We start from the raw sequence: 144,179 nt of genomic DNA, 5'->3' as shown, positions 1-144,179 counted from the left end.
GCATTTGGAAAGGGAAGTGGGAGGCATGCCTTACTGGAAAGCAAATGAGTCTCTTTGTGTCTCTCCAGGTGAGGGTGGGACGATTTGTAATATTGAAAAAACATTTTCAGTTTATAATTACTTGGATTTTATTTTAGTCATAATATATAATTTCAAATTACCCTTAAGGACAGTGAGGTTCTAATGTTTTAAAAAATAGGAGATATTCATTTACTCAATAATTATTTTTCTGAGTGCCTGTCACGTGCCAGGCATCATACTAGATGCTGGGACATCACGATGAACTATGTAGTATCTTCCTACATGGAGCTGACAGATGGCTTAGTTGTAAAAGTTGAGATATTCTAGTCCAGGCCCTGAGGCAACTCCATGAACAGGTGGCACCACCACATCAGAGAACATTCTAGTGGCTACATTCAATCCTCCACTCAGGACAATGCTGCATCAACATTAACAAACACTCGCTTTCTGACTTTCCTCTTTCTAAGCTCCATGTGCACTATCTCCTTTGTGCCCGTGCATGCAGTAGGCTTCAGTTTCTTTCTTTTATGAATGTTTTGACTTTCATTCCTGTCCCCGATCTTTTTCCTGTAGAACATAATATTTCATAAAGTGTTATCTGAAGATAGCAGATCATCTCCAATGAGAGTTGATTTGCTAGTTTAACCTTCAGAGGGAAGCCTTATTTCCGAACTCTGGGGGGCATCTCAATGTCAGCTCGACTTCAAAGTTAGCAACAAGCCACTCACCATCAGCTACAATATTTATTGAACACTTGCGATGTGGCCAGTACTGTGTTAGACACTCAAGGTGAAAGAGCAAGGTGATCTCAAATAGCTGAAGGGTGAGGTACACATAGATAAAATGATAACTAGCCCAGTGAGACTGTTTATGCCAAATCAGGGCCATAGATGAGAAATGCTAAAGAGTTCTGTGGAGTAGAGATCATGTGGGCTGCCATGATTTTTGCAAAGATCACTTCCTGTCTCTCCTCATTCAACTCCCTGACTTTATCTCCATCGCCTACAAGTTAAAGTCCATTCGAGCTTCCTATGGAAGCAAAGAAATCCTACCTAACTGAGGCAATCCTACCTTCATAGTTTCATCTTCATTTCTTCACCATAATGTGACAAATTCTTTTAGTTTGGGTTAAATTTCATCCCTATCCAAATTAGCTCTCGGTGAAGTAAAAGAGTATTTCTTGAATGCGTTGTGCGAACATACTTCTTGCTTCTGAAGAGTGTCACAGTCTGATATAGAGAGAGCTGAGGTATAAATCTTGAACTTAAGATACAGAATAGTATAAAGGCCAGAGTTAAATACTAAGCTGTGCAATACAATTAGTGAGACTCTACTAATCTTACTGTCGGAAGGTCTTCATTTAGCTGGCAAAAGCAAATTTCTTCCATCTCCAATGCAGTGAAAGGCAGTTCACAAGTCAATGGGGACTTGGCACAAAGTGAGCCTGCGTAGGAAAGAAGTTGGTCTGGTTGGGGTGTATGAGGATGAGTCATGGCTGCCAAGGAATAGGAAGTAGCTGTCTCAGGACCCAGGCCATGCTGGCGAGAGCACTGCTTTCCTGAGGTTCTAACAACCCATGCGTGCCTCTAGAGTGGGAGTGCCCTAACAGGCCATGCCACTCCAGTCCTCCCTATCACGTGCTTAAGAGCTTAGCTGTGCTTTCACTCAGGACAGTCAAAAGGTCAGGGAGCTGAAACAAAGGAAGTGAAAGTGAAATTACCAGTTACTGAGAATATACTATGTTCCAGGTATTACGTTAGATATTTTACTTACACATCTCATCTTATTTTCACAAAAATATTTTATGACGTGTGTTGTTATTCCCCTTTTACAGATGGGAAAAAGGAGACTCACAGAGTTTGAGTGACTTGTCCCAGGTCAAATGCCTAATCGCAAGCAGAAAAAAAAAAAAAGCAAGCAGAGCTGGGATTAAACCTGTATTTCTGACTTCCAAGTCTGCGCTCTTCCTACCATGCCATGTGATACCATTGCCTTACTCAGAGTGCACGCTGAGGGGACAAATGCCTTTCCAGTAGCAACACCACACAGATCATCAGCCTCGGCAGGGTGACAGTCCTGCCTTCTACAATGCAGAAAAGAAGAGGAAGGTATCTTAGTTATCTAGTGCTGCAGTAACAGCCACAAGTGGGTGGCTTTAACAAGCAGGAATTTATTTTCTCACGGTTTAGGAGGCTGGAAGTCCAAATTCACGGTACTTGCTCTAAGAGAAGGCTTTCTCTTTCTGTCGGCTCTAGGGGAAGGTCCTTGTTTCTTTTCAGCTTCTGTCCCTCAGTTCCTTGATGATCTTCAAGTGGCGTGGCCTCTGTCTTTCCCTAGCTGTAGTTGCTTGCTTCTGTGCCTAAACTGCCCCTTTTATATCTTAAAAATGATTGCTTTAAGACACACCCTACACTGATATCGTCCCAACATAACAAAGAAAACCCTCTTCCCAGGGGATTATATCCACATGTACAGGAATTAGAATTTACAACACACCTTTTAGAGGGGGACAGAATTCAATCCATAATAGAGGAAAACCATTTCCAGAGTGCTTCCCTGTGACCTGTGTTTTCTAGTATAGGTTTCTGCCAACAAAGTGTTACCCAAAGCACTCTATTTATAATTAGAAAGTATTAGTTTAACTCCCGTGAGGCTAGCAAGGCAGCAGAGTACAACATCTCTTTGTACACTGCAGGCGTGCAATAAACATTGAGCAGAAAAAACAAATCTCAACATGCCTGGAAGATGAGACAGCTGGTGTCCATCAGGGCGTTCCAGTGGAAAATTCATGGAACTGCAAAAAAGTCTGTTTAATTCTCACTACCACCTCTTGGCCCTTGCCAGTAACTCATAAAGAATAATGACATAGAATGCATATCCAGTTTAGATTTTTCTCTCTCTCTCTCTCTTTTTTTTTTTTTTTTTACCAACACTCCCTAATTAAGAGTTTTCCTGGCTTCCTACTTCTTCCTGGTGCAGGGTGGAAGTAGACTGTACAGCAAAATAAAGCACAGGCAGAGAAATGAGGAGGCCTGGATTCTAGTCCTAGTTTGTTGGTTGTTGTTGCTAGCTGCCATCGAGTTGGCCCCTGACTCCTGGTAACCCCATGCACAATGGAATCAAATTTTGCCTGGTCCTGTGCCATCCACATGACTGGTTGCAAATCAGACTGTTGTGATCTATAAGACATTCATTGGCTAATTTCTGGAAGTACATTGCCAGGCCTTTCTTTCTAGCCCATTTGGTCTGGAAGTTATGCTGAAACGTATTGAGAATCGTAGCAACTGGAGAGCCACCAGTGGCGGACAGTGGTGGCTACACATGAGGTACATTGACCAGGAAGCTCACCTGAATCTCCTACATGGAAGGTGAGAAATCTACCAGTGAACCACCAACGCCTCCGCTTGCTGGTGATGATTATATAATCTTGGACAAGTAACTTTTGATTCCCTGGCCGCCATTACCTCACCGGTCTAATGAGGAGATTGTTCTGTGAGAACCAGCAGTAATAGTCAGTGATGTAGAAGTTGAAACTGAGTTTAAATGATGACCTCATCCAATGAGAAAGATATCCAGGGAACAAGCGTTTGGTGACTGCCGAATGGTTTGTGGAGAAACCCAAAGCAGAGAGAAGGTAATAGAGTCATTTCTTCCCTTCCCTCCTCAAGGGAATGTCCAAGAATTATTTTGCTGATCCTTTCCTATTCCTCCCATGGTTGGATATTATGGTTAGCTGGTTATTAAGGAATGGGGCTAGAGGTATATGGGGAGAGGAGAGCATGCACTTTTGAGAGAAGACAATGAAATTGTTTACCCTGGATATTAATAGGAATTTTATTTTAAACTGGTAAAATATGAGTAGAACGTCAGTAAGGTATTCCTTTATTGTTGTAACATTTTTCTGGAGAAAAAAAAAAATCTTCCTAGAACATGCTAATTAGAGAAATTCAAAAGCTTTGAAAACATTAGCACTGAATTTCACTAACCTTTTCCATCCTTAGCTCACGTAATCTTTTAGCCATAAAAAACTGTCTTTTTGTAGTTTGCCATTGTTACAGGAGTAGGTGTAAAAATGCTGACTTTAGAATCTGATCTGTTTGCCGTATTTTTGTGCAAATAACGTGTGCCTTCTCTGTTTGTTTGCAGACTGCTTCCCCTGGCCCCACCCCAGGTATTTTCAGAAGCACCACTATGCCAATTTTTTTTACAGGCTGCTGTCAAAGAAATTAGCATAGCACGCTTACAAAAATATCTGGGAGAGGGGAGGAAGGAGTGGCTCGGCAGACAAGGTAGAAGGCATGTTATTTGCATAAAAATATGGTACTTATCACTGTAAGAGCCAGTACTTTTTCCTCTTTCCTTTCACATTTACAATATAAGAGCCTCTGTGTTAATAAATACATTTTGGTTTCAAGTGACAATAACCCAACAAAATCAAATGATGTGAGGGGCAGGGGTCAAACCAACTTCGGGTGTGTCTCAGGTTAGAATTCAGATTCTTTCAGGACTCCCTATGTTTTTCTCTCTTGTCTTTATTTCTGTTTCTTGGCTTTATTCTTTCAGATACATGACTGCTCAATTTCAGGCTCACATTCCTTAAGTCTTTTAACCATAGGAAAAAGAACCCCAGAGCTTCTCTCTGGCAGGAAAAAGAGGTTTCTTTCTCCTAGCAACAATTTAAAAAATTCTGGCAAAGGGTTCAATGCACATCCCTTAAACCAGGACAAGTGGATGTTGCATGGAAATTTTCCCGTTCTATTAAGTTTTTTTTTTTTTTTTTTTACAGCTAACTTCTCAGTGTCTCTTATCTCCCTATATGATCCACTGGCACACAGCCACCAATAATCTTTCTATATAAAAAAAAATGCCACTTCCTTGAATCCTAATCCACACAAGGTAAAATTCAAGGCCTCAGCCAGGTATATGAGGCTGTCATTATCTAACTCCAGCCTAAATTTCAGTCTCCATTCCTAGCTATGTACCCTTTCTTCAGATCATATCAAATTACTTCTTTATTCCGAAGCAAACCATGCACTTACATACCACACGCCTTTGCATGTGTTCTTCCTCCAGACTGGAATGTAGCTCCCTGCTTTTTCTCCTGGAAAATATGATTCTATGCTTGCGTGTCACTGTATCTGTGTGTGTAAACTCCCTAAATCCCTCTTAGATCTAGTTGTTATCTGTAAAGAAATTTGTAAACATCTCTGTGATTATACATATTTATAGCCCTGGTGGCACAATGGTTAAGAGCTCAGCTGCTAAGCAAAAGGTCAGCAGTTCAATTCCACCACCTACTCCTTGGGAACCCTGTGGGGGCAGTTCTACTCTGTCCTATAGGGTTGTTATGAGTTGGAATCAACTCAACAGCAATGGGTTTGGTTTGGTTTTTGATATAACATCATAATTATTTAGTTATATATCTTTCTTACTTTTCAAATTATGAGCTCTTCCAGCTTATGGTTTAAATTTTGTTTAGCTTTGTGTTCTCAACAGTATCTAAGATGAAGCCTGGAACCTAATAAGATCTTAATAAATGTTGAAAATAAGTAAATGGATGAATGAACAAAAGAATAAGATGCTTGATAAGTAAGCTCACTAATTAAATGACAGACACTGGCAGAATGGATTAAACAAAACCATGATTCAACTGTAAGTTGTCTACAGGAAACTCATTTTAAATCCAAAGATACAAGAAGAGTGAAAGAATGGAAAAAGATGTTTCATTGCAAATATTAACTAAAAGAGAACTGGAATGGTTATACTAATATATGACAAAATAGACTTTAAGTCAAAAACAGTTACAAGAGACAATGGAGGTCATTGAATAGTGATAAAAAGGTCAATTCCTTAATAAGACATAGCAATTATAAACATACACACACCAAACAGCACAGCCCCAAAATATATGAAGCAAATATTGATGGAAATGAAGGGCAAAATAGTTACAATAATAGCTGGAGACTTCAATAACTCACTCTAGATGGATAGACCATCTAGACAGAAGATCAGTAGGGATATAGAGGACTTGAACGACACTATAAAACAACAGTACTGACCACATGTATATAGAGCACTCTACTCAGCATCAGGATTCTTCAACAACACATTCTTCTCAAATGCACAAAGAACATTCTCCAGGATAGACCGTATGTTAGACCACAAACCAAGTCTCGGTAACTTTAAAAAGACTGAAATCATGCAGAGTACATTGTCCAGCCACAATGGAATGACATTAGAATTTAATAACAAGGAAATTTGAAACGTGCACAAAGATGTGGCAATAAAAAGCACACTCTTAAACAATCAATGCGTCGGAGATAAAATCACAAGGGAAATTAGAAAACACTTTGAGATGAATCAAAATGAAAATACAATATAACAAAACTTACTGGATGTGGTGAAAGCAGTGCTATGAGAGAAATTTATAGCCGTAAGTGCCTACCTTAAAAAAAGAAAAAAAATCTCAAATCAATAATTTAACTTTATACCTAACTAGTGAAAGAAGAGCAAGCTAAACCCAAAGCAAGCAGAACGAAGAAAATAATAAAAATTAGAGTGGAGATAAACTAAATAGAGACTAGAAAGCCAATAGAGAGAATCAATGAAACTAAATGTTAGTTTTTTGGAAAGATCAACAAAGTTGACAAACCTTTAGCTGGATTGACAAAGAAAAAAGAGAGGGAAGATACACAAATAATTAAAATTAGAAATGAAGGAGGGACATTACTAACAGCATTATGAAAAAAAAGATTATAGGAGAATACTAAGAACAATCGTACACTAGCAAATTAGGTAACCTAGATGAAATGGAGAAATTCATAGAAATACACAAATTACAAAAAACTGACCCAAGAAGAAATAGAAAATCTGAAAGGCCTAAAATAAGTAAAGAAATTGAATCATAAATCAAAAAGATTCCAACAAAGAAAAGTACAGAATTGGATGGCTTCATAGCTGAATTCTGTCAAACATTTAAAGAAGAATTAAAGCCAATTCTTCTCAAACTCTTGCAAAAAGTAGAAGAGGAGGGAAAGCAACGAAGCCAGCATTACCCTGAAAGCAGAGTCAGACATAGAAAAGAAAACCACAGGTTTTTTTGAATATAGATGTAAAAATCCTCAGCTAAATACTAGCAAACTGACTCCAACAGCATATTAAAGGGATTATACACTATGACCAAGTGGTTTATTCGGAATACAAGGTTGGTTCAATATAAGAAAATCAATCAACGTAATACACCCCATTCATAGAACAACAGTACAATAAAAATACATAATCATTTCAACTAATGCATACAAAAAGCATTTGACAAAATCTAGCACCCTTTTATGATAAAAATACTCAGAAAATTAGGACTAGAGAGGCAACTTCTTCAGCATGATAAAGAACATTAATGAAAAACCCACAGCTAACTTATTCAATGGTGAAAGACTGAAAGTCTTCCCCTAAGACCAGGAATAAGACATAAATGCCTGCTTTCACCACTGGTATTCAATATTGTACACGTACTCCTCACTTATCAACTATATGCAACTTTTCACATTTATGGCAATAGGAAAAAATCTACTGTCATAGATTGAATTGTGTTCCCCCAAAATATGTGTCAACTTCATTAGGCCATGATTCCCAGTATTGTATGGTTGTCTTCCATTTTGTGATTGATATAAACTTCCTCTGTGTTGTAAATCCTAATCTCTGCCTGTGGTTAATGAGGCAAGATTAAAAAAAAAAAAGATTAGATTATGTTAAAGAGGATTAGTGTGGGATGTAACAGCCCTTGCTCAGGTCAAGTCCCTGATCCAATGTAAATGGAGTTTCCCTGGGGTGTGGTCTGCACCTTTTATCTTACAAGAGATAAAAAGAAAGTGAAGCAAGCAGAGAGTGGAGACTTCATACCACCAAGAAAGAAGCACCAGGAGCAAAAAGTGCCCTTTGGACCCAGGGCTCCTGTGCGGAGAAGCTTCTAGTTCAGAGGAAGATTGATGACAGTGTTTCTCCAGAGTGGACAGAGAAACACTTCCCCTGGAGCTGACAACCTGACTTTGAACTTCTAGCCTCCCAGACTGTGAGAGAATTAATTTCTCTCTATTAAAGCCATCCACTTGTGGTATTTCTGTTACAGCAGCACTAGATGTCTTTCGCATTAGCTAGATGTCTTTCGCATTAACTAGATGTCTTTTGCATTGACTAGGTGTCTTTCGCATTAACAGTGTACATCTGGCAGTAATCCTTTCATGACTAGTGGGACATATGGTGTCCACTTACATTTTCTGCCTCTTGAGTCCAAAGGGACATATGTGTCCTACATAATATTTTGTTATATCATGTGATCATCCTCCACTCGTTATGTCAATTTTCGCATAATGACCTGGTCTTTAGAACCTAGCCAGGTCAGTAAGTGAGAAGTGGGTGTACTGAAATTTAGTCAGAGTAATTGTGCAAGAAAAAGAAATAAAAGGCATTCAAACTTTCCTGGAAAGAAAGAAACAAAGCTACCTTTATTGCACATGACATGATTCTCTCTACCCACTACCCACTGCCATCGAGTCGATTCCGACTCATAGCGACCCCATAGGACAGGGTAGAACTGCCCCATAGAGTTTCCAAGGAGCGCCTGGCGGATTTGAACTGCAAACCTCTTGGTTAACAGTCGTAGCACTTAACCACTATACCGCCAGGTTTCCAATGATTCTCTCTACTATATATATAATTCCCAATAAGTCACGAAAATTTTTCTGGCACTAATGAATTTGGCAAAGTTACAGGGTATAAGATCAGCATGCAATAATCAGTGTCTTCCTATATACCAACTATGCGCAATGTGAAGATGAAATTAAAAAAAAAAAAATTCATTTACAATAGCATCCAAAATAATAAAATACCTAGGAATAAAATTAACCAAGGAGTGAAAGACTTGCACAATGCAAGCCATAAACAATTGCTGGAAGATATTAAAGAAGACCTGATAAATGAAAAGATATCGCGTGTTCATGGAATAGATGACTTAACATCATTAAGATGGCAATACTTCCCAAAGTGCTCTGCAGATTAAATGCAATCCCTATCAAAATTCCAATGGTCTTTTTTTCAGAAATGGAAATGGTTATCCTCAAATTCATATGGAATTGGAAGGAGGCCCGAATAGTCAAAACAGTCTTGAAAAAGAGAAGAAAAAAGTTAAAGGACTCATACTTCCGTATTTCAAAACTTACCGTAAAGCTACAGTAGTCAAAACAGTATAGTAGTAGTAGTATAAGGAAAGACACATAGAATAACGGAATAGAAATGAGAGTTCATGAATAAGCCTATACATGTATAGACAATTGATTTTCAGAAAAGGGTATGAAGGCTGTTCAGTGGGGGAAAGAATAGTCTCTTCAACAAATGGTGCTAGATAACTGGATCTCCACAGGCAGAATAATGAAGTTGGACCCTTACTTTGCACCATATAGAAAAATTCACTCGAAATGGAATAATGACCTTAATAGTAGAGTTAAAACTATAAAACTCTTAGAAGAAAACATAGGGGTAATGCTTCATTACTCTGGATTTTGCAATGGATTTTTAGATAAGATACCAAAAATCACAAAGAACAAAATAAAAAATTGATAAATTGAACTTCATAAACATGAAAAACTTTGGGGCATCAAAGGATATAATCCAAGAAAGTAAAAAGACAACTTACCAAATGGAAGAAAATATTGGTAAATCATGTATCTGATAAGGGTGTAGTACCTAAAATATATAAAGAACTCTTACAACTCAACAACAAAAAGACAAACAACCCAATTTAAAAAAATGGCAGAAGGCTTAAATAGACATTTCTTCAAGGAAGATATACAAATGGCCAAAAAGCAAATGAAAATATGCTCAATATCATTAGTCATTAGAGAAATGTAAATCAAAACCACAGTGAGATACCACTTCACACCCACTAGGATGGCCATAATAAGAATAAAAGAAAAATAACAAGTCCTGGTGAAGATGTAGAGGAATTGGAACTCTTGTACATTACCAGTGGGAATGTAAAAATGGTTCAACCACTGTGGAAACACCTTGGCCATTTCTCAAAAAAAATTAAACATAGACTGGCTATATGACCCTGCAATTCTGCTCCTAAATGTATACCCAAAAGAATTGAAAACAGGCACTCAAACAAACATTTGTACAGGCATGTTCACAGCAGCACTATTCGTAACAGTCAAAAGGAGGAAATAATCCAAATGTCCATCAATGGATGAATGAATAAACAAATTGTGGTATATGCACGCAGTAGACTATTATTCAGGCATAAAAAGAAATTAAGTACTGATACATATTGCAATAGGAGCCGTGGTATCACAATGGTTAAGCACTTGTCTGCTAATGGAAAGGGCAGTGGTTCAAATCCACCAGTGGCTCCATGGGAGAAAAGATCAGGCAAAACCTAGGAAACCTGTCATATAGGGTCACTATGAGTAGGAATCAACTTGGCAGCACACAACAGCAATACATTACGATCGGAAAGAACCTTGAAAATATTAGGATAAGTGAGAAAACCTGACACAAAACATCATATGTCTAAGATTCCATTTATGTGAAGTATCTAGAAGAGGTAAATCTATAGAAACAGAAGGAGATGGGTGGTTGTCAGGGGCTGGAGGGAAGGAGAAATAGGGAATAACAGCTTAACGGGTGCAGGGTTTTATTTTGAGGTGATGGAAATGTTTGGGGGCTAGATAACTTTGGTGGTCACACAGCATAATGAATGCGCTAAATGCCACTGAATTGTTCTGTGAATTTCACTTTGATAAAAAATAATTAGGTAAGAAATGAAGAATAAAGGCAGTTCTTTATTACAACAAATCTGATTGAATATAATCCCATTTGCTTTCACATCTCTGCCATACAGAAATTTCATGAGATCAAAAGGGGTTAAAAGTCTTCCACTGAAACTTAGCACTCTGTATATCTGAGAGAATCTCAGCATAGGTCAGGAGCAGGCCGTTCCCACGACACGTGCATCCCTGCCCGTCCTGTACCTCTATCATTTACTATACCTATTTCAGACCTTACTTCAGTGTTGGAGCCTGCTGCCTCACAATTCTATCACTCCCAGCTGGTCTGACGTCAGGTTCCTTTTGTTTCTCCATCCTTCTTTTCTTTTTTAGGATTTTTTTTTCTTTTTCTTTTTGCCTTTTGTGAAAACATTCTGCATGACTGGAGTGAAAAAAGACCTCTGAAGGTGAGCCACCAAAATAGCTCAGGTGAAGAAGACTGAGTGAAAAGGAGGGAATTGCAGTTGGAAAGCCCCTGAGACTGTGTCCAGCACTTGACATTGTAGGAAACCACAGGTCAGATAGTCCAGAGTACAGGCAAAGCTCTGCTAAATACCATCCCTTCTGATTTATTTGGTCCAAGAGAATTTCTATTTGAAATATCTTCTGTTTGATCCCATGGTGAATTTCAACATGACTGAGAAATCTGGTATATAGATTCTGCCATATGCCACCAAAAATCAAGATATTCTCAGCTTGGGAACAATCTGTCCAGAGTGCAGCTGGCTTGGTCACACACCCTCTTTGCTTCCTCACACTGGCCTCTTGCTGAGTTTTAACTGCAAAGGCCCTTTCCTCTGCTAGGGTTTCAGTGACCCCGCCAACTGACCCCCAGCAGTGTGCAATGTTTAGAAACGTTTTTCCCTCTAAAGTCAAGTTTCCATTTTCTAGTTAAGTGCAATAAACTTGCCCAGAAAATGCTTCTATCAAATCCTATCTTTGATTCTCTAGGGCTTCAGTGCAGTACATTGTGTTGCTCATGACATCATGGTCTCCATGGCAACACCCCAATGAGACTTCTCATGGTCAAAAGAAAAGTAAATGCAAAGAAGTTTCTGTTAAATCTTAATAGCCTTGGTTATTTATTGTTGAGAGAAGAGGGAGTGGGAAGACTTGAATTGTGTTACTTGGGGGTAACCAAAGAAGTTTCAAGCCAAACTTTCAAGAGCCTCAATGAGTAATCTCAATTTTTCCAATTTCTTTTTCATTCTCTCCATAGAAGTCATAGAAGGTAACTGAATTGTTCTGAGATGCACTTGAATAGATGTTCTGTTTAGTGAGAAGTGAAAGAGAGCATGACTGAGAACCTGGAAGAGGCTACAGCTGACAGGCCCCAGGTTTCAGACAGACTCCAGTCATGGTAAATAGGTTTCTGACTAGTTTTGTGGTCTGACTAGTTTTGAGTTTCTGACTAGTTGTGTGAATGGCTGAAGCTAGTCGGCCAAATTCTCTGTGCTCCTTTCTTTAGATGTTGAAAGGAGGCAATACTTGTTCTACCACCTTCAGAGGGTAGACTGTGAGGGTAAAATATCTGATCTTTGCATATACAAGGCTATGCATTTTTGGAAACCAATTGGCAAAGATTATAATGTAGTCGTCTTCCATGATTAATTGTGTAACATTGTGTTAGATATCTAGTGCTGCTATAACAGAAATATCACAAGTGGATGACTTTAACAAACAGAAATTTATTCGCTCACAGTTTAGGAGGCTAGAAGTCTGAATTGAGGGCTCCAGCTCCAGGGGAAGGCTTTCTTTCTCTGTTGGCTGTGGGGGAAGTTCTTTGTCATCAATCTTCCCCTGGTCTAGGAGCTTTTCAGTACAGGGATGTAAGGTCTGAAGTACAGGCTTTGCTGCTTGCTCTTCTTGGTGGTGGTAATAAGGTTCCTCTCTTCTCTGCTGCATTCTCTTTTATATCTCAAAAGAGATTGACTGAAGATACAACCTAATCCTGTAGATTGTGTCTTGCTACATTAACATAACTGCTTCTAATCCTGCCTCATTAATATCATAGAGGTTAGGATTTACAACACATAGGATAATTACATCAGATCACAAAATGGAGGACAACCACACAATACTGGGAATCATGGCCTAGCCAAGTTGACACACATTTTTGGAAGACACAATTCAATCCATAGCAAACGTTTTAATCATGGAAGCACCACAATCATAAGGAGTCTATGGGTGGCACAAAGGTTAAATACTCGACTACTAGCTGAAAGGTTGGCAGTTTGAGCCCACCCAGAAGCACCTGGGAAGACAGGGCTGGCAATCTGCTTCCAAAAGGGACAGCCTTGAAAACCCTATGGAGCAGTTCTATTCTGCACACTCAGGGTCACCGTGAGTCAGAATCAACTCGACAGCAACTAACAACAACTACACCCATAACCCTTTCTAAGAAAATATACCTCCTGCTAAAAAATGGATCTAGACAGCCATACTTGGTGCTTTGTAACCCTGCCCCTTGCCATAGCCCACGGGACTAAACATGAGCACCAATCCATAATATGGCTGGTATGAAAAGAGGAGATATACAAACCAGATTGTCTCTATTTGAAATACATAAGAATCAGGAGCCAAAGTTAAAAGTATAGATGGAAAGTAGCTATGAAGGAGGATCAGAGCCATGGAGTGATGGTGGAGTTGTAAGGAAAAGGAGGGGAGAATCAGGATACTGGCAAAGTAGGTGCTATAAGAAGTTGAAAATATGTGTTCATTATGCATAGAGATGGGATGACAAGGTTAAATCAGTTGGTAGCAAGAGAAAATGGTGCATGTCTTACAGAGAAGCAGAAAAGCCACAAGAGATACCATTTGTTCAGCAAACATTTATCAATTGCCTATTGCACAATGCTAGGCAGTGGGGATTCGACAGCAAGACAAACACAATCCCTGACCTCACAGAGTCAATATCAGAACAAACCACTGTTTTAGAAAAAAACAATGCCCTAAGTGCTCTGATAGGAAATACATGGTTTGCCATGGGAGCTCATAGCATGTAGGCTAGAAGTTCAGGGAAGACTTCCCAGGGAAAACAGCATTTAAGCTAAGACCTAATGTACACGTAGGAGTAATTATAAAGAGAAGAGGGTCATAGCAGAATGAGTGTTTCAAGCTGTTGAAAAAATATACGAGGAGGCTTGGCATTCCAGCTCCAGAACACATGCATTCCTATAATAAATTCCCTTCTCTTAAGATGCTCTGAGCAAAACTTGGTTTCTTCTGACCTATAGGGTCTAACTGAGACAAATGCCTACAGGATCTAAGACAGTTCACATGAAGCTGCTGTTTATAAAGATGTATAAGATATCCTGCTCTCAAGAAGCTCAGGGTGTATGTGGGGAGATGGGTTATCAGTAACAAATAAATTAAAAAATAACAAAATATGCACCATTCTAAGTGCCAAATGGTAAGTATAGACAGCAAATGGTATACAAATTCAGAACTGTCAAACTGTAATTTTCAAATTATTAAATACAAAACTCTTATAAAAGGAGATTTTGGGCATGTGTCAAAGTTTTTCGTTTAAGTAGCTAATGAGGGACCCTCAGAACAACAAAGCTAGTTCAGTGAGGACATGAGAACTGGAATTTATATTAAAAAAACAAAAACAAAAAACTCATTGCCATCAAGTCCATTTCGGCTCATAGTGACCCTATAGGACAGAGTAGAACTTCTCATAGGGTTTCCAAGGAGCTGCTGGTGGATTCGAACTGCCAGCCTTTTGGTTAGCAGCTGAGCTCTTAACCACTTCACCACAGGGATATATACAGTCAGTAGAAATAAGAATGCTGAAATAAGACCACTAAATTGGATTAAAAACTTCTGGACTCTAATTAATTGTTAGTCAAAATTACATTTCTCAAGACACTCAGATGACTCTCAGATGGACTTTTTAGAAACACCCTAGCATGATATTAAAAAGTCACACAATCATCTTTTTTGTCTTATTTTCAACTTCCGGATACATTTTCCTGAACATTGCCTCTGCAATTACAAATGTTGTTGTGGTTGTCAGGTGCTGTTGAGTTGGTTCTGACTCATAGCGACCGTGCGTACAACCGAACGAAACACTGCCTGGTCCTGCGCCATACTCACAATTACAAATAAAATCCAAATATTATTTTCGATAACGCATGTGTGCCCATGTGTTCACATAGCCATGAAAGTTGATCTCATATGTTTTTGTGTTAAGATCATTAATTGAACTTGCTTAGTTAACTGCCTTCTACAGTTTTTAAAGGAAATTGAAATTAGACATAGGCTTAATATATGGCATACATATACAGTTATGATTTCAACATTAATGGTACGATAATTGATATTATTACCCAACTCAGTGGTAGCTATTTCATATAGTCTTTGCAACTGTCTTTATAGTGTATAGATCCTGTTCTGTTTGGCCTGATTCATTTACGTAAGTACAGCAAGAGATGTTAAAACATAAGCCTTTTTGCTGTGTTGTCAACAAAAAAGAGAAAGAAGCTCAACTAACTAATTCTATCTGGAGGTTATGTAAAGAATCTAGGGTTGCATTTTCTATATATCATTCCCTTACTCTTATTAGCTCATCTATTCTGAGGTTAGCAAGCTAAAACTAAGAAATTAATCTCTACCTGATTTTATGTGCAGTACCTATAATTTTGAACGACTTCCTCCTTCTTCTGGGTCCTTCAAATTCAACGAGATTTCTGGCCTGCCAGGAAGTGACCTTTATTAGCAGCTGTAAGCCATAGACCTCTTGAGAGGGCTTTGTAGGTATTGATTCCACATATAAAGTATAACCCATGTTCCTTAATGGTGGTGGGCTTGTCATACCAGATTAAATAGAATTTATTCTCCGATACGACACTACCAGGATGGCCTGGGCTGCAGAATTGATCTGTTCTGTTATATCCTGGAGTAAGAACCGAGTCCTAAAAAACCTGTGTAAATAACTACCTTGCCATGAAAGTGAAGTTTCAGTTCAAGTCTTTGTAATGATATCTGGTTGCTGTCCTGAGTACTTTTGTAAACAAGGCAATCTCACATATTTTCTGTGAAATCATCATAGATTATGCCAGAGATAGCATCTGTAAGTATAGCTTCCTTATTTATAGATGAATTAGAAATTATAAAATCTGAACTTAGTAGGGTCTTAACTTCTTGTCAAAGGTCAGTTGTGATTTTTTTTCAAGATTAGTCAAACATCAAAGCATCCTTCTGAATTCCAGTAACCAAGGGTCATCATGATCCTTAAATTTCCTTATTATTAGTTAGTTTATAATCTATGTTAAGCTTTCCCATAGGATATTTTTACTTAATTCTAAGGGTTCAATGGGAATAAGAACATGCAAAGAGTATTTGCTTTCAGTTTGCACAAGTATAGGACCCAAGTCCTATGTAATTGACTTCCATTCTGTTGGATCTTGGGTCAACTACTGTCTAGTTTCATAAAGTTGTCCCTGCCTGGATTTACTTAGTTCTGTAAATCCTGACTCGGGCCTCTGGTATGGTTGGGTAGGTATTGTTCGTGGTGGTGATGTCAGCTTGCCCTGGAGAGCCTATACCCATAAATATTTTCCTTGTAGCATTGGTAGTTAAGAGTGCCTTTGATGCCATCTCCAGCAAAGCTCTAAGATATTCCTTCTTTTGTTATTTTTTCTAGAAAGCCCAGTTTTGGGGCCTATAGCTAAAAACAGAGACCTTTATGCAAGGTGAGAGGAGAAGAAATCACCTCTTGATGACAAAACTGAAAGTTTGTGGTTAATTTGTCTGGATAAATGAATGAAGAAAAATTATGGGAGAACAAGTGACCAAGCCATGGTACCCAAGAAAGATAATGGAGTCCTAAAAAAATACAAGGATAAGGACTCAAAGGAATAACAAAAATACTGAAGCCTCAAGTGTGTCAGGATATGAGTCAGGATAATTACTGGCTAGGAAAATGGAAGGTGAAAGGAGGGGAAGGAAAGTAATGACATCTGAGGACATTGTACTTAGAAGGAATAGTGTTATTGTTTGTGGAAATAGTTTGGATTTGTTGGAAAAGGAATTGTAAATATATTAGCTAAGGAAGATTTTATATACTTAGGAAACCTGTGAGCATTAAATGAGATTAAAAAATATTTTTAAATATTCAAAAGCAGCTATTGGGCATATAGGAGTATTTCTGTTGATTGTAACTCTCTTGAACAATCCCAAAGAGTGGTTTAGTCACTGTGTTAGCATTGACTTGGAAACTTCTATGAAAGAGAAAAGGGGTAAAAGCCACGTCCAATTAAATTACTGTTAAATACAGCCACACGGCCTGCTCATTCACTAAGGAAGCTCATTAGTCCCCAAAGTAGCTTTTTCAGCTGTTTTCTGAATATTTTCTCCATCGACTGTCCATTTGGCTTTTATGCTAGGACTCGGAGCCCGAGTAAGTATCCAATTATTATTTTTCCAGGTGAAAAGCAGTGGGCTTGAAGCCAGTTTTAGTTTTCTAAAATGAGAACAACTTAGCAGCAAACTAAATACAAAAACACATTTATCCTTCTTTCCTAGGTGATCCTTAGATGGCCCTTCAGCTCTACGGCCAGTGGAAAGTATGAACCCTATCTCCTGTCTTTTTCTTCTGTAGAAAACTCCACTGGGCAAGAAATTCAGCCCCTGGTCATGCCTGCCTCCTGAGGAGCTCATTCCCATGTGGGTGCCTTTGCTCTTCTTCCAGAAACCCTCACCTTATTTTCTCTGCTTACCCAAAATGCAACTTAACTGCCAAGGTCTAGCTCCAATCCTACTTACTCTGTGAAGTTAGTTCTGCTACCTCTGGCTTTTATTAATCTCTTCTTGGTGCCCAAATACAGTGCTCAGAGGCTATCCGATAGTGTGTCAAGCATTTGTGGATAAAACAATGCATTTATAATGTAAAAAAAAAAAAAGGACCACTGGTGGTGCAATGGTTAAGCACTCAGCTGCGAACAGAAAGGTGGGCCGTTCAAACCCACCCAGCTGCTCTTCATGAGAAAGACCCAGTGATCTGCTCCCATGAAGATTACATACCCTAAAAAACCCTATGGGGTAGTTTTACTCTGTCACATGAGTCAAAATCGACTCGACAGCACACAATTACATAAAAACAATAAAGTCTCACAAAATAGTGGTAGTAGCTTTATATGATGGAAAAAAAAAAAGCGTAGAATGAGTATCCCCAGCCTTTCACTCCCTCATTTTGCCTATTCAAAAGGATTGTGACTTTGTCTGTTTGGTCACTTCCCCTCCCCGGCCATCCAGGTTGCCACATGAGTTCTTTTGGACTTTTTCATGACGCAGGTCTTGGAGGAGAAAATAGTGTGTGGCAGGAAGAGGTGAGAATAGCGGATGCAGGAACAAAGGCGTATTAAGGAAGTATAGCTTTGGACTGGAAACCCTGGTGGCATAGTGGTTAAGTGCTACGGCTGCTAACTAAAATGTTGGCAGTTCAAATCCACGAGGTGCTCCATGGAAACTCTATGGGGCAGTTCTACTTTGTCCTATAGTGTCACTATGAGTTGGAATCGACTCTACTGAATGAGTTAATGAGAGAGCTTTGGACTATAAATCTTACTCATGATACTCAAGAAATTATAGTAATTATAATAAAGGTCTCAGGTAATTTTGAAATTAGTTTTCTTGCTGGACTGTGTTCTTTTGACCAGGACAAAATTTGGGGACTAAACCTCATAAGTTAGGGTTTCATATCTGCTGCATTTGGTATTAATTAAGAAAATATCTGCTAACCAAAATCAAGAACATTATCTTGAAGTGGTGAGAGACAAGGTTGTATAGGTTTTTGAGACAGACAGACACATATTTGAATTCTAGTTCTGCAATTTACTGCTTGTGTGAATTTAGGTAAGTTGTTTAAGCTTTGAATATTTCCTCTGTGAAAGTGGAATAATGATAATGATATCTACCTTATAGGTTAGTTGTGAGAATTAAATAATGAGTATAACAAGATGGCTGACACCAAGTGAACACTCATTAACACTGACAACTATTCTATTACTACAATACAAGTGTGATTAATCCCTTTTGAAAGAAGAGTGATGGGCAAGGGATTCATTCATTTAACTAATGGTTCAAGTAAGGCTCTTCATGAGGTTACTTCTCATATACTAAAATTAAAAAAAAAGCATAAAAATTATGTGAAAAGCCACTTCTGAGAAATAACTGTTAATGTTTTGCTGTAAATTCTTTTAGATTGTGTGTTTGTGTGTGTGTGTGTGTGTTTGTGTTTTGGTTGATGTTTAAAAGCATTAATCGCATTGAATTAATGTGTTACAAATGGCTTCCTACACTTAATATATTTTGAATGTTCTTTATGCCAATACATATCTATGTTTTCATTTAAAATTTCTCTATGGTATTCCTTTTTGTCAGTATTTCATAATTCATTTAACCAATTCTGCAGATATAGTGTGGAGCTGATTCCTAAATGGCAAGAAAGAGGTAGTCATGTGAAACGAAAGGCAGAGAGAACAGCAAATTCTAAGGCCCTGGAATGGCAACAAGCTTTTTTGAGGGGCTGGAAGAGGATCAGTGTGATACCTGAGTAAGGAAAAGATATTGGAGGGTTTTGAGCAAAAGAATGCCATGATCTGTTTATGGATTTTTTTTTTTAAGTCGTGCCTACAGCTATACTAGCATATGAGGGCTGGGGCTGGGAAGAGTGGAAGCAGGGAGACCAGTTAGGAAGCTCTTGCAGTTTTCAAGGAAGAGGATGATGATAACTTGGATGAGGGCAGAAGTATTGAGGGTGGTGAAAAATGGTTGGATGGGAGATACATTTTAAAGGTGACATCACATATCTTGGTGATGAATTGGATATGAGCTTTTTTGCTTCTTTCTGATGATGCCCCATCTTTGGCCTGAGGAAGAGAGCAAGTGGAGATGCCATTTATTAAACTAATGAAGACAGATACAGAATATGGTTTTTAGTTTTGTTTTTGTCATGTAAATTTGAGATACTTATTAACTATCTAAGAGAAAATTCTTGAGTAGGTTATTGGAGGCCCCCAACAAGATAGATTAACACAGTGGCTGCAACAGTGGGCTCAAACATAACAATCGTGAGGATGACACAGGACAAGGCAGTGTTTTGTTCTGTTGTATATAGGGTCACTATGAGTCGGAACTGACTCTGTGGCACCTAATAACAATAACGGATTATTGGAGTAGATTGCTGGATAAATGAGACTTGGAGTGTAGGGGACAGGTTAGGGCCAGACAAAGAGGTTTGGGAGTCATCAGCAGGGCTCGCTTCTTAGATTAGCAACCTGTGCAGTCAAACAGGACTCCTGTGCTCAGAAGAGCCTATGTTTGGTTTAATGCTCTGCTGTTGCCATCTTGAAATCCTGAATAATTTTATCTTTGAACCCGTGTTTTCTTAGTGAAAGTTTGATGGGACGATGGAGCACACATGTAAGCAGAGGAGAGACACACAATATGTGTGTTTATCATTCCTTGAGATCCTGTTTGTATTTAGAGTTTGTGATGATGCCCCATGAGCACAAAATTCCTGTGGACCCACAATGCATGGGAGTTCAGCAAAACTCAAAGAGAGTACAAAGTAAGCCTGTTAAATCTATCATTGAGTAAGCAGAGGTGCTGATGGCCCCAAAAGGCAAAGCTCTCCATTTGAACCAGAACTTACTTCAAAGGCAGAAAGAAGGCAATGGTGTTCTAAGAAACATGAACAATCAGGGAAACATGAACAACCAGGAAAACGTGAACAACCTGGAAACCTTATATCCTTGCTAAGTCATGTTACTTTATTGCATTAAACCAAAAAAAAAAAAAAAAAAAAAACCAAACCCAGTGCTGTCGAGTCGATCCTGACTCATAGCAACCCTATAGGGCAGAGTTCCCAAGGAGAGCCTGGCGGATTCGAACTGCTGAGCCTTTGGTTAGCAGTCGTTGCACTTAATCACTACGCCACCAGAGTTACTGCATTAGCCAGCCACTTAGCTGAAAATGACATAGAAGAAAAAGAAAAGGTAAGACAATCTATAGTTACTTGTCCTTTCAGTCCTTTCTATCTCATCAGTAAGCCAAAGATAGAGAGTGTTTGTAGGATCTTCACAAACAAAACCAGTTGAGTTAATTTTGAGCTGCGTTTACACTGTTCTGGTAAGAAGGAAATACATATACCTGTATGAACTATGAAATATGAGTTGTGTAATTTTAATGGTTCTGCCTATGAGTTAAATGGTCTTATATTTGCATGTAAAGCTGACATTGCACAATGTAAATATGAATAGTAAAATATGCTAATAATTTTTTTTTCTTACTAAAAATGACAATAATTGGTATGGGGGAAAATGAGTGAGAAAGAGGGACCAGGATTGGTATGTAGGGCTCGCTGAGATGTTAAAATTTGAGCCAAGATCTGCAGGAAGTGAAGGAGCAATTTATGGGTGTATCTGAGGGAATAACTGCAGGAAGATAGAACCAGGGTTCAGAATAGCAACCCCTCTAGCCCTGCAGAGCCCAAACTATATAAACATAACACAGTAGTCCTGGAGGGAATAGCCACACTAAAGGCCCTGAAGAATATGCATAGCAGGTCTTAAATATGCATAGCAGGTCTTAAAAATTGCAATTCAGTGAACTAGAGCCCAGTGAGCTAGAGGGAGTGTGGCCAAGAGGCAGTGGGAGGTGAGGTGGTGGTGGATAACATATATATAAAGTTTTGCAAAATGCTTCCCACACTTAATGTATTTTGAGTATTATTCCATGTAAATATATAATCTGCAGTTGTATTTTGAATTTCTGTACAGTATTCCCTTTTATCTACCACGCATCTTTCAGTTTGTCGTACTGTGGGGGTTTTCATGTTGCTGCAATACTGGAAGCTTTTCAAATGATATTTCAAATACCAGCATGGATACCCTTGATAGATAGGTTTCAGTGGAGCTTCTAGACTAAGACAGATTATGAAGAAGTACCTGGCAGTCTACTTCTGAAAAAAAATGACCAGCAAAAACCTTATGAATAGGAATGGAACACTGTCTGGTATGATGAGCCCCCCAGGTTGGAAGGCACTCAAAAGATAACTGGGGAAGATCTGCCTCCTCAAAGTAGAGTCGACCTTAATGACGTGGATGGAGTAAAGCTTTTGAGACCTTCATTTGCTGATGTGGCATGACTCAAAATGAGAAGAAATAGCTGCAAGCATCCATTAATAATCGGAACCTGGAATGTACAAAGTATGAATGTAGGAAAATTGGAAATCATCAAAAATGAAATGGAACACATAAACATCGATATCCTAGGCATTAGTGAGCTCAAATGGACTGCTATTGGCCATTTTGAATCGGACAGTCATATGGTCTACTAAGCTAGGAATGACAACTTGAAGAGGAACGGTGTTGCATTCATCATCAAAAGGAACATTTCAAGATCTATCCTGCATTACAACACTGTCAATGATAGAATGAGATCCATATGCCTACAAGGAAGACCACTTAATACAACTATTATTCAAATTTACACACCAACCACTAAGGCCAAAGATGAAGAAATTGAAGATATTTATCAGCTTCTGCAGTCTGAAATTGATCAAACATGCAATCAGGATGCATTGATAATTGTTGGTGTTTGGAATGTGAAAGTTGGAAACAAAGAAGGATCGGTAGTTGGAAAATACGGACTTGGTGATAGAAAGAATGCCGGAGATCAAATGATAGAAATTTGCAAGACCAGCGACTTCTTCACTGCAGGTACCTTTTTTCACCAACATAAACAGCGACTATACACATGGACCTCCCCAGATGGAATACCCAGGAATCAAATTGACTATATCTGTGGAAAGAGATGATGGAAAAGCTCAATATCATCAGTCAGAACAAGGCCAGGGGCCTACTGTGGAACAGACCATCAATTGCTCATATGCAAGTTCATGCTGAAACTGAAGAAAATCAGAGCAAGTCCACAGGCGTCAAAATATAAACTTGAGTATACCCCACCTGAATTTAGAGACCATCTGAAGAATAGACTTGATGCGTTGAACACTAATGACCGAACACCAGACAAGTTGTGAAATGACATCAAGGACATCATACATGAAGAAAGCAAGAGGTCATTGAAAAGATAGGAAAGAAAAGACCAAGATGGATGCTCAAATGTCAAGCAGCTAAAGCAAAAGGAAGAAATGATGAAGTAAAAGAACTGAACAGAAGATTTCAAAGGGCAACTTGAGAAGACAAAATAAAGTATTAAAATGCCATGTGCAAAGAACTGGAGATAGAAAACTAAAAGGCAAGAACATGCTCAGCATTTCTCAAGCTGAAAGAACTGCAGAAAAAATTCAAGCCTCAAGTTGCAATAGTGAAGGACTCTATGGGGAAAATATTAAATGACGCAGGAAGCATCAAAAGAAGATGGAAGGAATACACAGAGTTGTTATACCAAAAAGAACTGCTTAACATTCAACCATTTCAAGAGGTGGCATATGATCAGAAACTGGTGGTACTGAAGGAAGAATTCCAAGCTGCACTGCAAGCACTGGCGAAAAACAAGGCTCCAGGAATTAATGGAATATCAGTTGAGATGTTTCAACAGATGGATGCGGCACTGGAAGTGCTCACTTGTCTATGCCAAGAAATATGAAAGCTTCCTGGCCAACTGACTGGAAGAGATCCACATTTATGCCTATTCCCAAAAAAGGTGATCCAACCGAATGTGGAAATCATCGAACAATATCATTAATATCACACACAAGCAAAATTTTGCTAAGATCATCCAAAAGTGGCTGCAGCAATATATCGACAAAGAACTGCCAAAAATTCAGGCTGGATTCAGGAGAGGACGTGGAACCAGGGATATCATTGCTGATGTCAGATGGATCCTGGCTGAAAGCAGAGAATACCAGAAGGATGTTTACCTATGTTTTATTGACTACGCAAAGGCATTCGACTGTGTGGGTCATAATAAATTATGGATAACATTACAAAGAATGGAATTCCAGAACACTTACTTGTGCTCATGAGGAACCTTTAGGTAGATCAAGAGGCAGTTGTTCAGACAGAACAAGGGCATACTGAGTGGTTTTAAGTCAGGAAAGGTGTGGGTCAGGGTTGTGTCCTTTTACCATACTTATTCAGTCTGTATGCTGAGCAAATAATCTCAGAAGAAGAAGAGGGCCATCAGGATTGAAAGAAGACTCATTAACAACCTGTGTTATGCAGGTGACGCAGCATTGCTTGCTGAAAGTGAAGAGGACTTGAAGCGCTTCTTCCTGAAGGACTTTAACAGTTTTGTAAAGTGGTTTGACAGTAATAAGTCTTCAGTTTTTGTATGTCTGAAATATCTTTATTTCACCTTCATTTTTGAATCATATTTTTGGTGGGTAGAAAAATCTAGGTTGACAGTTTTTTTGTTTTTTCTTTTAGAACTTTAAAAATATTGCTCCACTATTTTATTTTCATTGTCCCCAGTAACAAATCTGTTATCAATCATTTATTTTTTTCTTCTGTACGTAACGTGACTTTTTTCCTGCTGCCTTTAAGATTTTCTTATTGCTACTGGTTTTGAGTAATTTGATTATAAGGTGCCTGGGTGTGGTTTTCTTCATGCTTCTTATACTAGGAGTTTGTTGAGCCCCTTGAATTTATAATTTTTGTCAAGTTTTGAAAATTTTTGGTCACTATTTCTTGAAATACTTTTTGTGTTCCCAAGCCTCTTTTCATTCAAGGACTCCAGTTATCTGTATATTAGGTCAGTTGAAGTTCTTCCCTATCTCACTGATTCTTGCTATGCACGCCTTCAGGTTCACTAATCTTTTCTTATGCAGTGTTTAATATGCCGTTAATCCAATCCATTGTAGTTTTCATCTCTAAAAGTTCAAATAGGGCTTTTTAATATTTTTACATCTTTAGTTAAGTTTTTAACATATGGAATGCAGTTATAATAACTGTCTTACTGTCCTAATATCTTTGTCATTCTAGATTGGTTTGAATTGACTGATTTTTTAAATCCTCACTATGGGTTACATTTGTATGTCTGGTGACCTTTGATTAGATGCCAGACATTGTGAATTTTACCTTGTTGAGTCCTGGATATTTTTATATTCCAATAATTCTTCCTGAAATTTGTTTTAAGATGTAGTTATGTTACTTGGAAGGAATTTGATTCTTTTGGGTCTTGTTTTTATGATTTTTTAGGTGAGTCTGGAGCAAGGCTCAGTCTAAGTCTAATTATTCCCCACTACTGAGGAATGACCTTCCTGAATACTTTGCCCAGTGCCTCATGAATTGTGTGTTTTTCCAGTCTGGCTTGTGAGAACAGGCACCATTCCTGAGCACTGTCTGGCTGGTGAGAACAAGGACAGTTCCTGGGCACTGTTCCCTCTGATCCTTTTTGAATGATTATTTCTTTAGCCTTGGATAGATTCTTCTGCATGTGCTTGTCAGTAGTTTGTTAAATACTAAAGGGGCACTCTCTGCAGATCTCTGTAGTTCTCTCTGTGTGCAGAGCCTGCAACTTCCTTTTCTTTCTCAGATTCATCTCTTCAAGTTAAGGAGGTCGCCAGGTGCTGCCTGGGGTTTCCCCTCTCTACCCTGCAGCCTGGAAACATTCTCCCGGAAGTAAGCTTGGGCAATTGTAGTGTTCCCCTCTTTTGTTTGCTGTGTCTTAAGAATCTCTGTCCTTTGCTGTCTGATTGTCAAATGCCTTGAATACCTTTTTTTTTTTTTTTCTTTTTGTAATTGTTATAAAATTGTCTTTTCGGAGACAGATATTTTATCATGATATTTAGTTTTTTCAGACCCACTCCATTTCACATGGGAGAATAAATCTGGTCCCTGTTACTTTTTGTTGATCGGAAATGGAAGTTTTAAAGGTAACACATAAATTTTCCTAAAATTTTGAAGATTTTTAATGCCCCCATGCTCACCCATTTACCCAAATCTTTTACTCTTGCCTCTATATTTTCTCATACCCTCTTGGTGAGTGATTACTCTCAGAAAGAACTTGCCCTTTTTTTTAAATTGTGCTTTAGGTGAAAGTTTACAGCTCAAGTTAATTTTTCATACAAAAATTTATACACATATTGTTTTTTGACATTAGTTAAATCACAGTCTCCAAAATGGACATCGCGCTCCCCTTTTCTACCCTGGGTTCCCTGTGTCCATTCAACCAGTTCCTGTCCTTTCCTATCTTCTCATCTTGCCTTCAGACAGGAGCCGTCCATTTTGGTCTTGTCTATCTGATTGAAATAAGAAGCACACTCCTCACGTGCATTATTTTTTGTTGTATAGTCCTATCTAATCTCTGTCTAAAAAGTGAGCTGTGGGAATGGTTTTAGTTCTGGGTTAATACAGTGTCCAGGGGCATAGTTTTGGGGGTTCCTCCAGTCTGTCAGACCATTAAGTCTGGTCTTTTTATGTGAGTTTGAGTTCTCCTCTACACTTTTCTCCCGCTCCATCAGGGACTGTCTGTTGTGATCTCTGTCAGGGCAGTTGTTGGTGGTAGCTGGGCACCATCTAGTTCTTCTTGTCTCAGGGTGGTGGAGTCTTTGGTTTATATGGACCTTTAGTCTCTTGGGCTAATATTTTCCTTATGTCTTTGGTGTTTTTCATTCTCCTTTGCTCCAAGTGGATTGGAACCAATTGATGCATCTTAGATGGTTTCTTGCAAGAACTTACCCTTTTTTGAGTAGTATTTAAATATACTAACCTGAATTTTGTTTTGTTTGCTTTGGAACAGCATTATCGAAATATATTTCATATACTATAGGACTCACTCATCTAAAGCTTACAAAGCACTGGTTTTTAGTATATTCATAGAGTTGTACAGTCTGCACCACAACCAATTTTAGGGCATTTTCATTTCCCTAAAAAGAAACCCTGTACTATGTAACAGTCACCCTTCTTCTCCACTTCCCCCATCCCCTAGCAACCACTAATCTACTTTCTATCTCTATGGATTTGCCTGTTCTGGACACTTTATATAAATAGAATCATATGATATGTGTCTTTTGTGACTGGCTTCTTTCGTTTAACATCATGTTTTCACAATTCATCCACGTTGTAGCATGTATGAGTATTTCACTCCTTTTTATGACCAGATAATATTACACTGTCTGGGTATACCACATTTTATTTATCCATTCATCAATTGATGGGCATTTGGGTTGTTTCCATGTTTTGGATAATATCAATAATGCTGCTATGAACATTTGTGTACAACTTTTTGTGTGAACATGTTTTCATTTCTCTTGGATATATATACCTAGGCGTGGAATTGTTGGCTCAATATGGTAACTCTGTGTTTAACCATTTGAGGAACTGCCAGATTGTTTTTTAAAGCTGCTATACCATTTTACATTCCCATTAGCAATGTATAAGTGTTCCAATTTCTCCACATTCTTGCAACACTTATTTTATAAACACATATATACACACATAGTGGGTGTGAAGTGGTATCTTATTGTGCTCATTGTGGTTTCACTTTGCATTTCCCTCATGCCTAATTATATCGGGCATGTTTTTATATGCTTACTGGCCATTTGTGTATCTTCTTTGGAGAAATTTCTATTGAAGTCCTTTTCCCATTTTTTAAATTGAGTTATTTGCCTTTTTACTGTTGAATCACAAGAGGTCTTTATTTATTCTGGATACAAGTCCCTTATCAGATACATGATTTACAAATATTTTCTCCCATTGTGTTTTTGTCTTTTCATTTTCATGATGTGTCCTTTGAAGAAAAGTTTGAATTTTGATGAAGTTCAATTTATCTATATTTTCTTTTGTTGCTTGTGCTTAACTTGAATTTTTGATTCATTCATTATGTGTATGCTTTTCAGAACCTGCCAAAGCCTCTGGTGCTTCCAGGGACTCTTGGCTTTGGGCAAGTCCTTATAATTCATCTCACCAGGCCAGTATCTTGTTACATCCCCCTAAGAAGTGGTCACTGATCTTTAAGTTTCCAAAGTTGGGAACTGGACTTGTTTATTTCAGAGAATTGGGTATTTAACCCATCAGTGCTTGCAGTTAATCATGATGATGATGACAGTTGTTCGTAGAGAAACTGGATCTTATCAGATTTTTTTAAGTGATGGATTATTTCTTGAAAAACAACTTGGAAAATGTCCTACAAAGAAAAAATAGCTTTGCTCTATGGCCAGTTTTTTTTTTAAATACACATATATGGGTGGGCACAAACATGTGTACCCACAGAAATTCAAGTTCTGCAGTGAACACATCCCTTTTTGTACTCACCAACTAATCTTCATAGCAATTCGGTGTGAGAGTTACTTGAAGTTACCACTTTCTTATCTCTAAGTTTTTGCATATGCTGTTCCCCAAGCCTAAAATGACACCATCCATATTAGTTTAGTTAACTTCTTATGCTTCAGATTTTAGTTTAGATATCACTTCCTCAATAAATTCTCTCTTGACCCCTAGAACTAGTTTTGATTCCCTTACTCTTTGTTCCCAGAACTCATTCCTTCTTACGTAAATTCCAATTTCTTACTTAAAGTTTATCTTTCCCAATGGACCATAAACTATATTAGGGGTGGGACCTTGAGTATATTTTATACTGATGTATATCCAGTGCCTAGAATAGTGCCTGCCTCATAAAAAAGCCTGCCTCATAGTAGATACCAAATGAAAATATGTCGTACTGACTGAAACTTCCTTTAGGATTGTCAAGCTAATTAACTGCAAAGGAAATATTCCTCAGCACTTCGTTCAAAGCAGCTAATGAAATGTGAAGGCACTAAAGGGTGTGATGGAAAGAACATGAGCTTTTGGGTTTAGATTTGGTGCCACCGCTTACTAACCTGGGGCAAATTACTTGCTTTCTCTGAACTTTGGTTTCTTTTTTTCTTTTACATTGAGACAATAATAGCCTCTTCTTAATGTTGTTATAACAATTAAATGAGTCTACCCGTGTGAAAGTTCTTAGCACAAGGCTTAAAACGTTGTTGTTGTTGTTTGTTGTTGTCCTCGTTTGCTGTTGAGTTGGTTCTGATTTATATTTAACCCTATACGACGGAGTAGAACTGCCCCATTGAGTTTCCAAGGAGCAGCTGATGAATTTGAACTGCCTATCTTTTGATTTGGCTGCTAGCCAAAGGGTCGGCAGTTCGAATCCACCAGGTGCTCCTTGGAAACTCTATGAGGCAGTTCTACTACGTCCTATAGGGTCGCTATGAGTCGGAATCGACTCAACGGCGCTGGGTTCTGGTGTGATCTTTTGATTAGCAGCCAAGCTTTTAACCTCTATGCCACTAGGGCTCCTAAAACATAGTAGGTGCTCCAAAGATGTTATCCTCCCCACCCCTGCCACCATTTTCCACACCACTCCTGCTCACTCACCCTCCTTCTGCTTTATTTTAATGCTCTTTCCTCCTTAAGGAGAATCCTGAGTGAGTTATGCTATATCCATAGTACAGGGCTGACATAGCAGGAAGCAGCTTTGCCCTCTCTAGGTCATTAGCAGGAATCTAGATAATGAGAGAAGTAACACAGAATCACAGAGAAGCAGAGTTGGAAGAGGCCTGTGAGCTCAACATTCTCATTTAGTTAAAGATACTGAAGTCCAGAGAGGTAAAGTGACTTGACCAGAGTCCTAAAGAAACTGGTGAGATGCTTTTGGAAAGAACATGCCTAATAAGTAGCTCAGGGTAAGTGAATTTAGAGGTGTGCTCTTTCTCAGATTAATTGCTATCAATTGATATTCTTAAATACAGCCTTATGCTCAGTTCTGCTAGATGGCAGTCACAGAGCTGAAACTGACAAACAAAATGCGGATGTAGAGACTAATTCTAGCTTTTTCTTCATTTCTAAAATGTTTTTAACCTAAAAGCTGTGATTCCTTGTGTAAGAAAGTTCAGGCAAGAGTTGATTTCAAATTGAATTCTTACTGTATGTTTTCTGTTTAGAGCAGCCCATCTGTTTGTTACCATTAATGATAACCACAACTAATTCTGTGGTGTAAAAATGATATTGCAGGCAAATGTGTAGCATATCTACAAAGGTTGTGGCCATATGTTGTACTGCTGGGGTAGGTGGGTGGTGGTTAGGAGGGGGATGGTGAACTCTAATATAATGCCAGAAAAATAAATGAGAACCAGAGACCAAATTAAATGTTGCCTGATCATTATGTCAAAGACAAAAGCAGGAAGATAAAAATCTCAAAGCCAAATGAATTCAGGACAAAGGGGATATAATGGCAGCTGTAACCATAGTTTGGGACTAAGAAATGGAACAAATGGCTGACTTGCTGACCATCTGTTCAGAAGCAGGGGGAACTGCAGAAAGTGCACTGGGCTGGGAGTCTGACAATGGGCTTTCGCGGTGCGATGACTTGGGGGAAGGCAACTCATTCTCTGAGTGTCAGTCTCCTCATCTGTTAAATGGGGATAGTGGCAGTTTTTTTTTTTTTTTTTTTACAAAATCAGCACATGTTAGTTCTCTAACAGCTTTACTTGTTCTACCAACTGCCCCTCACTATTAGCACCCAACTTCCAGCTTCAGTGTCTTCCATTACCTCCCATCCCTGCTGGACCCCTGCCCATGGCAGTTACTGCCACACACTTTAGCTGAACAACACATTGCAATAGTAAGAAAGCAGAATTCTTACTAAATCAGTCCAGAGTTCGAAGCTTCCTTTGCTCATTGGAGAACTTGAAAAATTACTTCTCTGGGCTTCAGTTTCCCCAAACTTGCAGGGTTGTTGTGAGGATTAAACAAGATATAATGCTCACAGAGCACTTAATACCATGTCTGGCCTATAGTAAAAAAAAAACAAAAACTCACTGCTGTTGAGTGCCTTCTGACTCGTAGTGATCCTATAGGGCACAGTAGAGCTGCCCCATGGGGTTTCCAGGGAGCGCCTGGTGGATTAGAACTGCTGACCTTTTGGTTAGCAGTCGTAGCACTTAACCACTACGCCACCAGGGTTTCTAGCATATAAAAAAAAGGTATTATTATTATTGTTGTTAACATTATCAATGTATACATTTCAAACATTCAAGAACATGATACTCATACAAATACATATTGAGTTCTTTTCAAAGATTTATTTAACTCATCAGTGAGGGAAGCAGCAGGATGGTAAAGCTGGTTCATAGGAGACTCTGAGACAAAGAAGTATACGTAATTGGTGAAAGACAGAATGATGAAACAAGGTTATTAAGTTACATAGAAAACTGTTAATGTTCTTAAAAAATAAAGTTACCTTCAAGTCAGTTCCAGCTCATGCCAACCCAGTGTGTGTCAGAGTAAAACTGAACCCCGTAGGGTTTTCAGTGACTAATTTTTCAAAGTGAATCACCAGACTTTTCTTCCGAGGCACTTCTGTGTGGACCCAAGTCTTTCAGTCAGCAGCTGAGCATTCATCTCTTGCATGATCCAGGAGGTCCATTTAATGTCCTAGGAAGCCAATAAAACAGATTATCTTTTCTACTGGGCATTTATTTATTTTTTTTTATCTCCACCGGACAAAGATAGCTCATAACTTTTCGATCTTCTACAAGTTAACATTTGACTGAGTCTGAGCCCTAATTAATGTTAAATATTAAGTCAGACTAACTGCAGCCTTAGAGAATCAGAGGACCTGAAGCAGGCTTGTTGGAAAATAATATGATAATGAGAGAGCTGGCAGTAATCTACTTGCCTTATTTCCAGGTTTTGGATGATTGTTTTTACGTTGGGTTTGGTCAAGGAGTTATTGGTCGGCCTGAGTCCTTGGCCTTCTGGGACCTGGGCTTTGGTGGTCAAACTCGAATTTCTTACTCTTTGAGCCTTTGTAACCAAATCGAATCACCGTAAATATCACTGGATTTTGAAACATGTGAGGGCGTTGGGAAATGAGAAAAGGAAAAGAAATAGAAGCCTAGAAATGGAATGGATTTAAATTTCATTTTCACATGGGGTGTGACCTCTTTTTCTTGGGCACTTAGAAATGGGGAATGGTTGACATTTGCAGAAAACGGCTTCATGTAGGCATAAAACAATTATATTTATATCTGACCAACACACACCTTAATCCTCAGCTATTGTTATCCTTTCCTCCCTGTCCTCTTGAGATGAAATTTCCTGGGCTTTTTGTTTGTTTTTGTTTTTTTAATGGTTTCTTTTCACTTTAGTCTTTATCTCTCTAGCTCAATCTTTCCCTCCTCCTTTCTTACTCTTCCTGGGTCTTTATACTTACCTCGAATAGTTTTTCTTACCTCTTTTTATGATCCTCCCCTCTTGGGGAGGATAGTACTGTTTGTTTTCTCTCCACTCTCTTTCTGATTCTTTAATTTGCTTTTATAACATCCATCTCCCATTTGTCTCTTTGATTGTCACTACCCAGACCCTTTGCTTCCCAATTCTTTGTTTTGGCCATTTCACACATTCTTAAGCCTTACTGAGAGGCAAAGGCGCCCTGGTGGCACAAAAGATTCAGCGCTTGGCTGCTGATCCAGGGAGAAAGATCTGGTGATCTGCTTCTGTAAGAATTACAGCTAAGAAAACCCTATGGAGCGTTTCTACCCTGTCACATGTGGTCACCATGAGTTGGAATTGACTCGACTGCATCCAACAAGTAACAGGGAAAAGGACAGAGGGAGAATTGAAACTTTTAAGATAAATCACTATACATTTTGGAGGAGAACCTTTAATTAATTTTTAATCTGGGCTGCTGTTTTGATCACGTTTAGTAGATTAAATAATTTAAAATTATTTAATTACTTAAAAAAATGTAAATACAATGATACTAAAGCAGTTTTTAAAAGAAATATTTTTCCGTAAGATTTCCTCATGAATATATAATTATTTTCATTTCTATACTTTCCTCCAGTCTGTGTCTCCAGGTATACATGGTTTTTTGAGTGATTGTACTCTTCAGGAACACAAATTTTAAAATCTCTTTATTTAAGCTTGTGGCATGGGTATGTGAGCATATCTTGTAGGTGTAATAAGGAGTGGAAACCCTGGTGGCGTACAGGTTAAGTGCTGTGGCTGCTAACCAAAGGGCCAGCAGTTCAAATCCACCTAGGCGCTCCTAGAAAACACTATGGGGGAGTTCTACTTTGTCCTATAGGGTCGCTATGAGTCGGAATCTACTCGATGGCACTGGGTTTGGTTTTTTTTTAATAAGGAGTAGAAAAAGTAAGCAATCTAAAGCCTGTGGAGGCGTTGCATCTTTTTGATATAAGAAACAAAGATCAACTATAGAGTTATGGATTGACTTGTGTCCCCCCAAAATTTGTGACAACATGATTTCCACTATTGAATGATTGTCCCCCATTTTGTGTAATTTTCATATATGTTATAAATCCTAACCTCTATGATGTTAATGAGGCAGGATTAGAGGCAGTTATGTTAATGGACTGGACACAATCTATAGGATTAAGGTGAATCTTGAGTCAATCTCTTTTGAGATATAAAAGAGAGAAAGAAGCAGAGAGGAGAGGGACCTCATATCACCAAGAAAGAAGAGCCAGGAGCAGAGCATGTCCTTTGGACCTGGGGTCCCTGCACTGAGAAACTCCTACAACCGAGGGGAGATTGATGACAAGGACCTCATTTCAGAGCCGACAGAGGGAGGAAGCCTTCTCCTGAAGCTAGCACCCTGAATTTGGACTTCTAGCCTCTTACTGTGAGAGAATAAATTTCTGTTTGTTAAAGCCCTGTACTCATGGTACTTCTGTTATAGCAGTACCGGATGACTAAGATATATAAGAAGCTGAGTCCATCCCCGTTAATGGTGTCAGAGTGCTTGAATTACCTTGCACTGCACACATGGTCTGGCAGACATCGTTTTACCTTCTACAAGTGGATAATCAGCAACACATTTGTTTTCTAATTCATTTGGAGATGAAGCACAAGCTAGGTAACAAAGGGCATTCTAATAATTAAACAAAGAGCCTCTACTATGTGTCCACACTGTGTAACAGTGAGATCCGGCCTGAGAAGATCTGACTTCAAGTCCTGCCTCTTACTGGCTGGATAACCTTGAGTAAGGCACTAAGTTTTCCAAGCTTTAATTTCTCCTTCTGTAAAGTGGAGATATTAATCACCATTTTGGAAGACCAACTAAGATAATTCTATGTTATATATACTTTGTGACAATACAGAGTTTATTTATCATAAGTGACGAGGAAATGTTATAAATCTTATGTAACCACTGTTTTTCGGCTTAATAAGCAGGTTTGCATGGAGGAAGTGGAATTTCAAGGTTTTTTAGAGGTCTGTATTATTACAGACCTAGCGGTCTATATTATTGTTCTAGAGGTCTGTATTATTTTTCTCACACAGTAATTAAACACAATGTGCTACTGTCAGAGGAGAGATTCATAGATCAATGAGGCATCAGGAAGTTCAGAAATAAACCTACATTTACAGAGAAATTTATTATATGGTGAAGCTGACATTTCAGATCAGTGGGCATTTGGATGAAATTGTATCTTACATGAAATATGAAATCTCATACTTCTTCTGCCAACATTATTTAAAGATGAGACTTCAATTTTTTTTTAATTAGTAAATTATACAGGAAGGTGAACTGAATCTTCTTCCCAAATTCTCAAGGAAATAACAGAAAAAATGCTTTAAAAACAAAACATTCATAACAATGCTGAAAAATGAGAAAGGGCGCCATTGGGACTAGCAATGGAAAAGAATTTCTGGAGGATGGAGAGAAAATGGAATCAGACTAGTGGAGCCAACCAGTGATAACCAGATATTTAAGCAAAACAACCTAGAAGTGAGGGAAAACCAAAACCACTAACCCAGAAAACAAAGGAGAAATTTAAGACCATTCTAATCTATTATCCTTAGGATGGGTGAACATTGTAGCCTCAAAATAAGAACAAGCTGTTTATGAAGGAGGAAGAATAAAAAAACAGTTCTTATAAATAAAAATCATGATTGTAAATTTTTTTTTCAACAGAAGGCTTGAAGATCAAATTATAGATCTGGGAGATGGTGAAATCTTCAAAAACATAGAGAGAAAAGGCAAAAGAAAAAATATAACAATGTTATGAAAGAAAAATTAGAAGGCAAGGGGGTAAAATCCAGTAGCTCGTATTTGTTGACAGTATTTAAAATGGTTTGATACTCCTGGGAATAGACTGATAGGTCAAGTGGCAGCATGGAATTCAGCAATTCACATGGAAATTTATTATGATAAAGTTGGTATTTCAAATCGGTGGGCATTTGGGAGGCAAAAGTTCATTGGTCTATGGGGACAGGGTTGGGACCCCTACGCTAACCCAAATTATTTGATTAGATGCAGAACTGATGCAGCTATGTCAGAAGCTCTGGCAACCAATGTTTCAAATCAGTAAAATTTCAATGTTTATTTTTCTTTCATCCTAAAAGTACACTTCACATCCCCAGGGAAGGGAAAAACGGAGTAGAAGGCAAAGGCAGGCGTAAATTCTGCTCTAGCAGGGGTTAGCAGGGAAATATAAAGTTAGGGGAGTCTGGTCCACTGTTCTGCTCCTTTAAAGATAGGCTATTGGTCTTTGAAGGAGCCCTGGTGGTGCAGTGGTTAAGTAACTGAAAGATTGGAAATTCAAACTTCCCCAGTGGCTCTGCAGGAGAAAGAGCAATCTGCTCCCGTAAAGATTACAGTGTGGAAAACCCTAGGGGGCAGCTCTGCTCTGTCACATGGGGACACTATGAGTTAAAAATGGACTCAATGGTGCCTAAAAAGAACACTACTCTTTGACAAAACTAAAAATGATTGGGCACCAAGACTCCAACCACATTCTTTTCCAGTTCAGTGATTAAGAGCTCGGCCACTAACCAAAATGTGGGCAGTTCGAATCCCAGCTGCTCATTGGAAACCCTGCGGGACAGTTGTACTCTATCCTATAGGGTTGCTATGAGTCAGAATCAACTTGACAGCAATGGGTTTTTGAGGAGAAGGTGAGTCTCTCTGTGTGAATATTCCCCCAGCTTACATACCCTTGCTTAAGGAGAAGTGCAAAGTTGTAGAGAGCAAAAGTGAAGAAAATGGCATAAAGTTGCCTCAACAGTTTTGTGAGCTGACAGCAGAAAGGAGCCATAATAGATTTCATGTCTTACATTTTCACACAGACAGAGGAAAAGATAACACGGTGGTCACAGGACTAGACTCCACTAGCTTCTCAGCCTAGAGTGTAGAAGCCCTTCACAGTAATTTTTTAAAATGTTGGGTTTAATTTTTTTTTCTTTTTATTGTGCTTTAAGTGAAAGTTTACAGCTCGAGTTAGTTTTTCATGCAAAAATTTATACACGCATGGTCATGTGACCTTAGTTGCTCTCCCTATAATGTGACAGCACACTTCTCCATTCCACCTCGGATTTCGCGTGTTCATTCAACCAGCTCTTGTCCCTTTCTGCCGAAAAATGTTGTGTTTAATTTGAAGATAATCCAGACACATCAATATAAACACATTCTGGGTCATCCAATGACTACCTGAGCATAGTCAGGCAATTTTGGGTTGGCATTGGCATCGACTTTTGGGTTATAGTTTTATTGGCCTCAAGTGCAAAGGAAAAGAACAGAGGAAAATGTAATACATAAGTGAAAGCCAATGACATCAAGATGCACGCTGTGAACAAAAATTTCATAGTAGCTGAAATGAAGAACTGTGTTGGGAACATTGAGTTCTCGCAAGCGCATAGTAGCACAGGCTGCCAAACCAAAAAGATCCGTGCTCTGGCATTCAACGGTGTAGTCAGAGAGGAAAGGGTGATTTTATTTCAGCAAAGTAACATCATGTCTCACATTAAATGAATAATTTGAATTATATTGGTTCTGCAGGTTTATGGTTGTGTGAGCATAAGGAGTTTATACACAGGTTTATGTTTGTACATATTTAAATAACATTATAATACAAATCATTTAATCGAAAGTAAAAGCGAGAGTTATGGGTACTAGTGGTTTTATTAGCCAGGACACACACATCAAATTTGATATGAGCAGATCCTAGTGGCTCCCTCGGGCCAGAGAGGTTGTTGCACGTGGCTGAGTTGGAAGACAGACAAGGGCTCATGTGACTTGGCCTGTCTGTTTTTTTAACTAGACAAACCCCTCCAGGCTCTCCTCTTCAACTCCTGGTCAGTTCTTTTTCATGTTTTAATTTTCTATTCATGAAAAAGTCTCTCTTTCCTTGTTTATTTAGTCATGCATGTTTCTCAGCAGGCAGGAGAATGATATGTTCTGGAAGGGCAGGGTTTGGGGTTTCCTCTGAGTAAAGGTCTTTAGTGGCAGCTAGCTTGTAGCGCAAAACCGGGTAGCCCTGGTGGAGCACGGACGCTATCCCAGACAGTTCAAGAAGCCACTGAAATAATCCCAACCACCCTGTAGCAAGAAGATTGTTCCAGTGGGAATTTTGACAACTCCCACCCAACAGACATTGAGCAGAATCCTTCCCTTTCAGACAAAGAGCCCACGGCTCCTTGCACTTTTCTGGGGTGAGTGTTAATCAGGTGGGAAGATGACGCATGCTTCAAATTAAAGCAAAACAAAAACAAAAAAGAATTCATGATTTAAACATCACCATTTTAAGCAGATAAAGTGCTCCTGGTTATTGATCAGTGTGTTATCTACCTAGAGTCACATTGTGATCAAAAGATGAGTTGGTGAACTTACACTCAGAACCAGGAGAGTTAGCTGGATAGTCTAGTGTGATAAAAACCATGATGGATCGATGCAGACATCTCCGTTCCTGGCACACGCTTAATACTCTTGTTCATGAGCCGAGGGGCCCACTCTCCTGGACATCGGGTATGTGGGCACGGCCAGTATTTCCTTCTCTGTCTGCCTTTCTTTCTTTCTTTTTTTTAACATGCTTTCCTTCCTGAATAGTCCCCTCTGATTAATGCATTATCTCCTTAAAAATGCTAATATCCTGAATCTGGTTTTAACCAAGGCTTGCTTTCTGTGTCTTTGTGTTTAAAGCAACCTTAGATAAGTTAGCTTTGAGTCCAGTGTGTGTTGATTTTATTTTTACTCTCAAAAGGTAATCTTCATAGGTTTATTTCAAAGTTCTGGGGATCTCACTGTTGCTTCAGTATACCACTTGTTTCTTTTACTTTGTGTAAAAAATAAAGAAAGAAAATAAAACTATCTCCAGAATTTCCATATAGGAAGAACTTGGGGGCTGTAATTTAGTGGAAATGGGGGGTAGAGGACTTCTGACGCTGCTTTTACATAGAAAGTGCGTATATTCTAAAGCTGTTACATAGTAACCTTGTTTTTACTTGGGTTAGATGTATAAGATTAAAACAAACCCGATGCCTTAGAGTTGGTTCTGACTCATGGTGACCCCATGTGCTGCAGAGTAGAACTGCTCCATATGATTTTCTTTGTGTAAACTTTAGAGAAACAGATTGCCAGGGCTTTCTTCTGCAGCAACACCAGGTGGGTTCGAACTGCCTACCTTTAGTTTAGTAGTCAAGTGTAAACCATCTGTGCCACCTAGGGACCTAGATGTGTAAGATTATAGCCCTTGAAGACCCTATGGAGCACAATTCTACTCTGAAACATGTGGGGCCACCATGAGTCAGAGTTGTCTCCATGGCAACAGGCTTGGTTGTCTTGTTTCTTTTTTATTTTTGTAATGTTTATTTAGAGTGATTTGAGTGATGGGGCTGATAGGATTATGGTTGATTTTGCCTCCCTAACTCTACCGTTGGTTGCCACTCAGTGCATGGTTTAGCTCTGCAGTTTGGATCATAGACTGGCTTTGAAATATTCTTGGAGATGGAGTTAATTAACTACCTATCTCCCAAAACCAAAACAAACAAACAAAACTGTTGCTGTCGAGTAGATTCCGACTCATAGCTATCTCCCAGCAACCTCAAATTACTTGTTTTACTTTTTCTTTATTTGCAGATATCTATTTGCACCTGTGTGTATTTTATGACCTAGTTTTGCCAATCTGAAAATCATCAACTTCATCAGCAAAAGGACCACTTTGTTCTGCAGATACACTCTGTCAGAGAGTAAACAAGCTTTTCTCTCCCCTTTCGCACAATTCGATTTTAATCCCAGGCCATGCAGACAATGCCTATGCAGGCATTCAGTTATCTCTCAATTAACTCGTAGTAACTGCAACCAGTCCCTTGCTGCCCAGGTCTCTCCTTGAATTCTTAATATTGAGATCAAATTAGAAGGTGAACGTCATGGGCAGAAATGTAAATTGCTAAAAATGCAAGTAGGTGTGTGTGTGTGTGTGTGTGGTTGCTTGGATATATGTGTGCTCCCTTTGACTATATTCCAACCTATTGCCATCAAGTCGATTCCTACTCATAGTGACCCTATAGGACAGAGTAGAACTAACTGCCCCATAGGGTTTCAAGGCTGTACTCTTCACAGAAGCATACTGCCACATCTTTCTCCAGTGGAGTGGCTGATGAGTTGAACCACCCACCTTTCAGTTAGCAGCCAAGTGCTTAGCCACTTCACCACCAGGGCTCCATATATTCCAAAACCAAATATAATTAGTTTATATTATCAGTTTTTGGGTGGTCTGTGGCTTTTCCTCAACCGGTTTACATCGTGTATTATTAATACACATAATAATCTAATTATTATGTATATTGCTGTTGTAACAAATTGCACATTATTTTAGTGGTTTAAAACAACATAAATTTATCATCTTACAGTTCTGAAGGCCAGAAGTCCAAAATGGGTCTCACTGGGCTAAAATCAAGAAGTCAGCAGGGCTACGTTCCTTCTGGAGGCTCCAGGATAGAACCCTGGTAGTGTGGTGGTTAAAAGGTAAGCTGTTAACCAAAAGGTCAGCAGTTTGAATCCACCAGGTGCTCCTTGGAAGCTCTATGGAACAGTTCTACTCTGGCCTGTAGGGTCGCTGTGAGTTGGAATCGACTGGATGGCAATGGGTTTTTTTTTTTTTTTTTTTTTTTGGCAGAGGCTGCCCACATTCCTTGGCTCAGGGCCTTCTGCCTCCATCTTCAAAGCCAGCAAATTTGGGCTGAGTCCTTCTCATGGTGCCATGTCTCTGGTTCTCTTCTGCCTCCTTCTTCCCCTTTCAAAGACCTTCGTGTCTACACTGGACCTACCTGGGTAACCCCGGACTCACTACCACCAGCAGTTGCTGAGTTGATTTTGGACTCATGGCAACCCCATGTGTGTCCGAGTAGAACCACAGGGTTTTCAATGGCTGATTTTTCAGAAGTAGATCACCAGGGCGTTCCTCTGAGGTACCTTTGGGTACACTTGAATTTCCAACCTTTCGGTTAGCAGCCAAGCGAGTTAACTCTTTGCACTACCCAGGAATCGAATTCAGGATAATCTCCCTATTTTAAGGTCAACTGATTAGTAGCCTTAATTCCATCCACAGCATTAATTCTTCTTTGTCACGTAACATACTCACAGGCTCCAGGAATTAGGATATGGACACCTTCGATGGGGGTCCATTGTTCTTCCTAGCACATATGGAAAGCTTACACAGTCTCTAAAAATATCAGTATGAGCACTCCTGCTATTACACTCTCTACCCTATTTATGAAGACTTCATAAATGTGATAAACACACATGAATCTTCTTACCGAGGTTCCTTCCAACCATAATAAGCAACAGCCCTTTTCAGTGTTTGATCGGAGAGTCACTGAAAAGTCTTCTTGCCCTTCTTTATTTTTGTCTCTCACAGGCCTGTCCTAAGTGTGTGGAATTCCTAGCCTTAGCCACTGCTTTGGGCTAGGGAACTGTCTTCAACCCTTTTAAAATGAAAATATGAAAGTAGGTAGCATACCAATCCTCTGGCATAATTAAAACCTTGGCATGTATTAGTGTATCATAGAAATCAGCAGGTTACCTGGTAGAAGTGCAGGGCAGGTAAACCAGGTAAGTTTTGAGCTGAGAAAAAAGGAAGGGAAAATTAATTTGGAGCCGGAGACATTGGGGAGACAAAGGTGGGCAGAGTAAGAGGTGTTATTGCATTAGGGGATGATACGTATGGTTAGGAGGAGAGACATCAGGGAGACCTATTTATTCAGTCAACAAATAGTGGTTATTATATGTAATAACTGTAACGCACTGGAGTTGCAAAAGTTAACAAACTACCCCTGGTAGCTTTCACCTCACACGTTAGTTTAGGGGGAGGTTAAAGGGAAACCATGGAGAATGTTAAAGATGAATGCATTAATTTTTCCACATTTCCTGCGTTAGGCCCTCGTTCCTTCACTCAGCATGTGGCTTCTCCACGCTTGTGCAGAACTTTGAACCTTGGCTATAGGCCTGCCACACATTGACACAGACTGGCTTACACAGCTCAGGTGGACACAGTGTAAAAGCATCTTAGCTCACGTCAAGGAACACATTATGCTGGTGATGTGTAAACCATTCAAATTAGCATTATTATTATTATATTGTTGGTATTTTATTTTGAACACTTGGTTTTATTGATGTGTAGATAGTTCTCTGTTGTAGGAGGCTGTCCTGTGCTTAGTAGGATGTTTAGTTTCATCCCTGGTCTCTACCCTCTAGATGTCAATCCACTTTCTCAGTTGTGACAAAGAAAAATGTCTCCAGAAATTGTCAAATGCCCCCTGGGAGACAAAATCATTCCTAGTTGAGAACCACTATGTGCAGCATAAAAGCAGAAAAACGCACAAATCGCCAGGGTACAGCCTGACTAATTCAGTAATTCCCTAAAGTAAATACACCCGTGTGACCACCACTCAGGTCAAGAAATAGAACATCACTAGCAACCAAGAACCCCTCACTTTTAATGCCTCCCTGTCGTTACCCAACCAAAACATAACACTATTCAGGTTTCTAGTATCAGAAATTAGTTTTTCCTGATTTCAGACTTTAAATAAATATAATCATATAGAATATACTCTTTTGGATTTGTGAGGTTCATCCATTCTGCTGCATATTATAATAGTTTATTTTCAGTGCTTTATGTCATTCCATTGTAGTCATACCACAGTGTATTTATCACTTGTGGGTATATTGCTGATATTTTAATTGTTTCCAATTTTTCCTGTTATGAATAATGCTGCGATGAATATTCACGAACATGTATTTTGGTACAATGTGTATGCATTTCTATTGCATACATACTCTCAGTGTGAAGTTTCTGAGATTTGAGTGCATATACTTAAAGTTTTCCAAAGTGGTGCTACCAATTTGTATTCCTACCAGCAGTGTGTGAGTGATCCACAATCCATATCAATGATAACACTGGTATTTCCAGTGTTTTTTTCATTCCAATATTAGCCATTCTGATGGGTATGCAATCATTACATTGTTTTAATTTGCATTTCTCAGATGACTAACGAGGTTAAGCATGTTTTCATACTATTATTGGACATTTTAATATCACCTTTTGTGAAGAGTCTGTTCTTTTGCCCTTTTCTGTAATTGACTTGCCTGTCTTTTCTATTTTAATAATTAGGAATTCTTTCTATACTCCGAATACGAGTCCTTTGTTGGATGTACGTATAACAAATATCTTCTCTCACATGTGATTTCCCTTTCTGCTCTCTTAACGTGTCTTTTGATAAACAGAAGCTCTTAATATTAATCAACTCTTATTTATTATTTATTTTTCTTTATGACTAGTGCCGTGGTATATTATTTCAGAAATCTATGCAATGCCATAAAGATGTTCTATTTTAACTTTTAGAAGCATTCATTTTTTCCTTTTGACATTTAAGTCTTCCATATACCTGGAACTGAATTTTTTGTGTGTATGATGTGAGATAGACTCAGAATTCATTTTTTTTCCCATATGGACAACCAGCTGAACCAGCACTATGCATTGAAAAGGTTGTGATAAATCAAGTGACACTATATGAGTAAATTTGATTTTGAACTTTTATTGTGTTTCATTGATCTATTTATCTACCCTTTTGCCAATATCACACAGTCTTAATTACTGTAACTTTATAGTAAGATTTAATGCCTAGTCGTATGAGTTTTTCAACTTTTTACTTCTTTGAGATTATACTGGCAATTTTGGGCTTTTCATATTTCCCTATACATTTTAGAATCAGCTTGTCAATTTCAAAAGACCTGCTGGGATTTTGATTGGGATATCTTGAAACTTTAGGTCAATTTGAAGGAAATGAAATCTTTACACTATTGAGTCACTTAATCCATAAACATGTTTCAGTCCTCTGTGTTTAAATCTTCCTTATTATTCTCTGTGCAGAGGTCATGTACACATTTCATTAGATTTATTCCTAGATGTTTGATATCTTTTAAAAACTATTGCAAATGGTATTTTTTTAAATGACACTTTCTATTGTTACTGTACACTGAAATACAATCGATATTTATATTGACCTTGTATTAGCATTCTTGGAAATCATGTAATAGTTTGTAGGTTCTTTTGGATATTCTACAGCTATTATCTGCAACCAGTGAACTTTTTATTTCTACTTTTCCCATCCTTATATTTTTATTTATTTTTCCTCCCACATATCACTTGCTATGAACTCCATTTCATGTTGACCAGAGGTTGTATTATTCCTGATAGCAGGAGAAATTTTTATTTCATCACTAAGCATAGGTTTACTGTTTCCCCCCCCCCACCCCCTTTCTGGCACGCAGTTAAACTAGGAACAGATATAAACAGAGACTGAGATCATTCAAGTCTGTGTTTCATTCTTTGTGAGGCCTGGTTTATTTCTTCTTTGCTATTACTTCGGTTAAACAGATAGCATTGGTGTTTCAGTGGTAGAATTCTTGCCTTTATGCAGGAGTCCTGGGTTCAATTTCTGACCAATGCTTTTCATCCCAGCCAACGTACCTCATGCGCAGTCACCACGCATCAGTTAGTGGATGCTTGCAGGTTGCTATGCTACTGAACAGGTTTCAAGGGAGCTTCTAGAATAGAAGGGCTAGGAAGAAAGTCCTGTTGATTTACTTCAGAAAAATCAGTCAGTAAAAACCCTTTGGAGCACCCCGGTCCAATCTATAACCGATTATAGAGATGGCACAGGATCTGAAAAAAAAAAAAAAAAGGCAGGATCTAGCAGCATTTTATTCTGTTGTACATGGGGTCACCATTAGTCAGGGCCGACTCAATGGCAGCTAACAACAAGAATAGGTTTAGTAGCACCCCTCTGTCTTGGAAGGACCTGAACTCTAATTTTTATCTCCTAGGCTTTTTTTTTTTTTTTTTTTTTGGTCCCTTAGTTGTGATTTTCTGTTTGGCTTCTTGGGCTCTTGCTCCCGGTAACTTACCATTTGACAAATGCCTTAAGGAAGAGAATCAGCACAAAATATTGGCCTCACATCTATGTGGGTCTCTTCACTCGCAAGCCCTGGCTCCCTTGATTGCCCTGAACTACATTTTTTTCTCCTCAGCCACTGTCACTTATAATTGGCAAATGCTTAGATGGGAAAAGCATGGGATTCCCTTTCCTTTGGGATCTTGGTCCCCAATGTCCTGACTGCCTTGATTAACAACCAATGCTTTCAAACTCAGCTATTGTTTTATTTTTTAAATTATTCTCCACCTTTGATAATTATTCTTGGCAGGAAGATGGTCTGATACAAGCTATTCCATCATAGCCGGAAGTCTAATGGCTGTTAAATTGTATCTCAAAATACCTCTAACTTAAATCGGTGCAAACAATCTATACTTATAAATGCTCCGTATTCTAAAAATTTGTCCCAATATAAGTTGAGCCTGCAGCTGGTGAACAAACAGAACTGTAGCAGGACTAGGGGTTGTATGTGTGAGATACAGGCATATTGTTAGAACAAACTTCAGCCTCACCTCTCTAAAGCTTTGTCCTTTCAACCTATTGCTTGTTATTAAAATGCCACTTTCTTTTAATTTTTGCTATATGACTGAATTAGTTCCACAGAAAACTGAGTTTGAAGGTGGAAGAATATGAGCCCGCTGACATATACATGCGGGGATAAGTCAAAAGTATTGTTACTAGACTCCAGTTCATACACGTCTGGGTTTATTTCAAACAAAACGTGTTTAAACATGTCTCTGCTATCAGTGGATGGCTGCAGGCAAGTTCTCTCAGTAATGCACTTGTCTTAGTCTCATTAGGGTGCCTTAAAAAAAAAAAAAGAATACTTTTTGTACCATGAAAAAAAACGATTTTGAGGTCAGGGCTAATATCAATTTTTAACAAAACTCAAGCGGACATCTTCCTAAATCATTGAAGCTTTGCAACAAGTTTATGGAAATGCTACACAAAACAACAGTTTTTAGATGGATCAAGCATTTTAAGGAAGGTCAGGAAGACATCAAAGGTGAGCCAAGTGAGGGGAGACCGCTCAGAAGGTTATGGAGACTGTTTTTTTGGATTCTAAAGGGATAATCTTGGTAGATTTTCTTGAAGAACACAGGACAATCACGGGGGCAGATTATGAAGAAGTTTTCAGAAAACTTAAAACTGCATTTGTCTTAGTCTTCTAGTGCTGATATAACAGAAATACCACAAGTGCATGGCTTTAACAAAGAGAAATTTATTCTTCCGCTTTCTAGTAGGCTACGAGTCCAAATTCAGGTCGTCAGCTCCGGTGGAAGGCCTTCTCTCTCTGTTGGCTCTGGATGAAGGTCCTTGTCATCATTCATCCCTTGGTCTGGGAACATCTCAGCGCAGGAATCTCAGATCCAAAGGACGCTCTGCTCCTGGCACTGCTTTCTTGGTGGTGTGAGGTTCCCATGTCTCTCTTCTTCCTTCTTTCTTTTATACCTCCAAAGAGATTAACTTAAGACACTACCTAATCTTGCAGACCTCATCAATATAATTGCCGCTAATCCATCTTATTACATCATAGTGATAGCATTTACAACATATAGGAAAATCACATAAAATGGTGGACAACCACACAGTACTGAGAATCATGGCCCAGCTAAGTTCACAGATATTTGGGGGGGAACATAGTTCAATCTATGACGGTATTGGTGAGAAAAAGGCCAGGAAATTTGCGTTGAGGAATTTTTTTCCATTACGACAACATACCTGCTCATTCTTCAAGGGTAGTAAGGGCTGTCCTAAGAGAGTTGTGTTGAGAAGTCTTACCATATCCACCCTACAGCCGTGATCTTGACCCTTCAGATTTCTTTTTTGTTCCCAAAACTCAAAGAACATTGAAAAGGAAAACAATTTCATTCTCTCAGGGTTGCCCAAACTGCCTTTTTGACGTGGTGTAAATTGAAGAGTTCAGAATTCTTCTGGGAAGGGTTAGAGAGATGGAAACACCGTCTTCAGAAGCGTATAGACCTAGATGGAAGGTGAGTAGAAAAGCAATAGATTCACATTTTGATATTTTTGTTTAATAAAGGTTTCTATGATTTTGTAGCAATACTTTTTGACCTACCTTTGTATATATAATATACATATAGTATCAATCATGTATATCATGTATATATTATATGTATGGTACATATTTAATTTGCATATCTATACCAAATTAAATTTTATTGCAGTATGCTTAAGGATGCATTTCAGCAAAGGATGCTAGAAGAAAGAGAGCTAAGGAATGTTCAAGAAAAGGACATGGTTGGGGTAATGACAGTCATTTACTTGTCCAGGATAAGATACATCCAGGTCATGGGCTCACCAGCCTTTTATTCCACCAAATATGTCACCTTGAATCTTCAGCACACTTTATGTGGCTGCCAGTACTGCCTTCAACAAGTCTCATAAACTAGATCTGGTTCCAGGTATAATTTCTTATAATGTCACCAGCGCCATCTTGCTGTATTGTTCTCTAGTTATGTCAGAATGACTAGAGATCACAGATGTGTGATCTTATTCGCCTTTGTAATGACTGCTAGCCTCTGTGCATGTGCAAACATGCACTTCCTGAATCCTAAGGCCTAGCTGTGAAAAACTTTCTGAGGGCCTATCTGTATACCCACATTTTTGGAATCCCCATCCTCTACCTCAGGAGCTATTCCTCTCTCCCAGGGGTATATTGTTCCAAGTCTGAGTTGGTCAGTTCAGAACAATGTCCAGGGAGGGACTCCAGGACTAGCTGTAGAAAGACATTGTCTCTTCAAGTCCAACCAAGCAATCTGATTGGGAGTGTGCAATTTAAATTCAATCCTTCTAGGACTTCCCCACCAATAAGAATTACAGGTTCTTTATTCTTCCAAATGTTCAACAGAATCAACTGTGTGCACACTAAAGTATAGACACACACACTCACCTTCTGAGATAAAATATTAATTCTCAAAACTAGTATGTTTTAAACCAATAAGAAGGAAAAGCAATATTTTCTTCCATGTACCATAATTTGTAAGACTACCTCTCTTACACTGGAGTTTTTTTTACTCTTTTATTCAGAGGAATGTTAGTTCCTTTCCTTCATCCTCTCCACTCCCTTTCTAATCAAGCAAAAACAACCTAAGACTTCTAGTAAAGGACCATCTTTGTTCCCAGTCATTGTGGGGGTGAAAGAGGAGGAGTAATTTCATTCTTTTAGTTACTTAACTTTTCCCGTCAGGAGTTCTTTCTCCTCCAGGAATTAAATATCCCTGCCTTCTCTTTTTTCTGAACTTTTGGAAAACAACTTTCCTAATGTTTTAGAAATGTTGTCAATATTCTAGGATCCAACTGTGTCCAATATTCCTTTCCTTGGATACTTTGAACCATAAGATGTTTCAACTGGTCAAAATTATGCTCAGAAGTACAAATCTCCTTTCTTCCTCAATCTTTGGGAAGATAAAATTCTTTTTAGTTAAGCTAGTCATATATCAGATTCCCTAGTTTTAGGAGAAAGAGATTCCCTTCTCATCAAATGTTCAAATAGTTTGATACTATCTCAGCTGGGTTTTTATCTAATTTTAAGCATGGTCCCTGGTTCTCTGGCCAGTCTCTCATTGTGCTGGATGGTTCTTTGGTCACCTTGGTTAAGCTGGGAACCATGGTTCTTAAAATTCCCTTCCCTGTGTGATTCCAGGTTAGAACTGACCAAACAAGGAATATGCACAAGATTTAAGATGTGGAAGTGGGACAGAGGCCATGAAGGTTTTCGTGGAAACCTCAGAGGTGCATGGTGAGTTCTAAATTGTCCTTACTCTCTTCTTCTCCACATCCAGCTCTTCTTTTTTCCCAGTAATGTCTCTACTCACTAACAGTGTTCCAGGCTCACTAACGTGTTTGGGGCAGACCCAGACAGACCTTTCCATCCAAAGGCAACAGCTTCCTATAGCCCTCTTCACAAGCACCCCCTTTGACATACTACTTTGCGGGCTGATAGCTTGGTTTCTCAGATGCCCCTGCAAGCTCCAACTTGTCTGCTGTGCTAATGTTTAGGAGGACTGGTTAGTGACTTTCCCTCTAATCCTCTAACTCCCTAGTCCAGACCTTCACTTTCTCTCTACTCCCATATTGTTAAGGCCTAATTCCTATAATAAATTCCTTGTCTTATAACACTTGTAGTGGCTCTACTTTCCTGACAGAACCCTCGATGATGCACTCAAAATATGCCAGAAATATAGTTTCTCTTTTTTTGTTTATTTTATCCTCACTAAATGTCCCCCTAAAGTTATCTTTCAGAAGATTGAGAAAGATTTGCATTCCTGAGCATAATTTTGACCAAGAAATAAAAACAGAAGTTGAAACATCTTATAGTTCAAAATATTTAAAAAAGGCAATAATGAACATGGCTGTTGTTACTGGCAAATAACATTTTTCTTCAGGTTTATGGAATTCTGTTACCCTCATGTACTTATTTCTTGCTTCATCAGTTAGATATTCTTCTTTTGAACATTTTATATTTAGTATGCTTAGTGAGCATTCTAATGCTTGTAAATAATTGTCGTTCCTTAGATTTCAGTGATACCCATATGTTCATATTAAGTTAAATCTCAAGTTGACCTCATTCTCTTTGCATTAGTATATAGATATCAGATATGAAAGTTTCTTATACTTCATTTTAAAGCTGCCAACCTAGTATATAATCAGTGAGAAGTTATATGTAAACCTACATGTTACAATAAGTTTGAAAATTAGATTAAAATGAAGAAGGAAGATGTAATGGTAATGGCACGTAGAACAGAGTAGAGTAGAACTTAGAACCAGAATTACAAATTGGTGCAGTAGTTTTGCCTGTAGCACTAGTTTAGAAAGAGGTTTAAGGACTCTCTGGTCTTATTAAGGGAGTCCCTGGGTGATGTAAATGGTTAAGCGCTCAACTACTAACCAAAAAGTTAGCTGTTCAAATCCATCCAGAAGCACCTCGGAAGAAAGCCTTTCTACTTCCAAAATATCACATCCATTGAAAACCCAGTGGAGCACAGTTCTACTCTGCAGTTCATGGGGTTGCCAAGAGCTGGAATTGACTTCACGGGTAACTGGTTTGTTTTGGCTTGGGCTCATCAAGACAGTACTGTGGTTAGAGTTGTGTGCCATATGCATTGGAGGGGAGTTGTGACATAGTAACTTGTATTTGTTGAGCCTGATAAACAAAAAGATGAGCCTGTGTAAGGATATTCCAAGGAGTTCCTAGTCCTATTGCAGAAAAAGGGATCTCTGACAGACTGATAGGAAGATTCATATTAATGTATATATTAAGAATGGAGAAAAGTAATCCCTCTAACAGAGCCTGATTTAAAAAAAAAAAAAAGAAAAATGTTTCTTGAAGCCACTCAACTCTCTTTCCTTTAACTTACCAGTGTTTTCATCTTAATTTTTTCAAATAGAGTCCCCTTTAGGGTAAAAAATGATGCTATAAGCTTATATGATTATCAGTTTGTTTGGAGTTTCTATCTCTTAGTTTAAATTAACACAGAAATAGTCTGGTTTTAATCATCTGCCTTTTGCGAACTTCATTGGCACGAGTCTATTCCCCAATCAGAGTTCTCCTGGTTAAACTGATCAATTGCAAGCAAGAAACTAGCCAATCTGAGGATGAATCTGTGGTCCAGAAAGCCCTGCCAAGGTAAGCCTTTACTGAGATGACATTTGCAATCTTCCCTTCTCCTTCTTTTTCTCCTTTTCCTTCTCCTCCTCCTTCTCCACTTCCTCCTTTTTCTTTTAACTACAAAATCAACAGAGCAGAGAACCACAGCTAGAATTGTCTCCTTCGATACCATATTTTAATACATGTTGAGTGTTACCAAAAATGTTTTCCGTGATGTTTGTTTATTGAAATCTTTTATGAACTAATTTGCTTCCCGAGATAGCTACTTGGTGAAGTAAGAGTTTAATTTTAGGAAGTCTTAAAGATAAATGGTCAAAGACACAGATCTTCTGTTCTTTCCCTTCACACCAGTAATAAGAACAATATAACTAGTACTATCCTTCCATCAGGATTTCTGGTCACCTTTGTTGACATGGTATCACAAGGTGAATAGAACCTAAACCACCTTCTTAGGCTTCATCACAAATGCAGAGCCTACCCCTGGGATGCTCTCTTTCCACATCCATGTACCACCTTCTCCTCTTGCCTTCATTATATAATCATTCAGAACCCTGTGTATTCCTTCTACCTCAGAATGAAATGTCATCACCTCCAGCTCTGGATGCACTCCATATTTGGTTGGGCAGGCTCCAAGGTGCATTTCATCACCCCATGCTGTGCTTAGCCCATGCAGTGAATAGTGCTGCCAGAGGCAGGGCTCCTGCCAGTGATGCATACTTAGGCTAATAGCCTGTGGGCTTCTGGGAAACAAAAGGGCAGGTGATGGAGGGCAGCCATCATAAATTGGCAGGAACAGTTTCTTTTTGAGCAAAACCATTAAGGAGAACATGAATCAAATAGAAAGATTCTCAAAGGCCCTGGAAATATGATTGTGTCCTCATTTATATCTCTAAAATAGGAGGAAATGAAAGAGATGGCTGGGATCCCAAATTCCCAAGTCCTTGACCTCCACTGTCACCAGTAAAGGAGAAAGAGACGCAGCTGGGACATCAGACCAAAAGCACTCCCTTTCTCACCCTAAAACTTTGGTTCCAAACCCTATAAACAATGAAGGATAAGAAAATTCTTTCTTCTCCATGACAGTACTTTATAAATTTAAAGTTGATGATCATGGCTCCCCTGAGTCTTCTAATGAACATTTGAGAATCGAATTAAGAATATCATTGATCAATCAATTGATCAATGTAATGTATGAGGCATGAGGTAAATTCTTCACATTATGCCAGACCGGGGATCCTACAGAATAATAATAGCTAATACTCACATAGCACTTACTTTGTGCCAAGCTCTAAGTGCTTAATCCTCACAACAACTCTTTTGAGGTATGTACTATGACTAGCCCCATTTTATAGTTGAGGAAATTGAAACCCTCAGAAAGGCTAGGTAACTCGACCCAAGGATGCACACTATGAAGTTACAAGCTAAGATTCATACTGTGCAAGAGAATTAAAGAAAAATTGGGCAACTGATAAGATCTGAAATGGCCAGTTTGAGGTTTGGGTATGATTCTTTGTTCGGTGATTCTGTTTTCCCTCCAGTGGCAGCCATCTTCTGTATTGTTTCTAAGCTAGGAAAGTCCGGTCATGATGATATAACTACACTGTGAACCCTCCCTGTCACACGCCCACATAATTGCCACACGGTAACCAATCTAAGAAAGAGATATATACCCTTTTAAGCCAATGGCCTTACAGAGCTTGCCACAGGAAGTGCTACCTTACAAGTTCCTCTAAAGAAATTTCTGCTTCACGAGGTCCTGCCACAGAAATCCTTGTCTTATGAGTTCCCACAGCAGGAAGCCCTGCCGTAAAATGATCTACTACCAATTGAGTATGATCTAAGCCTGTAATGACCAATCAAGTAATGTCTTTCAATGATCTAAGTTCGTAAATACCAATCAAATAAGTGTTTCATAGCCATTGTTTCCTTCCTATAAAATGTCACTGTTGAGGTGGCATTTTGAATTACTGGGTTCTACCACACGGAGTTCACTCTATTCACAGCTTGAGCCATCTCTTTTTTCAATAAGTATCTCAATTTTGAGTTAATTTACAGATGGTTAGTATATGACAATACCCAGGGATTTTGGCTCTACAGTCCAGGCTGTTAGCTGCTAAATTAATGTTGCCTGTTTACCGAAGAATGAAGAGATATGAATTCTCCTTCAGGGATATAACAAATAAGAAAATACTGTATTATATATGTAATATATATAGTCAAGTCCTAATTGATTACTATTACTGCAAGTGTAATACCCATTGCTGTCAAGTGGATTCTGTCACATAGCGACCCTACAGGACAAAGTAGAATTGCCGCATAGAGTTTCCAAGGAGTGGCTGATAGATTTGAACTGCTGACCTTTTGTTAGCAGCTGAACGCTTAACCACTGTGCCACTGGGGCTCCACTGCAAGTATAATACTTCCTAAAAGTGAGAGATTGTCTGTGCTGAAATGGACAAAGAAGATTATGTATGAAGAAGCCTTGGAAAATGTATGGTATTACAATAGGTGCAGGGGAGGAGACGGTTTAAGAAGTAATTCTGGGCATTTAGCATTTCTGTCCCTGTTAATTACCAGTAGGGACCATCAAGCACTGAGACAACCAAAAGCTTCTCCATGTGTTTGTAAAAGCCTACTTGTTGAGAACAGCTGAGCGGCATGACAATGGCTTAAAAAAACAAACCCTTTTCTACGAAGTGAATTCCAACTGAGAGTGACCCTAGAGGATAGAGTAGAACTGCCCCATAGAGTTTCCAAGGAGCACCTGGTGGATTTGAACTGCCGACCTCTTGGTTAGCAGCCGTAGCACTTAACCACTATACCACCAGGGTTTCCAACAATGGCTTAGAGCCTGTTAAACCACATATACCTGGGCCCCACCTCCAGAGTTCCTGATTCTGTAGGTCTGGGGTAAGGCCTGAGGATTTGCAGTTCTGACAAGTTCCTAAATGATGCTGATGCTGCAAGGACTTCACTTGGAGAACAACTGGTCTTGAAGCAGGAGTCAGCAGGACATAAGAGGAAGTTCTTGGAGGGTGTGGCTTAAGGGTAGTAGAAGACAAAAATGGAGAAATAGACGATTATGTAATTGTAACAGCTAACCTCAGTAATAGCTTATTCTTAACTAAGTACTGTGAAAAGCATTTGACACGTATTCTCTCTTTTCATCCTCACAACAAATAGCAGATATTACTACTGTTCCTATTTTACAACTGAGGAAATTAAGATTTTAAATACATTAGGAACTTTCCCAGGTCACATATACAGAAAGCAATGGATCTCGGATTTAAACCCACATCCAGCCAATTCTAGGGTGCAAGCACTCAGCAGTATTTCTGTTGCACAGCACTGAGAGGGGTTTTGATGTGACGTGTTCAGAAGTACATAACATTTCAAAGTTTCTAATCAGTGATGTAGCAGGACAAAGGTGAAAATAGGGTATATTTGTCTGGTAGCATTGTGCAGAGTTTAAAAACTGAGAGGGAAGCTATGGCTCTGTTAGAGCAATACAGCATGATCCAAATTTCCAGAACATAGCTTTGCATCCTATCTAATTTTCAAAGTGAATGACATCCCAAATGCTGTCTTCAAGAGTTTTGTTAGCATATCTGAGGTTTAAAAGCACAGATTTTGGAATCAGCAGGCTTTCACCTTGGATCTGCTGCTTACAATTAATTCATTTATCAAACAAATAAACCGTTGTTGCCGACTTGATTCCCACTCATAGTGACTCTATAGGACAGAGTAGAACTGCCCCATAGAGTTTCCAAGGAGCAGCTGGTAGATTTGAAGTGCTGACCTTTTGTCTAGCAGCCAGGCTCCAAATACTGCTTCATCAAGGCTCTAAATCCGCTAAAAATGGCAATAATTTTTCTTTTGGAAACTTTGATTGGCTATCATTTTGTTTTGAACTGATGAACTAAACACAGATTAAGCTATTTGCACTGGCTGTTTTTAAACCTTCTTTTTTCTTTTTGTTTTGATGTCCTAGACATATGTCTATATATAGATTTAATTTTATTAATCATGCTTGGATCTGAGTTAGTGTCGTTCTGGAAAATTTTCTACTATTATCTCAAAATATTGTTGTGCTCTTATTCTGTTTCCTTCTGAAATTCTGCTTTGCGTATGTTGGACCTTCTCCTTCTGTCCTCCAGTTCTGTTAATCTCTCTTTCATATTTTTAATGTGTCTCTCTCAGAAACATTCTGAATGTTTTCTTTGGACCTATCTTCCTTTCACTAAATCTCTCTAATCTGCTGTTTTAACTCATTCATTGTTCGATTTCATTTACTTTATTGTCACAAAGTTTCAAATGAGTTTTCTTTAGATTTTTTTATAGTCTCTTGTTTCTTGTTTATATTTAAAGCTTTATTCCTTAAAATATATCATTCTTATTTTATATTCAGCATCTGATAATTCCATATCTGAAGTTTTTGTCCGTATGATTCTGCACTCTGTTATTTCTTCTGGCTGTCACTCATGGTTCTTAATTTACTTGTGTGTTTGTAGTTTTTGACTTTTGGTTCAAATTCCTTGGATCATTATCTGAGAGACTTCTCTTAGGTCATGTTGAAATTGCATTCCTTTAGACAGGATTTTAATTTGCTTCTTCTCATCATCTGGGGGCACGAAAATCCAGGACAGCTTTATATTAAGATCTCTACTTGAGTTTGTTTGGACCACCCAGAAAATTTGAAATTGGGCCAAAACCCAGTGTGAGGGCTGCCTTATACTTCCAAATTCTTAAGAGAGAATTTTCCCCTCTATACCCAGTGCCAAGGTGAAAAGAGGCAAGTTTCCTTGCTGTCCACTTCTAAGAGAAAACTGTATCCCAATGTGATCTCAGTTTTATATGGGGGGCTGTGATTAGACCTTCTACCTGGAGTGTACCCTAGATTTTGTCTACTTTCTTTTGTGCTCTGTGCAGTCTTCTATATAAGTTCAATTTCACTAGGGTTCAGCAGATTCTCTCAGGGTCAAAGCTGGATTCTGTACTTACTTGCCTCCCACCTTCCCGTATCACTCTGTTTTTGCTTCAGCTAGCTTAGCAATACATTTAGAATATTGTAGATACACAAACAAATACCTATATCTATCTAACATTTTAGCAATTTACATTAGGAAGGTTATTCAGGGTATCTAATCACCTAGTCTGAAACATTGCAGAAAATGGAAATCCCAGGTTAAACTAGAAATGTGTTTCAGATGATATTAAAAAGGAAAGATATTATTAAGTAAAAATGATAAGAGAGCTTTCTGAGGGCAGGAACAACCTATTTTTGTTTATATCTTTACACACAGCTTAATATGCCTAAGACATAATGAAAGCCCAATAAATAACAGATGAATAAAATAATATAAACATTTATATCATACTGGAGACTTCAAATGATTTGATCAGTGTAGCTCATTATTAAATGTATTTTAATGAATGTTTGGCTGGTTCCTAAATACTCATATTCATGCATAATAATCTATTATATGTACATGTATAACATATGCACATATTATGGTGTGTTATGGTCGGCAGTTCAGAACCACCAGCAGCTCCGTGGGAGAGAGATGTGGCAGTCTGCTTCCATAGAGATATACAGCCTTGGAAACCCTTTGGGGTTGCTATGAGTCAGAATTGACTCCACGGCCATGGGTTTTTATCATGTATATGCATTATACTTAGTAGTTCTAACATCGTAACATTATCAGTTATTGCTAAGCCCGGCACATCTCTGATCAATTGTCAGGCAAAATGGTGCGCACCCCAGAAAAGAGTACAGCTCGACAACCTTAATTAGTGCTAACCTATTTCATATTCTGTATCAAAAGCTGTTTTTCTAACATTAGATAGTGATTCATTTAAGTTATAAGCTTTATCCATGGAACTTCCCCTTAGCTCTACTTCTGTGACCTGAGAGGAGGGCACGTTGTTGAACATGAAATTCCCAAATGAAGTAGAACTGAGGAAAGGAGGTTTCCTGCCAGTGGCTTTTCCCTTACAACCAGGGATCTCTTTAAAACTTGGTAGAAAAGGGAGTACAGAAACAGCAAGAATCCACAGTCTTTCAGATCCGGCTCTGAGGTGTACAGCTAGTTTTGATTTACTGGCTAGCAATCTGTGGTATAGGTAACTAGACTAAAAAATACAGTGCTTTGAGATCAGGAACTGTTTTGTCCCATTTAAAAGGAGCTTAGCATGATGTTTAGAGACAGGCATTGTAATTTTTAAAAAAGTAGTTTCAAATTCTGGCTTTGCCACTATTTTTTCTTTTTTGTCAGTCAGCAAGCTACTAACCTTTCCTTTCTAAGTCTATTTCATCATCTGGGAAAGGCAAATAATATCTAGCTCATAAAAAATAAGATTTCATTGATATTAAACAGAGATAATATATATAAAATCATTAGCACAGTGCCTTACTCAGTGTAGGCACACAATAAAACAAACAAACAAAGAACCAGATGCTGTCGAGTTGATTCCAACTCATGGTGACCCCACGTATATCAAAGTAGAACTGTGCTCCTTAGGGTTTTCAATGGCTGATTTTTTCAGAAGTGGCTCACCAGGCTTTTCTTTTGAAGCACCTCTGAGTGAACTTGAACTGCCAACCTTTTGGTTAGCAGCAGAGCTCATTAGCCATTTGCATGAAACACACAATAAAATTTAGCTATTCTTCTCCAAAGCCTAGTGCAGTGCTTGTTATGTAGTAGGACCCTTAATAAACGTCTGAAAGTTCACTAATAAAGCCAGTCATCTTTACTAGTTTAAGCAACTGTTCAGAATTTATTCACTGCCTTTGGGCTCCACTATTGGCAGAAATAAGAAGGAGGATGACTCATCAAGGAAAAAAAAAAAGCCATATAGAGATCTATTTACTTCAATTGCTGAAGGGCTTGTGAAGCAGTTGTGCAAAGAAGGAAGCGAGAGCTGGTTTCTTGCCCCATCAAGGGATGGGAAAGGTCCTCAACACCTGACACCAGCTTCACCCTAGAACCAGCAGCTTCCGTTCTTTCTGCTTTGCCTTGGCAAAGCTTGTGTGCTTCCATTGAATCAACTTGCTGACGTGCAGCTCTGCTGCCACTGCGGCCACCACCCACGTAATCTCCCTCAAGAAGCATTATGTATTCTTGCCAACCTCCAAAAAGGGGTTAGAGATGAAGATCTGCTCTCCAGAGGGCCTGCTTTGTGTCCTCAGTGAGGGTCTTTCCAACCATTTCCTTTGTTAGCTTGAAGAACTCCCACCTTGCTCTAACATTTCAGCTTGTTCTCAGAAAGAAATGTGGACTCCTAAAAGGAAACATCAGTAGACCTTCTGATTCCAGACGGATGTATAAAACTGTCACAATAAGCATAGGAATATTTCTATGGCTAGGGTTAGAGAGGGATAGAAGTTTTGTGGTCAGAACACAAAGCCATTAATGGAATTACAGGATTTCTTTCAAAACCAGCCACCTCCTCCTCCTTCCCATTTCTTCTTTAGTTTGTGACTTTAAGCTAATTCCTTAGACACTCTGGGCTTCAAGGCTGTCCCTTACAGGTTGGAAGCAAGATATATTTGCAGAGGAATTTTTGTTTTTCTGTGAGATGTTTCCTACACCATGTACATTGCTATTGCGTTGTATGGGTTTTTGCTGCACTCATAGAATCGCCTACAAAACCCAGGATAAATTGCATAATTCTAGAGGGATCTTTAATAGTGTCATGCAGAGAGAGAGTAACATGGCTTCCATGATTCTGCCCAGTGGTGGAAGCTGTTTTTATCTTGAACCCACCCATGAAATAACTCTCCTAATAAGAAGAGTAGGATGAAATATCTTCCACATTACTGGGGCAGAAGTTGCCATTCAGATGCAGAGCTGGGCGTTGTCAGAGCAGAAGAGAGGCAGGCAGGCACACTTGACTCTTCTACCTCCTAGCTATGTGAAGTTGGATAAGTTCTTAATTGTTTGAATCCCATTTCTTTATCTTTACATGCCTGACTGCATTGGCTAGAACCTCCAGGGGAATGCCGAGTAGAAGTTGTGAGAAGTTTTTGGAAGAAAAGGTTTTTATTCTTGTTTTTTATCAGGTTGTGGCAGATCCCTTCTATCTCGTTTCCTGAGAATGGGTGATAAATTTTGTCAATACTTTTTCTGCAACTATTGATATAATCACCTACTTTGTCTTTTATTTTTTTTAATATGATGAATTACACTGATTGATTTTTAATTTAAGCCAACCTTGCATTCCTGGGATACACTCCACTTGATCACAATGTATTATCTTTTCATATTGGTGATATTACCTGCTTTGTGCAGCAGGCTCCATAGTGGAATTTTAAGTGTTTCTGGGACTCTTAATACATGGACGGAAACTCCGATGGCATGGTGGTTAAGAGTTCGGCTGCTAACCAAAAGGTCAGCAGTTCAAATCTACCAGGTGCTCCGTGGAAACTCAAGGGTGTAATTCTACTCTGTCCTGTAGGGTTGTGGTGAGTCAGAATTGACTTGACAGCAATGGGTGAGTTTTTGTTTTCAAATATAAAACATTCCAAGCTATAAATTTCCCTCTAAGCAACCTACAAATCTTGTTATACTGTGTTGTCATCTTAACTGAATTCACGTTATTTTCAAATTCCTCTTTAATTTTTTGTTTGATCCATGGATTATTTAGATGTGCTATTTAATTTCATGGATAACATTGTGAAGAATGGGAATTCCAGAACACTTAAGTGTGCTCATGGGGAACCTTTACATAGATCAAGAGGCAGTTGTTCGGACAGAACAAGGGGATGCTGATTGGTTTAAAGTCAGGAAAGGTGTGTGTCAGGGTTGTATTCTTTCACCATACCTATTCAATCTGTATGCTGAGCAAATAATCCGAGAAGCTGGAGTATATGAAGAAGAACGGGGCATCAGGATTGGAGGAAGACTCGTTAACAACCTGCATTATGCAGATGAGACAACCTTGCTTGCTGAAAGTGGAGAGGGCTTGAAGCACTTACTAATGAAGATCAAAGACCATAGTCTTCATTATGGATTGCACCTCAACATAAAGAAAACAAAAATCCTCACAACTGGACCAACAAGCAACATCATGATAAGTGGACAAAAGATTGAAGTTGTCAAGGATTTCATTTTACTTGGATTCATAATCAACAGCCATGGAAGCAGCAATCAAGAAATCAAAAGACACACTGCATTGGGTAGGTCTGCTGCAAAGGACCTCTTCAAAGTGTTGAAGAGCAAAGATGTCACCTTGAAGACTTAAGGTGCGCCTGACCCAAGCCATGGTATTTTCAATCACATCATATGCATGTGAAAGCTGGACAATGAATAAGGAAGACTGAAGAAGAACTGATACCTTTGAATTGTGGTGTTGGCGAAGAATATTGAATAACCATGGATTGCCAAAAGGACAACAAATCCATCTTGGAAGAAGTACAACCAGAATGCTCTTTAGAAGCAAGGATGGTGAGACTGCGTCTTACATACTTTGAACATGTTGTCAGGAGGGATCAGTCCCTGGAGAAGGACATCATGCTTGGCAGAGTATAGGGTCAGCAGAAGAGAGGAAGACCCTCAATGAAGTGGATTGACACAGTGGCTGCAACAAAGGGCTCAAGCATGGCAACAATTGTGAGGATGGCACAGGACCAGGCGGTGTTTCATTCTGTTGTGCACAGGGTCGCTATGAGTTGGAACCGACTCAACAGCACCTAACAACAACAACATTTAATTTTCTAATATTTGAAAATATTTCCCAATAACACTTTGTTTTAGATATCTAATTTAATTCCAATGAGGGGGTCAAAGAAAATAATTTTCAGTCAATAAGATTTTAATTCTTTTATAGATTTATATAACTACAAACACTTGTTTTATATCCCAAATTATAGTCTATTTTGGTAAATGTTCCATATGCACTTAAAAATATATTCATTCTGCTGTTGCTTGATGGAGTGTTTCATAAATGTTAATTAGGTGAAATTAGTTGATAACGTTATTACAGTCTTTTTATATCCTTCCTGATTTTCTTTTTGTTCTATCAGTTATTGAGAAAGGAGTGCTAACGTCTCCAACTCTGATTGTGAATTTGCCTCTCCTTTGGCTCCGTCAGTTTTTGCTTCATATGTTTTGAAGCTCTTCTTTCTCATACATACACATTTAGGGTTGCTATGACTCAGCCCATCTTTGATGGCCTAGTGGTTAAGAAGAGTTCATCTGCTAATCAAAAGGTTGGCAGTTTGAATCCACCAACTGCTCCTTGGAAACCTCAGGTGACAGTTCTACTCTGCCCGATAGGGTCGCTATGAGTCACAATCAACTGGACCACAATAGGTTTGGTTTGAAGCCCTGGTGACCCAGTGGTTAACCAAAATTTCAGCAGTTCAAATCCACCAGCTGCTCTTTGAAAACACTACGGGGCAGTTCTACTCTGTCCTCTGTGGTCGATATGAGTAGAAATTGACCAATGGCAACAGGTTTGTTGGTTTATTATGATTCAATAATGTATTGACACCTTTATCATTACAACATCATCCTCTAAAGCACTCTACATTCCTTTTTTTTTTTAAAAAAAAAAAAACTCTATTTTGACCAAGGGTAAGCAATACATTTACACAAGCTTTCTTATGTTTAGTGTTTTCATGGTCCATGTTCTCTATCCTTTTACTTTAAAATTGTCTTTATATTTGAAATGGATTTCTTTTAACAGCTTTTCTTGTTTTTTTAACTGAATTTAACAATTTCTGCTTTATAATTAGATTGCTTAGACATTTCATATTTAATATAGTTATCAATACGTTTAGATTTAAACCTACTATCTTGCTATTTGTTTTCTATTTGTTCTGTTGTTTCTTGTCTTTTTGAATTGTTTGAGTAGTTTGTATGATTCCATTCTATCTCTACTTGTGACTTCTCAGCCAAATCTCTGTTTCATTCATTCATTTTAGTTGTTGCCATAGGGTTTACAAAATTCATCCTTATATTTTCAGAGTCTGCTTTTAGATAATATTTTAACACTTCACACATGGCCTGAGAACCTTACAACAGTGCACTTACATTTCCCCCTCCCATTCCTTTATGCTGTTTTTGTCATACATTTTATTCTACTTATGTCATAAATCCTACAATATATTGTATTCATTTTTCTTTAAACAGTCAATTTTTTAAAAGAGATTAAACAATGGTAACAACTCATGTATATTTACCCACATATTTACCACTTTGGAAACCCTGGTAGTATAGTGGTTAAGAGCACAAAAGGTCAGCAGTTCGAATCCACCAGTTTGAATCTTTGGGACAGTTCTACCCTGTCTTATAGGGTCTCCACGAGTTGGAATCAACTCGATAACAATGGTTTCTTTTTATATATTTATTTTTAATTTACCATTTCCAGTGCCCATCATTCTTTCATAAAGATCAAAATTAGCATCTGGTATAATTTTCTTTCTGCCTGAGGAACTTCTTTTAATGTTTCTCATAGTGCATGTTGGTTGGTGACGAATTCTCTCAGCTTTCGTTTGTCCAAAAAGCTCTTTGCTTTGTCTTCATTTTTGGAAGATATTTTCCCTTGGAATAGAATTCTAGGTTGATAGTTTATTTAGTTTATTTCAATGCTTTTTAAATGTTGCTCATTTGTTTTCTACCTTTTATAGTGGCTGATGTGAATTTTCCTTTCCTTGTCCTCTTTGTTATTCACTATATAATGTGTGTTTTTTGGTGATGAGGGCGTTCTGGCTGCTTGTAAGATTCTGGTTTTCAGTAATTCGATTATGATATGCTTTGATTTGTTTTTTTAATTCTGCTGGGGTTTGCTGAACTTCTTGAATGTATGCATTTAGAGTTTTTATCAAATTTGGAATAGTTTTGAGCATTATTCCTTCAGTTATGTTTTCTAATTACATGTATGTTAATTCCTTGATATTATTCCACAAGCTGCTGATGCTGGTTTTTTTTTTTTTCTGTGCTTCATTTCAGATAGCTTTGTGCTATGTCTTCAGTGTCACTGATCATTTCTTCTTCAGTGTCTAATCTTCTATTTATTCTTCTCAATGTATTTTTCATTTTAAATATTTCTAAGTTTTACTTAGATCATTTTTTTGTGTTTTCCATTTCTCCCTTCATTATGTTCATGTTTTCCTTTATCTTCTTGAGTATATAGAATTTATTTATAACACTTGTTTTTATGCCCTTGTCTGCTAATTCTATCACTTCTATCTTTTTTTGTGCCTGTTTCTATTGCACGATTCTTCTCCTGGTTATGGATCATATATTCCTGCATCTTTGCATTCCTGATAAATTTGATGGGATGCCAGACACTGTGGCTTTTATGTTGCTTATTTCTGGATTTTTATATTTTTATTTATTTATTTATTTATTTATGTATTTGAATAGTATAGGACTTTCTTCTGGGGCCCAGTTAAGTTACTTGAAATTATTTTCTTGAGATTTTATTTTAAGTGCCACTCAGAGCAGCCTTTAGTCTGGGACTGATTTAGCCCTAACCCTTTCACATGCGTGAAGACACTGGGCAGAAGACTCAAGGATAGCCCTCTGCAAATCTCCGGAACTCTTTCTCTCTATGTGCAGCTCTCTCTCTAATACTAATACTATACCCCTAAAATTCAGGCCACCTTGACCTATCCAAACTTTGATTTCTCTCATCTCAACTCAGTGAGACCACTGGGTTCTGAGTTCTTCCTCCCTCTTGAACTGTACTCTAGAAAGTGCCTACACTGGTAAACTGAGCATCAATAGGGCTAATCGTATGCCTTGAGGATTACAGTCATCCACTGCTAAGCATTATTCCTTCAGTTAGTTTTCTAATTTTATGTATGTTAATCCCTTGATCCTGTTCCACAAGTTGCTGATGCATTGTTTCATATATCAGAAAGCCATTGTTTCATATAATTTGTTCATGTTTTTAAAAGTTTAATCTGGTCCTAATCTCTTTACCTTAGCATGACCCACTGCCTATGGTCATTAAACTTATTTTATACTTCCATTAGGCCATGTTAAAAGTTGGTTTTTCTAAAAGTCCTATGTGGATCCTTGACATTCACTCATTCATTCACTCGTTCAAAGTGGGTTTTGTGCTCTGTGCTGGGAACTATGTGACGTACTATGGATACAGAGATAAATGAGACCTGGTCACTACCCTGTAAGAACCACCTGAGCTTGCAGGAGACAATCCTTGGTCTATGTGGTTATAGTACGTACATGCCTGCTATTATGGGAGGATAAATAAAGTGTCAGGAAACCAGAGGAGGAAGGAATTAATCATAACTGGGATGAGTTAGGGTCAGGGTAGAGGGAAGATTTCACAAAGGAGATGACTCAGCTGTCGCACAACTCAGTAGTCTATGCCCCATAAAACTAATAAGCAATTTTGCAAGATTTGGGCTATAGCTTTGTTGAAATTGTTAGTGAACTTAATAAAATTAAACACTTAGAATTCATAGGGTAATGATATAAGAATATAGCTTCACTACATATTTAATGGAAACCCTGGTGGCTCAGTGGTTAAGTGCTGTGGCTGCTAACCAAAAGGTTAGCAGTTCGAATCCACCAGTGGCTCCTTGAAAACCCTGTGGAGCAATTCTACTCTGTCCTATAGGGTTGCTACATATTTTAATATATGAGAATAAAATTGTCAGCAGGTGAATTGTACGTGAGAATCAAAGAATTCAAATAAGATGAATATGTTGTTGCTACTGAGTCAGTACTGACTCATGGTCACCCTATCTAAAGGTCACAAAAAGCTATCTGGTCCTACAACATCTTCATGATTGTTGGTATGTCTGAATCCATTTTTACAGTTATTGTGTCAATCTCCCTATCTCATTGAGGGTTCCCCTCATTTCATTGGCCCTCTACTTTATCAAACATGATGTTCTTTTCTAGCAATTGCTTTTTCCTGGACAAATAGGATAAATATGATCACTATTTTGCCATCTGTCAGATAATTAAAGATCAAAACAATAATGATAACTAATGTTGAAAGGGTGGAAAGTGTTAGGAAAAGATACTTTTTATATGCTTATGGTAACATTGCAAATTGATAATTTTTGGAGGGCAATTTGGAAATAATTTTTTTTTTTAGAAACATCCTAGAAGATTTATTCCTTTTGACCCAGTAATTTATCTCCTAGGAATATATCACAAAGAAATGATCATAAATGCATACAAAGAGTCATTAACTTTAACTAGAAAGTTCATAATAGTGTTATTTAAAACATTCAGCATTTATAAATAACAAAATAGTAAAATTAGATGATTGGTTAAATTATTATACAGTACTTCTACTTGATGAGTACTATGTAATGAAAAAAATTTACATAATAGTACAGTAAATAACGCATAATTTCAATTACGCGCACACATCAATATACAGTGGCTTGATTAATGGGCTGTACAGTTTTATGTCACATGTTTTATTTGTTCTATTTTATATTTTCTAAAACTACAACTATGAATGTGAATTCTTTTTATAATCCCATAAAAGCAAAAATATAAAAATAAGTAAGTCCAGTATCTATAAATCCAGCTTGAATAAAAATGTTAAATGTAGAAAGTTATGAAATTCAAGAGAAGGTAAGGCAATTAACACAAAAAAAATTTACACAATAGTCTGCATAATTTTATCAATTCTCAGTATCACATGGATAATTCTGATAGTATATTTCTCTTCCCCTTCATATCAGAATCATTAGATATCTGAATTTTCTTGACAAGATGCCATTTTCTCCATATCTTTGTGAAAATATTAAGCATCTGGATTTAAAAATAATTCAATCAACCACATGGGAGCTTCATCCACACAATTCCAAACATTCAGATATTTGGACATAGGAAACCCTGGTGGCATAGCGGTTAAGTGCTAAGGCTCTCAACCAAAGGGTGGGCAATTCGAATACGCCAGGTGCTCCTTGGAAACTCTATGGGGCAGTTCTACTCTGTCCTATAGGGTCGCTATGAGTCGGAATCGACTACACAGCACTGGGTTTGGTTTTTTTTTTTTTGGTTATTGATTTAAATGACAAACTTTTCTAATTCTGTTGCCGGCCCTACCCCTCCCAGCTGGGAAGTCCCCATTTCAGCCCTCTGACTGGGATGACTGCCAGGTGAAAAGAGGGCTTGTGGCAGAACAACAGAGAACAAAAGAGGCAATTCTAAGCTTTTGAATTTCAAAATAGAGTTTTTCAGAGTAGGTTGAAAGAAAGGGCTTTTGAGTGTGCTGTAAACAATAGTTTTGGGAAGAATGCTGTATGATCTAAGAGCCAATTTTTCCTGCCTTAGACTTGTAATAATTCCTCAGGCTGGGAGAGGAGACATTAGAAAGGAAGTAACAGAGTTAGGTATTAAGAAAGAGTTCTGTATCTTGTTCCTTTTTGCCCCAGGAATATCTCCAAGTGTACGTACATGTGTGCATGTGTGTATAAATATCTGTATATGTATGTGTGTGCACTTGTAAATCTCAGAACAGAATGGTTACTGGAAAGCAGAAGAGACTTGAGATTCCCAAGTCGTATGTAGCAGCCTCTCAGAGACTGTAGCAAAAAGAATAGACCTGTATAAATGGGCCAGGAGGAACTGGGACATGTACCCAGGGTCGCTATAACCCCAGAAGTGTGGGAGAAAATATCTAAAATGGGTAGGGATGGATCCAGGTCTTGTGGGGCCTGAAGCGTATAAAATTTGGGGTACCTTTTAGAGAAAAAGAGTAAAAATTATTAATATAAATTTAGGAATGAATGTCAATATCTAATTAGGATTAGGAAATTAAATCATAACAAATTAAAAAAATTTTAAAACTGACAAATACCACAACCGCCACAAAATCAGAAAAGTAATATAACATTTTTGATGATAAACTATCTGATATGCTATCATAATTTATGTCTACAGTTCTTGGCTTCATACACTTTGATTTCCTCTTCATATGACAACACATTTGTGAGGTCATTTCTATACAGAGAATGCAAAGATAACTCAGAACTTCTTCTAGATGTTGATCAAAATTTGTTTTTTATTATTCCTAGTTACCCACCACCAAAACAACCCACTGCCATCAAGTCGAGTTGGGAGGCTTAAAACGTGGTATCACACTCAGATGTACTTGCTGTTTGCAGTCTTGCTATAAGTCTGCGCCCTACAAGGAATTCTGGTAAGCACAAGAATTCTGATAGACATTATTTTTTCAAGTCCTACCCAAAAAGAAAAAAAAAAAAAGGTAAATTGCATTTGCAGTGTTATATTTTTATACTACATTACTGAGTATATTGCTGACAGGGGACAGTTTCTATTTTGATTAGGCATTAATGAGAATCAGACCTTCTGCTTATAATTTTTCATGTCTGATCCCTGGAAGAATTTTCCACAGACTAGCTTCTGTTCCATACATTTCAAATCTTGCTTCTCCTCCACTTAACATACATTTCTGATACCAGACACTATAGGACTTATTTTATATTGCAGTACATCTTACATCTTTGTGTCATGATAATACTCTGTTTTATAAGAATGAGGATAAAAGAGCATATTCATGTTTCTGAATCTCTTACCATCGAGTCAATTTCGACTCAGAGTGACCCTATAGAACAGAGTAGAACTGCCCCACAGGGTTTCCAAAGCTGTAAATCTTTTTTTTTAATTGAACTTTAGATGAAGGTTTACAGAACAAACTAGTTTCTCATCAAACAGTACACACATTGTTGTATGACATTGGTTAACAACCCCATGACATGTCAACACTCTCCCTTCTCAACCCTGGGTTCCCTATTACCGGCTGTCCTTGTTCCCTCCTACCTTCCAGCCCTGCCCCAGGGCTGGTACGCCCCTTTAGTCTTGTTTTGTTTCATGGGCCTATTCAATCTGTGGCTGAAGGGTGAACCTCAGGAGTGGCCACATTACTGAGCTGAAAGGGTGTCCGGGAGCCATATTCTCAGGGTCAAGGCTGTAAATCTTTGGCGAAGCAGACTGCTACATCTTTCTCCAGTGGAGTAGCTGGTGGGTTCGCACTGCCGACCTTTTGGTTAGCAGCCAGACTCTTAGCCACTGTGTCAGCGGGGCTCCTACTCATGTTTCTGGTGGGACTATAACTGATATAACCTCAGTGGAAGGCAGTTTGACAGTACTGAACAAATATAAAATGTACATAATATTTGGCATACAAATTCTACTTTTAAAAGTGTATTCTACTGATGTACTTGAATATATGCACAACAATGCATGTATATGTATGAGTATGTATATATATCATCTGTGTGTGTATATATATATATATATATAGATAAAGATTGCAACATTGTTTTTAAGAACAAAAGATTGGAAATAACCTAAATGTTCCTCAATAAATTGTGGTTTATCCAATACAATATGTACAACCTATAAGAGCTCTTTATGTTGATATGAAAAGATATCATGGTTTTTACATTTGCATGCACTGTATATTAGAAATGAATTTATTTTAAAAAAGTAATGAAAACAAAAACTCAGCCATATAAACATATTGTTTAGAAATGTGTAGATCAATACCAAGTCAAAGAAAAAATTAGTTAAAAAAATTGAAAGTGATTGCGTCTGGGGAAGAGGCTTGCTGTTTTTTTTTTTTTTTTTATGTCTTTTAGCATTTTTTGATTTTGCCATTATGTGCAGATATTAAAAACCAAAACCAGTTGCCATTGAGTCATTGATTCTGACTCACGGTGGCCCCGTGTGTGTCAGAGCAGAACTGTGCTCCACAGATCTTCAGTGGCTGATTTTTCAGGAGTACATTGTCAGGCCTTTCTTCTGAGATGCTCCTGGATAGATGCAAAACTCTAACCTTTCAGTTAGCAGCCACATATGTTAACTGTTTGCAGCACCCAGGGACTCCGTGCAGATATTAGTTTGATAAAAATACTAACTTAAGAGAACCCATAAAGTCACAATGTTTGACCACCTCTACTTCATTCCTCCTTTTCTGTCCCCGCATCACATTTCTCTCTAGTGTGTATGTCCACCCAAAAGGGACAAAAAAAGACAACTGTTTTCTCGCCTTTGGATTTTACCAGTCCGTCTTTATTCTGTGTACAAAGAGTGATTTATCTGTCTACAATCTGAATGGTTCCATCAGTGTTTGTAAAATCAGTGTGGAACAGCTCCAAACTTAAGACTCACATCTTAGAAGTTGCATTGTTTTCAGTATAGTGTTATTCCCAGCAAAGACTCATCTTTGTTCCTAACCAAGACCACAGACATCATCTGATTATCTGAACATAACTTGTAGCCTATTATAGGAGCTACTTTTTCAGACATAAAATTTTTGTCCTTTATAAAATATTTCCAAACCTAGGTTTTCTTGTAAAAAAGATCTCCCTTGCTCCACTTAACAACCTTGGAGAGCGTAGTACCAGGAACTCATCCTCTAAATCTCCCTAAAGAATATTTCTTCTGAAGTTAATGTTGAGTGAAGACTGTAGGGGAATTTGCATTCTTCAGAAGCTATTTTAAGTCTCAAAATTGCAGTGGATAGGCATGATAATGATACAATGAAAATAATAATGCTCATTATTTGTTTAGACTCCAGAAACATTTAATAAATTATTTGTTGGGTGCCTTCTCTGTGCCAAGTAAACTGAGATACAATTAGAATATGCTTAATTATATGATTCCTTAAGCAATCAGTATTTATTAAATGACTCTGCTAAAAGATATAAGAAGGAAGGGAGAGAGGGAAGGAGGAGGGGAAAGAGGGAGGAGGGGAGGGAGGAAGGGAAGGAGGGAGGAAGGAGGGAAAATGTATATGAATCCATTGCCTACTATGTGTTGGGGACTTGTGTGGTTTTCTACATTATCTCTGGTAATCTCTCACATAACCCGAAAAGGATAAAAAATTAAATGTGTGTGTGTGTGTTAAAAAAGTGGTATTTATTGCCTAATGAATAGGACAGATAGGAATTCAGGAGAAAGCTCATTAGAGCATGGGAAGAGGGAACATACTAATGTTTATTAAGCAGTGGAAACTTTATATGTTATTAGATTCTACCTTTTCAATAACTCTGTGAGGCAGGTATTATTATCCTCATTCAGAAACATTAAAACACACGTAGTTAATGAACACCTAGGAATTTAAGTTCAGATCTATAGGATTCCAAAACACTTTCTCATTCTACTTTAGCGAAAGACAAGTCTTGCCTTTAAGGATGGAAGAACTCATACGATTAGATGTGAGTGCCATTTAAATATCTGGATATTTAGCGAAATTTAGGGAGTTTAATATATAAAAGAAAAATTCTAATTTTTTCAACGATTTATTGGACAAATATATATTGAATTCCTACTTTACGCCAGACATTGTGATAGTTGATAGGATTCAGCTCTGCACAAGACACTGCCCTTTCTCTTATTACAGTGTTGAGGGGTGGGGAGAGAGGAGGAAACAGGTTGTCGTAGTGCAATGTAGTAAGTACTGAGATGGGGGCATATGAGTGTGCAGAGATGCACACAAGAGGATAAGTAACTCAGATGTTGAAATCCATGTAAGCTTCCAGGACAACTTGCTGAGACAGGAAGAATGACTAGGTATCAGCCAAATGAGTGGGAGTGAGGAGCAGGGGTAAAGATGGAGGGTGTGGTGGTGGCAGAAATGTTCTGATGTCACAGAAGCCTCAGATGTCCTGACACATTGTCTAATACTTGTCGGAACATGGGTGGGTAGGCAGAGAGGTACTTTTAGGCTGGAAGAATAATTGGGGAACATAATCCAGTAATTACTGTAGGAGCATGAGATGAGGGTTATTGACCCAGAAATACCCTGTAAAAGGGCTTTCTCTGTCCTTTCCATTCCCAGAGACAGATTGTGCTGATGTCGGAGGGAAAATGTGTGCTTTTATCCCCCTTATCTAAGTAGGTCAGTATTTGCTAACACTCAAGGAGTCTGCATTATTTCCCAGTTTGCTAGAACATTGTGCTAATGAGGAGCAGGTCATAGGTTTAATCCCCTCGTGGGCCTCTTAGCTTTGCGCTCTGTTCTGCAGCCACAGACAGCACCCCTAACCCCAGGTTGTGCTTTCTCAAATGCCAGTTTCTAGCAGGAGAAGCCTGGTGAGACTTTGTGGACAGAGAGAGTTCATCACCACTCAGCGCCCCAGAGGGGCAGAGCTTCCAGCGAATGTTCCACTGGCAGCGTGCAATCAGCGTAATTGTGGGTTTCTAAGAATGCTTAAACATTTAGTGCTACTCCACTAGAGCCCTAACCTCAGCTCCTGCGGAAAATTTATAGCCAAGAGGCTGAAATCAGCTAATATTCTCTTCTTCCTCCTCTTTAGAGGAAACTAAGAGAATTTATTAAGCATCTAGTGACAATGGCGGGGGTGGGGGATGGTTTTCCATACTAGATGCTGTAGCAAAAGGGTCAGGGACACCATCATGCATAGTAGGTTGAGCCTAAATACCCACGCATTTATTCAGCAATGACTTTACAGTACAGTTTATAGACTTAGTTCTGTGCTAAGCATTTGGAAGAAAAGATGCCCTAATTAACATTTATTGAGTATGTTCTGTGTGCCAAGAGCATGGCTAAGCATTTTACAAGGATTATTTCATTTAATGCTCAAAATAGCATGTTTAAAGGTCTAGCTGGCCAGACTACCAACCCCGACCCCACTCCTATGTCCATCTATTTCCTGGGAGAAGAGGTTAGAAAGTATGTGTGGCCATAGAAAAAGCGCAACTGTCAGAAATTCCCCAGAAGAAATTTTCTAGACAGTTTATTATTATCTTTTCAAGTATCTCCACTTTTCTGGGACTCCAACTATATGTATGTTTTGGCTGCTTGATAATATCTTCCAGCTCCCTGAGGGTCTGTTAATTTGTTTCAGTCTTTTTTCTTTCTGTGTTTCAAGTTATACAGTTTTTATTGTTATTTTCTCAAGTTCATTGATCTTTTCTTTTGCAGTATCTAATCTGCTGCTGATCCTTTTTATCCATTGTATGTTTCATTTCAACACAAATACAGATACTGTAGTTTTCATCATTAGAATTTCCATTTACATCTTCCTACATCTCCCATTTCTCTACCCATTATGTCTATGTTTTGCTTTAAATCCTTGAGTTTATTTAAGTTTTGTAATTGCTGTTTTCAGGACCTTCTTCAATAATTCTATTAGGTGCTCTACATAAGCAACTAATTAATTTTCACTTAAGTGGAAATGTAATGTTCCATTTTATAGTTAAACTAAATCTCAGAGAGGCAAGGTAAGTTTTCCAAGGTCATGTAGCAAGTAAGTTGAAATTTGATTCCAAAGTCTGTTCTCAAAATCACTATTCTAAACAACAGTTTGTCTCCGTGGTCACTATTCTGTTAACTGTTTGTTTAAACTTGGGCAAGAATTTTACTTCTGTGAAACTGTTTGATGTTTATAAAACTAACGGTAATAAAAATGCCTACTTCCCAGCATTGTATATGAAAAGTACTTTTCCTCTGAGTTTATTTTTTTGTGTGTATGTTGTGATTGAAGAGGAGCCCTAGTGGCGCAGTGGTTAAAAACTCAGGCTGCTAACCAAAAGGTTGGCAGTTCAAGTCCACCAGCCGCTCCTTGGAAAACCTCTAGTCTAGGGAAGTTCTACTTTGACCTACAGGGGCACTATAGTCAGAGTCAACTGGACAGCAACAACTTTGGTTGGTTTTGGTGAATGAAGAGGGCAGCCCAGCAAAAGCGTGATTAAATGTGCATAGTTAGGGGCGAGACACCTCAGTGGAAGGCTCTGGTGAGCCAGGAGGCATGAGGGCATAGGGGTTTGTTTCATAGAGGTCCTTGGGTAGATCATTAAAAACACTGGAACCCCACTCCTTCATAAATATGCCTGATTCTGCCTGGGTATGTCTGAGCAGCTAGAGTTTCATTTTATTAATATGAATGTACCATTTTAACATGAGTATAGAATGAAAAAGGTATATTGTTGTATATTCGCCATTTTAACAACCTCTTTCATTAATCCAGGTGGTAATAATCATCAGGGAAGGATCTGCTGGAGGGTGTTTTCCTTGTTTAAGGTAAGACTTTCTTCTTATCTTTGTATCTTCATAGAGCTTGCAGTATGACTGGGGGGCTGTTTGTATGCCCTGTGTATCAAGGACACATAAATGAATTCCATCCTGATGGATATCCGTTTCCTTTTTTGTTGGTGTTCTTTGGGCTACAAGTCAACAGAGCTATCCTAGGCAACCATCTTAAAAACTCATTTGAGAACTTTCTGCTGCGGACCAAATTTGTATGAACATGTTGCTATAGAAATATCTGCTCCCTAAGGAACTCACAGTGTGGTGGGAAGATACTATGCATAATAGACAAAAGGTAGAAACAGTCTAAATGTCCATCAACAGATGAATGGATAAATAAAACATAGTATATACAACGGAATATTACTCAGCCATAAAGAGCCATTAAGTTCTGATACATGCTATAACATGGATGAACCTTGAAAAGATTATGCTGAGTGAAATAAGTTAGCCACAAAAGGACAGATATTGTATGATTTCATTGGTATGAAATAGGTAAATAGATAGAAATAAAAACTTATTAATGGTTACCAGGCATGGGCAGGTGGGAGGGGAAAAGACAAGCTCATTGCTTAGGGAACACTGAGATTCTGTTAAGGATGATGGAAAAATTTAGAAACAGACAATGGTGATGGTTGAACAACATGATAAACATAATGTCACCTAATTAATTGTACATGTGAAAAATGTTGAAATGACAAGAATTTTGTTCCATATATATTTACCACAATGAAAAATTAATTAATTAATTAAAATTATGATGTAGTAATTGGTGCAAGCCATTAATATGTGGGAGAATTGAGGAAAGGTGCTTTATCCAACTGGGAAAGGGATGAGTAGGGAAGGCTGTAGAAGGGCCTCAGGAGAAGTGATGCTGGACTCGAATTCTGAAAGATGAATGCAAGTTTGTCACAGGTGGAAGTAATGGCAGGGAGGGAGAAAGGCATTTGGGAAGGCCTGGAGGTGTGATGACCACAGTATCTCTGGTCTCTGTAATTTGTTTTGACTGGGGCTCAGGGGAGATAAGACAGAACAGGTAGACAGGGCTCAGACCATGAAGAGGCTATTATACCTCTTGGTCACAAGAGAGTCTACGTGCAAGAACGTGGGTGAGGAGGTATTAATTCGTATCCATGCTGGAAAAACAACTCAAAGTACAAGGCTGGCTGCTGATGAATCAGTTGCCTCAGATCTGTGTCTGATCCCAAACCAGGGTAGATGCAGAAATACCAATGACTGACTGGGCCTAAGCTCTCAGACAGCAAGAAAATCTGCTGAGTGGAAGCCTTTGGAGCCTGACTAAGTGAAAAACAGCTTTGCTCAGAGCTCTACCCTCTGGCCTGTTTTTGATGGGAGGTAACTCAGCTGGGGGTGGATGATGTTGGCTCTTAAGGCAGAAATAGCACTGCCTGGGCTTGTGCAGGCTCCTGAGTTCACAGACAGACCACAGGAAGCTGACAAGTCCAAAGAGGCACAACATGGTGGAAAGAGCAGGGACAGAGGCCAAGAAAATGTTTAAAACCAAGGGATGGAATAAGGAGAGAAATGCTCTATGTCGATACCAACCTCAGTGCAGACATCTACTTGCTATTCCTTCCTCAGTTCTGTAACTATAGCTATCAGGTACCAGGCTTTGAATTAAGTTCTTTCCTTGCAAAATAATTATAATAACTGACATTTATTTTGAGTTCTTGTATTGTCTCATGCACTGTTCTAGGTACATTCCATATTTTACTCTTTTAATCCTTATTCCTACCCTATGAGGGAGTTCCCTGGGTGGTGCAAATGGTTAATGGGCTTGGCTATTAACCAAAATGTTGGTGGCTCTTCCACCCAGATGTACTTCAGAAAAAAGTTCTGGCAATCTACTTTCAAAAAGTCGGCCATTGAAAACCCTATCAAGCACAGTTTTACTGTGACACACACAGGTCACCATGAGTTGGAACCGATTCGATGAAAATTGGTTTGTTTTGGTTTTTGGTTACTCTATAAGGTAGCTATGGAGCCCTGGTAGTGCAGTGGTTAAAAGCTCAGCTGCCAACCTAAAGGTCGACTGTTCCAGCTGCTCCTTGGAAACCCTATGGGGCAGTTCTACTCTGTCTTATAGGATCGCTATGAGTTGGAATTACTCAATGGCAATGGATTTAGCATTTTGGTTATGAGGTAGCTATAAATATTATTCTCATAGAGAAGAAATCTGAGTCTCAGAAGTAAGACTTGCCTAATGTCACTCAGATAGGAACTAAGTATTGGATCTGGGATTTGAACTAAGGTATTGGAATTTCACAGATCCATTCTGGCAGTGGTTATTGTCCTTCTCACTATAACTTCATGAGAGAAGCATCATTATCCCAAATTTATAGATGGGGAAACTGAGCCTCAGAGTTGTTAAGTAAGTTCTGGAGCCAGAATGGATCTCAGTCTCTAACACTAGCACTGCCTGCCTTAACCACTACACCCACAGCTCCCAACACCGTACTCCATGTCCAGATCTAGTTTCAGTCTCAATCAGACTCTTCTTACAGCAATGTCTGGACCAGATCATTCCATAACAGGAAACTGGGCTGTGGGGAGGCCTTGCCAAACCTCCCAAGGAGCTGTTACATGTGTCCCCCTGAGAGCAACTAGATGCTAGCCATATGTAGGACAACAGTAAAGCACTTTAACCAAATGTTAGTTGGTTTGAACCCACTCACTGGCTCCACTGGAGGAAGACCTGGAGATTTTCTTCTGTAAAGATTACACCCAAGAAAACCGTATGGGGCAGTTCTACTCTGTCACATGGGATTGCCATGAGTCAAAAATTGACTTGACGGCAGCTAACGACAACGACATGGCCAGTTAGTGTTAGCCAGAGAAGCAGCTACATCCATCAGGCAGTGGACTACAATCGTGGGTATATTTCCCCCCACCTTTCCTGTCTCATAACCAACCTCAAATGCCAGAGGAGTTAGGCCTTGTAAAGAGAAGTAGGGGAGGTATCCCTGTACCAGACATAGACTACACTCTCCCTTGCTCTCCAGGGATCCAGAGCAGGAGGAGACAAGACAGAGTGGACCAGGTTTACTCCCCACTCCACATCCCTCAAGGCTGGCCTGTGCAGGAGGTGTGGAGGAGAGATAATGAATAAACTGGTTGTGAGATATAAATTTTAAACTGGACTAAATGAGACTTTTTAAAATTAAAAAAAAAAAAGAAGAAACTGGGCCATTATGAAAGTTATGGAATCTGTCCAAGACATCATGAAGAGATTCATGATGTCTTGGACAGACTCCATAGATCACAGTTAAAGGCAGTGATTGAAAAATATAAAAAACTGTTTCATGTTGATATCCTACTGAGTTGAGACTGTTCAATAGGCTAGACACATCAGTCATCTACCAACTCAAACGTTCAGCTTAACCAACTCTTCCTATCATCAGCTGTTCCTTGTTTTGCCTCTTTTCATTCTCAGAAGAACTGCTACTTTCATTCTCAATGCTTGTTCCCTTAGCAGTGCCCTTTCAGCGCATGGTTGAAAGCAGAGCTTTGAACGGGTACCAAATGGTTCAGAACAGTTCAGTAATTGACAACTCGAAGGCGGCATACTCATTGCACAGCAACCAAATCTGTTTCTGCTAGATCTTGACCCAGGTAGGAAACAAATGGTGGTGCCTCTCTCAAAGATGGCAGCAGATTGCGCAGCTTTCAACGTGTGTCACTCTCCACAGTCCTGTCAATAATCCAGTCTGCCACATCAGCTCCTGAAACTTTCAGAATCCATGCAGGAGACTGGATTATTGGCAGCAACGTGGAGAGCAACACACACATTCAAAGCAGTGGCACAGTGGGCTGCCATCTTTGAGCGGGGCACCACTTTTTGTTTCCTACCCAGGTCAAAATCGAGGGGTAACAGATTTGGTTGCTATGCAATGGGTACGCTACACTTATTTGTGTCAGCATTTACAGAACATTTTTTGAGCCGTTCCAAATCAGTTCGAAGCCCTGATTGAAAGCTGACAGTTGATAGTTTTATAGGATTCATACTCCGTATTTTTCCCCCTACTTTGATTTTATACCGTTTAAGGTAAAGGAAACCCTGATGGCATAGTGGTTAAGAGCTATGGGTGCTAACCAAAAGGTCGGCGCTTCAAATCCCACCAGGTGCTCCTTGGAAAACCTATGGGGCAGTTTTACTCTGTTCTATAGGGTTGGTATGAGCCTAAATCGACTCAACAGCAATGAGTTTTTTTTTTTTTTTCTAAGGTCCAGGCACTATAGTTGTGCGAAGGCCAAAGCAAATTTTAGTTGCGCAACAATGGCATCATGAGCTAGGCTGTAAGCAGCTCCAGGGGATAGATTCTCAAACCCTGTTAAATGGCTTCCTAAGACCTTTCTCATGGACAGTGCAGGGACTGAACCGTGAGCTCCATTCCTGTCAAACTGGAGGGGATGGTTTGCATGTCCCTCTACAGAAAGACTAGATGGCCTGGGGATGTGAATCAGGATCTTAGAGAGCTGGTGGGGGGAGCGGGCAGAGGTGGGTAGCTGCTGAAACATACAGCCCTGAGGCAGAGTCAGTCCACCTGAGATTGTTCTGTCTCAGCGGTTGGAGAGAAAACTGAGAGAGACTCAGGAAGACCATGGAACTATGAAAAGGAAGAAAGGCCTGGATATCTACTTCTGAAAATCATGCATTGAAAACCCTATGGAGCACAGTTGTACTATGACATACATAGGGTCACCATGAGCTGGAATCAACTCAACAGCCTGGGATGTGCCAGGTACCTGAGCTTAAAAATTCTCAAGTTCTCAACCTTTTCAGACCCCTCAGGAGGAAACAGAAAAGGAAGTGTTTCAGAAAAACAAAGGCCTTTATTCAAGCTGCAGAAAGACGGATGTGAGAAGCATGAGGAGGGCGAGGACGCAAATTTTAGGGCGACCGGTACCTCCTGGAGAAAAGAATATCCAGACCTCCTGGAGAAAAGAATATCCAGAAGGATGTGACTTTTACTTTGTATTCCTATTGGTCTGCATAGTAAAATGCAAAAGCCAAATCCATTTCCACTAAGTAGCTTCCAACTCACTAGCAACCCTATAGGACAGAGTAGAACTGACCCGTAGGGTTTCCAAGGGGTGCCTGGTGGATTCGAACTGCCAGCCTTTTTGTTAGCAGTTGAACTCTTAACCATTATGCCACCAAGGTTTCTGTCTGTGTACTAGGGGTCTCAGAAACATGCAAAATTCCACTATGGAGCCTGCTGTATGAAGCAGGTAATATCTACTTATTTCAGCCCATGTTGGAAATTGGTACATCGGAAAGGGACATTTCACATGTTTAGTGGGACTGATACCTTGGGGGCTCACAGATTACTCGGATGTCATAGCAGTCATGGTTTTTATTTTCTATCTTGATGAAAAGTTTGTGATTTTTATGTTGTTTCAGAACAAAATAGAACTGAGATCTTACAATTTACATACCTATTTTCTTGTTTTTTGGACAATTCTGTCACATTTCCAACATTTAAAATGTTCTTTGGTCTGAAAATGTGCTGGGGGTGGGATGAGGATTCCTGTCCTATGCCTATGGAAGTCGGAGGGAGTTTGAGAAGGAGTAACAGCTTCAGAGAAGGAATTGTTCACCCTTACACTCTCTCAGCCTATTTAGGTGAAGCGACTTGGATTGCATTTTGCTTTAGTTCCACTCTCGTGTAGGTAAAGAAATTACTGCATGAGCTCACCCTTGGCCCTCAGCCCTGGGCTATCATGCTGGCAAATCTATGATCATAGAGTCAGCACATCAAATGTCTGTACCTTTATTCTAATCTCAAAATGAAATAGACTCAAAAAACAGTTTTTTCCATACTATTTTTATTCTTAAACTCTGGAACCTATGATTTTCCTCTGAGGCATTTTTGTGTGTCTGGTATGGGAGGGCAAGAAAGGAGAGAAAAAGGGGAAAGAGGGTAGGGAATTAAAATCTACCCTAACATACTCAGGTGAAATTGCTTTTGTCACATGGTTTAGGACATGGGCTTTGTGGACAGTATTGTATAGATGTGTGTGGGCCTTTCCAGCCATGTTTTCATCATCATTATTATTGCCATAGGGAGCACAGCAAATATTTGCTGTGGCTTTGAGCAGAACACAAACCAGAGCCCTTTTGTGCTTCAGGACCCTCTGCAGAGCCTCTGGCCTGTTGTTTCCCTTCCTGAGCCAGCAGTTTACCCTGAAAAACAGCCCTACAACCCTCGCCCTTGTTCTCCGTCAAGTGAATGTGCCAGGCAGCATGTTTGCTTTGCCCACGGCCTCCCCACGGGACAGCAGCCCCAGTTCTCTGCTCAGTTCAAGCATCTTACATGAAACTTGAATACTCAGCAGAGCCCCACAGAGCCACACAAGAGGAATCCCGATGGGATCCTAGCCCTGGCCCCTCCCTCACCTCCCCAGTCACTCCAGTGCCACCTTGCATTCTCTAACCTATCCCCCACCATCCCAACACCCTCCTAAGGGTGGCAGCTGCAAGAAGAAAGCCCCAGTTTGGAACCATGAACTCTCCTTGATCCATAGTTCTGGCTTGGGATCAATTTGTTGCTACCAGTGACCCCTCTCCTGAGGGAAGCACTTGACATTGGGCTGCTGAAGGAGGCATTATGTGTCCTCTAAAAAATCAGAACAGGGAAAATCAGTTCTGGTTGGGGTAGTCAAGGGATGTGGGATCTGGGAAGGGCATTAAAAACTGGTTGATGCTGAGTCGCCTATAACTTGTGGTGACCCCATGCGTGTCAGAGTAGAAGTGTGAGCCACGGAGTTTTCAATGATCGATTTTTCAGAAGTAGATTACCAGGCCTTTCTTCTGAAGTACCTGTGGGTGGACTCAAACCCCCAAACTTTCAGTTAGCAGCGGTGAGTGTTAACCGTTTGTGCCACCCAGGGACTCCAAGGCATTAAAAGAGAGGGAGAACAAAGATTGCTGGAGAAGAGAGGAAGAGAAAAGCTAGAAGGAGGTTGAAGACAGATTAGGAATAATCTTTTATGATTCTCCAAACAGCTAAGGTGCAGCCCTCCCTATAACCTACTGTCTTCAGACATCTCAACATGAGGGCAAGCCCCTCAGGGCAGCAACTGCACTACCTACACAGGTATGGCACAGAGTAAGCACTTAAGAAATACTTGTTGACTTGAACTGAAATGTTGACAACATGAGCAAAGCTCAGCAGGTATAAGAAAGAACAAGACAGGGGAGGGGTAGGGAAACAAGCTAGAGGGGAAGTGGGTATTTTCTCTTCCTGTATGTCATGTAGCTGAAACTCATTCAGTTAGTCAACAAAGATTTCTGAGAACTTTTGCGTGGGCTTTGCTTTCAATGCAAGAAATAAAATGGCAACTCCCCTAGCCTCCTTCTCCCTCTTAGCAGATGGCTGCTCTTCTTCTTTCCTGAGAAAATGGAAGCCATCAGACCTCTCTCATCTAACCACCAACAAACTGACCACCCTGCCTGCATCTGGACACGCATAGTCTGCCTACCTTCCTGTTAGGTGGAACAATGGTCCTTACTGCTACCAGGGGCTGGACCGTCCCCAGGTGTACTGGCTGCTCTCCCCTTTGATCCACTCAGGGCTTCGCTTCTGCAATTATCCCCTCTCTGTCTGCATCAACAGTTTCTCCCTCTGCAGAATCGTTACCGTCTGCGTACAACTTGCTTCAGTATCTCCTATCTTAGCTGTAACTCATTTCTTGGTTCTGTTTATAGCAAAGCTCTTCAAAAGAGTATATTATATTATATTATCTGTTTCTAACTCCCAGCCTCGTGTATTCTCTTTAATCCACTCCAGTTGCATTTTTATGTGTAAACACTGTTGAAGATGCCCTGGTCAGGTTCACTAGTCATTTGTCTCTTGCCAGAACCAACAGTCTGATTGTATCTCTTACCTTGCCCAATTTGTTCCAACCACAGTGCTCATTCTTGCTGTTCTTCAAAACACCAAGCTCTTTCCCCATGTGAACTACTGCTTCCTTTTCCTGGAACGTGCTCCCTTCAGATCTTCTCCAGACCTTCTCCCTTCACTCAGTTCTCTGCTCAGAGAGGCCATCCTGGCATCTTACCTGACAATTACACCCCCTTACCGTTCCCTGAGCCATCTCTACCCCTTACCCTGCTTTGTCTTCCTTCTTAGCATTTATTATTGCCAAAATTATACACTTATTTGCAAGCTAGTTTATTGTATGAGTTTCTAGTAGAATATAAACTTTAAGAGCTTAGGGGACTGACAAATTCCTTTCCATATCCCCAGTACCCAGAACAGGGGCTGGGTGATGAATGTGTAAAGGCACAGTCCCTGCCCCTAAGGAACTCAAAGCCTAATTGAGGATGATAATAATAATAGTGATGATGACAATACATAGCACTTTGTGCCGTGTATGTATATATATGTGAAAACCCTGGTGGCATAGTGGTTAAGAGGTATGGCTGCTAACCAAAAGGCCAGCAGTTCAAATCCACCAGGTGCTCCTTGGAAACTCTATGGGGGCAGATCTACTCTGTCCTATAGGGTCGCTATGAGTCAGAATCAACTCAACGACAATGACGAGAATACGTATATACATATACACACATGTCTGTGTAAGGAGCCCTGGTGGACAATGGTTAAGCACTTAGCTGCTAACTGAAAGGTGGGCAGTTTGAACCCACTGGCTGCTCTGTGGGAGAAAGCTGTGGCAGTCTGCCTGCATAAAGATTACAGCCTGGGAAACCCTATGGACCAGTTCTACTCTGGCCTGTAGGGTCGCTATGAGTAGGAACTGATTTGACGGAAGCGCATTTGGACAGATGGATACCTATGTAAACCCAGTGCCGTCAAGTTGATTCCGACTCATAGCAACCCTATAGGACAGAGTAGAACTGCCCGACAGGGTTTCGAACTGCCAACCTTTTGGTTAGCAGCAGTAGCACTTAACCACTACGCCACCAGGGTTTCTGTATGTCTGTATAGATATAAAGATAGAACTATGTCCCTCTCGCTCTCTCTCTATATATATATCTATACACACACATAAGGAGCCCGGGGGGTGCAATAGTTAAGCATTCAGCTGTTAACCGAAAGGTCAGTGGTTCAAACCCCACCAATGCCTCTGGTAAACTGCTCCCGTAAAGATTATAGCCTAGGAAACCCTATGGGGCAGTTCTGCTCTGTCATGTGGAATCACTGGGAGTTAGAAGCAACTTCATAGCACACAAGAGAACATATATATACATACATGTATATAAATATTCATGGTGTTGTGTCCATTTTATAAATGACACTGAGGCTTTAGAAATACCACACAACTTGGTTAGATAACTTGGTTATACAGCTGGTCAGCAGGAAGAGCCGTGACTCCAGCACAGGTCGTTCTGAGTCCAGAGCCATACTCTTCAACCTTGAACTCTTTGACCTTGCAGTCTGGCAGCATGTTGAAAGGTCATTCATCTGCTTAGGTTGTCTTAATGTGGCTATAGCAGTTCCGCCTACTCGTGAACAGTGAACACCCGCTTATGCTTGCTTTAGTAGAAAAGAGTGCTGACTTTTCGCATTTTGCTTTAAAAGCAGTCTCTATGCCAGAAGCCAAAATACACAGGGTTGGTAAATATTTTGTACTCGGTTATAAGCAAGGACCCAAAACCAATTAATGTTTGCTCAGTGGGATATGGCTGTTCACTAGTTTTAGGAAATAGGTAGGTAGGTTCCATTCCAATTTGAATATATTCCTTGGTCATGTTTTGGTTGATTGTTTCAGGAAATTAAAACCTTTTGATCATTTGGACTTGTTTCTGAGCTCAGCACAATTTGTTCCCCATCATGGTTTACAGTTAGGTTTGGTGCAAGTCCCTGTCTACTGGGTTCTGTGGTTCTGGTTTCCTGTGGGCCCATTACCTGCACTAGCTAGTGCAGAGGAGATTAAGGAAATTTCTGTCCCAAGATTATGTGTATGAAGACTGATCTTAACAGAGTCAAGCCTGGAATGATGGGCTCCTGCCTGTCCAGCCACATTTGTAATTTAAAAATTTTTAGCAACCACATTAAAAAGAAACAAGTGAAACTAATTTTAAGAATTGATTTTATTTAACCCAATATATCCAAAATATTATCATTTCAACATGCCATCTGTATAAAAGGAATTATTAAATCCAGTCTCTATTTTACACTTACACTACATCTCAGTTTGAACTAGCCACATTTCAAGTACTCAATAGCCACATGTGACTGGTGACTACAGTTTTGGACAGAGATCTCCAGGCCTTAGAACATATTTTTCACTCTTCCTGGCACTGTCTTTTCTCCATCTTTGCCTGGAAAATTTCTAATCATTCTTTATGTTTCATTTTAGATATCACCACTTCTTTCAGGTTAGGTACCATTCTTCTGAGCTCCTATGGTGCTACATAAACCTAACCAAAAACCAAACCCATTGCCGTTGAGTTGATCCCAGCACGTGACAAGCCCATGTGTGTCAGAGTAAAACTGTGCTCCATAGGTTTTTCAGTGGTAGGCCTGGCAATCTGCTTCTAAAAGGTCACAGCCTTAAAACCCTACAGAGCGGTTCTACTCGGCAAACATGGGGTCACCAGGAGTCAGAACTGACTCAAAAGTAACTAGCGAACAAACAATCTTGCAGAAGTATATCGTCAGGATGTTCTTCCTTGAACCACTGGGTAGATTTGAACCACCAACTTTTGGGTTAGCAGCCGAGCTCAAACTGCTCATGCCACCTAGGAACTCAGAGTTCTACATACTGCCCCTCAAAATAGCCATTGTCATATTCTTTTGTAATTTTCTGTGTACCTGCCTATATGTCCTACTAGATTATAGGCTCTTTGAGCACAGGTATTGACACCATCATATCCTATATGCCTAGCAAAGTAGATGCTCAGTAACTTTTTTTTTTTTTTTTTAATTTTTATTAAGCTTCAAGTGAACATTCACCATTCCAATCAGTCTGTCACATTTAGGTTTACATACATCTTACTCCCTTCTCCCACTTGCTCTCCCCCTATTGAGTCAGCCCTTACAGTCTCTCGTTTCGTGCCAATTTTACCTTCTTCCCTCTCTCTCTATCTTCCCATCCCCCCTCCAGTCAAGAGTTGCCAACACACTCTCCCGTGTCCACCTGATTTAATTAGCTCACTCTTCATCAGTATCTCTCTCCCCTCCACTGACCAGTCCTTTTCATGCCTGATGATTTGTCTTCGGGGATGGTTCCTGTCCTGTGCCATCAGAAGTTCTGGGGAGCATTGTCTCTGGGATTCCTCTAGTCGCAATCATACCATTAGGTGTGGTCTTTTAATGAGAATTTGGGGTCTGCATCCCATTGGTCTCCTGCTCCCTCAGGAGTTGTCTGTTGTGTTCCCTGACAGGGCAGACATCGATTGTGGCCGGGCACCAACTAGTTCTTCTGGTCTCAGGATATTGTAGGTCTCTGGTTCAAGTGGCCCTTTCTGTCTCTTGGGTTCTTAGTTGTCGTGTGACCTTGGTGTTCTTCCTTTGCCTTTGCTCCCGGTGGGTTGAGACCAATTAATGTATTTTAGATGGCTGCTTGTTGGCATTTAGGACCCCAGGTGCCACAATTCAAAGTGGGATGCAGAGTGTTTTCGTAATAGAATTGTTTTGCCCTTTGATTTAGAAGTCCTCTCAAACCAAGTTCCCCAGACCCCAGCCCCTGCTTCGCTATCCTTTGAAGCTTTCATTTTATCTCGGAAACCTCTTTACTTTTAATCCTGTCAGTAACTATTTTTGATTAAATAAATCTTCATGACCATATCCTCATTTTATAGATGAAGCAACTGAAGCTCAGAGAATTTAAATAAACTTGTTAGGGTACAGAGTAAGAGGCAAAGCTGTGTTCAAGTCCAGAATTCAGAGTTTGGATCTAATGCTCCCATCATGAAATCAGTTACATATACCTTTCATGTATACAATCTGAGGTCAAGTTCCTTCACAAACTGTCTTCACGGTCTTAGTGGAGATGACTGAAAATCTAATACCAGTAAAAGCAAAGCACAATGGGACTGACTTCCAGTTATACTAGAGTGTTAAATTCTGATGTCAGAAGATCTTCTAGAAATATGTTCTCACTTGAAGGGGGGAGTGAGTTCCCTGTTCTCATCATGCAAACATACACAAAACATTTTTTGTCAGTCTCTCATTTTCCCGTAGTAAATGCTTATTAATTAATTAAAGTACTTGGCTTCCAAACTGTTAAATGAAAATGAGCATGCTTTTTTCTTTTTCTGGATGAGCCACCAAATCAAATATATTTATTTTAAATAGTATTATTTTTCTGCTTAAAAAATTATGCATGTTTCTTGTTGAAAATTTGAAAAAAAATTTTTTAAATCTTGTAAAAGAAAATGAAAATTACCCTCGATCACTATATGCCTTTTTATCTTTTATGTTTATGCATTTTCCTTAATTTAGAATGAATGCTCTTTTCTGCTCAACTTATTGAGAAATTTCTCTATCATTCAATATTCCCAACTACAAGGTTTTAAATGATTGTTTCACTCTATGGATATACCATAAACATATCAATTGCTTACTGCGGAGTTTAAGATTCTATAAATAATATGGCAATACTCGTCCTTGGGCATTAATCTTTACACACATGACTGATAAATGAGATTTATTCCACATCTAAAGGTCATATGCTGTGCTGAGCCTTAAACTCCCTAGAGTTACCTTAAAGTGCTTATGGGATTTTGGCCCTGAGGGGCAGTCGGATTTACTCAAAGATTAGAATTCCTGCCTCCTTAGTACCCTGATTAGGTTTGGCTCTTTATGGTTCCTTTACTGCTCTCCCCATTTTTCCGTGGCATTGTGGGAGCTGATCTCCAGGCTGAGGCTACAGGCGTCTCTGTTTTGGAGCTGAACCTCTGCCAGCAGCACACCTCTGGGTCCCAACATCAAGCTCAGGGAGAAGAGTCATATTGAGGACAAGCAGATGTCATCTCTGCCCCAAGGGCAATGGCAAGACGCGTGCGCACACACACACACACACACACACACACACACGCGTGCGTGCACACATATGCACACAGAGCAAGCTCAAGCTAGCGAAAATGCATCTGTCCCCTCTTTTGAAGTGTTTTCTTTTTTTAAACCCAAGCAAGGAAAGAAAAGTAATTGCCTAAGTTAATACTGCCCTGAAGGCAGTACGAATGGGCATGACTTGAACTAAGTGGCTTGTCACCCTGCTGACATTATGACCCCAGCAGAGTCCAAGAAAATGCATGGATGAACACACTGGGTTGAACAACTTGCTTAGTGTCTTGAGAACAAATAGACTTTTCTTTGGTGTTAGTTACAAACATCTTTTCTTTCTGCTTATTCAGTGCAGTTCTCCAAGAAGCAAGAGCTAATCTCTTGTGAAAGTTCAGGGGACAGGCATGTGATGCAGCTCCGAGCTGCCTTAGCCACAAGACTGCTGATAGGCCTTGGAGGGGTGCCGCCTCTGTCCTGGCCCCCCCATGCCCTGTGTCTGAGAGAACAGTCACTGTTCAGAGGCTAAGTTCTTTATCTGCACAATAAAAATAGGAGTAGTCCATCCAATTGACTACATTAATTGAGCATTCTTTCATTTCAGATGGATTCATTCATATATATATACATAAAATCTCATCAGCTTGTGCCACGCACTATGGCAGGTGCTGAGGGCACAATGTCACAATTACTGCCTCGGAAAAACTAGTGTGAATCCCAGACGATAAATGGGCAGTTTTGTTGTTGTTAGTTGCAGTTGAGTCAATTCCAACTCATGGTGACCACATGTGTGCAGAGTAGAACAGCTCCATCGGGTTTCCAAGGCTGTGACCCTTCTGAAGCAGTTTGCTAGGCTTGTCTTCCGAGGCTCTTTAAGAGAGGAATGTGTTTTGTTTGTTTCTCTATGTAAGGGGTGTGTTTCGTATGTTTCTATGCGTGATGAATTAAATATGAATTAACATGACCGTCTTAAAGAATGGTCATGTTAATTCATATTTAATTCATCGAACAAATGTTAATTAAGCACCTATTCTGTGCAGGCACTTATCTAGAGCTGAGGATGCAGTGGTGAACAAGACAAACACAATCCTGTGGTTATGGAATTTCATGGGGTTGCACGGAGGGGCATGGCAAAACGGACTCTGCAGTCAGACACTGCTGTGTTCAAATCTTGGCTCTACATCTTATGAGTTTGTCAAGTTCATCTATTCATTCATTTAATACATACTTACTATCTGCTGTATGTCAGATGGTGTTCCAGTTGCTGGAGATACAGACAAAGCCCCCGCTGTCAAGGAGCTCATGTTCTTGTGGAGAAGAAATAACGTTAATATTACATACATGCATGTATCATAAGCAAGATAATTTCGGATAGTATAATAACTATGAAGAAAGTAAAATAAAGTGAGGTGTTGGAGAGAGATCTACTCTAACTCTTGTTTAGAGGGTTTTTTCTAATGCTGATTCAGAATCCTCTCATTCTGTCTCAGTTATCTAGTTCTGCTATAACAGAAATACCACAAGTGGATTGTTTTAACAAACAAATTTACTTTCTCACAGTTTAGGAGGCTAGAAGTCTGAATTCAAGATGCCAGTTCCAGGGGGAGGCTTTCTGTATCTGTCAGCTCTAGGGGAAGGTTCTTATCTCCTTTTAACATCTATGGGCCCAGCATTCCTTGGAGACCTCTACGTGCCTTGACATCAGTCTTCCCCTGGGTCTAAGACGTTCCCAGCACATGGCCCCCGGGTCCAAAGGATGTGCTCCTTTCCCAGCTCTTCTTTCTTGATGGTAATGAGGTCTCTCTCTCTCTGCTTGTTTCTCTCTCCTTTTATCTCTTGTAAGATAAAAGGTGATGCAGGACACACCCCATGGGAACTCTGCTTACATTCAATCAGGGCTATGACCTGAGTAAGGGTGTTTTATCCCACCCTAATCCTGCCTCATTAACATAACAAACATAACCTAATCCTCTTTAACATAACCTAATCCTGCCTCATTAACACATACCAAACACCCAAAACCAAACCCACTGCTGTCGAGTCGATTCCGACTCATAGTGACCCTATAGAACAGAGTAGAACTGCCCGATAGAGTTTCCAAGGAGTACCTGGCAGATTTGAACTGCCGACCTCTTGGTTAGCAGCCATAGCACTTAACCACTATGCCACCAGGGTTTCCCATTAACACATAAAGGTCAGGATTTATAATACATCACTAAATGGAGGATAATTATATCAGATCACAAAATGGAGGACAACCACACAATGCTGGGAATCATGGCTCAGCCAAATTGACACATATTTTGGAGGGACACAATTCAATTCCATGTAGGAGACCCAGTTCGACTCCTGGCCAATCACCTCACGCATAGTCACCACTTCTCTGTTAGTGGAGACTTGCATGTTGCCATGATGCTGAACAGGTTTCAGCAGAGGTTGCAGACTAAGATGGACTAGGAAGAAAGGCCTGGTGATATACTTCTGAAAATCAGCTCAATAGCTAGGCTAGGCATTGAGAATAAAGGCACAACTTGTTCTCAAGGATATCATAGTTGGTAAGGGAGATAGATCCATAAGAGAGAAATTGTAAGATAGTATGATAAATACAACCACAACAAAAAAAACAATAGATGTGTGCTTTTTTTTTTTTCCCCAATTTTCTCCATCCTTAGATCCATGGCTAAGTTAAGATCACCAGCATCTTTTATCTGAATTCCTTCTAGAGCCTTCTAACTAGTCTCCCTACTTCCAGTCCTGCTCTCCTCCAAAACATTTAGCATACAGCACCAGTGTTCTTCCTGGAATTGAAATATGTTAATTAATTCATTCAAAAATATTTACTGTGTGCCTACAATGTGCCAGTCTCCTTTCTAGGCACTCGTGAAATATTGGTAAATAAATATCACTTGCCTGCCTAAAATACCTCAATGGTTCCATACTGCCTTCATAATATACTATAAACTTTTTAGCTTGTGATATACAGCCTTCAGGTCATTTGAAGAACCAAGCATAATAGTATAAATGGAAATCAAATACCATTCAAAAGGTTTTAAATCAAGCTATCAAACTGCTTAAAATACATGCTAACTGAACGCCTCGACATGTACTACTTCATAAAAGGACCTGGAAATCCAGGTTCACATTTGGAATTCTTGGACTCCTCAGAGTTCCAGACAGGAACATTGTGGTACTGAGAGAGCTGAAGCTCTCAGCCTGCCATTCCTCTCTCCTCACTCCCATCTCCATCCCACACAGAGAGAACCTTGTGTGCTAGCATGTGGACACTTCAGCTCTTATGTCCAAGCTCCATCCAAAACAGCCTCCTCTTGGTTACCTTTCAGGCTTGCACAGTACCTGGGTGCTCAGGAGTATTTCAGCAGGGAATTTCAGGACCCAGAAATCCAGCGCTTGGCCTAGAAGGAGACATGGATTGGCTCTGCAGATTCCTCTTGGCTCTGCAGATTGCTTACAACATGGGGAAGATCATGGATGAATGATGGTCCAAGAAAGGCCTTTAAAGTGTGTGGCCCAGGATAAAGTCCCCTCTTGCCCAGTTTTGATAGCCCTTGTTCCTATGGCTGCTGCTTACCCCTCCACTACTCTCCCACATGCTACAGCTCCCTAAGGTTTTTCAAGTCCCTTCATGGTCTAGGCTTTACCTCTTCTTGCATCTCCACCTTGACCATCCTTCCCCGTCCACCCCTCGCTCTTCACATAATTCCTGTTCTTATCAAGTTTCAGCTTTGGTATCCAATTCTGTGGAAGGTCCTCCCTGTGGCCACTGTGGTGATTTTAAAATGTTGTCTGCAACTTCTTTGACACTTTTCCACTTGAAAGGTGGAGTCTAAATCTCCTCTCCCTAAATCAGAGTGAGTTTGTGACTGCTTTGACCAATGGAAATGACAGTATATGACTTTTGAGTTTAGATCATAAAAGATTATGCATCTGCTACCTTGTTTCCGGGAACTTTTTTTTTTTTTTTTCCAGAAATCCAGGTACTCTGAAGCCATCCTGATAGTCCCAGCTAAGCCCAATCTTCCAGCAAACTCCACCAAGGCAACAAGTGATAGAAGCCCTCTTGACTCCTACGTACCACTTCAGCCCCCAGATGAATACCACCATGTGACTGCCATCGCATGCCTCATATATTCCCTTAGTTAAACAAGAAGATCTCTAAGAATCTTAAGGGTGTGTTTTCCTAGTTAAACCACAGTGTTTTTAAGACTCTTAAGGTCATTGTCCCATAGTAGTCCCCTACGGTAGAGATTTGTGACTATGGCTTTTGGTCTGCTGAATTAACTTATAAATTGATACATGAGAAACCTGTAAAGTTTTTTAAAGAGTTATATCAGAAAAGACTAAAAAAGGATACAGACAGTTTAAAAAAAGAGAGAGAGACAAAATACTTGGACTCCTGAATTTCTGTGAATAAGAAGCAGGTTGAGAAAATAACGTAGCTACATACAAGGGCAAGAATTACTTAGAGATGGAATGGTGAGCCCAGGAAATGGAGCCGAGAGCCATGGAGACATCTCAGAAAGTGTGATTATGTCCTAATGAAAAAATAGGCAAAATGTTCCTGATCGAATTTTAGAATTGCTGTGAACCAGAGACAGCTATGTGCCTTCTCTTGCCACCCCCCTTTTGGAACAGGACTCTCTGCTGCAGTTTTCCTATCACTGTATATTGGGTATGTGTGATGTTGGTGGTGGGTGGGGCAGAAAAATTGTCCCTTTGTTTATAAGTCTTCAGATTGAAAGGAGCCATATCTGAGGAACTGGACCTGAGGAGACTTATCTGTATCTGGATCTAATTTGGATGATGAGATCCTGGATCTCAAGCCTAAGTCTGATGGCTTAATGAGTTGAAACTTTTAAAGAAGGAGGTAAATATATTTTGCCTACAGGAGAAATTTAAATAGATAACCATGATAGTTTTAAAACATAGCTGCAAAATAATTAACTCTCCTAAAGTCTACCATATTTTTATGCAAATGACACTCTAGTTAAAAGTTTTTTTGCCAACTGTGCAATCCCCTCCCACATTCTTTTCCTAGGCACGCTATGCACATTATATATGTGGGCACATTATTGATGTGGATGCGTTATTTGAGTGATGGTTAAAGTTGTGTGTCAACTTGGCTGGCACATGATCGTCTGTAGTTTAGTAGTTATGATGTAGTTTGAAAGTTATGTAATGATGTAACCTGGTAGTTATGTAATGATGTAGTCAACTCCATGATGAGATCTGCTATAAGCAGGCAGTTAGTTGAAAGGGCGTTTCCTTGCGGGTATGGCCTGCCTCCAGTATTTAAGGCTAGCTTTAAATACCCGTCTCTGTGCTTCCACGCAACCCCTTTCCAACATACAGTATTATAATTATCTCTTCACTTGTCTTTATCACCCATCTGATGAACATTCCCTAAGGGCAAGAAATGGTGTACCCACCTTCAAGAATAATGGCTTACATAGTAGGCTCCCAATATGTTATTATTTTTTTCTTCTACTTTTCCTACCCAAGGACTTGCTCTAATTAGCTATAGAACCAAGGCTATCCATTGATGGGGATTCTTAAACATGCCCCACCTGGCCTCATGAGGCTGAGTTTGCATCCTCTGACTTCCATTGCGCCCTGTAGGCCTAGTTTGCCCATGGATATGTATATGAAGGACACCCACTAAAATAATAAACAGGTCCACGGTAGTTAGTTCCTCTAGAAATACACATGGATTTGAAACCAAAGTGGGTAATTACTCTGTAGAAACATATTTTGAGTTCTGCCTTTCCCAGAACCTTCAAAAAATAGAACATAATGTGTAGCCAAACCCCAAATACCCCTGGGTTTGCACATCTCTAATAATCCCATCCAGATACATTTACTTTCACATAATTGATTTCTGGTTCCAAGATTTTTCCAGTATGAAAAACAACTCCTAGAGAGACTTGATCTTCTGTGAGCAGCAGCCTGACTGCTACTCCCATAGCTTCATGGCCATCCCAGAAACTTCAAGACCAACCCTCAACGTTCCTGTTTCAAAATTACACACTTTATTTGAATGCATGATAATTCTACCTACTGAGAAACACTGGGATCAACCAGGCCGGAATCTCAGCTCTGCCACTCACCAGTCCTGTCACTGTCAGCAAGTTTACTTAATCCATCTGAGCCTGTTTCTATAGAAGTAAAGGAAGAAATAACAGTGCCTGCCTTATAGGTTGTTGCAACCGTTACATGAGATACCACATGCAGAACGCCCAGCCAGTTCTGACACAGATAAGCTCTCTATGAACGAAAGAATGCTGGTTGTTACTATTATTATTACATTCTCCCTCTGCTGTGCTCTCTCAAGAGAAAATTATCAGACTGGATGGGGTTTAAATCTTCTGAAGAATGCCTGACTATGTTAGAAGACATTGGATTGGCCATAATTGCCCTGGAAACCTACTGCCTTGCTTCTTTAGAGGAGGTGATGGGCCGAGGTGGAATAAAGAAAAAGAGAGAAATATCGTGATTTATTTTTCTTTAGCTCACGACCTGCCCCATTTTCCAGTGACCTCTGCTCTCCACCCCATCAAATACAGACTTCTGTAGCTACAATGACCATACAAACACAAGTGTTCTTAAGGGGGCAACATGTCTCAACATTTTAAATTGGGATTGCTCTGGAGAAATGTAAGACATATGGTCATCGTACCCACAGTTCTCAAAGCCAGAAGGAGGCTGGCTCCACAAGAAGAAAACCAAAACAATCAAATATCTCTTCTGTTTGCCAAAACAAATCTTGTGTCTCCTCCAATGTTATTCCTGCAGCTATCTTTGTTTGAATTGGGCCTGTTCAACAGTTCCATTTCTGCTACCATCTCTGGAGATGAGGGAAAGAAAACACCTTCATGTTCACTTATATTAGTAAGGAATTCTTTTTCGGGTGGATTTTAGGAGTAAAGGAAATTGGAATATCTTTTTTTTTTTTACCTTTGTGGTTTCCTTTTTTTTTTTTCCATTTAGATAGTCCTCAGCTGAGCTTTTCCTTCTGATCCTTCACTGATGAACAATAATAATAATATACTATTATTGTTATTAAACGCAGTCTATGTAATAGGTACTATTCCTGCATTAACTCCTAAATACACTTAATCTTCACAATGGACTTGCAAGACAGATGTCCTTGTCCCCAGTTTACAGGTTAAGAATCTAAAGATTAGAGAGGTTAAGAAACTTGTCCAAGTTCATGGAAGTATTAATGATGCAACACGGATTTGAACCCAGAAATACCTGACTCACAAATTTTCTCCAGCCTGTGTTGTTGCCTTTCATAGACTGCCTTGCACAAATCATATTCAGATTCAGTTAGTGTATGCTGAGCATCTACCGGATGCTGGGTTAAAAATATTTGATAATCTTTGTTTAATACTTACTCTGAACTTCATAGCAATCCCACAAAATGGGTAATGCTATCACCACTTTTGGAAGTGAAACGTAATCCCAAGGGATTAAGAAATTTCCTCATTGCCATCTAATCTGTAATTAGTGGAGCCAGGAATCAAGTTTTTTTTTTTTGGATTCCAGGTTCTAAACTCTTTCTAAATCACAGCAGGATATCTGGTAGCAGAAATGCAAAAAGGGGTATGTTTAGAATTTTGAGACTGGAAGGAAGCAGGCGTTGAAAGTGGGACCAGGTACCTCCTCAGAGTCTTACCCCATGGTGTGAATGAGTTTATCTTTGATGAGTAGAGGGAAAAGGGCTGGGGGGTGTGGCAGAGAGTAGAAAAAAAAAAAGGCACCGAAAATTGGAGAAAGAAATACCCAAGGTCAGCTCAGTATCACCTAATTCTTAGCACTGTGTAGGGCCAGCCTTTGCCATTTTAAACGATCTTCATTATAACCAAGAATATTTACTAGAAAAAGGGTTTAAGTAGGTACTGCAGTTTTTGGAGAAAGTAAAAATACAGAGTAGAACGAAGGACAAGAAAAAAATTTGGTATCAAAAGGTTAAATGTCAGAAGGTAAAATCATTTTGATTTTGGTCTGAGAAGCAAAATAGCTGTTTTTTAGTAATTTGGTTGTAAATGAGAAAAAAAGGACATAATCATATTAAATAATTTCCAGTTGAGATATAGAGCTATTCTACATTTCTAGTGTACCTCCTCCAACATTTTGGCTGCACAAGTCCATTCGACTTGGTGCAGGGAAAGTATAGAGGAGAGAGTAACACTCCCTTCTGCGTTTTGACCTCGCGGTCCTTAATTTTTATTTTCTAAATAAACTCCCACCAACTCCCAGTTATAGAAATAATACGTGTTCATCAGAGTAAATGTAGAGTATAATGAAAAGTTCAAAGATTGAAATAACAATATGCTACAATCCCACTTACCCTGACATTGTTAACAATTTGACATATTTCTACTCCTATTTTTCTTTTTTCTATTCTGGAAAAATACAAAAAACCTTTGCCATAGAGTAGATTCCGACTCATTGCAACCCTAAAGAATTTTTATTCTGGAAACCCTGGTGGTATAGTGGTTAAGAGCTACGGCTGCTAACCAAAAGGTTGGCAGTTCAAATCCACCAGGCACTTCTTGGAAACCCTATGGGGCAGTTCTGCTCTGTACTATAGGGTTGCTATGAGTTGGAATCCATTCGACGGCAAAGGTTTTTTTTTTTTTTTTTTAATTATATGATTGAGATTATAAAAAATACATCCCTTTCACTCAAAGTATATCATAAACCTTCTCCCATGTTATTAGTGTTTGTGGGCATGGATTTTAACCACAGTCTAAATAGCATCTACTTACTGTAGTTTATCTAAACAATCCTCTATTGTTTAACATTTAGATTGATTTCCGATTTTCACCAGTGTAAGCGTGGTGTTTGCCTTTGTGTCTAATTATTCCATAATCCATCCCTCTTTCAGCACACTTTTTTCCTCTGTGTTTCTCAGCTTTTTTCCTCTGATAATGGACATGCTTGATGGTATTCACATATGAAAATTTTCAAGTCATGTCCTAGACTGCCTAGCATTAAAAAAAAAAAAGATCCAATTTATTGTGTTTTAATTAGCTATAACAACTTTTTATTCCCTTAAGAAAAGATAGAAGAGTGAGGATGAATAAAAGTGATGTAAGGGGTTTCCATGCATCTACTATCTCTTATAAGATAAACGATTTGTAAATTTCAGCATTTTATTATTAACAATGATTTATCCCAGCATACCTCATAGCATACCTTATAGTTGCTTGTGCCCCCTGACTGGAGAACCACTGTTTAGCTGACCCTAGTACTCTGAGTGGCTTGGGCATGCATTTTCTTATTGGAGACCATATCTGCCTATGATTCCTGTCCTTAGGAAAAAATGAACTCATAACAGTATATTGTATGCTGTAGACAGAATTAGGTCCTCCTTTTGAGAAGGCAGTAGTTTAGGTATTGGGAAGGGTTGAATGTGAGTAAATGAACACTTCTTAAATGTGTACCCCTCACCCCAGCCCTGTCCGGAGATTCTGATGCAAGTTTCCTGGGGACACCCCTTCTCTGTGCCTCTTGGTTCTAAATCACCTCTTTAAAGGGTGTAAATTAGCCTTTAATTCAGATGCCTATTTCTTCAGCACTGACCTAGTAAGGCTAAGGTGAATTTTTCTGAAGTTGGGAAATGTGTGATTATTTAAGAAAACTGAAGGGTAGATAAGTTGAGACACATAGATGGTAACTTGATATTGCCTCCTCCAGGGAAGGTGACCTCCTTGAAGCATTCACAGTACATGGCCTTTTCACAGTCAAGAAGGACACTGATGTGTTCGCTGTTGTTATTGGCAAATAAGCCCATCTCGAAGAGTCTGAAAGTTGCATCACAGAATCATCTAATCATAGGTGTTATAGGTTGAATTGTGCCCTCTCCCCCCCATATATGTTGAAGTCCTAACTCTCGATACCTGTGAAAGTGATCTTATTTGGAAATAGAGTCTTTGCAGATATAGCTAGTTAACAGGAAGTCATATTGGAGTAGGGTGCACTCTACTCCAAATATGACTTGTGTCCTTATAAAAAGAGGAGGCGAGACCCAGACAGGCACGGAGGAAAGATGGTCATGTGAAGATGGAGTTAGAGTGAAGTTATACACAAGACCAGGAGTGCCTGGGGCTACCAAGAGCTTGAAGAGGCAGGAAATGATCTTCACCTAGAGACTTTGGAGGGAGTGTGGACCTGCTGGCACCTTGTTTTCAGACCCCCGGCCTTCTGAACTGTGAGAGAATAAGTTTCTGTTGTTTTAATGCACCCGTTGCTGTGTGCTGTCAAGTTGATTCCAATTCATAGTGACTCTCAAGGACAGAGTAGAATTGCCCCATACGGTGTCCAAGGGCTGTAATCTTTGACGAGAGCAGATCACCGGGTCTTTCTCCCATAGAGCCACTGGGTGGGTTCAAACCGCCAACCTTGCAGTTAGCAGCAGAGTGCTTAACCTTTGTGCCACCAGAGCTCCTCACATAGTTTGTGGTAATTTGTTATGGCAGCCCTAGGAAACAAAACAGTAAGTAAAAGAACATTTACCTACTTGACTCTTTTGGCTGCAAAGGCAGCACTAAAACTTCAACTAATTTTTTCAAGAGAAGGGAATTAATTTTGTCCATTAAATCAAAGAAATTGTTTTACAGCCAAATTATGAGGTTGGGGGATGCTTCTGGACAAGGGAACAACTAGAGCCAGAGACATATATGAAGTAAGCTCACTCTCACACTCTCTCTTCCTCTCTCCATCTTTTGCCTGGGCTCCTCTCCTCAGAGACTTCATTCGTTGTCTCTCAGCAACTGGAAATTAGTTTTGTCCACACTGCTGAAAGCATGACAGTGATACAGTCGGCCTTCCGTACCTGTGGGCTCTGAGTACATGGATTCAGTCAAGCTCAGATTGAAAATACCCAGAAAAAAAAAAAATTCCAAAAAGCAAAACTTGAATTTGCGGCACACCTAGCACTAAGCTGAATCCATGAGAATGAAGTGATGTATAGGCATACCCTGCTGTTGCCTCCTGCCATTTCACGGATCTTCAGTCTCTCTCCAGCACTGGTTTGAGCAGTTCATCTTGTGTCTTGTCATTATTCCCAAAACAATACAGTATAATGACTATTTACATAGCATTTACACTGTGTCTTAGTCATCCAGTGCTGCTATAACAGAATTACCACAAGTGGATGGCTTTAACAAAGAGAAATTTATTTCTTCACAGTAAAGTATGCTCAAAGTCCAAATTCAGGGCATCAGCTCCAGGGAAAGTCTTTGTCTGTCAGCCTTCTCATCAATCTTCCCCTGGACTAGGAGCTTCTCTGCACAGGGACTCTGGATCCAAAGAACGCACTCTGCTCCCAGCACTGCTTTCTTGGTGGTATGAGGTCCCCAACTCTCTGCTTGCTTTCCTTTCCTTTCATCTCTTGTAAGATAAAAGGTGGTACAGGCCACACCCCAGGGACACTCCTTTTAAATTGGATCAGGGATGTGATCTGGGTGAGGGTATTACAATCCCACCCTAATCCTCTTTAACATAAAATTACAATCACAAAATGGAAGACAACCACACAATACTGGGAATCGTGGCCTAACCAAGTTGACACATATTTTGGGGGGACATAATTCAATCCATGCTGCATTGTATTAGGTATTATAAGTCATCTAGAGATGATTTAAGGTATACAAGAGGATGTATATAGTATTATATGCAAATACTATGCCATTTAAATAAGGTACTTGATTTTTATATCTGTGGGGGTCCTGGAACAAATCCTGCATGGATACTGAGGGGTAACTGTAGTTCCAAGTTTTGTGTCTTACAGTTTCTACCTTTGGGAGAACGCCAGACTTTTCTACCATCCCAAGTCTACAACTATAAGACCGACTCAAGCTGTCAGGTGTTCTCAACAGGGCCAATCAATTGTGGACAAGGAGATATCATGAGGAAAATGCTGGAAAAATGGAGAAGAGTTAATCCCAGAAGTGTTTACTCCATCAGGCTGCACAGAAGCTGTATGATATTCCAGATGATTGGCTGAAGAAGGGAAAGAAAAATTGGCTGACATTAGAGAAAATAGCAAAGGAAAGAGAGTATTACATGATATATTACATGATACATATGCAAGTCACTAATTTTTACTGGTGGTCATGAATCTCTTCCTTCCCTCCTCCCCCAGCTCTCTGGCACTAAGATTTGCAAAGAGAGGACAGAAGGTCATCTTCTTGGGCTTGGGGACATAGGCTATAAGCTTTCCCTGGCAGGTTCCCACTGCAGAACAGCAAAACTGTTTACTCTTTCTAACACCCTGGCATTCTGCAGACTGCTGCCTTCCACTGCAGCAAATTGGAAGTTGAACGCTAATGGGAAACATGCATGTAAGTGTGCAAACCATGTTTTTTATTAAATGATCACAGTGCTAGTTGGTATTCACTTGAATAGTTTACCGAGGGTTGCCTGTGGACTATGTGTGTGTGTGTGTGTGTGTGTGTGTGTGTGTGTGTTAAGAGTTTTCCATGCATGTCACGTTGTTATCGAATTCTTCTACTTGCTATACAATTCAGTTCAGTTTATCACAGAACCCAGGCAAGTTTCTGCAGAACTTTTGGCTGGAGGGTAGATGGGATATTCAGGCTTTCCATCTCAACTCATCAGGGCATGTGACTGTGAAGGAAGAATGAATATTCTAACCTAAATTCATTTTTTTCTCACATATGGAGAGGGTTCCGAAACCACTTTATTGGAGAGAAAACCCTGATAGAATGGGAGATGCAGGACAGAACTCAGATTTTCAACTAGACTTGCTGGACTAGTTGAGACTGGAGGACTCCCTGAGGCTAGCATCCTGAGATACTCTTTAAACCTTGAACTGAAACTATCCCGAGGTCACATTTTAGTGAAATAACAGATTGGCACACAAACCAAAGGATGTTACCTGTGGGTACGGGCTTCCATTAAAAAAGCCATCTACGCTGGAGCCCTGGTGGCATAGTGGTTAACATCTCGGCTGCTAACCAAAACTTTGGCTGTTCGAATCCACCAGCTGCTCCTTGGAAACTCTATGGGGCAGTTCTAGTCTGTCTATAGGGTCGCTATGAGTTGGAATCAACTCGATGGCAATGGTATTTTTTTTTTCTTTTTAATATGAGACCACAATGTCAACAATTACTCTAAATCAAAGATAAGAAGACAAGAGGCACAGAGAAACTAGAGTACTGTAAATGGAACAACCAGAACACAATTAATGAGAATGTTGACACATTGTGAAAAAAGTAACCAATGTCATTGAACAACTTATGTAGAAATTAGCAAATGGAAACTTAATTTTTTGTGTAAGCTTTCACTGAAAACATAATAGAGTATTATCAAAGAAAAAGAGAAAATAATCACCTTGGAAATCACTGCATGCACTGATGGTTGGGAGTTGTCCAGGTAAGCCCCACTGTGCAAGCAATAGGCACTGTAACAGACAGATATGGTACCAGCCTCTACTGGTCGGCACCATTTCTACCTGAGATTTCAACATGAGAAGTAGAGATTGACACGTGCCAGTTACCATGGAATTAACTCAGACCCAGGTGACCTCATGTGTATCAGAGTAGAATTGTGCTCCACAGGATTTTCAGTGACTGATTTTTTGGAAATAGATGGCCAGATCTTTCTTCCAAGGAGCCTCAGGGTAGACTCAAACTACCAACTCTTTCATTAGCAGCTGAGCGTGTCAAAAGTTTACAGCACCTGGGGCCTTTGGTTGGCATGCACAGTCTTTCATAAAGCAGCAAGCCACCCAAGTCCATGCCTTGGGAAGCAGGTGTGATATAGGAACAGGGCCCTGGCACCTGACTTCTGGGTCTGTGCTTTGAATTCTAGATTAATGTTATTCATTGGCTTTCACTCTTACCCTTGGTGGAGTCAACAAACTCAAAAGGCTATGGATGTCAGATAAGTTACACAAAAAAGTGATACTGACACTCCACCCAACAGCTGCAAAGTATATTTTTTTCCTAGCACACATGGAACATTCTCTAGAATAGACTACATATTAGGTCATAAAACAAACCTTTGCAGAATCCAAAACATGGAAATATTACAAAGCATCTTCTCAGACCACAAGACCATAAAAGTAGAAATCAATAACAGAAAAATCAGGGAAAAGAAATCAAATACTTGGAAACTGAACAATACCCTGCTCAAAAAAGACTGGGTTATAGAAGACATTAAAGAGGGAATAAAGACATTCATGGAATGCAATGAGAATGAAAACACTTCCTATCAAAACCTCTGGGACACAGCAAAAGCAGTGCTCAGAGGTCAATTTATATCGATAAATGCACACATACAAAAAGAAGAAAGAGCCAAAATCAGAGAACTGTCCCTACAACTTGAACAAATAGCAAATGAGCAACAAAAGAATCCATCAGGCACCAGAAGAAAACAAATAATGAAAATTAGAGCTGAACTAAATGAATTAGAGAACAGAAAAACAATTGAAAGAATTAACAAAGCCGAAAGCTGCTTCTTTGAAAAAATTAACAAAATTGATAAACCATTGGCCAGAATGACTAAAGAAATACAGGAAAGGAAACAAATAACCTGAATAAGAAACGAGATGGGCCATATCACAACAGACCCAACTGAAATTAAAAGAATCATATCAGATTATTATGAAAAATTGTACTCTAACAAATTTGCAAACCTAGAAGAAATGGATGAATTCCTGGAAAAACACTACCTACCTAAACTAACACAATCAGAAGTAGAACAACTAAATAGACCCATAACAAAAGAAGAGATTGAAAAGGTAATCAAAAAACACCCAACAAAAAAAAAGCCCTGGCCTGGACGGCTTCACTGCAGAGTTCTACCAAACTTTCAGAGAAGAGTTAACACCACTACTACTAAAGGTATTTCAAAGCATAGAAAATGATGAAATACTACCTAACTCATTCTATGAAGCCAGCATATCCCTGATACCCAAACCAGGTAAAGACACCACAAAAAAAAGAAAATTACAGACCTATATCCCTCATGAACATAGATGCAAAAATCCTCAACAAAATTCTAGCCAATAGAATTCAACAACATATCGAAAAAAAAATCCACCACAACGGAGTGGGATTTACACCAGGTATGCAAGGCTGGTTTAATATTAGAAAAACCATTAATGTAATCCACCATATAAATAAAACAAAAGACAAAAACCACATGATCTTGTCAATTGATGCAGAAAAGGCATTTAACAAAGTCCAACACCCATTCATGATAAAAACTCTCAGCCAAATAGGAATTGAAGGAAAATTCCTCAACATAATAAAGGGCATCTATAATATTAAAAAAAAAAAAAAAAATTTTTTTTTTTTTATATATTACAAAGCCAACAGCCAACATCACCTTAAATGGAGAGAGCCTGAAAGCATTTCCCTTGAGAATGCGAACCAGACAAGGATGCCCTTTATCACCACTCTTTTTCAACATTGTGCTAGAGGTCCTAGCCAGAGCAATTAGGCTAGACAAAGAAATAAAGGGCATCCGGATTGGCAAGGAAGAAGTCAAATTATCTCTGTTTGCAGATGACATGATCTTATACACAGAAAACCCTAAGGAATCGTCCAGAAAACTACTGAAACTAATAGAAGAGTTTGGCAGAGTGTCAGGTTATAAGATAAACATACAAAAATCACTTGGATTCCTCTACATCAACAGAAAGAACATCGAAGAGGAAATCACCAAATCAATACCATTCACAGTAGCCCCCAAGAAGATAAAATACTTAGGAATAAATCTTACCAAAGATGTAAAAGACCTATACAAAGAAAACTACAAAGTACTAGTGCAAGAAACTAAAAAGGACCTACATAAGTGGAAAAACATACCTTGCTCATGGATAGGAAGACTTAACATAGTAAAAATGTCTATTCTACCAAAAGCCATCTATACATACAATGCACTTCTGATCCAAATTCCAATGACATTTTTTAATGTGATGGAGAAACAAATCGCCAACTTCATATGGAAGGGAAAGAAGCCCCGGATAAGTAAAGCATTACTGAAAAAGAAGAAGAAAGTGGAAGGCTTCACTCTACCTGATTTTAGAACATATTATACAGCCACAGTAGTCAAAACAGCCTGGTACTGGTACAACAACAGGCACATAGACCAATGGAACAGAATTGAGAACCCAGATAGAAATCCATCCACATATGAGCAGCTGATATTTGACAAAGGCCCAGTGTCACTTAATTGGGGAAAAGATAGCCTTTTTACCAAATGGTGCTGCCATAACTGGATATCCATTTGCAAAAAAAATGAAACAGGACTCATACCTCACACCATGCACAAAAACTCCAAGTGGATCAAAGACCTAAACATAAAGACTAAAATGATAAAGATCATGGAATAAAAAATAGGGACAACATTAGGAGCCCTAATACAAGGCATAAACAGAATACAAAACATTACCAAAAATGATGAAGAGAAACCAGATAACTGGGAGCTCCTAAAAATCAAACACCTATGCTCATCTAAAGACTTCACCAAAAGAGTAAAAAGACCATCTACAGACTGGGAAAGAATTTTCAGCTATGACATGTCTGACCAGCGCCTGATCTCTAAAATCTATATGATTCTGTCAAAACCCAACCACAAAAAGACAAACAACCCAATCAAGAAGTGGGCAAACAGCCACAATCGATGTCTGTCCTGTCAGGGAACACAACAGACAACTCCTGAGGGAGCAGGAGACCAATGGGATACAGACCCCAAATTCTCACTAAAAAACCACACCTAACGGTATGATTGTGACTAGAGGAATCCCAGAGACAATGCTCCCCAGAACTTCTGATGGCACAGGACAGGAACCATCCCCGAAGACAAATCATCAGGCATGAAAAGGACTGGTCAGTGAGGGGGAGAGAGATGCTGATGAAGAGTGAGCTAATTAAATCAGGTGGACACAGGAGAGTGTGTAGGCAACTCTTGACTGGAGGGGGGATGGGAAGATAGAGAGAGAGGGAAAATGGCAAAATTGGCACGAAACGAGAGACTGTAAGGGCTGACTCAATAGGGGGAGAGCAAGTGGGAGAAGGGAGTAAGATGTATGTGAACCTACATGTGACAGACTGATTGGAATGGTAAATGTTCCCTTGAAGCTTAATAAAAATAAAAAAATAAAAAAGAAGTGGGCAAAGGATATGAACACACACTTCACTAAAGAAGATATTCAGGCAGCTAACAGACACATGAGAAAATGCGCTCCATCATTAGCCATTAGAGAAATGCAAATTAAAACTACAATGAGATTCCATCTCACTCCAACAAGGCTGGCATTAATCCAAAAAACACAAAATAATAAATGTTGGAGAGGCTGCGGAGAGATTGGAACTCTTATACACTGCTGGTGGGAATGTAAAATGGTACAACCACTTTGGAAATCTATCTGGCGTTTCCTTAAAAAGTTAGAAATAGAACTACCATACAACCCAGAAATCCCACTCCTCGGAATATACCCTAGAGAAATAAGAGCCTTTACACGAACAGATATATGCGCACCCATGTTTATTGCAGCACTGTTTACAATAGCAAAAAGCTGGAAGCAACCAAGGTGTCTATCAACGGATGAATGGTTAAATAAATTATGGTATATTCACACAATGGAATGCTACGCATCGATAAAGAACAGTGATGAATCTGTGAAACATTTTATAACATGGAGGAACCTGGAAGGCATTATGCTGAGTGAAATTAGTCAGAGGCAAAAGGACAAATATTGTTTAAGACCACTATTATAAGATCTTGAGAAATAGTATAAACTGAGAAGAATACATACTTTTGTGGTTACGAGAAGGGGGAGGCAGGGAGGGTGGGAGAGGGTTATTTACTGATTAGTTAGTAGATAAGAACTACTTTAGGTGAAGGGAAGGACAATACTCAATACAGGGAAGGTCAGATCAGCTGGACTGGACCAAAAGCAAAGAAGTTTCTGGGATAAACTGAATGCTTCGAAGGTCAGCGGAGCAAGGGCGGGGGTTTGGAGACTATGGCTTCAGGGAACTTCTAAGTCAATTGGTAAAATAATTCTATTAAAAACATTCTGCATCCCACTTTGAAGTGTGGCGTCTGGGGTCTTAAATGCTAACAAGCGGCCATCTAAGATGCATCAATTGGTCTCAACTCACCTGGATCAAAGGAGAATGAAGAACACCAAGGTCACACGATAACTATGAGCCCAAGAGACAGAAAAGGCCACATGAACCAGAGACCTACATCATCCTGAGACCAGAAGAACTAGATGGTGCCCGGCCACAACTGATGACTGCCCTGACAGGGAGGGAGCACAACAGAGAACCCCTCAGGGAGTAGGAGAACAATGGGAAGCAGACGCCAAATTCTCATAAAAAGACCATACTTAATGGTCTGACTGAGACTAGAAGAATCCCGGCAGTCATGGTCCCCAAACCTTCTGTTGGCTCAGGACAGGAACCACTCCCGAAGACAACTCATCAGACATGGAAGGGACTGGACAATGGGTTGGAGAGAGATGCTGATGAGGAGTGAGCTACTTGTATCAGGTGGACACTTGAGACTGTGTTGGCATCTCCTGTCTGGAGGGGAGATGGGAGGGTAGAGAGGGTTAGAAACTGCCAAAACGGTCATGAAAGGAGAGACTAGAAGGAGGGAGCGGGCTGACTCATTGGGGGAGAGTAAATGGTAGTATGGAGTAAGGTGTATATAAGCTTCTATGTTACAGACTGACGTGATTTGTAAACTTTCACTTAAAGCACAATAAAAATTATTTTTTTAAAAAAAGTGATATTGACTGAATGAATGAAAGCTCCCTCTAAAGCAGATTATTGCTATGGCTCATTATTGCCAGAGCTTTTCTCTTTTTTTTTAAGAGAGTCTGTAAATCTCGTGCTTTCAAACACCGACCGAACATGGCTGCCCAAATCCATAAACAGACTGCTCTATGGTCCTTTCACCTGTATATCTCAAACTTCCAGCTGTCTCTCCCTATCTTTGGAGCTCTGGGCTTTCGGCCTCATTTAGAACTGTGTATTTCTTTTCCATCTTTGGTGCACAGAGAGATCATCTTGTTTTTGAGCAAGGTGATATCTTTTTAACTTTTGCTTCATGTTTTCTCTTTCTTCGTTATGATTGAGTAGAGAAGAGAACTCACGGCACCATTCTGACAAGACATACTGGCTCTTGCTCTTCCGACTACACCATATACCTTGGTTGTGACACCTCAGTTTACTGTAATCCAGCCATCTCATATGCCAAGACTGGATTTGTTGGATCCCTGCTGAAGCTCACAAAGCCAATGTCTCCAGCAGTCTTTTCCTCTGCTGGTCTAGTAGCACCATGAAGAGAAGAAATTAGATTAGTTTGGTTTTTTAATTTTTTTTTTCCTTAGTAAACCAATGCTGCTTCCCAGTGATCAGCACTTTCTTTTTTCAATGCTGTCAAAACATCTGTTTAATAACTTATTTTAGAACTTTGCCAGGAATTAATAGCAATCTCCCTGGCCTGCCTCTTCTTAGACCTTTTTCCCACCTCCTTTTAAAAGTTAGGCCAGTTTGTGCGTGTAAACTTTTGAAACTCTGTTTATTCTTGTAATTATGAAAACCACAGCCTTGTATCCATGACACAAAGCTGCAGGGGAGGTTAAAATGCTTAGGAAAAGCATCGGTGTCTAAAAAGAAAGATGTCGACAAGTTAGGACATTGACTCCCATCTCATGAGACACATTTTAAAAGATAAACACCTGTATGTAAACAAAAAAGAAAAAATGGAAAGAGTTACGAAAGGAAAGCGAAGATTTATGAAATCAAAGATTTTGATTGGCTGCCAGCTCAGTAGCCATAAGCATGACATGACTGACCAAAACAACAGCAACAACAAGCAAAAATAGCACCTCACAACTTGAGGGGTGGTACAATGCTCAGGGAAAAAAAGGCGACACTTTCCAAAAATATCTGGCTTGGTGAACAGTAAATATACTGATTGATGGAATTAGGACCAAAACTGGCTGGAAACACAGAATTTATCTAATAAAATATATTTATTGTATATAAAGAAAAAATCTAGGATCCTGCACTTGGAGTCCCAAGAAACTTGCCTGAGGGATGAGGAGACTTGAGAGGATATAAATCAGGGTCCATAACAGCTTTATTTTGTTTCAAAGCCAAACTAGCGTTCTCTCTAGTCGCCCTCCTGCGGTGCCTCTCTCTCTCTCTGGTAAGGGCACCCCCAACACCCAGGTATTTCTTTTTACGTTCAACCCCAGGGCTCAGTCAGTCACCAGGTGCAGTCACATCCCTACCTCCACGGGTGTGGACTAGTGTTTCCATGGCACCTGCACAGATCCTTATCTGCCAGGTATCACACAGCTTTGGCGACCCCTGGTTACTCGTTTCCCTCTCGCCCATCCCCACCCTGACTGGGCAGTACGCATCTTGGGCAGAAGGTCTGTCTCCTTCATCACTGTGTCCCCAATGCCTGTCACATTGCTCAACACAAAGTCGTTACTTAGTAAATAGTCATAGATACATATGCTTGGTTTAACCTGGAGAAGAAAAGTCATGAAAAACCTGAAAGATGTCTTCAAATATATCTAAACAAATACACCAAAGAGGTGTTAGACCATATGAGACTGAGAAGCGGCATAGAGCATAGTGATGAAAAGTGCAGGCTCTGGACTCACCTGTCTGAGTTCAAATCCTACCTCCTCTGCTTAATGGATGTGTGGCATTAGGCAAATTATTTATCCTTTCCATACTTCATAGGTAAAATAGCACTGATTGCATTGACTTGTTGTGAATACTAAATGAGTCAAAACATGTAGCACACTTCAAACATGCCTGATATGAGGAAGTCTTCCATATACATTAGCCATAGTGCTAATCAGGATTCCAACAGAGACAGTCTTCATTTGTGGAACTACCCTTCTTTATTTCATAATAGTGTATATCCCTTCAAAAGCAGGGTCTGACCCAAGGTTCCCATGTGGGTGCTTTATTTTGGGAAGCAGTTTCAAAGAACAGAAGTTAGTTCCTGGCAAGAGAAAGACAAGAAGAGAAAAGGCTTCTAACCCGCTAGAAACCCTGTGAGAACTTGTGTAGAATGACCCTTGAAATTTTCCACAAGGGAAGGAAGAGAGGGGAATTTATCCACTGGACCCTGTCCCCACGGGTCAAGGTTCCCCATGGATGTGAAGTCCCTTTCCTCTCTAGTTTGCGCATACATCAGAATAGCTGAGCAGATCTTTTCAGGTATTCCACCAGGTGGAGAAAAAGATGTCTTGGGGCAGAAAGCTAGATATGTGATGTAGCTGGGGCAAGGTGCAGTCAGAGTACACCTGGGTACTGCAGATGGCTGGAGTAAACGGGTGGGTAGAGAGGATGTGAGGTGGGCACAAGAGGCCCTGTCCCCATGGTGGTGATGGAAATGATTCTGCTCTCTCCCTCCCTCTCTGCAGGAGTGGGGATGTGGACCAGCCTGATCAATGACAGTGCGCCATCCAATGGCCATAGCAACAGGTTTAGTGATGGATGTGTCCCTTCCTGGGACATTTTATTGTTAAAAGGGGCTCCTTCTGTCACTGCTTAGAAATTCAAGGTTCTTGAGAGTCATATAAGCCTGCTGGTTGCAAGAAATCCAAGGTATCTGAGAGTCATATAAGCATGCTGGTTGCAAGACTGAAAACTCGGAATTCTCTGGCTCGGATAAATGTTGATGGGAGCCAGGAAGGTGGAGGAAATAGCAAAAGAAAAGACTGAGACCCAAGGGGATCCAGAGAAATAAACAAACACCTCCTGCTGTGAATGTCACTCAGATTACTTGTGCCTTATCCTATATAACCTATTTTTAAAAGTGTTTTGAGACAGGGTTAAAATGGAAACAGTTCTTTGGGAGCTAGAAGAATGGTAGAGAACAAAGCCATAGAAACTATAAGGACAGGGCACATATTCAAAGACCGTGACTCAACATGCTCTTGGGGTCTGTTTACTAGCAAATTAGTCAACCATTGATTAAGGAAGTCGTACTATCACAGAAACCCCAAGCCTGTGGCTTCTCAACCCTAAGAAGCCCCTAAAGCTTCAAATTTGTATCAGCAACAAGTGAGGTGACAGAGCAGGGCTGTTTTCCAAAGAGTAGTCATACAATGCTCTTCTCAGACATGGCCACAGAAGGCAGGACAAAGGGAGTTCCCTCTGGAGCAGAACTGGGAGGCAGCCACAGTGGCTATCAAAGATCTCACTCTACTGTGAGCAGAGATTCCTCCCTGACTCTCTGCATCTCTTTGGGATATGCTATGGACAGGCAACCCTGCATATCGTCTTAACTTCTCTCCTTTTCCATATGAGAGTATGAATTGTTAATATTCTTTTTCCCATCTCCCTCAATTTTTTCATATTACATACACTTTTTTTTTTTTTTTGAGGAGGGAAGCTTTACTGTATCAATTACTAGTAAGTTATTGAGGCGTGTCATCTGGTCCTTCCCCACAGGAATGTTTGTCACTCAGAAAACCTTGATTTACAGCTAGGTGCAAGAACTACAGGTAACTGAGTGTCTCCCTTGGCAGAAGAAAGACATCCTTTCTTTCATATTGTATGTGTAGTAATTAACATTATGATAGGTGAAAGTATATGCTAAATTGTCTGTGCTGGAAGAATGGGGTGAGAGAAACATTTTTGTCTACTCAGCATCATCCTGTGTAATTGCCCTTCTCTCATTTCATAGTTATACTGTTTAGCCCATTTGGTTCAAGTGGGACTGATTCCTCTCCCTCCACCTCCTCAATTCCTAAGGGCAGGTGTTTGACTTAGAACCGACTGACTAGAATCGTCCACGCTCATGGCTACAGTAATGGACACAGAGATGTCTGTGAGATATACACGGGGTCAATCAGTCTTCCCAGGACCTTCGAACCACTGGATCCAGCTATGTCTAAACAACTCTGGGGAAGATTTCAGTGAACTCATTTTGTACAAAAAATTAAGAGTTTGAATTGGGGAGCTGTGACTTGCAACTAAAAGATTTATGACTAATACTCCACTTATAAAACAAATATTTCCTAACATTCAGAGCTGTCCAAGAGTGGAGGATTATTTTGAGTTCCCTTTCCCTGGAGGTTACTCAGTAATGGGATACCCACATCCACATGAAATGCATTCACTTCCTACCCAAAGGGAGACAACACAAAATCCTGTCCAGCTCCAAGTCCATAAACTGTGGGTGATGTGTTGTTGTTCTTTCCATCAAATCTCAGTGACTCCTCACGTCCTGAGGGATGTGTTCCCAATGGTTCCTGAGTGAGGAAGAATGGATGGGGATGATAATTGGCCTACAGCAATTCAGCAGGGATTTTTGTAGAGATCTTTAAGATCCCACTCAAACTTGCAATGCTGTCATCATATGAAATAAAAATTGAATAAACATCAACTTAAAATATTGCTTTTCTTAGTTTATTTTGTTTAGATTATCTCTTGCCTTTCCCATCTTCTGGGTCTAGCAGGTAGTTACTCTAACCCCCTTTTCCATTGGACATTAATCTATCATTTTATAAATGGGAAGTGAGTGTTGGGATTTCTCAAGCTTCGTATAAATGGATACAGGTTGACTTTATCTATTTCTGGCCCAGATTACTCCTGTAGAGTACAGATCTTTTGTTGTGAGGCAACTGTTTAAAGCAGGACTTCAAACTGGTTCATTTTGGTTTGAACCCCTGCTGCGAATTTGCATTTCCACCCCAGATGTACTGAATCAGGATCTACAGTTTAACAAGATCCCCAGGAGATTCTTAAGTAGAATTTATTAGAAATGCAAATTCTCAGCAGGGGACTTGTCAGAAATGCAAATTCTCAGCAGTGGTTTGAACCAAAATGAACCGGTTCAAAGCCCTGGGGTAAAGACGTTTTAATTCCTAAAGCAATTTAGATTGCAAGAGGCTGAGCGTTTCCTTCTGTTGCTGTTTTAGAAAATAATAGTCATAGTGCCTGTGGCTTGTGAAGTTTTATGGGAAGCCATGAAGAGAGGCTGCAGTAAAAAAGGATGCTTATTAAATCCTTCATACATTATGTATGAATCTGCACTTTCTTGACCTCCTCTCCTGGAACTGTCCCCAATCAGATTACACCAAGCTGAGCTGTGAAACTCAGAGACAACTGCAAACCTCTTTAATTGGGGCATTAGGAAATTTCAAAACACCGGTTCAAGAGAGCCTCTCAAGGCTTTAAGTTTCTCAAAATATATAAGCCAAGTCCTTGTGCAAATGCCATGGTCTCTACCCTGAGAAAGACAGTTGGAATCAGCACTGAGCATGTCGGCATGGCAGCCTGTCAAAAACAGGGATCAAAAACCTTATTTGAGAGTCTGTATGGAACCAGAAAAAGTAGGAAAATAATAAACACTTGGTAGAAGGTTCTTCTTTGGGCTTACAAACTGTAGACTAGATTCTCCACTGATCAGCCTTAAAAAAAAAATTCGTGTAAAGGGAAGATAGAAGTAACATGGAAAGAACAGATGCTTTTTTCAGGCACATTTAAAATTCTCAGAACCAGCTGGTCGGGAATCCTGGAAGGAGCCCTAATCTTTTGATCTGGTAAAAGGCATCTTTGCAGCTTGAAAGGTACAGAGACAAAAGGGCTGCACGTCTTCTCTAATAGCTGAAAGCTCCCATTTGGTGAAAAGGGGATGGTTTAAATCAGGCATGCACAAATAAAGGACTGAACCACCCACCTCTCCTCCTACTCAACTGCCTGAGCCAGGAGTTCAGGACAGCAGGCACCCCCCACCCTCAGAGAACAGCTCAGAGTAGCTGCAGCTGTGGGGGAGGGTGGGAGAGCAAGGATAGTGAGGGGGTGAGGCCCCTTGCGCGTAAACATGTGCCCATCCTAGGGCAACGGGAAAACTTTTCCTGGAGACCTGAATAAATACAAGGTAAAAAAACAAAGAAGGCAGGCATCAAATCTCTGAAAATACAATTTAGAAAAATGTGTTTGGCTTTTCTGTAGATCAGAAAGCATATCTGACCCAATTCCTAACATCGTATCTGCTCTGTGATCATTATCTGTCTGACCTTTTATGTACAGCTTATATAATGTTCTAGGCATTAGCTTAGCAAAAGTGTTTATGGAGAAATTCATTCCATCTTTTTCTTTTTCAGAATTACTGAAAATGCCAGGCATTATGCAAAGTCATCAGGACAAATATTAATCAACACATTTCTGCCCTTTCGGAATTAGCAATTTAGTGGCAAAAACCTAAACGCAAAAATGATTAGGAGTTCGAGTTAAAAATTCTTGACTGTTGTGGTTGTTGTTGTTAGCTGCCCTCAAGTCAGCCCCTGACTTATGGCAACCCTATGTACAATGGAACAAAATGCTGCTCAGTCCTTTGCCATTTCTATGATTGGTTGCAGATTAGACCATTATGATTCAAAGGGTTTTCATTGGCTGAATTTTGGAAGTAGATTGCCAGGCCTTTCTTCCTAGTCTGTCTTAGTCTAGAAGCAACATGCAAGCCACCACTATGTGGTGGCTGCACATAAGGTGCATTGACCAGGAATCGACACTTGGTCACCCACATTAAAAATAAATAAATAAACCAAGTGCCTTCGAGTTGATTTTGACTCATAGCGACCCTATAGGGCAGAGTAGAACTGCCCCATAGGATTTCCAAGGACTGGCTGGTGGATTCGAAATGCTGACCTCTTGGTTAGAAGCCTGAGCTCTTAACCACTGAACCACCAGGGCTCCTCATGGAAGGGAAGAATTCTATCACTGACCCACCAATGTCTCAGGAAAGGAATAAAAAAAGGAGGTTATTAATCCACAAGGACAAAAAAATAAGAGAAGAGACAACAGCAAGTGAGCAAAGTCTTGGGATAAAGAAACCAGATAGAGAAATAACAGACCCAGGGGAACAGAAGATGTTACAACCCAAGAGCCTGCAGAAGGTAGTAAGCGATTTGCCCACATGTTGTTACTAATGTGTATTGGGGGTTGGGAGTTGGGGACACTGGACATGACCTCTAATCCTACTTTAAATTCACGTCCAACAACTACTACTTTGAAACTTTCAGTACTGTTAGCCTTGGGTGATGGCTAATCATGTATCAGATGGATTCCATCCATTCTAGGCACAATGGAGCAAAAATGTGGGGATGCAGCTGAGAAAGTTCGGCCACTGGCTTACAGGTGAGAAGACACCTGGCTCCATTTGGGTCTAAACTGAAAGGGAGCTGATTCAGCTTTCAGCTTCCAAGTGTCCCATGGTTGCAGCAAGCTTTAAGAGAAAGGACTGTGGAGAAACATGTTCTCTTGTTAGCATAAATGGGAAGCAAACCAAATGGCGAGGGAGTTCCTGTTGTTTACCTCCTTTCCAATGCTGGACTATAGTTTCCAAAAGCAACAGGAAGGCAATTTTGCCCCAAGAATTTCCAAACCACATAAACCACTCCAAATTCCCTTTGATATGCCCCAGCTACCCAGCATTTTCCAAATACTCAGCTCAGCTTGCTTTGCTTCTAGAAGTCAGAAGTAAAGCAGCTCTAAAATGGAAAGGTAAGCTCTTACCCTGTGAGCCCAGGAAGACTCTGACACAAGATGAAGGACCCACAGTTTTGCTCTGAATTTTCCTGGTGACCCCAACCATGAAATATGAGAATGTTGAGTTAAGCAACCAGAGCTGCTGGGCGGGTGGAGTTTCCATTCTTGCTTTTTTGGATAATTCAATGAGAAACAGATTAAATATTCATGATTCCGCCATCAGCCTCTTTTTGCAGAAGCCAAAAGCTGTCAGGCTGTACATTAAGTCGGTAGTAAATTTTCCAGGATGTAGAGGTGGTGTGGGTACCAGACCAAACTGACATCTCAAAAATGTTTCTTTTCAGTATGATATTTTTTCTGATTACATACTCACTGAAGATAGTTTGAGAAATTTGGAAATACATAAAGAAGGTAGAGTTGATGATTGCTTGATGATTAATTAATAGGATGTATTTTTTTTTTTTTTATGTGATGAGGATCTGTCTTGGAAGAAGTGCAGCTAGAATGCTCTTTAGAAGTCAGAATGGTGATATTTCATCTCACATACTTTGGACATGTTATCAGAAGGGACCAGTCCCTGGAGAAGGACTTTATCCTTAGTAAATTAGAGGGTCAGCAAAAGAGAGGAAGACCCTCAACGAGATGGACTGACATAGTGGCTGTGACAATGGGCTCAAGTATTGTGAGGATGGTGCTGGACCGGGCAGTGTTTCATTCTGTTATAAGTAGGGTTACTATGATTCAGAACGGGCACCTAACAACAACGTGATGAGGAAAAGAGACAGATTGAATGGATAGATTTCCGACTAGAACGATCTGACAGATGGTGAGGCTATTGAGATAGAGAATACTCCAAAAGGAACATGTTGGGGTGAAAGATAATAAATTATCTTGGACATATGAGGTTGTGGCATAGGAAGAACATCTGATGGTCAAGTCCAGTAAGCAGGTTTGAGCTCAAGAGACAGATTTGGAAGTCTTCTGCAAGTATATGGTAATGAAGACCATGGGAATGGATGAGATAGCCCAGGAGTACTGTATTTTTATGCAAATAACATGCAACTTCTGCATTTGTTTGCTGGCTATGCCTTCTCCTATCCCCCACCCCAAGTGTTTTCACAAACACATTATGCTTTTTTTTTTTTTTTTACAGCAACATGAAGAAGAGGATTGGTATGGCAGCACTTGTGAGGGTGCCTGAGCAGGGAGGGACCTGCCAGGAAACAAATGCAGAAAGCTTGTGTTATTTGTACAAAAATACAGTAACGTAAATGGTAGGAGCCTATGGATGGTCAAATGGTTGGCGCATTTGACTGGTAACTGAAAGGTTGAAGGTTCAAGTCCACCCAGAGGCACCTGGGAATAAAGGTGTGGCGATCTATTTCCAAAAAATCAGCCATTGAAAATCCTGTGAAGTACAGTTTTACTCTGACACACATGAGGTCGCCATGAGTTGGAGCTAACTCTACAGTCTGCTGGTTTTTAATGTAAATGGTAGAAAGAGAAGAGCTCTGAGGAGCATCAACATTGCAGAGATGAGCAGGTGGAAAAAGGAATTCACAAAGAAGACTGGAAGGAGCAGAGTGAAAAGTCAATGTGAAGTAAGAAAGTAAAGCCAGTCACGTAGACAACATTTTCAAGGAATTTAATTGTAAAGCGGAGAAGGGAGATGACAGACGCGTGTGTGGGGTTGATTCCAGGGTTAGGAAAGGGTATCCTCTGTTCAGCCCTCAGTAATAATGCAGAGTAACTGAAACACTGTAACTAATAACCATGACATCAGGCCTTAACTCTTTCTTCATGTCCACCTGGAAAAAGCTACACAATTGTTTGAATCCAACACACTCTGCTTACTCCATACCAGCACTTGTGCATCTCAATATTGCTGGAGAAAAGCACAGAACTGTAGTGACTGGCTTCACTGTAGTCTCACAAATATTAACCTCAAGGAGGTTCTTAGTGTTGCCCAGCAACACTTCCTCATGCCCTTATTTCTTTCACTCTCTTACAAGACGGTTTCATACCTTCTCATCCATCTACAAACTTCAACACCTTCTCCCTTATTCTCACGCTCAGCTGATGACCTAGCTTCATATATCCTTGAGGAAAGGGAAACAATTAGAAAATAATTTCTACAAGCTCCAGATCACGTTTACCTATTGTGCATACACCTTGCCTTCTCTCCAGTTACTCTGGATGAGCAGTCCATGCTCCTGCCCAACTCTTCTTGAGCTCAAGATTTCTTTCCATCCACCTGAGAGCCTCCTCCACGTTTCCCATAACCAGGTATCTAAAGGGGTTAACCCCTGTCACCAAAGGGCATCTATTGGACCAGAAGTCATTCTGACAGGTTGGTGCCCAAGCTGTGCCAGTTGTCTAATTTTTTCAATATTATGCCTGGATATGGGCCAGGTTTATTTCACAAGCTCTATTTTGATTCACCCTCCTCTACATATTTTATTCTTGAGCAATGTCAGGTATCTGGTTTCTTTCCTGTGTGCCTTTGTTTCTGCATTGCCTTCTACCTGGAATGATGGTCTCTATGCCCCATTCTCTGAGCCCACTTTCCCTCTTTGGTTAATTTTTCACCACCTTTAATACGATAGCTCATTCACTCATCCATTTTCATAAGCGCATTATGCTACACCCATCCCACAAATGTTTGCCACACTCATATTAAGTATCGAGCATTATGCTAAATATTGGTGAAATAGTAGTGAGCAAGACAGACACAGTTGAAACTACTCCAAGAAAATTTCCAGACCTGCCAGACTAAGCTAGATTTTTCTTCTCCGAGGTCCTTCAATATCGTTTGTGTATGTTTATTCCTCATCTCCCTTGAGTAATATAGTTGTCTGTTTATGTTTTGGTCCTGCTCAGTAGATCTTGAGCTCTTTGAGGCCAATAACTATGCCATATTCATCTTTGTTGAAAAAAATGAACTACAAAAATTCACAATTTCAATCATCAATAGTAGAAATCTTTTGGACAGTAAGAACAATGAATGGAAATTTGAAAGGCTATATTCTACAAAAGCAAAACTATTAATTCCTCTATTACTGTTCCAATTACTGTATTTCCTGTATTTTCCATGGCAATTCTGATTTAAACTCATTTCTCCCCTTACATTTCAGAATATAGAACTTGCCAAGTACTTTGTTTATTATTATTATTGTGGTAAATATATATATACCAAAACATTCGCCAACACAACTTCTACGTTTACAATTCAATAACATGAGTTATATTTTTCATGTTGTGCCACCATTATCAATACCCTTTCCCAAAATATTTCACCACTATCAACATAAACTCAGTGCCCCAAACGAAAACTCCCCTTTCCTTCCTCACTTCTACCCCTAGTAAGCGTTAATAATCTTCAGTTTCTATGTATTTGCTTATTTAATACATAAGATCATATGGTGTTAGTCCTTTTCTGACTGACTTATTTCGCTCAGCATTTTTTTAAAATAATTTTTATTGTGCTTTAAGTGAAAGTTTACAAATCAAGTCAGTCTGTCACATATAAGCTTATATACACCTTATTCCATACTACCATTTACTCTCCCCCTAATGAGTCAGCCCGCTCCCTCCTTCTAGTCTCTCCTTTCGTGACCGTTCTGTCAGTTTCTAACCTTCTCTACCCTCCCATCTCCCCTCCAGACAGGAAATGCCAATACAGTCTCAAGTGTCCACCTGATACAAGGAGCTCACTCTTCATTAGCATCTCTCTCCAACCCATTGTCCAGTCCCTTCCATGTCTGATGAATAGTCTTCGGGAATGGTTCCTGTCCTGGGCCAACAGAAGGTTTGGGGACCATGACCGCCAGGATTCTTCTAGTCTCAGTCAGAACATTAAGTCTGGTCTTTTTAGGAGAATTTGGGGTCTGCTTCCCATTGTTCTCCTGCTCCCTCAGGAGTTCTCTGTTGTGCTCCCTGTCAGGGCAGTCATCGGTTGTGGCTGGGCACCATCTAGTGCTTCTGGTCTCAGGATGATGTAAGTCTCTAGTTCATGTGGCCCTTTCTGTCTCTTGGGCTCATAGTTATCGTGTGACCTTGGTGTTTTTCATTCTCCTTTGATCCAGGTGGGTTGAGACCATTTGATGCATCTTAGATGGCTGCTTGTTAGCATTTAAGACCCCAGACGCCACACTTCAAAGTGGGATGCAGAATGTTTTCTTAATAGAATAGAATTATTTTGCCAATTGACTTAGATGTCCCCTGAAGCCATAGTCCCCAAACCCCTGCCCTTGCTTCGAAGCATTCAGTTTATCCCGAAAGCTTCTTTGCTTTTGGTCCAGTCCAGTTGAGCTGACCTTCCCTGTATTGAGTATTGACCTTCCCTCCACCTAAAGTAGTTCTTACCTACTATCTAATCAGTAAATAACCCTCTCCCACCCTCCCTGCCTCCCCCTTCTCGTAACCACAAAAGAATGTGTTCTTCTCAGTTTAAACTATTTCTCAAGAACTTATAATAGTGGTCTTACATAGTATTTGTCCTTTTGCATCTGACTGATTTCACTGAGCATAATGCCTTCCAGGTTCCTCCATGTTATGAAATGTTTCACAGATTCGTCACTGTTCTTTATCGATGCGTAGTATTCCATTGTGTGAATATACCATAATTTATTTATCCATTCATCTATTGATGGACACCTTGGTTGCTTCCAGCTTTTTCTCCAGTAAACAGTACTGCAATAAACATGGGTGTGCATAAATCTGTTCATGTAAAGGCTCTTATTTCTCTAGGATATATTCCAAGGAGTGGGATTTCTGGGTTGTATGGTAGTTCTATTTCTAACTTTTTAAGAAAACGCCAGATAGATTTCCAAAGTGGTTGTACCATTTTACATTCCCACCTCGCTCAGCATATTTTCAAGGTTCATCCATACTGTGGCATGCCTCAGAACTTCATTTCTCTTTATGGCTGCATAATACTCCATTGTATGTACATACCACATTTTGTTTATCCATTCTTCTGTTGATGGATGTTTTGGTGGTTTTCACCTTTGGCCTTTATGAAAAGTGTTGCAGTGAACATTGGTTTACAGTTTCTGTTTGCCTTCACTTGTTCTGAGCATATACCTAGGATTGGGATTGCTGAATCATATGGTAATTCAATGTTCATCTTGTTGAGGAACTGCCAAACTGTTTTCCACAGATGCTGCACCGTTTTACACTTCCACCAGCAATGGATAAGCGTTCCAGTTTCTCCACAACCTCCCCAACAGCTGTTGTTTTCCAAGTATGTTGATTTTTACTTCAGAAAATATGGTCTCTCTATGCCTCAGTCTCTTGTGAAGGACTTCTTTAAGTATTATCATTCCTTAAATTTATGAATTCTTCTGGGGTATATTTAGTATCAGTCAGTTTTATAGCTTCTCTGAACTTCCGTTTTTAAGAAACCTGTAAAATTGGGGACAACGATGTTCACCTCAATGTTCTGCAGTTACGGTTAAATTAGAACATGTATAAAGCACTTAGCACAGTGCCTGATACATAGCTATTATTAGATAAATGTTAGTTCCTTCTCCCATAGTCAGCAGCTAAATTATTTGTGCCAAACTCATTAACCAATCAGTAGATTATTTGTACTTACTCTGGCTGGTGCTATGGAAGTTATGGTTACAAAAGAGCACATTAAAATCCTCACAACCTTAGTAAAAGGCTTAGGATAGGTAGAAGGCAAATAAATGCTACATGAAGATGAAGAGTCCCAAATGGAATTTAGAGATAAGAGAAAATAGACAATCAGTGAGATGTGGGTTGAGTAAAGGATAATAGCAGATGATAAATGATGACACTAGAACTCAGTTTTTTTGACTGAGTGGAAAGCATGCCATTGAAAAAACATTCTAAGAGAATACGTTTCATTTCATGTGCCTCTTCTAAGTAATTAACAGTGATGAGAAGGCTGCTAAAACCAAGCTCAAGTCCTGAGAGAGAATGATCTAATCGATTATTAATGTCTGTCGTGACTGTGGAATGGGCATCTGCAGGACCAAGGAAGCTTCCTATTTGCCAAGCCTGCCCCAGAGCATCCTGGAATTGTGAAGAAAGAAAACTATTCTTAGCTGTCTCCTTCAGAAGCTTTCCCTCCTTTCTTTACTTTTGATTTCCTCAGATTCTGGCTTATAAATCACCACACTCTCTGACAGGCTGGTTGGGCAGGCTTTCTGGAAGCTTGGCAAGCTCACCGTCACAGCTCTTACAACTTACAAAAGGGAATAATTCTGCTGGGTGAAGAGCTAGGGCTTATGAGTTTGTCAGTGATCTCTTAGGACGTACCATTGTAAAATGTCTGACTGTCCCCATCCTAAATGTGCTACATCTTGAGAAATGATGGCCAAAATATTAATCCCAAGAAGACTTCCCTGGGCTCCCTGATGTGGAATAAGCTGGTTTACCTAAATGAGGTCATGATTCTGTCATCAGAATCTGTATGCTGACAGGCCTGGGGCCTGGAATATTCTGCCATCTTTTAAAGCCTGTTATAATGAGCTCCCAAATCATAAAATCCAATTAAGAGGCCTTTGTGAGGGGAACCAAATCACCTCACTCACACAGCTAGAAGGAATCTCAAAGTGTTTTTTTTTTTTAATCACTGAGTCATAACTGTTAAGGGGGGAACCAAGTCTTTTTAAAAAAGAATCCTAGATTTTCTGTTTTGATGTTTCTCTAAATGACACTTATGCCCTAATTCTGTGAGGAAAACTAAGCAGACAAAGGACTCACAGACCTTCTTATACACTTTGCTAAAGGTTGATAATAATTCACACATGAATGCATGTCCTTCATGTAGGGTCTATAATACACCAGCTGCAAGGAAGGGCTGGGTTCTCCCTCCCCTTTCACAAACTACTATCAGGAAACAATTTATTCAACATACCATTAAGGCTTATCAAGGTGACCTACTACGTGTCATTGCTCCCAAGGCAAACCCAAAAGAAGTAACGGTCACTGCAAAAACAAACAACAACAAAACTGTTGAAATGTTATGGGAGAGGACAGAAGGGAATGTCGAATGTTCTTCCAGGAGGTATGTTTGAAGATGTGAAGAAAGTACAGATTTACCAGGTGGAACTTGGGGTGAAGTAGGGTCTACACTCCAGACCAAAGAGCAGCCTGTGCAAAGGCCTGGATGTGTGACGGCACACGGTCCTGTTGTCAAGGTTGGGCAAAGCCGGGAAGTTGTGAGAGATGACACTGGAGAGGGTGTTCAGAGGTACAGACCTCCCACAGAAAATAGGAAGGCCAGAAGTCATTCCTGCTTTGTCATAGTGATAAATGGATGGCTCCCTTTCTCCTATTTCCCTCACCCTGTCTCCATTCCTCATGCCAAATAGTACCTGCCAGCAACTCTTCCTCTTTCTTTTAGTAGCAGCAGCCCAATTTTCCCTGGAGAGCCATCCATTTTCCAGTCTAATAATATGTGGTTTGGGTGCAACTGGGCCTATCTCCTACCTCTGGGAGTGGGCTTGAACTCAGGACTAGCCGATGAGAGCATGATATTTTCTAGCCATTGTATTGGTTTAGGAATGAGCATGTGACTCTAGCTGGACCAATACGACCTAGTGCTGGGAATTTAGCTTCATTTATAGAGCAAATAGCACTCTCATTCCCTTGGGCTGAATGAACTGAAAGATGTAAGCCTGGAGCTGCTGCTGGTCCTATTTACCACCACTTGGAGAGCTGCCCTGAGGATAAAAACAATATTGAGGACAATGGTGCTAAAAGATGGAGAAAGACAAATCACTAATAGTTTCTAAATGCCCAGGATTAGCTATGCTTGAAGCCACTTGAACCCCTTGTTTTTTCAGTAACATGAAACAATAAATTCCTTTTAACAATTACATTCATGCTACTTGCACACAAAGAGGCATCTGAGGCCCTCAATTCCGTCACTTCAGTGATTCACGGTGCCTGGGGCATGCATTAACTGGATTTGACTCAGCAACATTAGCCTCAGAAATCCGTAAGTGTCCCAAGGAGGGCAGTTACTCAAATGGGAAATGTTGGACTTCCCTGTCTCTAAATACCCTTAACTACTCTGACTTCCCATCCCTCATAGGGTTTTTAATAAATGTTTACCAAAGACATTCATACAGAAGGAGAACTGTCCAGTTCTGGGACTAAATGGCCAGGCACCTCCCGAGGATTCAAGTATCTTGTGGCAACTCTAGGTGTCCTACTACTCCCACCATACCCTGTGGTCATCTTAAGTCTAGGCTGTTTAGTTTGTTGTCGTTGTTATTATTTAGCTGCTGTCAAGTCGGCCACAACTCATGGTGGCCCCATGCACAACAGAATGGCAAAGCTGTAACCTGTAGGGTTTTCATTGGCCTTTCTTCTTAGTCTGTCTTAGTCTGGATGCTCTACCGAAACTGTTTGACATCATAGCAACACACAAGCCTCCGCTGACAGATGGGTGGAGGCTGCGCATGAGGTACATTGGCTGGGAATTGAACCCAGGTCTCCTGCATGGAAGGCAAGAATTCTACCACTCAACCACCACTACCCCCTAACTGTTTAATGTAACCCACAAACCCAGTGCCCTCGAGTCGATTCCGACTCATAGCGACCCTATAAACTGTTTACTTTACTCCACTCTAATTTCCTTGCCTTGCCAAACAACTCCACTGTTCCCACTGGAACTTCTCACTCATTGGTTGACAATAGCTATTGCTCAAATCTGCCAAATCACTGGAGCTAGAGAGGATTTGGAATGAAACAGACCTCAGTTCAAATCTGACTTTATCGTATATTTGCTATGTGACTTTGAACAATTACTTGGACTCTATGAATTTCAGTTCATTCGCCCATAAAATGGGGCTAATAATTAATATTCAATTTATAGAATTATTGTTTGGATTAAATAAAACTTAAACAATAAAAGCAGTAATACATCAAGACTGTCATTCAAGTTCACCCATAATTTGACTTCAACTTACTTTTCTAATCTTCTCTCCAATATCCCTTCCTCACGTCCATATAAACTAAGCCACCACACCTGAATTTGCTTTGCATGGCTTCATTCTTGTGGTTTTGGCTGTGTAGCCTCCTCCATTTGAAATGTCCTGCTCTCCATCTTTAAGACACAACTCAATTTTACCTCTTCTATGAATCTTTTACCTGTTCAGTTTCTTACTCTTGAGCTCCTGGAGAATTCCTGATTGAAAGCTATGCATTTGCCATCTTTTATTGGATTTTTGTTTTCTCTCTTATATCTTGTATCCTCAATAAGGTTGTATCTAAACTGATTTGTAAACCCCCTCACCAGGGCCTGACATATAGATGATATTCAACAAATGTTTTCTGATTGCTTTATCTTCCTTCCAATCATTTGTAATTGGGTAACACTAAAATTCTAATAAGCAACTTTAAAAAAAAGGGATCACCTCCCCAGCTCCATAACCCACCATAAAAGCCTGTACAGCTTGAGTTAAGGCCTGTCTTCTGCTTTTGTATGTGCAATTGGAAACATATGGTGCTTTGGAAGCCAGCCATATTTTCTTCTTTCTCTCTCTCTCTCTCTCTCTAAAGAAACCTTTAAAACCTCACTAAATATGTCAAGAGACAGCAACGAAAATGTCAAGAAATCGTAATATTGCTTATTGCAAAACACACACGCAGACATCACTGCTGGTGTGTTTACAAAGTTCCAAGTTGAAAAAACAAGTGCTAATTTTAGATTTTGGTTTTTTTCCTTCAAGTCATAATAAGAAAAAATAAAAACACCAACTGAAACCCCACTGCACAAAAGCTCTGAGTCATACCCACCAGGCACTTTCAAAAACCAATTTTCAAGAGAAAGGACTCTAATTCTTAGCTCATTGAATCATGAATCCTGCCGTCCTGATGAATACAAGGAACTGACAGCACCACCAAGGGAGCCTTGCCATCCAGTCCTGGATGGGGGGTGGCAAAGATGGAAGCCATGCCTTGTATGTTATTTTTAAACACATTTCCCACCCCAATTAAACCTGCAGTGCTTACAACTCCTTCTTAGATCCTAACCCAGAAGAAAATGAGCAACCCATTTCTCATTCACAACAATGCAAATCTTTTGACACCCTAATGATCATCACAGCAATCAGGGTTGAATCATGTATCTAAATTTTTATTTCACCTGGGAAATTACCAACCGGTGCAGATGAATCCTTATTAACAAAGCTCTAACTTTCTAAACACTCTTGGTAATCACAGACTCATAGCAGTGATGGAAGATGGGGGGTAGGGGGATGAGAGTATCTTGACTGTCTTGCTTTCTCCAGTAGGAATTCCTGACTCCTGGGTCACTGTTGTCCCAGAAGCAATGCTGCCTCCTCCAGGACCATCTCAGGGGACTTACCCTTTGTTCCTCCTCTTCCCTGATTCCTTACAAGCATCTGCAAATGTTTTGAGGCCAAAGCAAACAGTCTTCGAAAAGTTGCCTGTGTATCATGTGATCACTGGCCCTTTACATCTTTACTGGAACAAGCTTTTTTACTGTAATCACTGGGGCTTCGGTGATTAGAGATCTCCGTTCCTAGCCAAACCATTATTCAAGAACCAGTCCAAACTTCAGATTCTTTGTGAGACCTTCCTTGACCACCCTGGTCCTCTGGGAGCCTTCTCTCCTCTCAGCTCTTAGACAACTTATTGATTTACCTTCATTTGTTATTCACTATGCATTTCTTTTTTTATTTTCATGCAGACAAGACTCATCTTTCCAACCAAACAGTGTCTTGTCTTATTTTAGTGTGGTGTTTTGGGAAACCCTAGAACTAGACAACCTGGATTCTAGTGTAGCTCTGACACTTCTCATGCATGTTACATTGAGCAAGTTACCTAAGCTCCCTGTGCCTTGTTTTCGTTAGCTGTAAAATGGAGGTGATAACAATAGTACATACCTCCTAGAAATATAATGAATATTAAAGGAATTAATGGATGTGAAGTGCTTGGAAAAAGTAAATATATACATATATATAATAACGTTTTCTTATCTTCCTCAGGAAGAATAAAATTTCCCATCCAGGATTTTTAATGAAGATGAACTGAGTTAAGGCAGGGTGTGTTTTGGGGCAGTATCTAGTGTATTTCAAGTGTACAACTACATCTTCCAAAAATCTGTTTATACAAGTACAAAGGCTCTTTGTTTGACCCGTTGTTGTTGTTAGTTGCTGTTAAGTCAGCTCCAACTCTTAGCAACTTTATGACCTAAGGAGGGGTTAATTTACACAGCTGCTCTTCAGAAAGGAGCTTTGGATAGCAAATGTGAATAAGGTTTCTTTCCTGACCTAACCCAGGGCAGGAAACTGCTTCTTTAGGTTGGGCATGTTGTAATTATGGTAAATCTGTATAACCTTACTCATAACGGGTTGTGTTTTGTTTGGTGGTTTTAAGATATTCAAAAGCAAAGGGTCTGATCCACTAAAGAAGCTAGGTAACCGATTAGAGGAAGCATTTCCTAAAGTGGAGAAGTTTGAGTGAGTGTCTTAGGAGAAAGACAACACTAAGGAACACTCCATTGAAAACACAGAGCCATATGACAGAGTTGGCAGCGTGAGTTCAAGGTGGCTTTGAAGAGAAATTTGAGTGGTTTGTGTTTGGGCCAACATGGGGTGGATGGGGTAGGAGTAAGAAACACTCTTTCTCTGAAAGGTATCTGGAGATGGAGTAAAGTACACATGGCTGGAACTAGGCAAAGGCATGTAACCTTACTGAAGAAAGAGAACTATGCCACTCTGGAAGCCAGAGTTCGCAGCAGTTGAATGAGGACCCAGGTATTTCAATTACTCTGAGATGTTTGTATTTCTTTTAACAGGGCTACCTCTCCTACCCTGTTAAAAGAAATACAAACATCTCAGAGTAATTGAAATACCTGGGTCCTCATTCAACTGCTGCGAACAAGTCTAGCTGCACCATTCACAGAAAGGAGAATGTAATTCCATTGTATGGTGTGTCAATGGTCCCCTGGAGCTGTGCAAGGCAGCAGCCCCGTGCTCAGACTCTTACTCAAGTTACGTTATTTGTGTTGTGCATAGGAATCAGTCACTGTGAGTGTTATTTTATTAGTAAAATGGTGTTTGCCAGCCCACAAAATGAATTGGTAATTCTAAAAGTGTGGTCTCTGGGCTACCTGCACCTGAAATCACCTGAAATATTTTTCTTCAATGCAGATTCCTGGGTCCCATTTGCATCTCCTGAATCTGTGGGGATGGGGCCTGTTATGGATTGAATGTGTTCCCCACCCCGCAAAATATGTGATGGAATCCTAATCCCTATACCTGCGGATGTAATCCTGTTTGTATTTGTTACATCGATGAGGAAATAAGGTTGTGTTTGTTAAGTTAGTGACGCAATAACATTGTAGGGTGTATCCTAAACGTAACCACTTCTGAGTTATAAGGAGCAGCACAGACACAGACAAGAGAACATAAACTGGGGGAGGATAGATGCCATGTGAAGATTGCCAAGGAACTAAGCAACTACAGAAGCTAAAAGAGACAAGGATCTTGCCCACAGCAGAGAGAAAGAGAGCCTTTCCCTAGAGCTGACGCCCTGAATTCAGACTTCTAGCCTCTTGAACTGTGAGATAATAAATTTCTGCTCTTTAAAGCCACCCACTTGTGGTATTTCTATTTCAACAGTATCAGGAGAGTAAGACAGGGCCCAACAAGCTGTTTTTCATAAGCACAGCAGCTTATTCTAAGACACATTAAATTTTGAGATCCAAAGAAATAGAAATTGTTTGCCAGGGACCTTAGAGTGAATTAAAAGCACAAAACAGAACAAAACAAAATGCATGAGTAAGAGAGTTGGGCATAATTACTCCCTTTTTCCCAATTTTTTTTTTTTTTTATGCTCATCATAGATTTCCTCAGGTCAACTTCTGAAACTAGTTTTTAGTCACTGTTGGGTTTAGAAAATGTATTTGATTTAGATACACCCTCCTATGTCCTAGAACCTGAAGTAAGCTATCCTGGTATGGATAGAGGAGGGTCACTTAAATGAAGAGGCTTCATTTTAAAGGCAGGAAATTAGGTTGAAAATAATTTGGCCACAGTCTGACAGAGCAAAGAGAAAAGAATTTCTGCTTCCTAAGTGGGAAACAAACAACAACAAAAATCTAGAACAAGAGCAAAACTTCTCTTTTTAAAAGTAGCTACTGTTTGTGATACTTAGGACATTCTTGGGCTGCCCTGAGCCTCCGTGATGTTGGTTCGAAGCAGGAAACAGACGCTCTCCATTTCCTCTCTATTTGGTGAGGGAGGATTAAATTCAGTCCTTCTTGGGCTTTGTGTTTGTGATGGACTCTGTGATACCCGCCTAGTAATGACCTACTTATTCCTCCAGCTGCTGGAACTGCCACTGACTGGATAGCCCCAGGGCCCCTTTAGGGATCATCTCTGCCCGAGAGAACTGCACAGCTCAAAGTTCCAGGGCAGAACACATCCAAAGACTGATCCAAGTGGGAATACGAAGGATGGATCCCCTTGCCCTGACTTGGGACAAATCTGAAGGTCATTCCAGCTTAAGAACTCCCCTTAGGCTTGGCTCAGGCCTCCAATGAAACCGAGTCACAGCTCAGCTTCTCCCTCTGCTCAACCCTGATTTCTTCCCTTCCCTTACATAGGTGTTGATCCACTACCGGTACCCAGTACCAGTTGCCATCCAGTCGATTCCAGCTCATGACAACTCTATGTGTATCAGAGTAGAATAGTGCTCCATAGGTCTTCAAGGACTGATTTTTCAGAAGTAGATCATTAGGCCTTTCTTGCAAGGTACTCCTGGGTGGGCTTGAACCTCCAATCTTTTGGTTAGCAGCCAAGTGTGTTAACTGCACCACTCCTGATCCTAATAAAAACCAAAAAACTAAGCCTGTTACAGTCAACTCCATTACAACTCATGGTGACCCCATGTGTTCCAGAGCAGAGCTGCTTCATAAGGTTTTCTTGGCTATAATATTTAGAGAAGCATATTGCCAGGCCTCTCTTATGCTCACTGCTGGGTGGGTTTGAGCTGCCAAACTTTAGGTTAATATAGTTAAGTGCAAACTGTTTACACCACCCCAGGATCTAGTACTCCTTAATAAACTTCCTGCATGCTAAACTTAGAATCTGTTTTCTGGGCCATCTACCCTAATAAGGTTTCCATGGCTCCTCTTTTGTAGTCAGGGAGAGGTTAGGGCAAAGGCAAGGAATATGAAGAGACACATTTATATTCTTTTTCCCATACCAGCCCTAACCGTAAAAGAGTTTAGGCATGTTTCTAGTGGTTCATGTAAGGCTCTATTCCACTGGGGGAGTTTGAACAAGGCTTCGTTCTTAACATCAAATTACCTGAATGATCCCAACTGTCAATGGAATTCTTACCTCTAGAAATCTTGCCCCCAAAATTTTACCCTGCCCTTTCCAGTCACCATACATATTCTCCAGAAACACAATCAGAAATTTTCGTTAGACCTATTGAATGGGCTGCCTATGGAGCCCTGGTGGCACAGTGGTTAAGAGCTATGGTGAGCCACAGCTGCTAACCAAAAAGGTCAGCAGATCAAATCTACCAGCCACTCCTTGGAAATCCTATGGGGCAGTTCTACTCTGTCCTACAGGGTAGCTATGAGTTGCAATCAACTTGACTACAACAACTTTTTTTAATTAGAATTTTGGACCTAAGGCTTAAAGCTGGCAGTGTTTCTTTTTATCAGAGGATTAAAAACATAGTTCCTGTTGACTGACTGATTTGTTGATTGATTGATTCACTTCCTCATTCAATAAATTTGTTTTGGGTGCTCACTATATAACAAGAACCAATTCAGATTCTGGAAATCAAAAGCTTAATAAAAAAGATTATTTTAGTTAATAGTAAATGCTCTGAAGATAATAAGAGAGGGTAATATGATAGTGAGTTCCACTGGGTGAGGATAGGATATGGGGAAAGGTACTTTAGTTACAGTCATCAAGAAAGCCTGAGTGAAGGAGCCGTGATTTGAGCAAAGTACTAAATGAGACGATCTAAACTGACCTGGACAGAGCCAATAAGCAGTGCAAAGGCCCTGAAGAGGGAACAAACTTAAAGGAAAAAAAAAGCCCCACGTGCCTAGAGCATGGCAAGAATGAGGTACAAGGTAAGGCCTGTGAAGAGGGCAGAGGTGAGATGATGTAGGGCATTGTGAATTTTATTGAGGGGCAATAAGATTGAAGGGCAATAGGAGACCTTCAACGGGTTTTAAGCAGAGGAATGACTTGATCCTATTTGCATTTACTCTGTCACATAGGTCACTATGAGTTGGAATCAACTTGATGGCATACAACAGGAACATGAGGAAGATGCATTGTAAGGGATGAAGATGAGTCAGACAAACCAACTGCAAGGTAGTCTCAGTAGCCTGGTAAGAAATGATGGTGGCTTGGACCAGGGTAAGATCTGCAGAGGTAAAGATAAGTGGATGGATTCAGGACGATTTAGGAGATACAGGAGACAGAATACGTTATTGGTTTAGATGTTTTCTGTAAGAAAAAAAAAGAGCCAAGGAGGATTGCTAGCCTTTTAGCCTGAGCAGTTGGGTGGGTGCTGGTGCCATTTTCTGAGATGAAAAGACTGCATTTGAGTACCCACTTAAATGATTAATGTGCTTCGCCTTGAGCAGCCACTGTCTATTCCTGGCAGAAAGACTGGCAGAGACACTGTTGGATTTTTCATCCTTCTAACAGCCTCACCTGCCACCCCTTGGGTATTGCATATACCATGAAGAGCCAATCTGCACTCTTGCCAGAATTTCTCCCCAAATTTGTTATGCTTCGGTATTCCGGGACACTTTATTATAAATGATAGCTAAAGGCAAAGTGTAATTAGGGACAAGGGTACTGGGGCATGCAAAGTTGGCATTACTCTGAGCTCAGCAGCCCTGCACAGGTGCTGGTTCTGTATAACCCTGGAAGTGTTGCTTAACTGCCAAGATGTAACCACCTCCCACCACTCATCCCAAGGGTAGGTGGATAGATAGGCCAATCAAGGATGATATCGTCAGGATCCCAAACTGGGTAATGCTTATTCCAATCATGGACCTTCCTTTATTAGGCACCAGTAGAGGTCCAGATGATTAATTGGTTTTACCAGGTTCAAATGTTTCTTCCAAGGTCAGTAGCTGAAAATAGAGAGATTGACTAAAGAGACTTTCAGAATCTTCCTATACTTTTTTAACATGTAGACATTTTATCAAATGAGATTTGCAATCTGAACTGTGGAAAGTTTCAAGAATTTTTTTTCCATTGATGTACTTTTTCTCTAGGTTGTAGTTATTGGGAATCTCTTCTGTTTTCCTGTTACCCATTCACTTTTGTGGTGCCTTGTATTTAATTAAGTTCTCCATTTTTCCATGATGTTTAAGCCGGTACATAAAACTTGGACACATATATTTAAAGGACTAATGTCATGAAAAGTCTTGGTTTTATTGTTCTTGACTACCCTTATTTTTCTCATTTATCATTTTTCTTATTTTTCATATATAAATAATATAAATATTTGGAACTGCCTTAGACATAGCATATCCTGCATATATTTATATTCATATATGTGCTCGTGTGTCTATTGCCAAGAATTCATTTTTTGGGGGGTGTTCCAAAGAACAGGTTATGGGCCAGGGGATATTTCCAGCATTAGGTCACAATTCTCAAACTGGGCTATGCAACAGTATTTTGGGAAAAATAATCAAAGTTGAAATCCTCGGAAAACAAGGTCTATTTTCTGGTATCAATTTTAATTGGTGCATTGGAGGATGTCATTTTCATATTTAAAAAGTAATCCAATGTTTCAATTAAATATTTTCAAGAATTTTAAGGATTAAATACGAAGCTTATCCAGGGCCTATGAAAAATAAGGACCATCTACCACCACCGCTTCCCACACACACACCTCCAAGCTAACTCTTACTTAGATTCTTTTACTCACACTAAAATAGAAGTTTCTGGATCTCAAGAGATACAAACTGATGCTGCCCTCTACCAAAGGTCAGATTTCTTTGAAAGTCCAAATGATCTGGATTGCCGAGGTGATGTCCCCGCGGTCTTTGGAGGGGTTTAGAAGGTTTGCCCGCAAGCATCCTGCTTGTAGCTGAGTGATGGATGGTCTGAAAAAACAGCAGGGGGGCTTTGGTCCCTGTTTGAACTTACTGTAAGGCAGAAAAGGTCACCTAAAAAAAGTGACATCCAATCATAACTTATCCAATCGAAAAGAAGCACAAAGCAAAAAACAAGGATAATCTCTAAAAAAAGGATTTTAACAAAAGAAAAAAAAAATTGCAGAAATTATGTATTCTGTTTCCTTGTTGCCTTATGTAACTACCCTTTAAGAAAGAAATGGTCTTAGTTAGATTCCTCCTTGAGCAGCTTCTGAGGTAAGCATTTGAGTGCTAGTGAGTGGTTTGAGAGGAGCCCTGGTGGCACAGTGAGCGCTCAGCTGCTAACCAAAAGATTGGCAGTTCGGACTCACCAGCTTCTCCACAGAAGAAAAATGTGGCAGTCTGCTTCCGTAAAGATTTACAGCCTTGGGAACCCTATGGGGCAGTTCTACTCTGTCTCTGAGTCGGAATCAACTGGATGGGAGTGGATTTTGGTTTTAGTTTATTTGGAAGGAGGTCCCAGGAAGTGTGTAAGAGAGTCCCTGACTTTGGGAGTGAAGATAAAAATAAAGGGTGTTTAATGAACAAGTTACCACTGGAAGCTACTAGGACTCAAACCCACTGGAGTTCTCTGAGAGACTATGTTAATTTGAGTCCTTCAAAAAGCAAATTTCCAGATGGAATTATATGTGAAAGAGATTTAGTTATTAAAATGCTGCAAGGAAAAGGGGGGAGGGGAGCTGAAGACCATAGGAAAAGCCATCAGGCTACAATGTAGCTCTGATCCTGCTGAAGGAAAGCGGTTAGGAAGGTTGAGCAGAATGTGTCTAAGAACACAGCGCAGTTCTAAGAAAGCTTCAGCCAAGCCGATAGGAAGTCTGGGGCCAAAGCTGTCCATCAGAGGGGATCCGGATCTCCCAGCGCTGCCTTAGTATCCTTGCTGCACTTGGTTGTTGCCTGGGAGTTACCAGTGTGAAGTGTGACTTCAGCATGAATGCAGCCTTTCCCCCAACAAATCTCTTAGAGTTTAATTCTGTCTCGGTGTCTGCTTCTTGAAGAACCAAAAGAACACAAGTGGTACTAAAAATTGTTTAAAAAACAGGCAGTAAAATGAGGATCTGAGACTGGCACACTCACTGCTCCCCAGGCAAAGAGAATGTCATCCCGAGTGGTATTTGGGGCATGGATAGTCCTTGGCATGAGGTGGCAGTCCATTTACTAATGATTTCATCAGTGGTGACCTGGGAAAATATCCCAGTAGAGGGGAATACCATTGTAGGTGCAATGATTCGATCATTTGAAAGATCGGGGAGTTAAATCCCTAAAAGAAAACAGAGTTGGCTGGTGATAGCTACAGTTATACTGATAACCTACAGAGGGATAATGAGAAACTAAAAGTGACTAACAAGTAGTTAGAGGCTAAGTGTGAGAACCAGTGGGCCTTTTGGGTAGCTTCAAAGAAGCCCTTATCTCCTGCAGTGAAAGAACAGACATAGCTGAGCAGCAGACTGAAAATCTGATAGACTCACAGAGCTTAAGGGACATTTGATAGTCAAGGCAGGTCTGTTATACTAACATCAGAGCCCTAGTTGGGAGAACTTGAAACCCTAAAAGATGGCCTGGGGTCACCTGGATGAATGCCTCTGAAGACACTGGTTTTGCAGAGCCCCTTAAGCCCTCCGAGCTTGAAGAGATGGTTCATTCTTTCCTAGTAAGAGCTAGCATTTCCACTGCACTGGAAGATGGTACAGAAGTCTTTTCTTTGCAAGGCAACAGGTATCTACCTCAGGAGTTGCCCCTATCCCTATCCCAGCTGACAGGCTGTTGTTATTCTTGTTAGGTGCCTTTGAGTTGGTTCCAACTTACAGAGACCCTACGTACAACAGAATGAAAACACTGCTTGGTTCTGCACCATCCTCACGATTGTTGCTATGTTTGAGCCCATTTTTGCAGCCACTGTGTCAATCCATCTCACTGACGGTTTTCCTCTTTTTACTGACCCTCTACCAAGCATGATGTCCTTTTCCAGGGGTTGGTCCCTCCTGATAGCATGTCCAAAGTAAGCGAGACTAAGTCTGCTATCCTTGCTTCTAAGGAGCGTTCTGGTTGTACTTCTTCCAAGACAGATTTTGCGTTCTTCTGGCAGTCCATGGTATATTCAATATTCTTCACCAACACCATAATTCAAAGGGATCAATTCTTCTTTTGTCTTTCTTATTTGTTATCCAGCTTTCACATGCATATGAGACGATTGACAATACTATGGCTTGGGCCAGGTGCACCTTAGTCCTCAAGGTGACATCCTTGCTTTTTAACACTTTAAAGAGGTTTTTTGCAGCTGATTTGCCCAGTTCAATACATTGTTTGATTTCTTGACTGCTGCTTCCATGGCTGTTGATTGTTGATTCAAATAAAATGAAATCCTTGAGAACTTTAATCTTTTCTCCATTTATCATGATGTTGCTTATTGGTCCAGTTGTGAGGATTTTTGTTTTCTTAGGTGCTTCTGAGGTGTAATCCATACTTTGATCTTCATCAGTAAGTACTTCAAGTCCTCTTTATTTTTAGCAAGCCTGGTTGTGTCAGGCTGATAACTAGGTTAAATCTCAGAATAACATAATTGGGAACTCTACCCAAGAAGTTTCATGAGTTAGTTAGTATGTAACAGCAAGAGCAAATACAGTACTACTGGGATTGAATTTTGAGAGTACTTGATCAAGAGGACTGAGAAACAAAAATTCATTTATCTGAGGTCACTTTCTTGGGACATGGAATTTAACACCCCAGCAAGTACCTCAGAGAATGGACAAACTTGCCTTTAAGTGGCTCTTGTTGTTAGGTGCCGTTGAGTCAATTTCAACTCATAGCGATCCCATGCGACAGAGTAGAACTGCCCCATATGGTTTTCTAGGCTGTAATCTTTACAGGAGCAGATTGCCAGGTCTTTCTCCCGAGGAGGCACTGGGTGGGTTCAGACCACCAACCTTTTGGTTAGCAGACAAGTGCTTAACCATTGCACCACCAGGGCTCCTTAAGGTGACTCTTAGAAGCTTGGAAAACGTGATAAGCAATGCTGCGTGAAGTGCCTGAGTTTCTCTGGTAGACAGTAGAAGAAAAAACAAAGAGGCCAAGGAAAGTGAGAATCCTGGAATGAAAATATGATGTGAGGCCAGCAAACCCACCAGAGGATTATGCTTCATGGGCGGGCCCAGAGGACACAGTTTTCACCAAGACCATGAAGCATGCACTGGTGAGAGGGGCACCAGCACCGCTTATAAGTTTAGCAGTAGCTGTCCTCTGCAGGCCAGGGTTGATGGTAGAAGAGATAATTGCAGATCTTTAAAGGCCATGGGAATGATGCAGTCCCAAAATAATAGGGGCCAGGTGGCAGCACTTAACCACCAGAAGTCAGGAGGCCACAATTACCATAATAATAGGCAAAGGGGTTGACTCACCAGGAGTTGAGGAGATGGTTAAAAGAGCTTGGCATCCTTAGGGGCAAAATAGTAGGGCGGTCAACAGAGATAATACCAAACATCTACAATTTGCCACCACCCCCCGCCGAAAAAAAAAATTGAAGCAAGAATGGAGAAGCAGGAGACTGAGGGCAGTCACTCCAATAAAAAGTCATAACCCGAAACCCAAGCCAATTTTCAGAACAGGAACTCGTTAACTGAAGAGGTGACCAGGTCCTCAGGAGGCAGTACCCTGTGATACCATGGCAAATATAAACTGTGATCCACTGGGTCCTCCCCAAAACAGACTTACAGCCACCTACTCAGGTGACTGTATACTGGGGAAAGGGGGAAATACTAGACACTTTGAGGATTATTGGACACAGAGTCTGGTTGGCACTGATGGCTAGAGACCTTAAATATCATCATGTCCCCTCTGGAAGAAAGGAGGCTTATAGGAGTCCTGGCTAAAATCTGGCTCATAGTGGGATCAGTGGGTTCTAGGACCTAACCAGTGGTCATTTCTTCAGTCTTGGAGTGTATAATTGAAATTTATATACTTAGCAGTTGGAGCAATCCCTACATTGGGTCCTTGGCCTGTAGGATAAAAGCTATCACAGTGGGGAAAACAAATAGTTACCTCCAAAACTTTCTCCAGCCAATCCTAATTCCCAGTTCAGGACCCATTTGGGATTTATTCCTTTAGAAAGTCTTCCCATGTCCTCAAAGGCTGGATGATTTCTTTGCACGGGAGCCTTGAGAAGGATCTTCTCCCTTATTACAATGTACTAAAATTGCCTATTTAATTTTATGCCTTAACCTGCATCTTCTACTCTCTCAAGAACCATTACCGTATTTAAACTCCACCCCTCCCCACTCCCCGAGGAACCAAAATCTTTGAGGACGGAGTCCACGTTTTAGTCATCATTGTATCCGCATCATCTAGCACAAAGTCTGGCACACAACGGATACTAAAAAATTATCTGATGAGTTAATAAGCAAACGGAACAATGGCAGGATAGATAAGACACTGACTCCAGTAATTTCTAAGGAAGAACTGGATTCTTGACAGAGGATTGCCCCATAGGACAAAAATCATCTGCAGAATACAAAAAGCCCTTGTTATGAGGATCTCCTATTCGCCCTTTCCAGGCCCTCTTCCATAGCTCTGACTGACAGCAATCAAAGTAGTTCTCTAAAGACACCAGTATATAAAACTCATGACTATCATAGCAGGAAACAAAAAGCCAGTTGCCATCAAGCTGATTCCAACTCATGATGACCCCATGTGTTTCAGGGTAGAACTGATTTATAGGGTTTCCAATGGCTGCGACTTTCAGATGTAGATTGCCAGGTCTTTCTTCCAAGGCCTCTCTAAGTGAGCTTTAACCTCTAACCTTTCGGTTAGCATCTGAACCCTTAAATTGTTTGTGCCACCCAGGGATGCAAAAGAGTCTTTTAAAACTTGAAAAAGTTTAACTATGTAACTGCTTCCTGTCTACCACTACACGTTACAGTGGTAAGGGAGAAACAAATTGTAGTTTTGGGGATAAATGGTTTGGATTTTATCCAGACATAATCTCCTTTAGGTCTTAGCCTGTTACCATTACCTTTTAATTTTTAATCCTTGGAAGGTCCCCTCCACCTGCCATCTTTTTGAAGACTGTGACTATAATTAGGGAGACAAGATATTATGGCAATTGCATAAATTCCTGGAATCAGTCTGCCTGGCTTCATTGTTTATTATCTGGCAGCAGAGGCTGGGGAGCTCCGAAGTAGAGACCAAACTCAGCTCTTCTCGCTAATGATACTTCGTGCTATGTGTCATACCATGCAAAGCTTATTATCTTTTATGCTGACAACCTTCTGTGGATTTTATATGCACAAATGTCTCCAGACTGGTTTTGACACAATCCTTTTGTTTTTGGTATATTCCCATTGCGAATGACAGCTTATGGGAGGGTGTCGATGGTCAGTCTTGAGTTTGAATGAGAAATATTGAGGTTTTGTGAACAAAGCACAACATGGGGTATAGTGAAATTATTTAGAGTCGGAGGACTTGAAGGTGAATCTTGACTGTGTGACCTTAAGGCAAGTTTCTGAGCTTTCATTTCCTCATCTATATAAAATTTTGATAATAAAAATAACTACCTCACAAGGTCGTGGAAATTAGTCAAATAATGGAGGTGAAAGGTGCTTTGTAAAATGTAAAGTGCAAAAAAAATTCTGATTTATGATGCAGTAATATTTGTGATATGTAGCAACTGTCTAGAGAAGCTATGTAAAGGTTTATTTGAAAGTTTTAATTATTTAGAAAATATTATCATTTTGTGAGGCAAAGGGAAAGTCTGGAGAGTTCTGAACTGACCAGGCCAGCTTTATTCAGGTAGAACACCTCCAATTAATTAAAAGGAAGAGGTCCTTTAAGAGATGAAAATGATTGAGTTAAAATGAAAAACTCACCAAATGCCCTTGGAAATACATATGAGCATACATTTTTAGAAGAAGCTCATAAGAAAAAGATTTGGAAAAAAAAAATCTGTTTAATGTTATCAGAAATCTATACAAGTGGATAGATTAAATAAACAGATTTTTAAGAGTTATATGTTTCTTTTTGGCCATCAACATGGTATTTATTGTTGATACTATAACATAGTAAATTTAATGTGGCTTATTTGCCTAAAAAGGAACAGCTTATCTTTTGTTTAGAATGTAGAAGCAAGTTGAATCTTGATCTGTGTTATTTCAGTGTCTAGTTGATTGTACTTGAGATTTCCGGAGAGAAAGCTTTGTTACTAAATACATGGAAGGGAACAGTGAGCAAAAAGGTGGAGTCAAATCTCCTGTTTGGGATTTGAGAGCATTAATTAAGAATTACCTTTTCTCTCCAAAAATATGAATTCACTTTAAAACACATTTGTTAAGACCTGATACTATATGTCTGGCAGTGTTATAGGTTCTGAGGGTATAAAGATGAATTATGAATATGCTCCTGGTTTTGCTGTTGTTGGAATGTTTTTCTACTCTTCTGGCCCACCCTCCTTTCACTCAGTTTTGCAGTCTGCCTTCATTATCTCATGGAAGGAAGGCCAGAGCTGAAAAATAGAGAGCAAGAAGGTAGCCTCTGAATTTTAGAAAACTAGGTCTCAGAGAAATGGAAGGATTTGGGATGAACAAGAGAAATCCATACGCTGGAGGGAGCTCCACCAATCCTTCACCTACCATGTTGGTTGTTCTTCCCATTAGTGTCTGGCGATGGCCTCAATAGTAGTCAGAGTATTGTTGGTTGGCTACCATAAGACTCTGCTCCATCCCTATTGAATTACTCACATGGATACCTTCTTTTCAACACCCCAGAGCACAAATAAATTCCATAGTTAGAAGCTGGGACTGTCAACATCTAGAGGAATGGTGGTGATATAGAAGGTATAGTGAGGCTGGTAACTATTCCCCCAGTACCTATGTCCCTTTCTTTTTTTTAGGCATAGGAAATCACCACCACCTACCTCCTCCAACTCCCCCCTCCCCGCACCACACACTTGCACACATATCTGCCCTCAGTTTAAGTTGCATACATGATTTCCCAGTTAGAGACTACATTTTAGAGATATCCTTGTATCTAGGTAAATCCATGTGTTTGGGATGTGAGGAGATGTGATACACCACTTTTGGGGTTTGATATGGACTTGGAACATTGGGCTCAAGTGCCTTCGTCTTTTTTTCCCATTTCCTAAAGGCTGTAACACTAACTTGGCAGAGGCCTAGATTCAGCCACGTGGCCGAGCAAGAAACTTGGGTCCTTGAAGACTGTGTGGAGAAGAGCATCTCCACCAACTGTGCCATTCACTTCTGCACTGTTGCCTGAGAGAAAAACAAACTTTTCTTTAAGGCACTGTAATTTTTGTCCCTATTTAAATTTTTCTCGTACTTTAGATGAAGGTTTACAGAACAAACTAGCTTCTCATTAAATAGTACACATATTGTTTTATGACATTGGTTAACAACCCCAGGAAATGTCAACATTCTCGCTTCTCAACATTGGGTTCCCTGTTACCAGCTTTCCTGTTCCCTCCTGCCTTCTAAATCCTTGCTGCTGGGCTGGTGTGCCCCTTCAGTCTCGTTTTGTATTATAGGCCTGTTTTCAATCTTTGGCTGAAGGGTGAACCTCAGGAGTGACTTCATTACTGAGCTGAAAGGGTGTCCGGAGGCTATACTCTCAGGGTTTCTCCAGTCTTTGTCAGCTGGCCTTATTTTTATAGAAACCTAACTTTTACTACAACAGAAAGAAAAGCCTACTTCACCTGTCCTTGGGTAGGAATGAATGGAACCAGCTTGAGGTCTTTCTTAGAGTTGATGACAGCTTATGGGTGGGGGTCGGGGGTCGGGACACACAGCAACAGAAGAGGAAGTCATCCGCCATGATTGAAAAGTGAGAAGACAGGAATTACAGATCTTGAGGGTCCTGGGTGGGGTGGGGCTGGGTTGAATGAGATCCAGTGTCTCTTCTTCTTGCACAGTTCTGAGGAAACACTGACAAATTCATGCTGCAGGACTCTCTTTTTATTATATGACTTTTCATTAGCACTCCTTTCTTCAGCAATAGGCAGTATAATTGATTAGACATGATTGCAGCTAGGCATGGCCCATTACCACACAAGATTATGTGATTACACATGATTGTTTCAAACAATTTTCGCCACATAGTTGTTCAGTCCGCCCTTGTTTCACTCTCAGAGGGAAATTGAATTTTCAAGTTCTTGAGGGAGGGGAGCACCCCTAGAAATAAACTTTGTACGAAAACACACATCACCTAGACTTACTTTCAAAGCCAATTAGTGAATCCATAGAGGCCAAAGAAAGTAAAGGAAAAACTAGCTTCATAAAATGCTGAAGGTCTGACCATCCAAAGCTGGATTTCAAAACTGAACATTATTGTTGGCAGAGCACAAGAACATGTTCAGTCCCAGGAATATGGAGCATTTCTTATGTGAAAAATTTGTCACATTCTCGATTCCCTCTGTCACCCTCTCCCCTATCCCAGCATTGAATACATTTGGCTGGTGGCTAAATCTTTGTGCGTGACAATGTCCTGTGGCTTAATCCAGCCTGCTGGACTCTGTCAAATTTTTGTTTTTCAGCACACATAACTGGAAGTGCTCAGCAGCCAAGGGAAGGCATTGAATTCCCCATTCTCCAGGCAAGTTCTTCACAATATACTTAAAAAAAAAAAAATCCAGAAGGAATGACAACTTTTCAGAGTTTCACTTCCAATCCCTACTTGTCTCTGAATTTTGAGCCATGGTATTAAAACAAACTCCCTTGCTTATTGCAGCTCTCTGTTCTTTTTTTATAAAAAGCTTTTGATTTTGAAATAATTTCACAGGAAGTTGCAAAGATAGTACAGAGAGGTCCAGTGTACAGAGATCCTCTGTACCCTTCACCCAGTTTCCCCCAATGGTTGCATTTTACATAACCAGGGGCCCTGGTGGTACAGTGGTTAAGCACTTGGCTGCTAACTGAAAGTTTGGCAGTTTGAACCTGCCTGCCACTCTGAGGAGAAAGATGTGGCAGCCTGCTTCCTTAAAGATTATAGCCTTGAAAACCCTATGGGGTAGTTCTAGTCTGTCCTGTAGGGTCACTAGGAGTCAGAATCAACTCAGTGGCATCAGGTTTGATTTTTGTTTATACATTCAAAGCCAGGAAACTGACATTGGAATGGTGTGTGTAGTTCTATATCATTTTATCACATGTATTGATGCATATAACAACCACTGCATTCAAGATATAGAACTACTCCATCATCAAAAAGATCTGCCACATGCTACCCCTTTATAGTCACACCCACTCACCAAACACTGACATTAATCTCTTCTCCATCTCTTTAATTTTGTCATTTTGAAAATGTTATATAAATGGAATCATAGACCATTTACACTTAATGTAATTATTGATATGTTAGGGCTTAAGTCTGCCATTTTATTTTTTGTTTTCTGTTTGTTCCCTCTACTTTTCATTTTTCTGTGGGTTACTTGAGCAGATTTTAGAATTTCAGTTTGATTTGCCCATAGTGTCTCACAGCGTATCTCTTTGTATAGATTTTTTTTAGTGGTTGCTCTAACTACTTATGACTTATCAGAGTCTATTGGCATCAACACTTTACCAGTTTGAATAAGGCGAGAAGTCTTACCTACCTTTGAGTACATTTATATTCTATTTACGATGTAATTGCCTTCTCTACATACATTGGGAATCATATCAAACAATACGATAAATTTTGTTTCACACTTCAAACACAATTTAGAAAATTCAAGAGAAAGAGGTCTATTGAATTTATCCATATTTTTATTCTTTCTATTTTCCTTTCTTATTTCTTTCAGATGTTCCAAGGTTCTTTCTTGCTTTTAAATCATTCCTTTCTGTTTCAAGAACTTCCTTTAACCATTCTTTTAGGGTAAGTATGTGAGTAACAAATTCTCTTAGTTTTTCTTAATCTGAGACTGTCTTGATTTTACCTTTATTCCTGTAGTATATTTTCACTGGGCATATAGAAAAAAAAATACTAGGTTGATAATTGTTTTCTCTCAGCACCTGAAAATGCTGTGCTACTTTTCTGGCCTCCAAGTTTTCTGGTGAGAAATCCACTGTCATTTGAATTGTTTTTTCCCTATAGATAATGTTTAATTTCTTTCTGACTATTTTCAATATTCTTTCCTTGGCTGCTAACCAAAAGGTTGGCAGTTGGAATCCACCAGCTGCTCCTTGGGAACCCTACAGGGCAGTTCTCTGTCCTATAAGGTTGCTTTGAGTTGGAATCGACTCAATGGCAACTGGTTTGGTTTTTTATTTTTTTTCCTTGTCTTTAGAAATTTGACTATGACTCATCTTAATTTTGATTTCTTTGCATTTATCTGGATAGCGTTTGCTCATTTCTTGAATCCATAAGAATGTATTTTACCAAATCGGGGAAATTTTCATCCATTATTTTCTTGAATAGTTTTTCATCTTTGCCCTCTTTCTCCTCCTCTTCTGGGTTTCTGATAACCCAAATGTTAGATCTTTTGTTTTAGTCACATAGGTCCCTGAGGCTCTGTTCCTTTTTTTTTTTTTTTTTTCCAGTCTGTTTTCGCTCTATTGTTCTCTGTTGGGTAATCTCTATTGTCCTATCTCCAAATTCACTGATTCTTTCCTCAGTCTCCATTCTGTTGGTGAACCCACCCATTAAGTTTTTCATTTTGGTTATTGTACTTTTTAGTTCTAATTTTTTAATTTTGTTCTGCTTTATGTGTCATATTTCTTTGCTGAGAATTTCTATTTTTAAATTTTTTTCGAGCATGTTCATAAGTGCTCATTAAAGAATTTTTATGATGATACTTTAAAATCCTTTTCAGATAATTCCAATATCTGTGTAATTTTGGTATTGGGGTACATTTATTGCTTTTTCTTTCTAAGGTTTAGATTTTCATGGTTTTTGGTATAGTGAATTTTTTTTTTTTTTAATTAAAACCTGGACATTTGCGGCATTATGCCGTGAAATTCTCAATCTTATTTAAATCTTATGTTTTCTCAGGCTTCCTCTGAGATGCTCTAGTAGAAAAAAGTTGGGCGTTGCCTTATTACTTCCAGGTGGGGATGAAAGTCCAGGTTCTCCATGTAGCCTACTTGGTACCTTGGGAAGGTGCACCTTCTTACTGCTAGGCAGAAATGGAATTCCAGGCTTCCCACTAGGCCTCTGTTGACACCACCTTGACTGGGAGAAGAGGCACCTTGTTACTTCTCCCCATGTGACCTCCACTGGGGCCGGGGGCGGGGGTGGGGGTGGGGGTGGGGGAAGCTTGTTATCTCTGGACGTAGCCGTTCAGGTTAACTGAGTTAAGGGTACACGACACCAGGATTACTCTATACTAGCTTTTCGAGTTTCACGCTTCTTGTGAAACTATAATTATTTCAAAATAAAAAGTGTTTTTTACAAAAGTAATGCAGTTGGTTGTGAAAGTTCTGACTTCCCACTCGGCCTCTCTGATAGTACCCTGGTTCGAAGATGGGGAGGTGTCTTGTTACTGCTGGGTGGGAGTGGAAGTCCTGGCTCCCCATATGGCCTTCACAGTCATTGTGGGGCATTTCTGTGTATGTGTGTGTGCGCACGCATACACTCTCATTACCACCGCAAGAGGATGAGAGTCCCAGCTCTCCACTCTGTCTTCTCTGAAACCACAGAGGGGTGGAGCGGGTAGGAACTTCTCATTACAGCCCACTGAGGATGAAAGTCTAGATTTCCCACTCGCCCCTTGAGGATGGGGGTGGGGTTGCAGGGTTTTTTTTTTTTTTTTAATGGTGTTTGGCTAGGGGAGATGGTTTTTGTCTAAAAGCTTTCTGTTTTGCTATGCTGCTGCTTTCTTGATCCTTTAGCAAGAGACAGCAGGATTTTCTTGGGGCTTTTTGGTCCACGTCATTGGCATTTCCAGATTGCTGGCTTCTGCAGCTTCATGTCCAGGATATACGAGGCAAAAGAAAACCCAAGTAACTCCTGCCTATATGTTCTGAGATCCCTAGACAGCCTGCCTTCCCTTTCAGAGGCTTCTTATGTTTATTTTGCACAAAATCCAGAGTTTTTAGCTGTACTTAGCAGGAGAAATAGGGAGAAGTGCCTCTGCACACTCATTTGTTTTTATCTTTAATATTTCCTTAGCTAATAATAGCAATAATGGTTGTTGTGTTTTGAGTTGTATCTACCTGCCAGGCATCGTGCTAATTCATGTAATTTTCACAATAATCCTATGAAGAAGGAACAGTAGTTACTGTTGCGGTTTTATACATGATAAAATTGAAGTTCAGAAATAATTCACGTAAAATATTTAGAACAGTATCTAGCACATATACTTAATGAAGGTTTGGGATTATTATTAATAATAATTACCTTTAGAGATGTTAACTTGTTTGAGGGACCCAATTAGTTAAGAAAAAAAAAAGAGAGCTCCAACCCAGGACAATCTGAGCCTATGTTCATAAACTCTATGCTGTAATTTCTCTCGGCTTGAGAGTGACTATCTGAAGTAAGCAATTTCTGCTGCATCCCGCTTTATGTCTTTGTCCATCTCCCCCATTTCAATGCCACTATTTTCTTCTCTTTGCATTCTCTTCAGCTATAGGGCCCAAATTTTCCTCCATCAGCACTTCACAACAAACGTAGTACTTTATAAAAGTACAAAATCCTTTTTACCTTTTTACCTTTCTTTCATTTAGTGTTTATTTCAAATATAACAACCTCACCGGCAAGTAGTATTAATTGTTACTCTACTTTAAAACTGAAGTTGATGGAAATTCAGGGACTGGCCCAAGGTCACATGGTTAGGAAGTGGTCGAGATAGGACTCAAGCCCAGTGCTATTTCCACTGCCCTGTGCTGTGTCGGTAGCCCACAGCTCACTTTCACATCCTCCATGTCACTCTGTGTGCTAGTAGCTCACCTCACTTTGTACCTTCAGGAAGAATGTAAAGGCCTCAGGGGAGGAAAGAAGGGGGAGGAAAAGGCCCAGCGGATGAAGAAGTGCCTTTGTGCTTGCAGTTCCCTTCTGAAGGTATTCATCATTGATCCATCGTAGGTCTGTTGGAAGCACTGCCATATAAGACAGCTTTCTCCTGTTGCTTGCATCTTCTCAGGAGCCATGTTTTGAGATAGAGTGGAGAATGAAACAGCAGGGAGCATGAAAGGAAGATGGATGGCTTGGAAGAAAATTGACCATGTAGGGAGTTATTAAAATGGATTCCAATCAACTGAAGAAAAACAAAGCAGAAGCAATTGAGATAAAACAAACAAACAGAAGGATATTTTGAAGACATATTGGATAGGTCTTGGTGATGACAATTCAGTGCGTGCGTGTGCGTATTCGAGAGAGAAAGACAGGGCATTAATGGTAGTAATGCTGTGTATGTTTCTGGTTTGAAAAACTGGAGGTGTCATTCTGTTCACAACTGAGATAAAAGAAAAACAGTTTCAGGAAGAATGGGGTATTGCATGGTAGGATGCTGAAGAGAGGACAAGTAAAATGAAGACTGGTTGGGGTAGGAAACCCTGGTGGCATAGTGGCTAAGAGTTTGGCTTCTAACCAAAAGGTCGACAGCTCAAATCAGCCAGGTGCTCCTTGGAAACCCTACGGGGCAGTTCTACTCTGTCTTATAGGGTCACTGTGAGTCGCACTCGACTTCAACGGGCTTGGTTTTTTTGGTTTGGTTTGAATGGGGTAATTGGATTTAAAAATTAAAAAAAAAACAAAAAACCAAACCCAGTGCCGTCGAGTCGATTCCGACTCATAGCGACCCTATAGGACAGAGTAGAACTGCCCCATAGAGTTTCCAAGGAGCGCCTGGCAGATTCAAACTGCCCACTCTTTGGTTAGCAGCCGTAGCACTTAACCACTACGCCACCAGGGTTTAGAAGGTAATTAACGGCCTTGGAAAAATATCTGCCAAAAGTGGAAATAGAGCGAGCAGAAAAGTGGAGTACAATTAGTGGAGTACAATGGACAAGCTGAGAGATTAGTTGGAAGTGAGTAGGACAGAGACTATTCGTTCAGTGACACTGTGAATACTCCAGGATTTGGAATTTGAAGACTCGGTTTCAAATCCTGGTACTGCTTACTTGCTTTATACCTTTTCAAGTCACTTTGTCCCTCTGAGCCTGTTTTCTAGAAGATGAGCAACAACTTTCGCTGTTCATTTTCCAGTGACCTGTTCTCTCACTGAGTTTCACAGGCACAACCACATTATGAAATTGAGACACTTTTTTTCTTCGTTTAAGTGAATTTTTCTCCCAACAGTGGCACCTTGCCAACCAAATCAACTGAGACTTTGTTGACATCTGAGAAAGTCAAGACTAAATACTGGGAGAGTATATAGAGGTTACTGTAATTCTATTCTGGTTGTACATGGAGAAGTTGCACATAAATATAACCTTATTTCCAATTAGCCCTCTATAATACGATTACACCTTGTCAATCAATAACTTAATGTGCATAATTAGTAAATGCATATAAAAAAATGCAACATAGTTTCTTTTTGGCACCTCTTAAAAGATTTTAAAAAATTATGATCCCTTCGAGAGAGATTAAATTAACATAATGTCTTTTATCTTTCATGTTTTTATCTATGTAACATTTATTGAATACTAACAATGTACCAAATCCTATGACTATTATTAAATTATTTACTTCAAGTTTATCTTGAGCAGAAACATAGAAGCAATTCCCATTTAATTTCAGGTCAAGATACTAAGCAGGGACTATGCTTTGTATTTCTTCTACACCCTCATTACAATTTAATTCAATAATAAATTACTACAATTTATTTTTAATCCTTACCACAACCTTGGGACTAAGTTTAACTGTCTCCATTTTAACTCAGGTTTAAAAAATGGTAAATCACATTTGAATGGCCATTATAGAGCTACACATGGAGGATGCTGGATAAATACATGATAATTACTATCCTGTAGCAGTGTCTTCACCCTCATAAGTAGGGAACTGATGGTGCTCTCATTGCCACATGCAAACTAGCCTAAACCAACAGCCATACCATAAGAATTTCCTGGAATGTCCTACATCTGTACCTGATTTCCTCCCTTTATTCACTTATTCATCTACTCATTTGTTCAGTAACAAGAATGAGCTATAGCTGTCCATATGTCTGTTAGTCCATCTGTCTGACTGTACTTGTAAGGCTCTGACCTTTGGCTGCCAACACACAACTGCAAACAATAGTAGGAGCACCTAACAGAGTTGAAAAGGCAGTGGGCCTTCAACCTGAGATGTTCTAGAATCCTCTGGATGATGTGGGTACTAGAGCACCAGTCTTATTACCAATCAAGGTTTAGTCCATCAGGTCTCCAGAAAGCCAGACTTTTCCCTGGAGATCTCAACTGTTTTTGAGGTCTTTGCTTCCCCCTTTTAGCAGCTGTAGGCCAAGATACTGCCACAGGTTTTCCTCTCTGTATTGTCATGCCTAACTGTATTGAAATCTAAAACAAAAGGAAAATTTTGTAAGATAGGTCCTGTCTTTATCTAAAATTTTGGTATTTTGTTTGTATTGGAGTTTTTCTTTGCATTATTTTGATATTGAATTTAAAGTACCCCCTTTAATTTTGTGTCTGAAGCAAGTGTCTTACTCACCTCACCCAAGTCACCACCCTGTCCCTCTGGAGGGGGATTAAGAGTGACTGGGCCACATGAGCACAGATATGGCAGGATTCCAAACATGTGTTCCTGAACTGGTCCTCACCACATAGTTTACATAGGAAACAAAGTCCATCTGGGGGTCATTCTGTACTCAATGTGCCCAACCCTCAGGGAGATACCTCCCTCCCCAACCAGGGGATTTCAAAACCCTCCTTGATCCCTATGGATGGAG

The 144,179-nt window shown here is 39.8% G+C and overlaps 1 long non-coding RNA gene across 1 annotated transcript; it reads left to right on the top strand.

Moving 5' to 3' along the window:
- The first annotated feature begins 29,356 nt into the window (after nucleotides 1-29,356).
- LOC111752125 (uncharacterized) lies at nucleotides 29,357-91,594 on the top strand. Its single transcript, XR_002787121.2, has 7 exons — nucleotides 29,357-29,481; nucleotides 39,452-39,566; nucleotides 47,700-47,795; nucleotides 49,599-49,682; nucleotides 65,683-65,807; nucleotides 71,626-71,678; nucleotides 88,667-91,594. It is a non-coding gene; the product is annotated as an uncharacterized LOC111752125 (long non-coding RNA).
- The last annotated feature ends 52,585 nt before the right edge of the window (nucleotides 91,595-144,179 follow it).

Source organism: Loxodonta africana, chromosome 7, assembly GCF_030014295.1.
Source record: "Loxodonta africana isolate mLoxAfr1 chromosome 7, mLoxAfr1.hap2, whole genome shotgun sequence".
Taxonomy (NCBI): domain Eukaryota; kingdom Metazoa; phylum Chordata; class Mammalia; order Proboscidea; family Elephantidae; genus Loxodonta; species Loxodonta africana.
The sequence above is the reverse complement of the archived record's forward strand: the minus strand, read 5'-3'. Positions and strand labels throughout refer to the sequence as shown.